The 144,179-nt window shown below is 44.4% G+C and overlaps 1 protein-coding gene and 1 long non-coding RNA gene across 8 annotated transcripts in view; one reads left to right on the top strand and one right to left on the bottom strand.

The window, feature by feature from the left end:
* FN1 (fibronectin 1) overlaps positions 1 to 14,192 on the bottom strand; it is a 169,419-nt gene extending 155,227 nt beyond the window's left edge. For all 7 annotated transcript variants that reach the window (XM_069225626.1, XM_069225627.1, XM_069225629.1 and 4 more), the window contains exon 1: positions 13,926 to 14,192. In XM_069225626.1, the coding sequence (XP_069081727.1) occupies positions 13,926 to 14,061 (136 nt within the window). In that variant the 5' untranslated portion in view covers positions 14,062 to 14,192. The remainder of the gene's footprint in view (positions 1 to 13,925) is intronic.
* A 35,773-nt stretch (positions 14,193 to 49,965) lies between these two features.
* Positions 49,966 to 98,022, top strand: LOC138285553 (uncharacterized). Its single transcript, XR_011201611.1, has 3 exons — positions 49,966 to 50,095; positions 55,925 to 56,019; positions 97,888 to 98,022. It is a non-coding gene; the product is annotated as an uncharacterized lncRNA (long non-coding RNA).
* Positions 98,023 to 144,179: the final 46,157 nt, after the last annotated feature.

Below are 144,179 nucleotides of genomic sequence, written 5' to 3'. Positions count from 1 at the left end.
AAAGTTTGTAGGATACAATTGAGTAAGGATTAAAAGAAGACAGGGAAGTATCAGATGAAGTTGCATCCTTGAGTGCTGATGGTGTCCGATGAAACTAGTTGTTTATAAGAAACAATTCTAGATGTGAGGGTCAACTTGAAAGAGAGACCTTTATGTGACAACCATTCGGGGGGAGGAATGTTTACCAATTGTTTGACACTGGTTCACCTTACCCCCATAATTCAATGTGCAGCGCAGGAAGAGAAATTGGAGTGCTTCGTTACTCTTTGAGACCATCAGATGTACAACCAGTTACATTCACTGGTGAGGAGATCCCTATGGTGGGGATTTGTGGAAACTAAATGTGAATTTAAAGAACAAGTCTCCCTGGGAAAGTTGTATGTGGCAGAAAAGGGACAATCTGTACTAGGGTGGATTGATCAGGGAGCACTAGACATCACTCTTGACACTAAGAGGAAAGAGCAGGTAATGTTACTTAGTGAACATACTAAATCCATGGAGAAAGAGGTAAAAAAAAGTGTGATTCCCTCAGGTTTTTTTTTCTCCAGGTGAAGTAGGGAATGTGCAGTTTTGTTCATAAAATTGTGCTAAAACAAGCAGTACCTGTATGTCATAAAACAAGGGACAGCCCCATGAGTATGACAAAGTGTAATGGCAGAGTTGGATGCTCTAGAAAGCAAAGAGATAATATAACCAGTAGAACATGAGGAATGGTTAGCTCCCTTAGTTGTAGTGAGAAAGTCAGATAGTCTGTTGTAGTTGTGCATTGACATCAGGGACTTTAATAAAAGTATTGTAATTGACAAGTTACCTTTACCTAGGATAGATGAGCTTTCACAGTCTAAAGGGATGAAATGGTTTGACCATAGACCTGACACTAGCTTACCACAAGGTGCAATTGCACCCCATAAGCAAGAATCACAGCATTTATCACCCCTTCTGGATGCAATAGATTTATATGCATGCTGTATGGCCTGGCCATCGGCTGCAGTATTCCAGCGTTTGATACACAAACTATTTAAAGGCATTAAAGGGGTGATATATTTCCAGGAAGATATTCTAATAATGGGCAGAGATCAAAAGGGAGCATGATTGTAGATTGAAGTTGGTTTTGGAGAAATTAGCAGAGAAATGGTTGAGTGCAGAATTGAAGAAATGTAAATTTGCTATGAAAAATCAGTCACTTATTTGGGTTGTGAGGTGGGTGGTAATGGTATCTCACCCATAACAGATAATGGAGGCAGTTAGTAATGCTTCAGCACCAGCCTCCAAAGAGGTTAGGTCTTGCTGAATTAGATTCTAAATTTGTGCAGAATTTTGCTTTGAGAACGCATAGCCATAGGCTGCTATTGAAGTTGAAACAATAATTTTTGTGGAATAAGGAATTCCAGAAGGATTTTGAAATGATCAAGCACAGCCCTTCCCTGGCAAGGGTTTGATGCAGGGCAAAATGTAGAATAATGACAGATACAAGCAGGAAAGGGTTAGGAATATGGGACAGAAGTACACAGTAGCATTTGCCTCCAAGTCATGGTCACAGTCAGGAGGAGAAATGTTCTTATCTTGAAAAGAGAAATGTTTGCAGCAGTCTGGACTATGGAGAAATTCAGACAGTTTGGGGGAATCACGTTTCACTCTATATACTGATCATAAACCTTTAATGGAAGTTCTAACATCAAGTAATCTCATCAGAGCTTACCCCACGAAAAAAAAGACCCCAAGACCAATACATTTCATTTATGAAATAAAATATCTTCCAGGAAAAAGAATAAACTGGCAGATTATTGAAGTTGTTCTCCTTTGCCTTCCAAAGAAGGGATAATAGATGAGTGGGAGGATTTTAGTGTAGCTATAATAAGACAGTTGTGAGGCCATTAAGAAGGAGAAATGGGAAGCGGTATTGAGCAAAGTGGAAAACATTTATCACAAGTGGGTCAACAAATAAAAATAAATTTACAGGAAGAACGTAGAAATTTGTGGCAAGTCAAGGATGATTTCTTGATGAAGCAGGTTATGTTTTTAGAGTAGACAGTAATAACTCCAAATGTTTTGAGATCAAGAACTTTAGACAAACCATGAAGGGCATGTAGGTATAGTCAAATTTAAGAAAAGAGTAAAGACCATGTATTGGTGGCCTGGCATAGTTGGGAATGCAGAAACGTTTGTGAAAAATTGCCCTAAATGTGTCAACTCAGACAAAGTCCAATCTAGACAGAGACCGCCACTCAGGGACAGAAAAATGTCCAAACATCCTTGTGAGGATTTAAGCATAGATATATTGGTTCCAATTCTCTATGATCATGGAGAGTCTAAGAGTGCCCGAAACAGTAGTTGAAGGTATAGATACTAAAATCACAATTGCATTCCTTGAAAGACTTAAGATAAAGCATACCGAAGTCCATACAGAGTGACAATGGGCCTCAGTTTACATTAGAGAAATAAAGAAATTTCCTAAGGAGGAATGGTGTTTTGGAGAAGACTCATCTAGAGAATGGCATAGTTGAACGCTTCAGTTACAATAGAAGTATTCAAGCATCCATAAATGTAAGAAAGGATCGGGTGGAGAACTGCACGGTAAGATTTAGGCATTCAAAGACAATTTAGCATGGAGGAATATGACAAAATGTAGTAAATGGTCCCCTGCATTAGTAAAATCGAATATAAGGAAATTGCATATTTATACAAAAATTATGATGAGAAACAGTGCAAAGGATGTTTATCTGGCACCTGGAGATTGGGTGGGACTGAAGATGGGCACCAAGACCAAGAAAAAGGACAGCAAATTTTCAGAACCGTAATGTAATTGATTTTAAATGGCACTTTTAACTTGCACATTCACTGTGAAGACGTTCCCGCTATTTCACATGTGTTGTCAGACACTTGGTGGTGGGGGGGGGGGGCGGGGAAGGAGTGAAGAGTTATCCACATCAGTTTTGGCAAGCACATCTTCGGCTTCTATTTTTCCACCTGATTTGGATCACGAGTCTTGTGTATACACCACATGTGAAACTTGTTCTTTACCACTTTTCAGTAGTAACTGGTAGTTTATGTAATCCTGAAGTACCCATGAGGAGATGGGAAGATCCGTATGATGATAACCCATGGTATGTTTTAGACCATTTTGGTTGGAATAACAATGCCCCTTATGATTTCTATTTCCTACTGTCTTACGCTTGTTCGGTTTTATTTTAAGGTGTCACCTTGAAATTGGGTGTCCTGATGAGGACCCTGGTCTGGTTTATCTGGCATTTAGGATCGAAAAAAAAAGTGACAACATTTCTAGTGTGAAGGTTTGGGATACTTGAGGAGCTAGTCTCCCAAAGAGATCATACTATCCCTTAACAGTCACATATATACATACACACACACGTACATTTTATTCACCATGTCACTTTGCATGGCCCTGTCACCGCATGGGAGCACCTTTGTTTTTCATAAAATATTTACTGCAGAGTAATTTTGAGACGGATTTGTTAAAATATAAATAAAGCTACATTAAATGTGCAAGTAATCCTTTCCCTGGGGAAGGGTTTCTATCAAACTATTGCGATATAAGTTGAGGGTTACACTTCCCTCTTTGGGACCACCTGTGTCTTATATTTATTGTATACCCAGGTACCCGATTTATGGGTTGTTACCCCATATTTGAAAGACACATGAATTTTAAGACCAAATACTATGCAAAACCTCAATGTTGCATAGGAGCCTGTCAAAATGACCAGGCCAAAAAAAAAAAAAAAAAAAAAAAAAAAAAAAAAAGGAAACACACCACACACAAGTATTCTCTTGCCATACAGAAATTCTACCATCCCACTCAGTTTTCCAGGTAAAGCTGAAGTCCATTTTCTCAAAAAACCAACCATGAACATCCATTTGACCCTGATCAAAGTTGTACTTCATATTCATGATAGATTACATTAAGACATGTTTCACTTAGGAAGTATATGCCCACAGCTTTCTCAGAGCTTCAAGGTATTACTGAAGTTTCAGTTAAGGGAAATCAAGCAAGGATGTGTAGTCACCTTTTATGGTCTGGAGTTAGCTTAGACCCAGTACAGTTTGTGACCAACCATGCACACAGATACCAAAGGAAGTGTAGTGTATAATGAATAAAGGACAGGGATTAGTTGACCAAAGACAATGATATATAAGCACATGGACGGCTACACAACATTCACCTTTCGCGCTTTAAAGCTGTCAACCCTACCAATACTCCAATTGAATTCTGGTCAAATAACACAAAGCTTCCACCATCAAAAAATACTGACAAAGCTAATAAGAGTAGCTATCGGTTTCTGGTGAAAGGGGTTGTGACAAACATTAACGTGCTGGCAGCTGGGAAAAGAAAAATTATTCTGCCAACATGCCTCTTGAGATTGGCAGGCTAGGGTAATCTCAATACAGCAAAGTGGGGTGAACTGAGCCCAAGGCTGCGCAAGTTTTTTACTTTACTCTATATATATTTGGCCAGCTTTTGTAACGGTAAACCACAGATAGAATGCAGGTGCCAACCATTCAGAAACAACTCACAATATGTCACTTGCAGCAGGGCATTCTCAAGTCACTTACGGTAAAAGGTTTTAGCAAGACTGTTACGCATTAAGTCTTCGTGGCTTAGAAAACCCTTATCCAGGAAGCTGCTTGGCCTTAAAAAATATATATATATATATATATATATATATATATATAAAAAACAAAATTGGCTAAGGGCAAAAGAAGAATATATCACCACCATACTACCTGGCACTGAAGAGAACTACTTTGTGCATGGATGTGCTCCTTGCGGAAGAGCAGCATGACATAACTCCTAGTGAGGTGAGCCAGTGGCAGAAGTGGACTGACTGCATCTTGGTGCATACTGGAGTGAGTGGAAAAAATGTCAATGACAAACACGGGCTAAGTTATTTTTGAAGATTAAGCCAGACTTCACCTTTGTTACTCACAAATTTTAGAAAAATCAAAAGCTCTTTGCGAACATTCACCAGAAGGAATCAAAGATAAAGCACACCTATGAGCTTATATTTAGGAGTTTGTGAGCTGCTGTTTGTATTACTTTTGTCTTTCAGAAAGCTCAGTTCGCCACAATTTTCAGACTAGTGAAATAGTAGTAGTCAGTTAAACAGAGGCCACTCCAGAAGGAATTTACAACAGCTTTGGCAGGAGACAGTAACTGATATCTGGAATGTTTCCTGTGATCACACCAAAACCGCCCTACTATCACATGAGGCTCTGAACACAAAATCACTGGCGCTGAAGGGAACTACCTTGTGTGCAGTGGTCATGGTGAGAGAACAAAAAGGCAGTTAATCAAAGTAACTGCTCTTTTAAGTAGTTGGTGCTGGGGGACCTGAATTTACCACCAGTCTATTTTTACTGCCAACAGAGCAGTTTTTCAAATACCGCCTGTAAATTCTGATGTGTATTTCATGCTTATGGTTTATACCAGTGGTTTCCAACGTTTTGGGTTCTTTGGACCCCCACTTTATCATTACTGCAATTCAGGGACCCCCAATGAGTCAGTACTGAAAGGTGGGGACCTAGTCTGTTAATAAGATTTAATTTTCTAAGCAGTTGCAGACCCCCTGTGGATGCTTTGTGGAACCCCAGGTGTCCCTGGACCACAGGTTGGGAACCACTGGTTTGTACAACTCAAACTTCACATCTCACTTGAGCTAGTTGTTGACCAAGGAATCACAAGAGGCGTAATTTTCTACCTCAGGCCACATGCCCAGCATGCTTCGTGTGATAAAAGACACGGAGTCTCATAATAAATACAACCAATTTTTATTTTTACACAACATAGCCCATCCAGTTAAGTAAATGGTTAGTCTAGCTGAAGTTTCTCTTGGGTGTCCTTCCGAATAAGCCAGGCTATTGATGATGCAGTATTTAAAATTGCACTATTCTGCATTCCAGAGATGATGCGAAATTATAATCTGCAATTTTAGGAGATTAACGTTGAGTGAAATGCCTGAATTGTATTATTGAAGGCATATTTACTGTGGAGAAGTAAAAATCTGTATCTATGTGTGTCTAATGAGTGATTTGTAGCATGCTAAATTACCAAATGATCCACATGCATTTTTGTGTAACTTTGATGATGATATTGTGCAACTGCATAAAGACAGTTTAATTATATATATATATATATTATACACACATACACAAATCAAAAGATGCATTTATAATTGTGTATTTGAAATGTGTATTAGGGCTATGCTAAAGTTGGGATAATAGTAGGCATGAAATGTTTAATTTCAAATGTTATCCTTGAACATAGAACTTTGCTTTAATTTTTTCCGTTGCATGTGTGTTTGTGCGCGTCTACAATTAATGAATGCCATGTTGTGTGTTGAAAAGTGGATGCAGCGGGATATTCTGGCAAGGACAAGGAGTGGTAACGAACGGAGAAGGGAGGAAGTCATGTGGATATGCCCTGCGCCCAAGGAGGCATTCAAGGTTGTCCTGATTTTCAGATAGTGGGATGCAAGGAGTGATCGGTGTCGTTGGCTTTATTGTATGAGAATGGAAAGCTACTGGTTTGGATGAGATAGCTTGCCAGAAGGTTCTGAGGGTTTAACGGAGATGCCCCTAGTTAGACAAGAGCAGATACCCCTTTGGCGAGAGTAGCTCTCTATTCAGATTTCCTTGTATTGCTTCATGCACTTCTCTATCAGAACTTCTACAGAGGTTTCTGGTATGCTGACAATTTCTCTATATTCTGACCAATGATTATATTATTCCTAGATTCATTTATTGTTTCCTAAAGGTTAGTTTAGGATATTTAAGATAACATAGATTCTCAAATGATTAAGAGGATCCTGATCTCTATACAGATCCAATTTTATTCCTTATATTTTGATTTGCTCTACCGAAATCCTTGCATGTGTTATGCTTATTACATTAAATGTTGTTACACTTTACACCTCACCTTTGGAAATTCTGTACTAATTCAGCATGTTTTGAGATTCATTTGCATTAGTTTGGCTCTGAATTTGGAATGAACTCTTGAACTGTAGTCCCGATCCCAAATGTAATGTGTGACCAAATAGGTTACATTGGTAATTTGCCTAATACATTGATTTTAACTCCTCTTACCCCTCGAGACTCCAAAAAAGATCCATCAGAAGGACAAAAATAAGAACAAAGGGGCCAGATGCTTTCTCCTACATTTGGCTGTCCTACTTATTCCAAAAGATTTAGGTTGTGGCTTAGCCACAGAACATAGGTTTCACAACAAGTTTTGAAGTGGAAGATGTTCTCAGATCTACCAGGGAATATACATACGTATCTAAAGCAGAGAAAAGACATAATAGATCTAAAAATACACCACACACGCAAGACAAGCCAAGCCAACAATACTTCACATTGAAGTCAATGAAATGTTTTTTTTTTTGGGGGGTGGGGGGGATGTTTCTACTTTCAGCCAACGTGGGCTATAGGCATGCCTACTGGAATATGGCAAAATGGACGTTATCATGACCATTTCACTGCAGTATACCTTCACTACTCTGCCATTTTAGGCCAGGCTTGAGAGTTCAGCTGCCTGCAAGACCTGTTACCACTTTTATTTTGTATTAATTCTACGTACAGTGGCTTTTGACTCCAAAGGAATATTTTTGTGTCTCCCAAAATGGCTCATCATTCAACCTCCTATGGAGCATCTGTACTGTTGTGCATGACATTTACACCTCCCAAGAGAAGCATGGATCATTATGCATGAAATTCTCACAGCAATTAGTTTGGTCTTACACTGGTACAAGCATTTATAAAGAATTAAAAAATAAAAATAAAAAAGCTTAAGGAGTCAGTACTCAAAATGCAAGCCAGACATATTGGCTTCACATATAAACAGTCTGTGCAAACAGTTCCGGTTTAACACATTAATACAGCATCCAGCAACTGACAGGGGGCCAGATACTTCAATGGGTGTGCCACATCACTGAAACATGCGAGGCAGCATTTAGTAAACTGATTTAACTAAGCTCAAATATAATTTTAATTTGTTAAAATCTGCGAGTGTGTAGCAGATAATGAATTGTGTAGTTTCCTGCATAATAAATATACCAATCACAGAAACATGCAATTCTAGTGATCGTGGTTACAGCATGTGGTCTATTATCAAACTTCAATTGATACTAGTTTCTCCAGAAGAGTAAAGAGTAAGCCATTCCCAACTGGGATTCAAACACGTGCCCCAGACGTTTATGCACAATCAACGCCATGTGCACTAACCAATTCAGGAGAATCATCTCAATTAGCCGCTCTATTCACTTGAGTGGTGAGGGGTGGCAGGAACTGGTCCTGAGTGAACAGTCTCACCATCCAACTATTGGCAAAAGCCACAGCTTAAAGTCATTAAGACAATAAGAATATATGTGCAGCTTAATAGAAATACAAGCTATTGAAATAGATCATAAGTCTATGAGACAGCACAGGTTGTCCATCTATTGTGTGACTCAGAAAGGCACTAAAAGCAAGATGCTGAGGTTTCAATATTTGCTCTTACACATCCTTGGAGCACGAATTCTGCTAACCACATTGGGGGTGGGAAGGTTAAAGGTCAGACGAACCCTCTGTAGTTAGTTTAAACATTAATTGAGCCCATATCTGCAAACAGCTCTAGTTCTGTGACCGCAAGTATAGCGTACAATTTGAATGGAACGAGCAAATTACTTCAGCATTCATGCTGAACAGCCTCTATAGGAAGGAACTCATACTGGTGAGTGATAAGCTGAAAGCATATTGCCAGCTAGTTGGAATTCTGAATATGATGCTGTTGGAAATTCAGTAGAGTAGCCCATCACCAGGGGGTCCTCCCAAATGAAAGAATAAACTTAAGGTAACCAGTGAATAGATGGTGATTTGTATAAGATACAAAAGTCTCTCCCGTGGGTTATATGTAAATGGTGTGGAAAAAGCATATTTAGATATCCTGAAAGGGGTTGACGCCCTAGGCTCAGTGGCGAGCCAAAAAAAAAAAAAATCCTCAAGGAGCGCACAGCAGTAGGGTACAGCCAACCAATTAGGTCATTTAAAGTCTAAATGAGACTGGCATCTCATTTAAATGGACATGTGTTTTGACCATTCACCTTAAATAGGCAATCCTTTTTACAAGGCATTCCACTATAGTCATCCTCCTTAGCAGTGATGTACACCCCAAAGGAAATCCACTTCTGAATTTTGAGCAGAGGCCTCAAAACACTGCCCGGTATTACTGAGATCACTAGTCTTTAATTAAGAGTTGACAGAGGCTTGATAATCATATTTCTTGGAGACATTCATACGGATTTTACGATAGCTTCAAAAATTCGGGCCCTGTAAAGTATGTTGGAGCCTGCCATGTTTCAGATAGAAACGCACACATTTCAGTTCCTTTGCTGGAGCCCTCTGCTGCCTCGTGATATTAAAAACGCAGATCTTATTCATGAGAGCTTCTCATCCTGCTTAGGTCACAAAGAACAGAATATATTCTAAAAAAGAATCATGCCCCAATGACACTAATTTAGATGGCGTATTTCGACAGTGCCTGCCCCGAGCCACGCTAATGTTGGCGCAATTTATTTCCTCCCTATGAGAATATGGAGTATAGCTTAGCTAAAATAAAGATGGCGTGTGCAACTAAAGTTCTTAATGGAATGCCGGGCAATTAGTTAGTATGAGGCTAAAAGCCACACCGTCTTTAGCCTTAAACCGGCTACTGTGTCTGTCACAAAATTCAGACCTTTCACAGAAAATATCGGTTTTAAAGTAGAGCAGAGTTGTGTACAGATGGCGGTTTCTGCTGTCAATTCCAGATTTAATAAGCACTATATAAGGACTAAGCTATGGTCTGGGATGCAACTCTAACCTGTATTTTACTGTCAGGCCTTCCCACAAATTGTAATCTTAGACAATAACTGCTTCAGTTCCCCCTGTCAGCAGATCCCACTAGCCTTAGAAAAAAAGAAAAAAAAAAAAAAAAAAAAAAAAAAAAAAAAAAGAGAATGTCAGCACTGCGAACGAAAAGTGAAACTGGGATACACAAAAAACAAGCATTTGCAATGCAATGGGTCTCACGTTTGCTCGAGTTAGAGCCCTTAACGTTGTAAATTCTTAACTGGACTTTTCTGGCCTCACAAATTGAAAATTAAATGTAAAACAGTTGACATAAGCAAGCCAATTCAAAGCACCACAGCCAACATGAGTGTGAGAGCAGGAGGGACAAAGGTAAAAAAGTTGGCTCAGTCAGGCGTATCAGCAACTGCGCTATTATCCATGCAGCAGGATAGATGGCCAAGGCGGTAACAAAACTGCCCCAAGGAGGGACAAACGTGAAGCATTTACAAAATGATAAAGGATTTTTGAAAGGCAAGCCCATGAATGAGTGATAGTGATAGGCGTGTGGTGGGCTTGGTTAAAAGCCCACAGATAGATTACAACACAACAAAGCACTTGCGCACTCGATCTAAAAATTATGATGGAAAATAGGGAGGGGGTAGAAGTAGAACAGAACTGTAGTAGGGTGGACCAAGTGACAAAGAAGCAACCAGTAGGATATTAATACTGAGAATGTCATGGTACATACTACAAACCCGTGTCCCCTTGCTTTATATTAGTTATTGATTTCAGTAGCTAGGTGTGCTGTGCTGGCTCTGTGGGCAGTGCATCCATTCCAGGGATGTGTGTTTGACTTCATAGTCACAGGTTCGAAACCTAGCCTTTCAAGGTTCATAAGATCAGCAATAAACAGGTTACCTGTCAATTGCGCCAAGAGACCTCTAATGGGTTCTCTACATACAACTCTGTCCTGCTGTCTTTGTCAAGGAGATCCTAGGCTTGTTGTATTCAACAGTCAGCTTATCTTTCCTACACGAGTACAGTAATAAAATAAACGCTTTCATAATCTAAATCAGGCTCATACACCGATAGGCATCCTTAATCACAAATCCAACTAAAAAAATTAATAATAATTTAAAAAAAAGTGGTAATGACTCACGGGTGTCTTTAATCCCCAAGCGAGCACAGTTCCATACAAAAAAAAAAAGGCATTATGTATATGTAAACGAGCAAGGATCATCAGCACTATCTTTAGTGCAGGATATGTCACCGATATTGCATGGGGTTTCTAAACAAGAGGTCTAAAAATCAATTAACAAGGTGTCTGCAAAGTAAACACCTCAAAGAATAAACACACGGGGTTGCAATTACAAGCTACATTTCCCATATGCAATCAAACTAAAGAATTACTTTACGCCCACAACAAACCTACGAGAAACACATCTGACACAATGTGACCATCGTTATAAAGTCATGGCGTTGATCAGTAACCCATGCAAGCAGAGAAACGGGGGAAGCATGCACGAAAAGCTAATGAGCCGGCCTAAAGTACATTCTCTGTTACTATAACCTGTACTTAATACAGTGAAGAAACTGTTATACCATCTACAGCCAGAGCTAAAAACGCTGAATTGGAGTTGCAATTGGATGAATCCTTTGTTAGGACAGGTTTCGTCTGTAATTTATCTCCCCATTGTAACAGTCCAACAGAGCGGATGACTGGACATTGTTATTCAGTGGTATTTAAAGCCTGCAGGAATCAGCATGTTGTGGTAACAGCGCCAGGTTTAAACTCAAAGAATTCCGATCTGTCTCCTAAATCACTATATGGTGCGTCCTTAAATCTATATAGAAGTATACTGTCGTTCAGGGATTGGAGCTGATGCTGCAAAGAGATTGGATTGTCTGTTTGCTGCTTACAACTCGTAATCGTGCAACTGGACAAACTCTGCTCTGCAACACTGTCGTCCAACCAGAGGAGTTAAAGTACTTGCATCCAATGTGAGCATCTGGACTTACATTTGGGAAAGTTTAAACGCTTCTTCCTCGCACCCATGTGAACATTGGACCCCTCCCACCCTGAAGAATCCCGCTGCGCGATGGAAAAGAAAATGTGCAAAACAGCGGGTGTTGCCTCCGGGTTGCTTCAAAAGCGGAAAGGTGGTCTGAAATGGGGGGTGTTGGTGCAGGGCAATAAACAAATAAAGCGTTTATCTGGTTGACTGCCCACTTTTTGTCACCGTTACTGGCAGTTCCGTCCAACTATGCCGTTCAAGCTTCCGCGCTCGGAGGATAGTCTGAAATGTTACTGCTTCACAAGCAAAGTTACACTGCAAGAGACTAAAGTGGGGGCGAGCGGCCGCTGCCTTCCATGAGTTTCGATACCTGGAAACTTCAAAGAAAGGGAGGGGTAAAGGGTACTGGAAAGAGATGGTTCGACATTCAGAGGACTCGGCTCAAAACCATCCTGAGCAGGATTTCCAAAACAAAGGCTACATTCGCGAAAGCCTAAGGCGTGCGTGTGGAGATTTGTGTCAAAGGAGTCCCCGCGCTGGGAGGGAAGTTGCACAATTGGTTTCCCTGCATTACTCCCTGGAGTGCACAGACAATGCTCGAATGATAGGTCAATGGGCGATTTAAGCCAACGGTTGATATCATAAGGAATTTAGGCTCCCCAAGGAACATGTTAGCACCTCACAAAAAGTAACACAGGAATACTTAGGCTGTAAAAGTTTTTGTGAGGTATGCGGGGCGCACAAGTTCCATGTACCTTGGAAGACTAATGTATCCACAGCAGGAATCTGTTTGATTTCGTAGGTCGATTCACGCCCGACCCCAAAAAGTTTACTTTTTTTTGCAGTTTTGATACAGCGCGAACTCGACCTGAAGGCACTGAGGTGCTTTACATGAGTTCTAATAACATTGCACAAGGACACATTTATTTTTTTTTAGTCACGAGGAGATTATTAACTGATTTGCACAGATTCACAGGCGTGGAATCGACACCTAGACTTGAACCTGGCTCCCTGGTTGCCAAGTCGGCCTCTCTATGCCACATCCTCTCCCAGGTTTCATCCATCTGAGGTCGATAACATGACACTTGTTCAGTTGATTAACAATACATATGTTAATTAGCGCCAAGATACCCCATTGGATAACTTGCGTTAGACGCTTTAATTGTGCATTATCATTATTAAGAGCTGGAGCAGAAGGTCTCTTAACATGACAGCAAGTTAAAATGCAAAAAAGACCCTAACCCAAGCACTGAAGCAGAGTGCCCATTACACATTCGATTTCAACTGCTGGGACAGACGGCGAGTCCGACCCACTGAAGTACAACATGCACATGGAGATGCGGACTAGGTTAATTCAGTCTGAACACTAAAGAAGTGCACTGTTAGCAAATACATTGTACTGAAGTCTTTGGGTTCTCGAAGTTAAGTAGCTAACGCTGAACTCGAATTCAGCCATGCAAAGGAACACGCCCCAATAGTATTCGTGAAAAGGCAATCGGGGTGCCCCCTCAATAACACCAACAAGATTCAGAACTTAAGGGTACAAACTCTAGGAGAAACCCTGATAAAAGCCAATACACGCAGAAACTACTATGAGGGTACCAGAGAACAATAGGAAACCACTGAAAGAAGTGTAAAACGAGACTTGCAAAAACCTTTGGTGGGGACGACTTATTTCTTTGTTCTCCACATGTACCATAAATATTTGTACACCATCTAGTAATTCCACTTTAAATCGTCCAAGAAGACTGAGGCCCGGAACACTGGACGCAAACTTTCGCCAGGATCAAATTAGTGTAGTCTAGGAATGCAACCCTTTGTCTACACACGGCGGTACTTTGGGGTGTTGTCTGTTCTCAGTATTTCCAACTATATGGTGAGACATATTCAAGGGTGCTCCTACCACCGAGGCTGCTCACAAGGAGCAGATTGGCGAAGATGCTTTGCTCGCTGAGACAGGGAAAATAACTTTTATAAATATTTCATTGAGTACTGTCTATGGCTGCAGCCAAGGACCTTCCATCAGCGAGTGTTTACTTTAACGTTTGTAGGGATGGTATCTTTGCGCAAAGAAAGAGCGGAAGTACTCACGCTTGTTTTGCGGGTCCCCGAGCTGCACGGCTTGCTGCGGCTGCACCTGCCTCCGGTTCTTTCTGTTGCTGCCCCCTCCCAAAACAGCCCCTGCACAGAGGCAGAGAAGCAGTAGCCGGGACCTAGCTCCGGCCATCCTCAGGACACCGCGAGCAGCGGCGGCACAAGAAAACTGAAAGCGCCCGAACACAAAACAGAGTCAAGCAAAAGCGAGCGAAAGAGCCCCAGCGCGAGACACCTTATATACACGACTCGCGCCCACCTCAGCCGGCATAACTAGGGGACGGCAAAGGCGCGGCTGGCCGCGAGGGGCGTGGCTAAGCGAAGAATGTGCGGGGAGACGAGAGGATCATGGGCGCGGCTCACGAGGAAAGTAACGGGCAGCTTACTAAAGCTAAGGGTGGTCAGTTGGAGAAGAAGGCGGAGCAATGAGTTGGGGGAGGAGTGATACACTGAAGTGGATGTGGCTGACGGAAGATATCAAAAGTCAGAGAACAGTGCCGTTTACAGTGGCATCTTTTGGTCCAGGTGATGTGCCGAGAGCAGCGCTGTGGCTAATTAGTGTTCCTAAAGTGATAGCAGTGTTTGGCTCACTAAAAGTCATTCTGGACCCTGTGCCCAAAATGAGCCGAGCTTTAATGTGGCCTCTTCTGCCGTCACGCTCTAACCTCAAGTGCAAAGAATGACCAAGCGTTGGCAAAGCCAATAGGTCTCACCTATGCAGGAGCTATAGCCTTTGCCAAAGTGTTTTTGACTTGTTGCACACCAGCGTGGCTGCTGTTCCTCTTGCCTAAAGTTAGTGGGGTAAAGGAGAGTGGCAAGGAGTGACATAGAGTGGAATGGTGAGGAGTAGAGGAGTGGAGTGGCAGTGAGTGTCCCGTATTGGAGTCACATAGTGTGAAGTTGCATAGAGTAGCATACACTGGAGGGGCACGGAGTAGAGTGGACTTGTGTAGAGGGCATTGCTTGTAGACTGCTGCAGAGTATAGAGGCGTAGAGTGCAGTTCATTGAACTCAGTGGCATACAATGCAACGTTGTAGAATGCAGTGGCGTAGATTAGAGTGGTGCAGAGAGGAGTGGCACAGAGTGCAGTGCATAGAATAGAGTAGTGTACAGTTTAGTGGCACAGACTGGTGCAGAGTGGAGTGGCATAGTATTGAGTGATGCAGAGGGCAGTGGCACAAACGAGTCAAGTGGCATAGAGTACAGTGGCTTTGAGTGCAAAGTAGAGTCGAGTGGCATAAAGTGCAGTGGCGTAGAGTGGTATAGAGCAGCTTAGAGTGCTGTAGAGTATAGTGGTATAGAGTGCAATGGCGTAGAGTCGAGGAACATAGCATGGAGTAGTGCAGCGTAGAGTGATGGAGAGTGCAGTGTTGCAGAATAGGGTGTCAGAGTGTAGTGGAGTAGAGTGGTGTAGAGTACGGTGATCCAGAGTAGAGGGAGTACTCCCTGCTAATTTGTTGGCTTATCCACCTCTACAAATTAATAATGTAAAATACATTTAATATAATAGCCTGTAAAGTACCCATAGCTACAGTTTCCACACTGTTTTGATTCCACATTTAAAGCACTATCTTCTGGTGACATTCATAGAATTATTTTACTGACTGCACTCATGTTTTTAGCAGGGCTCTTCGGATGATGTACACCTTTTCTTTTTCAGTTTTACTAGCAAATACTTAATTTTTCTGGCAAAATGCTAGGAAGTATGTCTCCTGAAGTGCTTTGTAGACGAGGCAGTGAAGAAAAAAGTATCCTTGTCTCTATTTTTTCCAAGTTGCAACATTAGCAAATTCCATCATCTCTGGATTTGTGGTTTGTTCTGTGTGGACTTGTCCTGTTTCCAGTGTGTGGTCACTGAGTCTGTATTTGGTGAGTGTTTGAGCTATGAGCCTTTCACTGCAGTGAGGTATTCTGCAAGATTACATTTTCTTTTAGCCACTGTCATAATTTAAATCCAAGAGCGCAGAGGGAAGGCGTAACGCGATAGGCCAGTTGCCTGACATTAATTGGCGAATCACCTGATTTAGACATGGAACAGGATGGAAACCCTGGAAGACTGGAGAAAGACAAGTGGGAAAGCCAGGATGCTACCCATTGCATGAGTGGTAACAAAGCATATTTAAGTGCACTGCATACATGTGTTCTTGCATAACAAGAATTCATAGTTGTATTTATTGGTTCTTTGCTTTTGCTTAGTTTGTCCACCTGAGCCTTCATCCCATACTTTTGTTGTTTCTACCCTTTTTGATTCCCCCACATTAGCTTTTCTCTAGAAACTCTTTTTGCCCTGTCGCTGTGTGTCTTTGTAGTCTGTTGTTGTTGCTGCACATCAGTCTGCTATTATTCTTTAGACTCTCTCCCCTGGGCATCCTGGTTATCTGTTTTAATATCCTGATCGAGATTTGTGGTCATAACCATACCAGGAAGCATGCCTACTCTCTTTTAACTATCATCCATTTACACCAAACATATTTGAGTGGTACCAGTCTATTGTTTTTCCCCTCTTTCTCGTACTCTTTTAGCACTCATTCCACAAACCAGCTGAGAACGAGCTGCTGCACTAATCCTAAAGCAGATGCTATTCCATCCGGGGGCATTTGCCACTACTCTCCTGTAACAGCAAGCAGGCCTGCGTTTTCTCTCACTCACTTCCCAGTTTTCTTCTTCTGTCTCTAGTGAGGTTTTTGAGTGGTCAACACCTCTAGGCACATTCAGGGACAGCTAGGACTCTCAGCAATTCAAGGTCTTTGGCCAAAGGTTAACAGTGATCTGTAGTCTTCTAACGTATAGCTGTGTTCCAGGTGTGTCTCCCAATACTTTGTGTAGGTCTCCTGGGGGCCTATTCTAGGTCGTTGAGAAATTACTTTCTCAGCTTGCGACCTCGTACCTTATTTTAGGATCACTTTTAATGCGCTGAAGAAATGGGATTATAACACATGCTACTTCACAAAAACAATAAACCAATAAGTAGTCTGATTGAACTGCTCCTGAGGTGAAGTGATATAGCATTGTAGGTATTTTTTGCATAGCTTGGCTATTTGGTGTTTTAGTTCCTGAAAAATAAGGGCAAATAGGTGGTTTTCCTTAATGTGATACAGGAATTTGAATTTAACTTTTTGATATTGAAAAAAATGCGGAATCCCCCCAATACTGCAGTTGTCCCCATGAACTGGGTTATTTCTGTGAACACAGAGATGTTGCTTACAGAACTGCAGGTGCAGAGTTTCTGTTGCAGGTTTGTCCCATTCCTTTTACTGGCTTGTTGCTATTAGGCCCCACACTTCACTTTCATAAAGGAATACAGGCGAGATGATTCGAATAAAATGTGTTAGCATTAATCTTACTGCCGACTTGAAGTATGCTCGTTGTTAACTGATGGCATAAAAACATGAATGTTTTTTTCCTGCACTGACTTTAGTCTCATTTGCAACTAAAGCACACGTTTTAAGTCTGTTGGTTGTGAAAAGAGCTACATTTGTTTTTGTAATTCTTAGTTTTTTTGGAAACATAATTTTAGTCTTTGTAGGTTTACATTTATAAAAGAGTGAGTTTGGACTGGAGTCCTTTGATAGATGCCAAGCTAGTTAGTCACCTGCAGCTGTTTTATTTCTGAGACACTCAGCATGAGACGTCATGCCTGGGATTCCTCTAACAGATTTGAAAAGTCATAAATGTAAAGTTTCACCAAGTTTTGGTTGTGCTTCGAAGCATATCCGATCTTTTCCGGCGCGAAGGCCTGATTTACATTCGGGGTATCTTCAGTTACAGCTCACCGAAGCATTTGTAGCGTTTGATATTTTATATGGTTTCGTTTCCCATCCTACTCCACGCGGGAGTAATTGCATATTAAGCCATGTGTGCCAGATTGATTCAAAAGTTTTTCAGAATTCAGTAAAGCAAGCAGCTATTTTTCCCATTTTCTGTATAAGATTGCCGATAAGCATTTGCAATGCGAGTATGTGTTCTGTGGTTCAGAGTTTGGGACGGAGACCTATGCCCCTCATGTTATTTTCAGTTAGAAAACTCTGCATTCTTTAGCTCACAAGGCTATAGAGCAGTTTGTTTATGTTACTCTTCACGTTTACCCGTAGTCATCAGGTTCAAGTGCATCCGGTTTATATAGATATGAGGTATGAGCCATTCAGACCTTGATGTGGAGGTGGCCCGATTGTTATGTGGTGTTGAAAGGCTTTACTAGTGCTTTCTCATCTTGATGTGAGTTGTTTTTGTAAATGAGCCACAGGATTTGCTGTTTTTAGTTTTGAAGGCCCTCGCTTAATTCTTTTACTGATTCTGTTTTGCCTATCAGTTTCTGCTAGTCATTAATGATGTCATCTAGGGGATTCAGTTTAGTCAGTATGTTTTTCTTCATCTCAGTAAGGTTTTCATTAGGATACATTTGTAGATGTTCCTGACCTAATCTTTATGTACCAGGCCATAACGGATGGGTATATTTGATTTCATACTTGTTAGTTTATTCCACATTCAGCAATGGACAGCTGTTGAGTATATCTTTCTAGGAGAGTTTGCTTTTCTCGTGTTCTCCTTTTCATTCCTTGTTGATTAATCGTCCCTAAATCTGATGAGATACTCTTGCAATAGCTCGGTGTTTAATGGATTCCTGCGTTTTATACTAGATATGTTACTAAGGTTTGCTTTAGTTTTTGTGCCCTTTAAACCATATACATAGTTATTGTGTGGGTCCTGCAATTACTAAGTGATTATGTTGCTGTGGCGAGAAGGATGCTATTAATAGGCTTCATAGCTTGTTTTGTGTGGGTTGCTGTCTGATTGTAGGATTTATTACTAAAGGAATAAACCATGTATTTAGTTCATCAGTGTGAAGGGCAGACAAAACATTGCCCTTCCCCTTCTTTACCGACAAATGGATGGAAAAAGTACAGATACGGTAGTTGTTTCTGTTGACTGTTTGGGCTGCATTGTTATTAAGACCTGTTGGAAGTGGCCTGAGAGAGATGATTTATATTTGTCCTTTAAGCCATTAATTTCAGACTTGGCTATGTCACTGGTGGGGTAGTCATTTACTCTGCTACCTTGGGTTGAGGTAAGTGCAAATTGTCCCAAGTACTATATTTGTATCCTCCCATTAAAAATACACAGACCTTTTTTATGCCTGTAACATCTTGCCATTTGAATTGGTAATGGTGTCATACCTTTTCCTTTGTGGTAGTACGGTGTCTTGGTAGGGGGTATTCCCTGTGAATATATTATTGTCACCCTGGTTTTAAATGAGGTCTTGATCTAAATCTATATATGCTTTCATATCCTCCTAAAAGAGGATTTTCCTATGTCATTAATAACTGATGATTTCTGACTGTGCCTCGTTATTCTGAATAGCTAATACTATCACACTGTTGAATATGTGAAAAGGAGTCATGTAGATTGCACACTGGAAGACGTGATTTTCCTTCACCTCTCTTTCTGACTCAATTGTCAGACATGTTTTCTCAACACTTTGCCTGGCAAATAGCGGGTTTTCATTAAGTTGATCATCGGTCATGTCCATCCTGAGGCCCACTTTTGCAGTTAGAATTTATCCTCTTCTCGTGTCTCCTCTCTCTATGCTGGTATGAGAATTAGTGTTTCTGCACCCTTTTCAACTGCTTTTTTTCTCTGTCACATAGTGTAAGAAAAGGTATCCTCGGAACACAGGCACAGCCACTTCTCAGTCAGTCTGTGAGTTTGTCTGTTGTGTAAATGTTGAAGCCATTTGTCCCACTTATTGCGGGGGAAGGGGTTGTGTAGTGCAGCAATAGTCCCTAAGAGCATCACATTGCTGCAAAGCCAAAAAAAAAAAAAACACACACTGCCACCCCATTAGCTCAAGGAGAACAGACGGTTTTTATACAGCTTTTGGAAATGCAATACATTACTCGTGCCACAAAGAGCCACCCACAGCTTATTTTAGGCCTGAGTGGCCAAAAAGCAGTTGGAGCAACCTCCTCCCTTAGAATGTCTACCTCATGGTAGAGACCAGTAGGATTTCCGAAGAGCACATGGTCCTGGCTGAGGAATGATATATACTATCAGACAGGTACTCTCGGACCAGAGGAAAAAAAAGCTGTATATGTAAATAATGGAGTTTTAAAAAAGAATCCACTTCTGAACAGGCAATTACAGTTTTAAGATTTAAGAAGCTATGAGACTAAATCACAGCTGGCTGTGAGTTATCTTCAAACTAAGGCGTACAGGTGTGTTCTGATCTGTCTGAAGAAGTTTAGATGGATAAAAAAAAAGTTGGCATAATCTTGATCAAGGCATGTACCACGGTTTTGCAAGTTTCTAATGGGAGGTGATAAAGATATTTTTTGATATACTAGAGTAAGGCAAAGAGGGAATCCACAACCAAATGGATTTTACGCTGGAAAGAGAGCTTATTATCAAATTTTACTTCCAGATTTTTGGCTACTGTGGCAAGCTTAGGTGGGCGAGGCAGGACATTAGCCCAACAGTCCTTCAACCAGTTGTATTATACAGTCCCAAAAGTAGAATTTTGGTTTTGTCTCAGTTACATTTGAGATTACTTTGTTTCATCCAATCTAAAACCCTTGACAAAGAACAAAGAGGTTTTGAAAGTTTCCTGAATAGCCGCTGGCTTTTTATCAATTGAGAGGGTCAGGTGCATGTCATCTGCATAAGAGATGAACTTAAAACCAAAGGACTCCTCTGGGGAAGCCACATAACTGTTAAATAACGTAGAGCTAAACAAGGAGCCCTGAGGACTCCATAATTTAAAGGTTTACTTCTCAAAGAGTAGGGAGTGATCCACACTGCCTAATCTCTATCTTCTGTAAAGGACTGGACCCAGCCTAACGTAGGGCCACAGGACTTGTGTCCTTAAGCCGCTGCAAGAAGATGGTATGCAAGACAGTATCTAATAGGATTATAACAGGGTTCCTTCCTTAATACTGTGCAATTTTAAGAGAGTCTGACATTCCATCAGATTAGTATCTGTGTTGTGTCGGGGTAGGAAATCAGACTGGCTCGGATGTAGCAGACTGTGCTGTTCCAGATAGCTTGATAGTTGACCATTAATTAGTTTCTAACATTTTGGCTGCTGCAGGCAGAAGTGAGATAAGTCTACAGTTGGACAGGATAGTAGGGTTCGGCCAAGGTTTTTTGAGGAAGGGAACAACCTCAGCCTGTTTCCAAGAGCAGGGGACGTAGATGTATCCAGGGAGGCACTGAATAACCTTTTGAAAACAATATTAATTACTTCTATAGCCATGACAAGGACAGAGAGCATAAACTGATGTCAAGAGAAATTCGATTTAAAGTTTAGAAAAACCTTCTTCAACTGCTCAGGGTAATAGGTCTAAACGTGAAAAGGGAGAAATTAACAGGAAAATAAGATAAACCAGGTGCTGCTCCGCTTTAAGCATTCAGATTACTAGCACTTAAATAATTTTAAAAAAATGGTCTCTTCAAAGAAGTCATGTAAATTTACACAAAGTTTAGGTGAAGAAAGAATGTCCAGATTACAGGAATCCAGTTACAGAAAAGATTTAGCGATATTAAAAATTTGCAGTGACCATTCTTGGCCTGATTAATTTTATGTGCAAAGAAAGTTGACTGAACTGCTTACATAGCTTTGTGATACCTTTTCAATGTAGCTCTATAAATTGACTATGTCTGTGGCACAAATTGGTTGATCTATTTTTCCCCCCATTTTTTTTCAGGCCCTTTTCTCCTTAGCGAGATCGTGTAAAACCAAGGCAAAGAAGGGCCGTGTTTGCATGTTCTGAATGATTTAGGTGGAGCAAGGACATCGGAGGCTGACTGGAGCCAATTGTGAACATGGTCCACATCTAATTTAATGTGACTTGTTAGGTTGGGGATCGAATCACTGAGGAGTTTTCATGATTCAGAGGCATCCATTCACCTCCAAGTGTGAAAGGTCTTATTAAATTGGGGCCATTCAGAACGAAGCTTTGAGACATTAGTCAAAAAAAAAAATAGAGAGGGATCTGAGTGATTTGCTGCAGCATTTTGGCTGTCCATTATACACTTTGGCAAAACTACTTTATTAGCCTTAGCTTTTAGTTTTAACCTTTCAAACAACATTTTGAAGGAATTATGATATTTCTAGCACCCTTGGATCATCATGGTCCCTCTGCTGTTGCACAACTTAATGGTGTAATTAGGGGCATCTGGAGGTTTCTCCTCAAATACAGTGATAACGTTCCCATTACCACTTATAACACGACGAGGTAAAGATGCTAGATTTTCACGATGATTTTAGACACATCCATTCTGCAGACTGTGGTGCCTGTTCTGTGGAGCCTCCCACTCTTTAGGTGAGAGCAGGAGACAGCACCTTCCGCACCAGGTAATGAATGGGTAAGATAAACATGCTCTGAATTTACAAATGATGATTGCTGCAAACAACTGCCTTACTATATTTTAAGTTGGTTGTTTATATGTGTAGTTTATTTATGATGTAGAATTATGTGCATAAACTAGAACACTGGTACTAAATGTACTGCTGTATACGGTAAGCACAAGGGTCCTTTCTGGGTTTTAAAGTATTGTTTGTACATACTTACAGTAGGGCGATGTACATAAGAGCTAGATAAAACATGCCTCAAACATTTTAGACCCTACTTTTCTCAATGATGTAGTCAAATGGTAATTTGGGTACTAGGATGTGCTTAAATGCTGAATTTCTTCCCCAAAAGCACTAGGGTTATCTTTTGAAATGACAGAGGTAGTCAAGTATCTGCCATCTCTTTGAAAGTTACAGTGTCTCTAGAGAGAATGTAAAAACCCACATTCATTTAGAACAGAATTGAAAAACCGTTTCTTTCTACAGGTTTCCATTCACATATTGCATGCTGTCACAAACGCTCTCTACCTGCTATGTTCCTAAGGCCCCTCATGAAAAATTGATCTTGACTTAAACTTTTTACTTTCCCTCCCTTATGTTGCATGCATCTTTCTTTCCCTTCTCCCTCCTCCGTGACTCTTGTGTACATAGACTACTCTGAAGCACACGCTTGCCTGTTTTATTCTGTATTTCTTGAATCCATATTTCTGCAACCCAACAATATTTATTAATTCCAACAACAATTTGCTTTTCACAGATGCCCCCTCTAACCATAATACCTACGTCATTAATGTACCACAAAGAAACTGTAGTAAATGCATGGAAAGGTTTCCTTCGGCATGCAAGGCTTCTAAGACTAATCCCGATAACCAGTGGACTGACCACTAACTTTAGGTTCCGGAGTACCCTGGTACTTGCTGTAAAGCACATTAGTGCCTCATCAGGGGTAGTAATCACCATATAAATGCAACTTCAGTTCAGTATGCAGTCTTTCAAGATTCATTCTGTTCTGTAACTTCCCAAAAAGAAAAGCACAGTGAGGAGCCAAGTTAATGGAACACACTGTGTTGCTTTAATTAATGCCGAAACGTTACAGGGTTACATACATTTTATTGGACAAATTGAAATTTAAAAGAGGAGGTAAAAAGTGTACATTTGCTAGATTATTTTTGCTAATAAATATTCTCTTACCTTTCTTATTGTTAAAGCGAGGCACTTTGGGCCAGATGTAGCAAAGGAATTTTCCCATTCTGTATCAATGGGAAAATGTGTTTGTACATATGGCCCTTTGTTTTGAATGGATACCATCTCCGATTTTTGGAAAACAATAGTATTTTCAACGTTCTCCTATTTTTGTTATACTAAGCTATAAAAAGTGGGACAGCCACTAAGCTAATTGTCATATGTGAATGGTATTGTGTTTGATATTCTCCAAGCATCCATTAACAGCCTACTCCGGTTGTTATACCTCAATCCCTGAAAGGGAATCTGTTCTCCCTTTAGTGTTGACACTTGGTGGATTCTGCACCATTCCTCTGTAACAAATAGTGCTTCCCAGCCCTTCCATCTTATCACATTGCATTGCAAACTTGTGGTCCCATTTCAAGCATAAGAGGTTTGCAGATCCACCCAATTTATGACTAAAAAGACCACTAACCAGAAAATACAATGGTCTGTCGAACCTTCAAACAAAAAATGTTGGGGAAGTCAGGACCCACATGATCCAGAGACTGTTTGAAGAAAGATATCGTTTACTACAAGAATATTACTAGGCAGATTAATATATTAATGTAGGGAAGAACAAAACAGTGCTAAACTATGTAGGAGTAGGTACAGGGACTGGAATGTAGTAATATTCCCTGGGAATGGACTAGCACATCATTCACAACTTGGTGGCTCTCTTAGTGTTGCATTCTCGTTTGAGATTGCACTGGTAATTGTGCAGTAGAGAACTGATGTAAATTTGGATTGTATTTGAATAGTGATTGCTTTCTCAGTTATCTTCAAAAATAGTGGTAAGTAGGGAATAGTTGACAGTGCTTGATGTCCTTCTGAATTTGAAGGGTATGTTGTTACCCAACTAGTGTGTCCCAGATCTAATGCAGAAATCAAACCAGCCACCCACAACACTAGTGCTGGAATTACAACAGCCACGTCTTCAATTATTTACAGAATAACTTATCCTTAGAACAGAGGCTGAGATGGCGAAGGAATTCCATAGTTTTGTAGTCCCAAATATCTAAAAAAAATCCTCCTTGTCTGGGAGTACATCATTGATCATTTTCCTGTCATCTTTCAAATGGGCTGTGCTTTTGTTAGAGGCATCTACAGTGGTTGACTTGTCGTGGATGGCTTTGACTTTTGTGATGAGGTTTCTGCATATGTATTTATTAATTTATTTTCATGGTTTTCTATTTAATGAACCATGCCTCATAGATGTCAGTGTACTGTACATGAATAATTTGTGCTACAGATGTAGACAATCAGATACTGCACAGAGTAAGATCACATTGCTTCCCAGTTCAAATAAGCAAATGTTGCAATATAGGTGTTCCAGATACACATGTATAATTGGAGTACAATAATGTATACAAATGTCACAATTTAATCTTTTTAAAAAATAAAATTTGGGACAGCATAGCTACAAATGCATGACAAAGGGGAAGGAATGTTGGTGCAAATCTTCTGCCAAGATCTGGCTCAGAGAGTGCTCAAGTCCTAAGGTGGCCACATGCTAACATAAATGGAAGTTTTGCACTTAGTACGTAGGTTAGCCTTTTTTGGGACTAGCTCTCTTCATTAGGAAGTAATTGCATCCGGACCTTAATATTCTTGATGTTGGTTCTTTCTTAAGTGAGAGAGAAAGGGCCTTCTTATGTTAGAGGCAGATTCACAGAAAGCCTGCTTCATAGCTTCCAGGACTTCCAAAACATAATCCTCTTTTGATTCTGGAAGGCAAGCACGTTTTGATATGTTAAGCTTCTGGTATTATGGCCTATTGAGGTACACACTGTTTTGATAGATGTGAGTTTTGAGTAGTATGTTGCTTCACGTAGGACCCAGCAAAGTTCATTTAATACTGGGGTGATATAATTCCTGCAGCTGGTGCCAGCAACAAGATAGTAAGAAGCAACGTTTCTTTCATGGAGCTCTCTAACCTTGATTGCGGAAGGCTAACTACAAGAATGTTAACCATAAACAATTTTGTTTCGGACTGGGACTGCAGCATTTACTTTAGGTCTTGCTAATTTATTAAATGTTGTATTTTTCATAACACCTTCATTTGAAGTTGTGCAGCTTCAACAATGTGTTCCTTCAGTCAGTCACTACTTTCATTGAAATAACCCCATACAGCAATATTTCTAAACAAACAAAATAAAGATCTATTGGGTTGTGAGTTATACGAGACTATCTGATTAATCAATACCAGTTCAAAGGTTTATACGAAAATCACTGTCAATTGAATCTCCCCATAGATCGCTGAGTGGGGTGGACCCCATGCAACATGGGTTTGTGCCACAGCGTGATACCACGTTGCAAACAAATTTGGCAGTTTAAATTTTCGATATAGCACCTGTACAGTGCGTATATGTTGGGATGATTCAGTTTGATGCTGAAAAGACATTTAACAAGGTCAGGAAGGGGGGTTGGGTGCACACTGTCTCACATCCCAGCACAGTTCGCCCCTTTGCATCCTAGTAAATGCAGTTCACAGTTAGCGCTTACTTGAAAATTATCTGTAGTTTTTCACCAAAGTTGGTGCAGCCATTGCTGTGTATCTTTAGACAGGTGTTTCTGGGTTTAGCCCTTCATCAGTAGAGAGTAGAGAACAAAGAAAATTCATCTGGGGTTACTGGAAATACTGCCAGAATCTTCTCAGGTCAAGTACCACTCACAGGCACACAGGTGCATCTCCCAATCTCGTCAGCTCACTGGCTCAAGGGAGTTTTTTAAACAGGAAGGTGGGTTGGGAGCACACTGCCTCACATCCCAGCACAGTTTGCCCTTTTGCATCCTGGTAAATGCAGTTCACAGTGGGCTCTCAACCCCCCTTCCCATTTGACACAGTCACCTGACAGTTCTTGTGGTACCTCTTGAGCCATATGTGTTTTGTATTTATCAAAATAACTCAAGCATTATATGAAGATCTCACTGCATAGGAGGTGTTCTTGGGCACTCTATATGAAAAACTGTCAAGTATGAGGGGGGCCCTCTCTCCCCTCTATCGTTTATTTTCTTATTTAGAACCCTATGTCAAAAGGTTTCAAAAGTCAGCAGATGTATCACAGGCCCACCTCAGTGGTACCATAAGTAAAATTGCTGCTGATGCTGATGATGTGGCGATCTTCCCGTCTTATACCGTAGCCGCAATACCTGCAATAGAACAAGAGGGAAAGAAATTTGGAATATTATCTGGATTTTCATTTAACACACATAAGTTCCAAATTCTATATAATAATGCAGCACCTATCGACAATAGGTATGTATCGACGTAATCGACGTATGTAATCGACGATATGTAATTTAGGAATTCAAATCTCTACCTTTATTACAAAAGTATTTCAAAATAATTCTGGAAGCCTATTGGATACTATGAACCAGAGCCTATTTAGATGGAACAGACTTCTGCTACAGATCCAAGGACACTGTTATGCTATTAAAATGCTAATTCTTCCAAAATTTCTATTTCTTTTTTATGCTCTTCCTCTTATAGTCCTGTATCTCTGTTTCAAGAAATTGAAAGTGTCTGGTCTGGTTTTATTTAGCGATTTAGAAACCAAAGGGAGCGATTGCTCAACTAGAGTGATCTTTCTGCATGGACTTTCCCTTGTATTAAGTTTTACTACTTGGTATGTTTCTCAATAAAATTAACGCAGTTGTAGGCTTAGCATCCATCACATGGCTGCTCATGGGCCTGTATAGAAATCTATCCCCAACTGTAGTATTTTTCAAACCAGCGCATTTCATAAAAACAAGCTACACAACATTTTCTATATACTAAAAGGTCCAGACTGCCATTACGACCAAAGTACAGCTTCCAAAACCTAATTCCTACACATCTTCATTGTACAATCCATCTATTATGAGTTTTTCGAAAGATGCATTTCTTCAAGTATGGGCTAGGTAGACATTACAAACCACAGGACAATTATATGAAGAGCAAACACTCCATTCTTTTGGTACATTAGTTACAATATATTCTGTTCCACTCATTGGGGTTTTTCACATACTTACAGATATGGGAATATTTTGTGGGTAAATCCTCCATCAGTCTAGAACTATTTCCTTATATTGAAAGGCTATCCTCTTTTGAATGTAAGAAAATCATTGGAAAGATCTATTGACTGCTTCAAGAGAAACAACTGGATTATATACTTCACCTGGCTAAACGCTGGTCATCTTAACTATCCGAACTAGTTAATAAAACAGTAATAGAGCAAACTGTTGCTCAAAGCCACAAACTCTTAAATATTTCTTTAAAAAAAGGCAACAGTACAAACAACATCAACTGTACTTGACATTATGCAGTATCCATGTAACAGTCCTATGCAACAGAAGTAAGCATTCCCTCAATGTCCCCGCCAGTTCCCCCTGTTCTCGACCGTCAAATCAAGGAAGAGTAGCAATGTCTGGATATCTCCTTTGAATATCAGTTTTGGTAGTGCCCACTATGTGCGTGCACAAGTTACCTCAGTAGGTGTTCCATTTGCCCCATATCTTAGATCATTTCTGTGGGCAGCCCCTACTTTTGTAGACATCCCTCTCTGCCATCATACACCAGTCCATATCACATTTCCACTCCAGTAACAGAGGTGCCTGCTCTGCTCTACAGTTTTGGGTGAGGTTGCGTTGAGCAGTCATTAGTCCTAGCATCATCCAAAGCTGATCCATGCGACCCATATCAGTCATGTCCCAGATATTAAGAAGGCACCATTTTGCTGATAGTTTCATCTTACCTCCACACACTCATTTAAGCAGTTCACTACCTTCTCCCAATACTTTCTAAAAGTGGGCAGCTCCAGATCATATGAAAGAAGGATCCCTGTCCTTCACATCTCCGTGGGCACACCCGAATGGCTACTCTGCTTGGCTAGGACCGTACATAAGTAGTGAGCTTTGTGCAGACATCTTATCTGTATGCTGCAGAATCTTAATCTTATGGCCACTTCTCTTAGTGAGGCCCAGCCCAGTCATCGTCCTCAATATCTTGGAGGTCCTGTGCCCACCGTTCCTTGAGACTAATTAGTGGATCTGGGGAGTTATTGAGAATTTTATGATAGGTAACTGAGATCGCTTTCTTGGACAAGTGGCCATCGAGTAGTTTGTCTTCAAGTGGGGAAGAGTCGGGGGGGGTCACTGTCTCTGGGCAAAGCATATTGGTGTGCGTGTCGTATTTGTAAATATCTACAGTATTCTGTGGGCGCTAATTGATATTTCCTCTGCAAATCAACAAAGGAAATCATCCCATCCGGGGTCCCGAGGTCTCCCTCTGGAGACAATCCTATCAAGTCCCATTTATGGAACCCCGGCTGTGTCGTGAGAGTGCCTAGCTGTGCAGAATCACATAGGGGGAGTGGCCTTCGTGATCTTGTCATTCCAGCCCAGGGCTTTTTGTGTGGTGCGCCACAGTGCAAGGGTGACGGCAGTGGGGTCAGGGAGAGACACTGCACGGGAGTTACTATAGAGTGCCCTAAGATATCCTGCTGGGGGCTTGTTGTTTCTATCCATTCGAACAGCTGGATGCTCTTCTGCCGAGTAGGTCCAAGAAATGATTATGGTCAACTGTGAGGCCCAGTTATATTTTTGTATGTCCGACAGGGCTATCCCACCCTTGTACCAACCCCTGGTAAGCTATGGGGTGGGGCACCCGAGTCCCAGAACAGGGAGTGCATGGTATCCTCTATCATACGGAAGTAACTCTGTGGGATAGGGTATGTGTGTTTTGGAGTATGTATAGAAAACCGGGTAGAGCCATCATTGTATAGAGAGCCACTCTGCCCAGGAGGGTTAGTTGCAAAGTCTGCCAATGTTGTATGTCGTTACAGAGCCGTATAAGTGGAGGCTCAAGACTGTACATGTAAAAAGCCGGGCGGTTGCTAGGTATGTAGATACCCAAGTAACAAAATCAAAGTCGCGACTTGGGCCATACAGCCCATAGGCAATTGTGGAGTAGAGCCATGGAGGAGATAAATCAACTACTTGCCCCAGTTAATTGTGTAACCTGCATGGAGCTGGAAGATATCTAGTATATTCATTATCCGGGCTAGGGTGGGCGTAGGGAGTGTCACATACAGCAGAATATCATCCGCATATAGGGAGATCCTGTCTTCTCAGTCAGCGGACCATCTCAACTCCTTCACGAGGGGATCTCCTGGGATCCATGTTGCCAAAGGCTCCATGACCAGAGCGAAGATGAAGGGGCTTGGGGACATCCCTGCTGCATGCCTCGGCCCAGCCGAAAAGGGGGTAGGAAACCCCTTTAACTTCAACTTGAGCCACATGTTCCGTGTATAAAAGCCACACCCAGGAGAGAAAGCAAGGGCCAAAGCCCATCCTATGCAAGAAGATAAATGGCCATTCAATAGTGCCAAAGACCATCTGTGCATCTAGTGAAAACACAAGGGCATCCTCTTGTATGGTGGCTGCTCTACCCAGGACTCCATTCAGGCATCCAAGTTTAAGGGATGTGCTTCTCCCTGGCATAAAACCTGACTGGTCCCGATAGACCAGCCTCTGAACAACCTTCACAAGGCACATAGCTGGTAATTTTGTGATAATTTTGACCTCTGCATTTAGCAGAGAAATCGGCCTATAGGAGGCGCACTCATCTTGCGGTTTACCTGGTTTAGGGATAACCACTACCGTGGCCAGCATCTGGCCTAGGGGCAGGGACCCCTTACCTCAGCGCTCCAGAAACATTTGCTAGAGGTGAAGGGCAACCGCCTGAGTTCTGAGTTTGTAGAGCAAACCATGGCCCTCTCTGTTATTTTTTGGTCCAGGAGATCTCTATTGATATCCGACAGACTATTCAATTTAATGTCATAAATTAGGGAACAGATGTCATTGGGTACTCTTAAATATTTCATGATTCAAAATCCATTATAACAAATGTATACAGGATGTATGTTATCCTCCAGACAGGTTGTTCTCTAGGGGCTGCTGCTCTGATTCCAAATGTTTGCTTGCTCACATGAAGTAGCTGACACCGTACATATTTTTGTCACATGTCAGTAAATTGAAAGTTATTAGCACCACTTTTTACTGATGAACATCGACATACCGAATGCATTCGTCTATAATTAGTATAATTGACTAGGGAACTGTTTCCCTAACTAATCTTACGTTATCAAGTAAAGGCATGTCAATGTTGTACTGGTATATTTTTTGGTCATCTTTGGTTACCCTTATTTTACATCTTTAATTAAAAAAATAAAAATCAGGAGCGAGAGAGGCAAACCAGCTTGAAGTCATGGAATTTTCATGATATGAAGATATTAGTAAAAATATGTTTTGTGATTATTGAGACTAAGAGCCTTATTTAGAGATTGGAAGATGGTATACTCTGTCACAATTGTGACTGGTGGTGAGGAAATTTGTGCTATTAAGTAACTTGTAGGCCTCGAGTTATAGTTTCTTAACATAAGTATAACAATCAGTATGACTCTAATTGGTGAATTTCTATGGTTTTGTGTGAGTAAAACATGAACCTAACTATATGGTCTCTCTCTCTCTCTCTCTCTCTCTCTATATATATATATATATATATATATATATGTCAAAACAAGGCCCTTTCAGGGTTAGAGTGATGCATACATTATGCAAAAAACAAAGGAGAACTCTGGGAAGTTCCCAAATTTAGGTGGAGAGCAGCTCTGATAAGGAGCACCCTCCAACACCAGCGACACTCTAGATTTGCTCACCTCAAATGTCTGCTTATGCCTAGCTTAGGGCATGAGTTATTATTACTTGAGATAACTATAACTGATTAATTTCTTTGAATAACATTTACTGTTGCACACACCTCACACACACACGTCCACCAGCACTTATGTGACCATCTACGTAGGCTAGTGTTTTAGAGGGACAGTTTAGCCAGTAGCAGAGGTGGCATCTCGTTGGATGAATGCTGCTCAAGCCTTAACACATGGAAGACAGCTCTGATGCAGGATTAGAGACTGAGACAGCAGATACTCAGACAGTATCTGAGGGAGAGGACAACAGAGCAGACTCTGGCAGTGATTTTTCAGTCAGAGGAGTGCCTCCCGGCAACTCCTCTTCCAGTGATTCTGAGGGAGGCGATGATGACAGACGTGCTGTCCCTTTGCAAGCACAGTCTGTGCAGTGGGACAACTGTGTGTTAGCCCAACCCAGAGAGCAGCTGCATGCGGCGGCAAGCACAGACAGAGTGCTTTCTTGGTAGCGTCCCAATTTAGTTTAGCCCCAAATTCCACAGCCCAAATCGTATTGTGGAGACATAATTATCTATCACGAAGGTGGGGACCTGCATTTTTGGTCCTGGGCTCGGCTGCCATTTAGGGAAACCTACCAAACTCAGACATTTCTTAAAACTAGACACCCAGGGGAGTCCACGGAGGTGTAGCTTGTGTGGAGTCCCCAAAGTTTTCTTACCCAGAATACCCTGCAAAGGTGAAACATTGAATAAAAACTCTATATTTTACTTGCATTTCTGTCACACAAACTACAGGAATATGCAGGGATCCACAAAAGTCCTATCACCTAGCGTTTCCCCACTTGTCTTAATAAAAACGCTACCCCACTTGTGTGTCTGTGCCTAGTGCCTGCGTCAGGAATGAATCACCCCAGGGTCAACTGTTGCCCTCATGTAAGGACTACCATTGACCATTGTGTGATCCATTCCTGTTGTGTGCAAGAGGCCTACTCACACAAGTGAGGTACCATTTTTATCTGGAGCCTTTGGGAAATGCTTGATAGAAGGAAGTTTGTGGCTCCCCATCAGATTCCAGAACTTTGCAGCACCAAAATGTGAGGAAAAGTGGTTTTTCTTCCAAATGGAGGTTTGCAAAGGATTCTGGGTAACAGAACCTGGAGAGACCCCTACAAGTCACCCCATTATGAATTCCCCTAGGTGTGTAGTTTAAACAAATTTATAGGTTTGCTAGGTTTCCCTAGGTGCCGCCTGAGCTAGAAGTCAAAATCCACAGCTAGGCACCCTCCAATAAACACACCCGTTTTCATTTGCAGAACCAAAATGTGAGGAAAAAGTGTTTTTTAGCCCAATTTTGAGGTTTGCAAAGGATTCTGGGTGACAGAACCTAGTGAGAGCCCTACAAGTCACCCCATCCTGGATTCCCTTTGGTGTCTACTTTCCACAAATGTACAGCTTTGGTAGGTTTCCCTAGGTGCTGGCTGAGCCAGAGGCCAAAATCCACAGCTAGGCACTTAGCAAAAAACTCACCCTTTTTCATTGGAAAAATATGATGTGCCCACGTTGTGCTTTGGGGCATTTCTTGTTGCGGGTACTAGGCCTACCCATACAAGTGAAGTACATTTGTATCAGGAGACATGGGGGAACACAGAATAGAAGAACAAGTGTTATTGCCAATTGTTTTTCTCTACATTTTGCATTCAAAATGTAATACAGTGTGTAAGAAAGAAGTTGTAGGAAGTTGGCTCTGTATGTGCTATTTCAAAGTAAGGAATAGCATGCACAGAGTCCAAGGGTTCCCCTTAGAGGTAAAATAGTGGTAAAAAGAGATAATACTAATGCTCTATTTTGTGGTAGTGTGGTCGAGCAGTAGGCTTATCCAAGGAGTAGTGTTAAGCATTTGTTGTACATACACATAGACAATAAATGAGGTACACACACTCAGAGACAAATCCAGCCAATAGGTTTTGTATAGAAAAATATCTTTTCTTAGTTTATTTTAAGAACCACAGGTTCAAATTTAACATGTAATATCTTGTTTGAAAGGTATTGCAGGTAAGTACATTAGGAACTTTGAATCATTTCAATTGCATGTATACTTTTCAAGTTATTCACAAATAGCTATTTCAAAAGTGGACACTGCAATTTTCACAGTTCCTGGGGGAGGTAAGTTTTTGTTAGTTTTACCAGGTAAGTACGACACTTACAGGGTTCAGTTCTTGGTCCAAGGTAGCCCACCGTTGGGGGTTCAGAGCAACCCCAAAGTTACCACACCAGCAGCTCAGGGCCGGTCAGGTGCAGAGTTCAAAGTGGTGCCCAAAACGCATAGGCTTCAATGGAGAGAAGGGGGTGCCCCGGTTCCAGTCTGCCAGCAGGTAAGTACCCGTGTCTTCGGAGGGCAGACCAGGGGGGTTTTGTAGGGCACCGGGGGGGACACAAGCCCACACAGAAATTTCACCCTCAGCGGCGCGGGGGCGGCCGGGTGCAGTGTTAGAACAAGCGTCGGGTTCACAATGGAAGTCAATGAGAGATCAAGGGATCTCTTCAGCGCTGCAGGCAGGCAAGGGGGGGCTTCCTCGGGGAAACCTCCACTTGGGCAAAGGAGAGGGACTCCTGGGGGTCACTTCTGCAGTGAAAGTCCGGTCCTTCAGGTCCTGGGGGCTGCGGGTGCAGGGTCTTTTCCAGGCGTCGGGACTTAGGTTTCAGAGAGTCGCGGTCAGGGGAAGCCTCGGGATTCCCTCTGCAGGCGGCGCTGTGGGGGCTCAGGGGGGACAGGTTTTGGTACTCACAGTCGTAGAGTAGTCCGGGGGTCCTCCCTGAGGTGTTGGTCCTCCACCAGCCGAGTCGGGGTCGCCGGGTGCAGTGTTGCAAGTCTCACGCTTCTTGCGGGGAGATTGCAGGATTCTTTAAAGCTGCTTCTTTGGATAAAGTTGCAGTCTTTTTGGAGCAGGCCCGCTGTCCTCGGGAGTTTCTTGTCGTCGTCGAAGCAGGGCAGTCCTCAGAGGATTCAGAGGTCGCTGGTCCCTTTGGAAGGCGTCGCTGGAGCAGAGTTCTTTGGAAGGCAGGAGACAGGCCGGTGAGTTTCTGGAGCCAAGGCAGTTGTTGTCTTCTGGTCTTCTTCTGCAGGGGTTTTCAGCTAGGCAGTCCTTCTTCTTGTAGTTTGCAGGAATCTAATTTTCTAGGGTTCAGGGTAGCCCTTAAATACTAAATTTAAGGGCGTGTTTAGGTCTGGGGGGTTAGTAGCCAATGGCTACTAGCCCTGAGGGTGGGTACACCCTCTTTGTGCCTCCTCCCAAGGGGAGGGGGTCACAATCCTAACCCTATTGGGGGAATCCTCCATCTGCAAGATGGAGGATTTCTAAAAGTTAGAGTCACCTCAGCTCAGGACACCTTAGGGGCTGTCCTGACTGGCCAGTGACTCCTCCTTGTTATTCTCATTATTTTCTCCGGCCTTGCCGCCAAAAGTGGGGGCCGGGGCCAGAGGGGGCCGGCAACACCACTAGCTGGAGTGTCCTGCGGTGCTGTGACAAAGGGGTGAGCCTTTGAGGCTCACCGCCAGGTGTTACAGCTCCTGCCTGGGGGAGGTGTTAGCATCTCCACCCAGTGCAGGCTTTGTTACTGGCCTCAGAGTGACAAAGGCACTCTCCCCATGGGGCCAGCAACATGTCTCTAGTGTGGCAGGCTGCTGGAACTAGTCAGCCTACACAGACAGTCGGTTAAGTTTCAGGGGGCACCTCTAAGGTGCCCTCTGGGGTGTATTTTGCAATAAAATGTACACTGGCATCAGTGTGCATTTATTGTGCTGAGAAGTTTGATACCAAACTTCCCAGTTTTCAGTGTAGCCATTATGGTGCTGTGGAGTTCGTGTTTGACAAACTCCCAGACCATATACTCTTATGGCTACCCTGCACTTACAATGTCTAAGGTTTTGTTTAGACACTGTAGGGGTACCATGCTCATGCACTGGTACCCTCACCTATGGTATAGTGCACCCTGCCTTAGGGCTGTAAGGCCTGCTAGAGGGGTGACTGACCTATACTTGCATAGGCAGTGAGAGGCTGGCATGGCACCCTGAGGGGAGTGCCATGTCGACTTACTCGTTTTGTTCTCACTAGCACATACAAGCTGGCAAGCAGTGTGTCTGTGCTGAGTGAGAGGTCTCCAGGGTGGCATAAGACATGCTGCAGCCCTTTGAGACCTTCCTTGGCATCAGGGCCCTTGGTACTAGAAGTACCAGTTACAAGGGACTTATCTGGATGTCAGGGTCTGCCAATTGTGGATACAAAAGTACAGGTTAGGGAAAGAACACTGGTGCTGGGGCCTGGTTAGCAGGCCTCAGCACACTTTCAATTGTAAACATAGCATCAGCAAAGGCAAAAAGTCAGGGGGCAACCATGCCAAGGAGGCATTTCCTTACAGAAGTAATTTTGATAAATACTGTGTAATTCACATGCTAGTAATGGGATCCCTGAATTCAGAGATGTGCAAATAACCACTGCTTCTAAACTCCTTATCTTATGCTCATTTCAGAAATACATAGGTTTCCTTGATACCTACTTTACACTCTTTATATTTTACCAAATGATTTGCTGTATACCCTGTGTACAGTGAAAACCCATTGCAAGGTGCAGCTCATTTATTGGCTGTGGGTACCTTGGGTTCCTGATGAACCCTGTATATCCCCGCAACCAGAAGGGTCCAACAGACCTAATGGTATATTGCTTTCAAAAATCTGCCATAGCTGGAAAAAGTTACAGAAGAAAATGCAGACAGAAAAGGCTGTTTTTTCTCAACTCAATTTCAATATTTCTTTATTTCAACTGTCACTTTTTATAGGAAAACCTTGAAAGATCTACACCAATTACCCCTTCCTGAATTTACAATTTTGTCTTCTTTGCAGACATGTTTAGCTGCCAGGGACCCACCATTGATTTCACACCTATTTCTGTCACTAACTGGGAGGCGGCTGAAAGCACTAAAAATTTTTAAAATGGAGTATATCCCAGTAAAATGCCTAAACTTTGTTGAAAAATGTGGTTTTCTGATTCATTTCCACCTGTTCCTGAAAGCTGGGAAGATGGTGAATTTAGCACTTCAAATCCCTCATTGATTTCTTTTGCAGGGAGAAAAAAAAGATGCTTTCTTCTGCAGCACATTTTTCCTATTTTTTTAAAAAAGCAAACAAATTTTGGCTAATTTCTCAGTCTCTTCCAGGGGAACGCACAAACTCTGAGTACTTTCAGAATCCCTAGGATGTTGAAAAAAAAGGACTCCAATTTGGCTTGGATACCATATGTGGACAAAAAGATATAGGAGGCTAAGTGCAAACTACCCCAAATAGCCAAAAAAGGGCTCAACACTGGGGGTGGCGGGAGGGCCAGCAGCTAAGGGGTAATGACCGCTGACTCGTGATGATTTATGATCCATAAGATTTGATGCTCACTAAACTGCGGTCACTTACACCATAGCAAGACTTGTGCCCCACCTATTATCTCAGGGAATCGGGGGCCAGTAGACTGCCAGAGGCCCTGAGTGGTCGCTCATCCATCTGGTGTGAGTTAAGAACTATTTATAAATATTTTCTTTTCTCCATAGAATGCTATTTAAAGGGTTCATTATTTTTAATCTCAGCTGTTGCCTATGGGATATGTCATATGAAAACAGGCCTCCCACCCACCTCCCCAGGGCATGGATGGAAGGGAAATCGCTTCTCCTTCAACCCCTGCCCCCCCCACCCCCCCCAGTGACATCTGATGACGTCAGCATACAATCACGCGCTGACCTCATCTTTCGGCTTCCCCCATTGTGCAGGAAGCCAAGCTTGGGTGGCTGGAGGCAGGCAGAGAGACATAAAAGGAAAGGAAAGGCCTTTCCTTTCATGTCTTTTTGAGTATTTCTGCAGCCCGATTGTAAAGCGATCGGGCTGCAGAAATGCCTACTAGACACCAGGGATGTTTGTGTGTTTTTCTATACATAATGAAGGGGAGTAACCCTTTAGGCAAGGGTCCCTCCCCTGGGGGGCATTTTTAAATGAGAACTTTTGCCCTCCCCCCCGGGAGCAGATCGGCCTATTTTATTTAGGCTGATCTGCTCCCGGGGGCAGAGGCCACTAGACACCAGGGATATATTTTTTTTACTTATTTACGGTGGGGAGGGACCGCTTAGGCAAGGGTTGCTCCCCTGGAGGTGGGAGGGCAAATTGTTTTAGGCCATTTCTGCCCCGTTGGGGGCAGATCGGCATATTTTCTTTGGCTAATCTGCCGCCAAGGGGGGCAGAAACCACTAGATAGAAGCAATGTTTTTAAAGTCAGTTTCATGCAAGGGGAGCGACCCTTACACAAGGGTCGCTCCCTTGGGAGGCAAAATTATATTAGGCCATTTCTGCCCCCCTCTTAGAGGCAGATCAGCCTATTTTAATTAGGCTGATCTGCCCCCAGTGGGGGGGCAGAAACCACTAGGCACCAGGGATTTTTTATTTTTTTAATTTTTTTACAGATGGGGAGCGACCCCTTAGACAAGGGTCGCTTCCCTTTGGCATAATTTTATTTTAGGCCATTTCTGCCACCTTGAGTACAGAGCGGCCTATTGTTCTTAGGCCAGTCTCCCCCCAAGGTGGACAGAAACCACTAGACACCAGAGATTTAGTTTTGGGCCAATTCCACGCAAGGGCAGCTACCCCTTAGGCAATGGACCCTCCCCTGGGGGGAACACTTATTTTAGGCCATTTCTGCATCTGTCTGTTTCTATTAGGCCAATCTCCCCCTGGTGGGGGGGGGGGCAGAAACCACTTAGGAACCAGGGATTGGTGTGTGTGTGTGTTTTGTCTGGGGGAGCAGCCCCTTGGGCAAGGGTCGCTCCCCATGGGGGCACATTACTGCTGCCCATTTGTGCCCCCCTTGGGGCAGATCGGGCTCTTTTTGTAAGGCCCAGGGGGCAGAAAACCCAGCAGAGACCAGGAATGATTTTTTTTTTTCAAAAAGAGAGGGTGAGGGTATGGCCATACCCCCACCCCAAATAAATGGGGACAAAGATGTTCTTCCCACCGGTGGGCAGGTGGGGCAATTACCCCCAATCCACTCCCTGGGGGGGCAGAAAGCCTAATGGATGCCAGGGAATTAAAAAAAATAGTGGGGTGGTGACTACCAACCAGTAAGGGCATGGTTATGCCCCCAACCCAACTAAAGGGGGTAACTGTCTTTCAGCTCTCCCCCCGCACAGTAAAAGATCTTATTCCAATGGCAAGCAAGAGGACATTTGATTATTTGGGGTTTTGGTTTTACATTTGGGCCATGAGAGCTTGTCTAACTCTCAAAATTGTCCCACTTGGAATGGTGAGGGCTGCATGTTTTGGACTTTGGGACACTGCCATGTAGAAAAATCTACGAGACCTAGGCATATTTGAAAACTAAACATCTGGGTGAGGCCAGGGTGGTGTGCTTCACATGCACCCGCACCATTTTCTTACCCACAATGCCCTGCAATTCTACAACGTTGCTTGAAATCACACATTTTCATCACATGTTTATGATGGAACCTTCCGGAATCTGCAGGAATCCACAAAATTCCTAGCACCCAGCATTTTCGCATCTATACCAATAAAAATTCTGGCCCACTTGTCAGCCTAAAAATGTTTTTTTTTCAAACTGCCCTTTTGGACCCGCTTTGGTTCCCCCTCAATTTCGACATGTTTTTGGATCTTCCCAGCCACAGGCACTTGGCCCACCTACACCAGTGAGGTATCATTTTTATCCGGAGACTAGAGGGAACGTTTGGTGGTAGGAAATGTATGCTGGTGTTTGGATCCCACTCATAAATGTAGGAAAAATTAGATTTTTTTTAGCTAAATTTGAGGTTTGCTGAGTATTCTGTGTAAGAAAACACTGGGGGATCCATGCAAGTCGCACCTCCCTGGACTTCCTCGGGTGTCTAGTTTTCAGAAATGTCTGGGTTTTGTAGGTTTCCCTAGATGGCTGCTGAGCCCAGGACCAAAAACGCAGGTTCCCCCGCAAAAACAGGTAGTTTTGTATTTGATCATTTTGATGTGTCCACGTAGTGTTATGCATTGCCGGGCACAAGGGCTACCCACGCAAGTGAGGTACCATTTTTATCGGGAGATCTGGGGTAACACTGGGAAGAAAGAAGTTTGCGGCTCCCCTCAGATTCCGGAACTTTACAGCACTGAAATGTGAGGAAAAAAGTGGTTTTTTTTGCCACATTTCGAGGTTTGCAAAGGATTCTGGGTAACAGAACCTGGCGAGAGCCCCACAAGTTACCCCATCCTGGATTCCCCTAGGTGTCTGGTTTTCAGAAATGTCCAGATTTGCCAGGTTTTCATAAGTGCCGGATGAGCTAGAGGCCAAAATCCACAGCTAGGCACATTGCAAAAAACAGGTCAGTTTCCTTTGGGAAAATGTGATGTGTCTACATTGTGTTTTGGGGCATTTCCTTTCGCGGGCACTAGGCCTACCCACACAAGTGAAGTACTATTTTTATCGGGAGACTTGGGGGAATGCTGGGCGGAAGGAAATGTGTGGCTCCTCTCAGATTCCAAGACTTTCTATCACCAAAATGTGAGGAAAGGGTATTTTTTTGGCCAAATTTTGAGTTTTGCAAAAGATTCTGGTTAACAGAACCTGGAGAGAGCCCCACACGTCACCCCATCCTGGATTCCCCTAGGTCTCTAGTTTTAAAAAATGCACAGGTTTGGTAGGTTTCCCTAGGTGCCGGCTGAGCTAGGCGCCAAAATCCACAGCTAGGCACGTTCCAAAAAACACATCAGATTTCCATGTAAAAATGTGGTGTGTCCAGTTTGGGTTTCCTTTTTGCGTGCATTAGGCCTACCCCCACAAGTGAGGTACCATTTTTATCAGGAGACTTCAACACGTGTTATTGCCCCTTGTCTTTCTCTACATTTTTTCTTTCCAAATGTAAGACTGTGTGTAAAAAGTTGTCTATTTGAGAAATGCCCTGTAATTCACATGCTAGTATAGGGACCCCGGAATTCAGAGGTGTGAAAATAACCACACCTCTCAACACCTTATCTTGTGCCCATTTTGGAAATACAAAGGTTTCCTTGATACCTATTTTTCAGTCTTTATTTTTCACCAAATTAATTCTGTATACCCGGTATACAATGAAAACCTATTGCAAGGTGCAGCTCCTTTATTGGCTTTGGGTAACTAGGGTTCTTGAATAACCTACAAGCCCTATAAATCCCTGCAACCAGAAGAGTCCATTGGTATATTGCTTTCAAAAATCTGCCACAGCTGGAAAAAGTTATAGAAGAAAACATGGACAGAAATGTTGCTTTTTTACTTCAATTTCAATGTCTTTCTATTTTAGCTGTTATTTTCTGTAGGAAAACCTGAAGGATGTACACAAACGACCCCTTGCTGAATTCAGAATTTTGTCTACTTTTCAAAAATGTTTACCTGTCCGGGATCCAGCATTGGTTTCACACCCATTTCTGTTACTAACTGGAAGGAGGCTGAAAGCACAAAAAATAGCAAAAATGGCCCATTAAAATGCCAAAATTGTGTTAAAAAATTGGGTTTTCTGATTCAAGTCTTCCTGTTCCTGAAAGCTGGGAAGATGGTGTTTTCGCACTGCAAACCATTTGTTGTTGTCATTTTCAGGAGGGAAAAAAACAAGCTTTCTTTTGCAGTCCTTTTTTCCTATTTTTTTCTTTTTTAAAAGCTGTATTTTGGCTAATTTCTTGGTCTGCTCCAGGGGAACACACAAACTCTTGGTACCTCAAGAATCCCTTGGATGTTGGAAAAAAAGCTCGCAAATTTGGCGTTGGTCGCTCATGTGGACATAAGGTTATGAAGGCCTAAGCGCGGTCTACCCCAAATAGCCAAAGAATGGCTTGGCAGAGGAGGGGCAAAAGGCCTGGCAGCAAAGGGGTTAATCGGTTTCCATGCATGTTTTCTTTTGTTTTTGCTCCTGGGTGCTGTCCTCAAAAGATGACAATTAACTTGTTCTAAATATGCGAGACCTATTTATTCCATTGCAAATGCTTGTTCAACATTGTTCTTTCCCAGACAAAAGGAAACCCCGAGCAAGGAAGGGCCCATACGCCTCATAGAATCTGGGTCTGGTGGGGAGGAGCTGCTTTTAGGTAAACAGCATGTCTGACATGGGCTCTAACATGTGTTTCCAATTTGGCACAATTGCTGCTTTCCTTCATGCAGGCAGCCTTGAACTCAGCCGAGTGAACTCTCCAGGAGGTACTGTAGTGTCAATGGCTTGCAGGGCGAGGGAAAAGGAGTCGTGGATATGGCGAGGACAAAAGTATGGGTTGGAGGGAAGTTGTGGAGTGGTGCTAAAGAGGTGTGGGTGAGGGGTTGTGATGCAGGGCTGGTGTCGGTTGATGATGTGCACAGCAGGGGATTTAAGCTGTCCCACAAGGGTGTGGGAAAGAAGCGGCCTTCTATCAGTTCGTATGCCTACGAAGGCAGCGAGCGGCTCCTAAGCCTCACAAGCCGTGTTCCTATCAAGTGACCGTGAAAGAATATCGGGGCCGTGCGGTGAGGTGGCATGTAAGTTTTCAGGTTTACATGTGTAAAATGTGTAAATGTGGTATTAAACTATTTTAAGCACTTCCAGTAAAGGCTGTGCTACATTAAGGACACCCTATGCAGCTGTCTTACAGTTCCACCACAAGTGGCTACAAGAGGTCGACATATAGCAACAAACGTCTGTAACAGTGGCCTTGCTGGCTCGGGAAAGGGAGCACCCAAAGAGCAAAATATCACTTACCCTGGGACTCCGAACATCCTTGCACCAAAGTTGTATAAATTTGTGTTATGTTATAATAACCACATTTTTATAGTGCCACCCACAACTGAATATGATTTTCCAGTGGGAAAAAGTGGGACAAATGTTTCAGTCACACTTAGTGCAAACATATATAATTAATTTATTGAGGGGGGACCAAATCCAGCCTCCTCTTTTGCACAGCAGCATTTCTCAGATATTTCCCATTCTGATAGATGAGCCTGAGAGCGACGTCACGGGCTTACGAGATGCTCCCTGCGGAGCGTGGGGCATCCACCACCACCCATCAGGGGGGCCCATTCGGCCTATGACCACATTCTGCAGGCGTCCCCCATCATTTTCGTCCACTCCACATGCAATGTGTAAGAATTAGTTCATGGAGGCTTCATCTAAGACTTATGTACGACCCTCTCAAAGTGGAGGGAAGCTACTCCTTAAACAATGCGCCAGGCCTTCAACCTCCAAACACCAGCACCGCTCCCAGTCCTCTACCATCTAAGATACAGCATATGCAAATAAGTCATTGCATTATGTTTGATGACACAACCTTTTAACTGTACCTTTTGGCTTGCGCATCTACAAAATACATATCATTCCTGCATTACTGTGATTGATTATTGTTTTGCTGCGTTTAGTGTTGCATTACTGAATGCATAACTGAGTGAATTACTTCTGTAATGAAAATATTAGAGACTGGCTTGACTGTATTCGTGATCTATTGTTACCAGTTGGCAGACGAGTATTTCTCTCTCAGCTCATGCTATTGCTTTTAGGTATGCCATTCCAACTATTATGAAACAATTTATGAGGGACTATTTCACATCTCAAAGGCAAACTGAAACATTACATTTTAACATATTTGTATAGATGGATCACATACTAATTGAAGTAATTTTTTGTTCCCTTTTATAACTGTGTTAGACGTGGCATCTTTTGGCATGTTTCCCCTGTCTATTTGCCTTCTGACCTTCTGTTTTTATGGTACGCTGGACTCTGTTTTTGCTGGTTCATTGTCTCTGCGCTCTTTACCACTGCTGATCAGTGCAAGTGCTCCCTATGTAAATGGTATTTGTAATTGGTTTATCCATGATTGGCATATTTGATTTACTCAAGTCACTAGTGAAGTGCACTGTGTGTGCCCAGGGCCTGTACATAAAATGCTGCTAGTGGGTCTGCAGCACTGGTTGTGCCACCCACATCAGTAGCCCTGTGAACATGTCCCAGACCTACCACTGAAGTGTCTGTGTGAGCAATTTTAAACTGCCAATTCGACCTGGCAAGTGTACCCACTTGCCAGGGTCAAAACTTCCCTTTTTACTACACGTAAATGTTGGAGGCTGGCCCTTTTTGGCAGTGTACAAAACTAAGTACACTATGCAGAGGGTCCGGACAACCACATGTAAGTTTTCAGGGGTCAAAATCAGACCATCTAATGCTCTACTTTTTAAGGTAGCTGGTCGAGCAGTTAGGCTAATCTAGGAGAGTATTTGCTGTACTCAGAAATCAAATCATGCACCACACACACTCAATGAATAACTCAAGACCAGAATTTATAAAAATACTTCAGACTTTTATATCATTTTTAAGACCAAAATCTTTAAAATAGGTTAGGTATTTTTCTTGTTATGACTTTTTAAAGTTTTAGCTAAGTTAGTCTTTCTGTGCGTAATTACCACAATTGGAATCAATAGGCAGTCACTTTTAAAAAATGCATTAAAATCGCACAGTTGAGTTACCAGTCTCTTTTTTTGCAGAGTGGTCGAGGGGACGGTGGGCACCTCGTGCCAGCTGGAGAACTTTGGGCAGCTCCCAGTTCCGGCTGGAGCAGCGTTGGAAAAGTTCTTGCCACAGGGACACCTGGATGGGCCACTTGGAAAAGGAGATGGTTTGCAAATTCATAGTGGTGCCTGGGGGTCCCCTTTGGCTGTCGAGGTCACAAGGAGTTGGGGAACCGGGGCACACAACAGATCCTGCGATACAAGCCCCAGGGCGGCCAGGTGCAGGGCGTTTTGGTGGTCTTGGATGCTGTACGCAACAAGTCCACTGGAGCTGGAAGTAAGTCTCTTTGAGGGTCGCTTGCAAGACAACGGGGCCACTCTGGTCGGAGGTCCAGGGTGTTCCTGAAGTCCCTCAACTGGGGCTTCCTCCTGATCCTTTGTCAGCTCGGGGGGAGCTGGTTTTCTTCTGGTCCAATGTCAGCTGACCAGGACCCAGAGTATTGCTCTGTCTCGGCCACTGGGGCTTGCAGTGCCACCAAACTTGGTACAGTTGGGGGGCACTTCTGGACTGTCGTCTGTGTATAGTTGAGTCTGGTTGTGACTTCTGGTTGTGGAGATACCGGTGATTTATTGAAGTGTCCATCACTGGTTTCTTGGTCCTTTGTAGTTTACTTGCTTTTCTTGAGGGGTGCCTCCACTCAGGAGGGAGATCTGGGGTGATACTTGAAGCCTGGAGGTCCTCTGGGTTTCTTGGGGTCAGTCCAGTGTTCAGCTCCTCTGCTGTCGTGATTGTCTGGACTCTGGATTAGCAAGGAGGGGTCTTGGCGCCTCTTCTGGTGCAGCAGGTCCTCAGTTGTCATCCTGGCGGTTTCTATGGTGCTGGTCTTCTTGTCTTCTTGGAATCCTTCTTTAATCTAAACTCTTGGTCTAGGGGAGCCCACTAAATACTGAATTTAGTGGGCATTTTAGGGGGAACCTGGCATTGTGCAGTGGAGCACTTACCCTTGGGTGGCTACACCCACCATAGTGACCATTAGCTGTTTTTCTCCATTCCAAGATGGAGAAAACTGAATCAGAGGGTCCACTTTGCATGCAAGCACTTAGGGGTGGTGCATGATCAGTGAGGCCACTCCTCCTACCCTCTGTCTGGTTTCCTACCCTTGCTCTCACCTAAAGTGGAGGTTTGCAAAGGGGGAAGCCCTCTGCTGCTAGCAGCAGGTCTGGAGGCTCGAGTTTCAGGGGCTGTAGCCCTTTGAAGCTCACCACCAGAGTGTTGCACATTCCTGAGGGAGGGAGATTTAGCTCCTCCACCCAGGAAGGGCATTGTCTTACAAACCAGAGAGCCAGGGCTCTCCCCCAGGTTTGTATATTGGCTGTCTGGAGTGGCAGCTGGATTGAACCAGCCAGCAACTCTGCCAGTTAGGGTTAGCTTTTACAGGGGGCACCTCTGAGGTGGCCCTGGGGTACATTTAAGGTTAAATCCAATACTGGTATCAGTTTGGATTTAGTGTTCTGAGTTGTTTGATACCAAACAACCCGGAGTGCAGAGTGGCCATTATGTAGCTGGGGAACTCGTGTTTGACCAGTGCCCAGTACATACATTAAAATGGCTGCTCTGTTCACTCACTATGTCCTAGGTTTAGCAAGGACACAGTGGGGGCATATTGATCATGCAGCTATGCCCTCACATAAAATATGGGGCACCCGGCCTTAGGGCTGAAAGGCCTGCTAGAGGGGTGACTTACCCATAACATATGCAGTGTATGGTGGACAGAGGTCATGGATTTCAGTACGCTGGAAGCTTTGAGCAGCTTTGCTGATCCATTTATTGCACAGGGTTTTCCATTCTGAGATATTTTGTTTAAAGTTTATGGTTCTGAGCAGGTGTAGGTTAAAGGGAGAATGCCAGGGAGATCTGCTGACATGGACTTTTTAAAATCATCCCACATGTGATTGTCATTGGGAGATGTCAGGAAGCAGTCGTAGATGTAGCTAGTTGGGACCTACAGTGGTAGAAATCCTTTGTTGGCCAATCCCATGTGGCAGAGCTCTTTAGGTATTCCTTGCTTTATCAGTTAGTGATGAGAGGTTTATTTGTTGTGGATTGATACAGTACTAGGTGATGGACATGATCCTTAGCAGTTGTGCCATATGTGAATGTGTCAAGTGGTAAAAAGGAATTATTATGCAGTCTGTATGAACTACAATCAACTGCCCAACTGCTGAGTGTTATGGTTTTATTATTACTGTTAGGTGTTGTAGCAGATGTATTGAGAGTGGTTGTTACTTAGCAGAGCACATGTTTATCAAGCGGTTTTAGGGCGCCAGGTTGACAATCAAGGCCCGAAAGTTTATTCAGTGTTAGCAGAAAGCCATGTTTTCATTGCTTTTCACAATGATTTTATAGAAGTAATTGAACAATTAAATAAATGGTCCGGATTTGTTTTCCATAGACTGCATGCTGGAACTGAATAACTACGCCCTCCACGTTGAACCCCCTACTTTTAGGAATTGTGAGTTGAACCAGTGAGAGGAGGGTGAATAAAAGGACCTTCCTTGATGTTATGGAACACAGTTACTTCTAATGAAGGAAGGAGAATGACCACATAGAGCTCGATGTCTCTACCATAACATAATACCTTGAAAGTAAAGCACTATTTCTATGGAAGCCTTTTAGAAGCTATTCAAAAGAGAATGGGTATGAGAAAATCAGTTTGCTTCGATAAGAAGCCTATGTGGTTGTTTTTGCGTGGCTTGAATGTGCCTTAACAGATCCTTTTGGAGGCTGAGATAGACTGCATTAGCATAATCTAACTGCAAATTTACAAAGATAGCCACGGCATGTCTCCTTCCATCCCAGTGTCCCCTTGGATGCTGCTGGCTGTTCAATTCCACATTTTGAAAGTTCGCCATGTTTTCTGTCTGATAATTTTTGGACGGTTAGACCAGGTGAAATTTACCATGGGAATATTGTTGATGGTGCTGCAATTAGCACTTTACTCATAATTCTGATCCCCGTACAAAGTCCCCTTTAGCAGGGAGCAGAATGGAGCCCTGTATTCATAATGAGAGTCTTAGACGGGCATCAGTTGCTTACAGCAGCATATACTTCCTTATCAAATACCTCTCGCATGATATTTCAAGGTACATTTTGTTAATGACATGTCTCCAAGACACATCACACACCTACAGTATCTATAACACAATGCACAAGCATAAACCTGAACATACAACTGAACACTTGGTATAATACTTCTTTTGATTTTAAAGTCGCTTTTTGAAAGATTTTAACCTTGTGTGACAATTTATTCTCTAATTCTAATTATTCATTGTAACCATTTAAAAAAATAGAGGACATTTTGCTTATGTTTAATGCTGAGGACTTATGAAAAGTACCATTGTATTTGTCTGAAGGAAGAAATTAAAATACATTTGTGACACAAGTTTTGTTAGAGCCAAAATAGGTAGCATCATTTGAGAGAGTATATCAGTTCACAATCAGTGTATCAGACTGTCCCTTAAGCTATCTGAATCCTACATCATCAAGGAAAGATAACAAAGGTACACTCTCCATGCAAAGATCTTTTCAGTGTTGTGTGAGAGTTGACAAATGTAATGTTTTTTTGGACTCTGAAGACAAGATAGTTTATGTTGAACTTTACTTGTGTTATTGCAAATAAATTCATAATACATAGTGTATTCTGCAGAGAAGAGACTCCAACAAGTTATTTTCATACAGACTAGAATAATATTCTCCACAGGTTCTACAACTCACTCAAAGTACGTGTAAGAAATTGGGTTACTGATTGCAGGGAGTAAGTACCCACCTCAATTAGTAATCATAGTCCTTGTCAGAGTGAACACCTAAAGTCGCCAAATTAACCTGAGCTCGACCCATGGTAGCTACAGCACAGAGCAGACAGGCTTAGCTTAGAAGCAATGTGTAAAGTATTTATGCAGTACTAAAACATTAATAAAGTAAAAATGCAAAACAATAAACATCCCAAAACGAATTAGAAAAATAGAGTAAATGTATAATAAACAAAATGTCAAACATTTAGTAAGTGGAACCAGAAACACAAATTTTCAAAGTTTTTAGTAGAAATAATGGCAAGAAGCACAAAAGTGCCAATGATAGTCACGGTAGAACTGGGCCTAGGCTCCATTTGAGACGGAAACACATTCAAGATGGTTGAAGACTTTGGCCACCCTAAACAAGGGCTCCAGAGGCTGGGAGGTGTGTATGGAGAGTGCTCTGTGATAATCCAGGTGTCCTCCCACATCTAATGATAAAATCCCGTTTTTTGGTGATGGAGTACGAACCAGATACACTAACCATGAATGCCCTGGTCAAAGATGTTACCTTCTGACTTTAGACCTTTGAGTCCGAACCCACCACAGGAGTACACTTCTGAATCCCCCCAGGGAAGGCACTAAGAGATTCACAGTGTGTCAGGCAGAGGCCAAACAGCAGGGTGCAGTCCAGATTCAGTTGCCACTGGTCAGCTGGGCCATTGCTGGAAAAGGCCTCTGTAGCTTGCTGTGTCCCTGTAGCTTTAGCAGGAAGTCAGCCTTATGACCTGTTGAAATCCACATGTTTGCCCTGAGTATAGGACAGAGAGTTGGTTCAGTCTAACATGTAATCCTGGTGTCCTCCCACATCTAACACTATAGTCCAGTTTTAGCCAGTCCCTGTACCTGTAACAAAGTCAGACACAGAAATCTAATCAAATCAAACCTGACCTTTCAGCATCAATAGATACACACAAAGTGTTTTGGTATTCTCGTTCCACACTTTGTGCCCCAAATGTTATGTGTGAAACCTCAGCAACCCTGTCAAGCAGGATGTGACTTTCAAATAAGATTTGACACTCAAATGTCAAAGAGGATGCTCACGCTCCCACCCCTGTGGTCATCCTAAACCAGTTCTGGGCTCTTCTTCCCACTCGAGTTGGTACCTAGCTGTCCAGATAGAAAAAGGGGAAGGCAGAACCGGGTGTGAGCTACATCTTCCTGTGACAGGGGAGGCTCCTGTGAAATGCACCATTGTTCTGGACACAGCCTACATGCCATCCTGTCAAGGGAGGACAACTCCTCCCCACAACCAAGACCCATTGTCTCTGTCCTGGCAGCAGTTCACACCTCACTACAGCTGAGCCATCATGCTGCCAGGTGACAGTTGAATACTTACAGAAAGACCTATGGGGGCTCAAGGCAGGCAGATTATAACTGTTCTAAAGCACCTTTTCTGAAATAGACAACATTTGACTTAACAATTACATTGGATTTTGTTATCTATTAAAGAGAGTCCTAGAGATATTTCTCTATCTGTTTACTAGGTGGAGATAGCATTTATTGAACTTAATATTGTATCCCAATATTTTCCTATGGAACAGCTAACCCTACTAAGTCTAAATGGCTTTAGGGCCTTTTCACTGTTAGGACACGTTTATCATTAAACCTGTACGTGTACTACTTTTTAACACCAAGCCCTTGGACTTAACGGGCAGAAAGGCTTAGTTAGTGGTGACTTATAAATATTTAAAAGGAGGGTTTTAAGCCTGTCGAAAGTGTTTATTTTGACAGGTTCTAATTTACAGTTTTGAACCTGCATAGCCAGGCTACTGGTGGAAGGCCTGCAGTCCTGTTTGCATTGTCTGTGCAGAGAGTGGCACACTGAGTGCTGTAGCTCCTGGGTGATATTTTAATTTACTGACCTTGAGTACTATATGGATACCATATAAAAGGAAAGTTAGTTATAAATATGCCAATCAGGACTATACCAATTTTACCATGTTGAAAGGAGGAGTGCAAGTACTTTTCCACTGGTTAGCAGCGGTAACACGCACAGAGTTCTGTAGCCAGCAAAGATAGAGTACAGCAAAAACGCAAAACTTTTGGGGTGACACTGGAGAAAGGGCAGAATTTCCAACAGTACAAAACCTTAAATGTGAACCTCAGAAATAATTTGACCCAATATTTACAGAATATCCTTTTCTAAGTTCCCATTATTTACCTACTGTACTCTTTCACTCTAACATGATCATGAGGTTACTGCTGCCTTTTAATTCAGTTCAAACCTCACAATATTTCCCTATGTGTGCATCCATCCATTATGATATATTTCCATCCCTTGAGCTGATCATCTGTTCTTGCTAAAGCAGTAGTCTTGCAGGAGCCTTTCGAGGAGTAAACTGTTTGCATGATTCTAGTGGTTATTAAATGTACCTAATATAGGGCTATCTCACATGAAAATAATGTTTCTTTCTACTGTTTTTCATTCTCAGATTACATATAATATCCTTGGGTCCTGTCCAACTGCAGCTCTCACTGCTCCACTCTCCGCTTCTTCAGATCTCCTCGACCTAAAGGAAAGAGCAGACAACTATTACGCCTGACAAGAGGACTCTCAAGGTCAGTGCTGAAAAGACAATTTTTCCTGCATCGAAAAGGTCAGTTCTCTGAGAATAAGAGACTTTGTTGCCTACCTGTAAAGACCTTGTTTCCCTTATACTTTGAGGTACTTGGGTGTGACTCAACAATCATAAACTACCACTTTAAGGAGTACTAAATAGCTGAAATCCATGCATGAGTGTGGGAAGAAGAATAAACTAGAACTTTATTGCTAATCATTGACTATATTATTTGAGAAACATTGAATTCTTAGTTGGGGGAGAGTTAACCTTGAAAGCTTCTATGTAGGAAGTTGGCTCTGTATGTGCTATTTCAAAGTAAGGAATAGCATGCACAGAGTCCAAGGGTTCCCCTTAGAGGTAAAATAGTGGTAAAAAGAGATAATACTAGTGCTCTATTTTGTGGTAGTGTGGTCGAGCAGTAGGCTTATCCAAGGAGTAGTGTTAAGCATTTGTTGTACATACATATAGACAATAAATGAGGTACACACACTCAGAGACAAATCCAGCCAATAGGTTTTTGTATAGAAAAATATATTTTCTTAGTTTATTTTAAGAACCACAGGTTCAAATTCTACATGTAATATCTCATTTGAAAGGTATTGCAGGTAAGTACTTTAGGAACTTTAAATCATAAAAATTGCATGTATACTTTTCAAGATATTGACAAATAGCTGTTTTAAAAGTGGACACAGTGCAATTTTCACAGTTCCTAGGGGAGGTAAGTTTTGGTTAGTTTTACCAGGTAAGTAGGACACTTACAGGGCTTAGTTCTTGGTCCAAAGTAGCCCACCGTTGGGGGTTCAGAGCAACCCCAAAGTTACCACACCAGCAGCTCAGGGCCGGTCAGGTGCAGAGTTCAAAGTGGTGCCCAAAACACATAGGCTAGAATGGAGAGAAGGGGGTGCCCCGGTTCCGGTCTGCTTGCAGGTAAGTACCCGCGTCTTCGGAGGGCAGACCAGGGGGGTTTTGTAGGGCACCGGGGGGGACACAAGCCCACACAGAAATTTCACCCTCAGCAGCGCGGGGGCGGCCGGGTGCAGTGTAGGAACAGGCGTCGGGTTCGCAATGTTAGTCTATGAGAGATCTCGGGATCTCTTCAGCGCTGCAGGCAGGCAAGGGGGGGATTCCTCGGGGAAACCTCCACTTGGGTAAGGGAGAGGGACTCCTGGGGGTCACTTCTCCAGTGAAAGTCCGGTCCTTCAGGTCCTGGGGGCTGCGGGTGCAGGGTCTCTCCCAGGCGTCGGGACTTTGGATTCAAAGAGTCGCGGTCAGGGGAAGCCTCGGGATTCCCTCTGCAGGCGGCGCTGTGGGGGCTAAGGGGGGACAGGTTTTGGTACTCACAGTATCAGAGTAGTCCTGGGGTCCCTCCTGAGGTGTTGGATCTCCACCAGCCGAGTCGGGGTCGCCGGGTGCAGTGTTGCAAGTCTCACGCTTCTTGCGGGGAGCTTGCAGGGTTCTTTCAAAGCTGCTGGAAACAAAGTTGCAGCCTTTCTTGGAGCAGGTCCGCTGTCCTCGGGAGTTTCTTGTCTTTTCGAAGCAGGGGCAGTCCTCAGAGGATGTCGAGGTCGCTGGTCCCTTTGGAAGGCGTCGCTGGAGCAGGATCTTTGGAAGGCAGGAGACAGGCCGGTGAGTTTCTGGAGCCAAGGCAGTTGTCGTCTTCTGGTCTTCCTCTGCAGGGGTTTTCAGCTAGGCAGTCCTTCTTCTTGTAGTTGCAGGAATCTAATTTTCTAGGGTTCAGGGTAGCCCTTAAATACTAAATTTAAGGGCGTGTTTAGGTCTGGGGGGTTAGTAGCCAATGGCTACTAGCCCTGAGGGTGGGTACACCCTCTTTGTGCCTCCTCCCAAGGGGAGGGGGTCACAATCCTAACCCTATTGGGGGAATCCTCCATCTGCAAGATGGAGGATTTCTAAAAGTCAGAGTCACCTCAGCTCAGGACACCTTAGGGGCTGTCCTGACTGGCCAGTGACTCCTCCTTGTTGCTTTCTTTGTTCCCTCCAGCCTTGCCGCCAAAAGTGGGGGCCGTGGCCGGAGGGGGCGGGCAACTCCACTAAGCTGGAGTGCCCTGCTGGGCTGTGACAAAGGGGTGAGCCTTTGAGGCTCACCGCCAGGTGTCACAGCTCCTGCCTGGGGGAGGTGTTAGCATCTCCACCCAGTGCAGGCTTTGTTACTGGCCTCAGAGTGACAAAGGCACTCTCCCCATGGGGCCAGCAACATGTCTCTGGTGTGGCAGGCTGCTGGAACTAGTCAGCCTACACAGACAGTCGGTTAAGTTTCAGGGGGCACCTCTAAGGTGCCCTCTGGGGTGTATTTTACAATAAAATGTACACTGGCATCAGTGTGCATTTATTGTGCTGAGAAGTTTGATACCAAACTTCCCAGTTTTCAGTGTAGCCATTATGGTGCTGTGGAGTTCGTGTTTGACAGACTCCCAGACCATATACTCTTATGGCTACCCTGCACTTACAATGTCTAAGGTTTTGTTTAGACACTGTAGGGGTACCATGCTCATGCACTGGTACCCTCACCTATGGTATAGTGCACCCTGCCTTAGGGCTGTAAGGCCTGCTAGAGGGGTGTCTTACCTATACTGCATAGGCAGTGAGAGGCTGGCATGGCACCCTGAGGGGAATGCCATGTCGACTTACTCGTTTTGTCCTCACTAGCACACACAAGCTGGCAAGCAGTGTGTCTGTGCTGAGTGAGAGGTCTCCAGGGTGGCATAAGACATGCTGCAGCCCTTAGAGACCTTCCTTGGCATCAGGGCCCTTGGTACTAGAAGTACCAGTTACAAGGGACTTATCTGGATGCCAGGGTCTGCCAATTGTGGATACAAAAGTACAGGTTAGGGAAAGAACACTGGTGCTGGGGCCTGGTTAGCAGGCCTCAGCACACTTTCAATTGTAAACATAGCATCAGCAAAGGCAAAAAGTCAGGGGGCAACCATGCCAAGGAGGCATTTCCTTACATTCTATATTCAAGAAGTATTGAGTAGATGGAAAATTATGTGTTGTGTTTACTTTTGATCAGAGAACAAACAATCACAAGGAAACTCTTGCTACCACCCCCATCCCAGCAAAAGCACCACACAGAGGGAGACACCAAAGAAGCTCTTTCTTTCTCTCTTGCATAGACCCCTTCCCCTTTTGGAACAGCTACCGGCACGAGCTTAAAATCCACTCTGAGGGTTGTGCACAAAGGGGTTGGAGGACTATCCTCACTTATGCGAAGATCCTATGCATTGCAGGTGGGTGGCATAGCCCAACAGAAAGTCAGCCCTGAGTGATGGAGTCAGACTGCATGGATACCCACGATCTGGCCAAGGCCCAGACCCTTCCAGAGAATCTAGCGAGGGCATTTGCAGCACTTCAAGATGAAGTATAAACCTTACAACTGGAAATTACTGACTAGAAAACTGAGGTACAAAGGTATAAACCTAGAGAGAAACCATGGTCTTGGGAGACAGGAGCAGTGCCAAAAGAGACATTTATACAACCACCTAGGTTAGGTGAGTTTGTTGCTAAACCTGTGGCCTCTTCCTCAAGTTCGCAACCATTGAATGTAACAGTTACCACACCAATTCTTGGTCTGCTGACCCCTTCCGAATGTTCTTTATAGGCGCTGCTCAATACATCATCTTCATGAATCAATGTCACTTGCAATTTCTTTGTAGGCCATGTGCCTTTCCGACTGATGTTGCTAGGGCAGGCTTTTGCCATTTTGCCAGTTGGTCAATTCCCTAAGTGGAAAACAATGATCCCTTGCTGTATGATTTTGACAAATTTAATGAGGCAATGCGTTATTCCCTAAACATGTGTTTGTACAAGCCAGTGATAATGAGTTGCTGAATTTGTGTCAGGGCACTAAAGAGCTGCTGTCCTATGGAACTACCTTGAGTTGGCTCATTGCTGAAACCAACTGTCCAGAGAAAAATTAGACAAACTGAAGGACGTGTTAGCCTAAATGGTTGATCCTCCTACTGACTGTTTGGATTTCATAGATTTCATAGTCAAAATAGACTACTGTCTGGGGTGGGAGGAAGGATAGTGCCCTTGGGCAGATCCTAGAGTGGTTCTGATTAAAACCAAAAAAAGAGATTTGGTTGAGAAAAAACGAGGTACCCAAGTCCATTAAAATTAGGCATATTCGCACCCCCACCCCCCCTTAAGCAAACTTGAAAAAGACCATAGAAGGAAACTAACCTGTGCCTCTACCGTGGGAAATCGGGGCATTTTGCTATAGAATGCCCAGCTAAACCAAAGGTTCTCAAGAAAACAGCAGCAGGATTAGAACAAGAAGCCTCCTTGTTGAAAAACTAATGAGCTGTACAAGGGATGAGATTGACTCGAAGAAGCATTGGCAATTTATTGTCTCACAGCATCCAGCAAGCATCCAGCAAACACCTTGACTCTCATTCCTTAACACCTCACAATTACCATCACTTTGATAAACTCTCCACAGACTAGAATCAGTTTCCCTAATCTAGTGGAATTTGGGGCCACAGGAAACTTCCTAGGCCTAACTATGGCAGCCACTTGGGGAGTCCCCACAGTTCGCAAGCTAGTACCACAACCTGTAAAGGCAGTTGATGGATCGGCCCTCTATTCAGGACATACAATTTTCCAAACTGAACCCTTAATAATGGTCTGTCCTAATGGCACACTGAATCCATCACTTTTGATTTAATTGACACTCCCATATTTGGAGCTATTCTTAGTGTTCCCTGGCTCCAACAACACAGCCCCAAAATTGATTGGGCCCTTTGAAAAACCATATTGGATTCAACGTATTGTCTGTGCATTTGCTATCAGGAGACCTCAGATTTTATTACTCCATTAATTTGTGGAGTGGGACTCTGAGAACACTGCAGTCCCATGGCATCTCTACCATAGTATTTCCAAGACTTCCAAGATGCATTTAACAAGCAGGAAGCTTCCCAGTTGCCACCCCATAGGTCCTACAATTGTCAAATGGACCTTATTCTAGGAGCTCTGTTGCCAAGTATTGGGGTATCTGCCCTGATAGAACCTGAAACTAAGTACTTACGCCAATACTTGGACGAATTACTAGACAAGCGGTTTATTTGACATTCCACCTCTCCTGTGACTTCCCCATTGTTCTTTGTGCCCAAAAAATGGTGAACTTTGGGAATGCATTTTTTACCGCATTCGGAATAAGGCAACAATAAAGAACAAATACCCTCTCCCATTGACCTCTGTACTTTAAGGTCCGGTCCACTTTCACTGTCTGCATCAAACTCGATTTGCAGGGGGCATACCGTTTAATCAGAGTCCGAAAGTGTGATGGGTAGAAGACCACTTTCAAGACTAAATTTGATCTCTTCCAATACACAATCATGCCCTCAGGACTCTGTAAGTTCCCTCCCGCCTTTTAATTATTCATTAATGAAGTCCTTCAAGCACTCCTTGATGTCACTGTCATTGTCTACATAAACTACATCCTCATTTTCTCACAAAATGAAATGGATAATATAAATCATGAGAAAGCAGTCTTACAACGCCTTCATAAACATAATCTGTATGTAAAACAATATTGCAAATCATTGACTGTATTATTAAAAAAACACTGAATTGCCAGTTGGGTGAGGGTTAACCTTTACAACTCTGTATTCAAGATATATTGAGTAAATGGAAAATTATGTGTAAGTATTAATGTGTTTACTTTTGATCACAGCACAAACAAATGAAAGGGAACTCATGCTACCAGCCTCCACTACAGTAACACCCCATCCCAGCAAAAGTACTGCAGAGAGAGAGACACAAATTAAGATTTTTCTTTTTCTTTTCCCTAACCCTCTTCCTCTATTAGGACAACTGCTGGTGTGAGGTTGAAATCCGTGCTGAGCTGTGCACGAAGGGGTTGGAGAATTATCTTCCCTCCTGTGGAGATCCTGTGCATTGCAGGTGAGTGGCATAGCCCAATATCCTCTGTATTCTCATGAAAATTGATCTTGTCTTAAAACTTCCAATTGTTGGCTTTTGTTTCAAGTGAACCACCTTTTACTTTTATCCTTTGCATGCCTCCTCTTTCTGAGCACAGCCTAGACTAAGTCAAATGCATGTTCGCCCTAATGCCTATTATTGTATTTCTGCAACTTGCCCACATCTTAACTCAAAGATCGCAACCTCTGCTCTAAAAGTCATACCTCTACAACCTGTTATTGCTTAATCTCCTGTAGCTCATCCATTGTTGCCACTGTTTGCATGAACTCACATATGCCCGACCACGCACTAAAGATTAAACCTAACGCCTATTAGTTTAATCAACCATATAGAATCTAGGGTGAATGCATGGAATGTTGCCCTTCTAATCCCGCTAATTCTAATTCCAATAAAAAGCCACTGAAAAAACACTACCCTTGGGTTCTGGATCAGTGTGCTGCCTTGCATAAAATGCTTCCAAGCCTCGCCAGGGGTAGTAAGCACTATATAAATTCAATTACAATATCAATACCATACATAACCCTCCTGGCTTACACTAATACCACAATAGCGCTCAGTGGTCGGGCAGTTGATTGTAGTTCATGCAGGCTGCATGATAATTCCCATATACTACTTGACACTATTACACTCATATGAGACAAAAACCTCTACAGGTCTTGCTTCTCACCCAGTATACACCAGTCTACAGCATTAAACCATCCATCACCAAATCAACGGCCATGGAATAACTGAAGTGATTTGTCACATGCCACTGACTAACAGAGGACTTTAATTTAGTACACCACTGCCGGCCCCAACAAGCTGCATACGACTGCTTTTTAACATCTCACAATGACAATCAGAAATGGGAGGATCTAACATAGTCTGTCATAGCAGGTCTCCACCGTTTCCTCCTCCAATCTATGCTTGCTCAGGACCATAAACTTTAGACAAAATATCTCATGACTATTAACTTTAGACAAAATATCTCAGAAAAACCCAGTGAAGTAACCAGCAAAGTGGACGATAATCATAAAAAAACACCATAAAGGGACTTACAGAACTGCTCAAAGCTGCCAACTTACTGAAAACCATAAACGGTATGCCTGTCTCTCACATTTCTTCTTCGGTCACCGCGCTAAGGGCTGCACTCTGTAACAGCGTAACTGAACCTTGGGGATCATCCAGTACCTTGTGGAAGCACTTCCCATATATCAAAACAAAGACAGTACTTTTTCAACCACACCATATAGCAGCTCCAGTGAGCTCCACATAGGGCTAGTAAGTGCAGTATAAATGTTTAATACAATACAATGTGTGTTTGTCTTGGCCAGTGAAATTCACGCTATAGACGTAATTAATGCAACTTTTTCTTTCCAAATAGATGTTAACCACCTTACCCTTATTGTTATATATATCCCCATTGATGCTTTGTGGAACATGTTCTGATCGAAATGTTATTGAACTAAGAAAAGAACAGAAATCAATCAATACACCCCTATTCTGTGCATTGATATGTTTCCTCGGATTTTCATTCGGATACTCTCATTTTAATGGGGTGCTTCTGCGGCCTAGAATATTTGGCAATTCATTTGAATGAAGGTTTGGTGCATTCTGCATATTGTCCCATATTTGAACTTTCTGGCATCCGCCACTTAGAAGCAGATCATGTGCAGTTTTAATGCGACTGTTTTGCATTAGCCGGCTTCCCCGCCGGCACGTGGCACCCATACAAATGTGTCTGAAGTGCTCTTGTATTAATGCTGTAAAACACTGAAGCTACCTTACAGGGACGGAAAGCCAATCTTAACCGTACACGAAGTCTGTTCAAGAGTTACTGATACCATCTGCCAGGAAAAGTGCAGACTGACCACCCCGCCCCTTCCCACCGCTCCACTCTCCCCACAAACCGACGAGACTGCCACTTTCTCTGCAGAGAAGAAGAAATCTGATCTTTACACTAGCTCACTCCATGGACTCGCGCCAACAACTGTAGCTAAACCAGCTCGTGTCTCGAAGTTTAAACACCGTAGACTACCGTACACTAGGGACCGAGCGCAGGCCCTGAACTCGAGTCGCCCTACATGTTTGGTTTAGAGGCAGAGCAGAGGCTCGGAAATGAAGGAACAATGCCCCGTGCTATCGTTTTACAGCCTCTGAGTGGCAGCCCGATCCGTGTTTTTTTGCTGGCATTCGTGTTGCTTCGGCTGCCTGCACGTCACTGAACAGTGGACACTGCTGGAATGTCTTTGTTTTAAAGCATAAAAGCAGCACCAATCTGTGACGTTTGAAGAGAGGTGGGCGAGCCAACAAATTAACTGGGCGTGCCGAGCGAGAGCCGAGCCAAGGATCTTGCTTCGCTCTAAGAGCCGATGTACGGGCTGTGCCATGACAATGTTTCCATATAAAATATGTAAGAAACCTTTGGAAAATAAGATAAAGCCCCTTCAAAATTCTAAAGAGTGCATTACTTCAACCTGCGGAACCTTTGACATTAATATATTACAATGCATGACTGTACTGAGTGGTACATGAAGTTAGAACTGCTCCTGTCTCCGCCCTGGCGACAATGCCATTGAAGAACTAAGAGACAAGCCAGTTGTCATGTGCACCCTGTATGTGGCTCAGTATCATAGAGATACAATAACATTATGGTCTGTTAAATTAAACACAATAGCTTTTTGTACAGCTGGTATTCTGAACTCACGTACCTAAAGGTGTTTTCTTATGCGACTATTACGAAAAAGGTGGAAAGTGGAAATAAAATATTTTCCTAAGATCACACTATATGGTTGGTTAAGTGGAGGAGACGAGATTAATCCAATGTTTTCTGGTTCATTTTGCACAAATCAGCCACTAACAGGGCATTCACGTGTCTCTATGTTTCACCTCAAATTGTAATGCTTTGTGTTAAGCTCTTTGTATATGAGGGTAGTGTGAGGGAGCAAAGCAGAAGACACATGGTTGGTTCGTTTTGAGCTCCAGGCTTCTGGAGGACCTTGAGCTGAGCCAGAGCCAAGCATCTGGCTCAACCTTCCAGTGATTTGCCCACCTCTACTTCTGAATGAAGGGTTAGACATCGGCTGGACAGTGTTGTCTCGTTTACAAAGACAGAGTAAATTAATCACAAAGCTGTAACTGCAGCTTTTTATAGATGTATTTATTTTTTAGGACCGGTATTAGTGAAGACCATTTGATTTATACATAAATTATATGCATAATATACTTAATTATACAGGTTTTCCAATCAGATGCCTGTTGTATAATTAACATTTATCTTCAGCCCACTTTAGCCTTTGCCTAACTTCTCTGTAGCAACATTGTGCTCTTTCAGAAAGAACAAATGCACACACAAAGTAGTTCATTTAACTGCCAGGTACTAATTTGGCAGTGTGTGCTTATTAAGCCGAAAAAATATTCGCCACTGTTTTTTTTTAGATTGAAGGGGGCCAGGCCGATTTCCCGAAAAGAATGTTTTGCAAAAGCCATGATAGAAGAAAACAAGCATTGACAAGGCCAAAAGGCCAACGTTCAGTGCCGGACCTACTAGCTTTAACAATACTTGTATTGTTTGTTAGTGACTGTAGGTTGGGACCAGTGCTTTAAATGGAAAAAAATAAGTGCAGGTACTCACCAAAAAGAGTGGTGGACTGGGGTGGAGTTTGGGGTAGGCATAAGGGCGGTGCTAAGGGCGAGGGCAAGGGGCAGGGCCAGGTTTTTGGACATTCTAAGCTTTGTATGCCAGAAATCTGCATGCACTGTAAGAATGAACGATGTATCTGTCCATGAGTGATTACACTAATGGCCATTTATATAGTACTTATATAAGAAGTGGTGATTATTAACCAAAGTAATCCTTGTTAGCAATCTTAGAATAACAATGTATTGAGGGAAAAACAGCAACATTCCCAATGTATGCCTTCCTGTTTTCATGTATTTCTTTGATGCAGGTTCATGAATCATTAAGCTATATCCCAAGGATTTTAACGACAGGTAACACAAGGATCTCTGCAGCAAAAACAATAACCAACTGAGCTACCTACATAAACAAATCTGTGATCTGCATGTTTCATTCTGCGCATTATGGCAGGCAGCATTATGGCAGACACTTTGATCCAGCCTTCCAAGGGGGCCTCTGATAGAGCCAGTTCTGTTCTGGAGAGAGTATCGCCCTGATTACCTTGACAAATTCTTAAACTGATTGTTTTAAATAGTGTTTTCCTTTATTATATTTTTAATGTAGGTGATGTTTGCATTTTACAGGCAAATGTTGGGTTTATGTTTAATGCACCGTCATAAAAAAGTTTATTGTATCTCAAAACAGTACCTCACACATGAGAAAAGGGAGGGTGTCACAGAGATTATAGTAATAGTGAGCTGATTCTGTGTTACAAACTTAAAATCACGTCACTTTCCCAGAATACTAGATGTAAACACATTTAGAATTTTGCCGAGTGTGTCTGTGCACTGACAGTGTCCTGGCCAAAGAGGGCACAAAAGAGCTGAAACTGGATCATAAATTCAAAGCTGTTCCAAACAGGGGCACCCTAAATACATTTGGCGAAGGGCCACGAAAACCTTAAGCTGTCCGTGACTTAAACATCCATTTCATACTCAGAATCACCTTCAGTTTCACACAAACACAAGTTCCACATTTCATTCTCACAGGCATAACTGTGCTTGCAAACTCGCACACTTTTGGCTTTTAATTTCCATCTCTCACATGCTTTCTCCCATTGTGAAGCATTTTCATTTTTCTCTTCCTCTGTCTTTCGCTTGCAGTAAATTCTTGAGGCAGAAAAATAAGTGGCGGCCCTCAAAAATAAGTGCCGGTGCCCCGCACCGGAGAAGAAACCACCGGCTCAAATTAAGCACTGCTCACATGTCTTCTTTACACATACACTGCCGGACAGTGGCAGCTATCAAAAATGTTGTAGATCCTGCACCAGAAGCAGTGCCCTGAAGGATTCAGTATTCACCATAAAAAATACCAAAAAATTGTAATTGTTGATCTTTGTTCTATGCATAATATGTGTGGACCCCCACAAAATATGTGAGCAGGGGCTGGTAGCCCGAAGTGGCCTCATATGTAACATTTTAAATCCATCCCTGATTTTTACAATACATGCTTTATTGCTGAGATTTTTTTAATATCTTGCGTAGAATGATAAAAAAGAACTACAAATCCCAGAATGCACAGGTTTGGCCTCTAAAATTCAAAAATGTATAAAAAAGTCACATCTTCCATGTAACAATTGGTTTGGATCTGGTTTTCCATCTAAAGCAAGAGGTTGCCACTTGTAGAACGCTAAAAAATATATATTTATTTTGCCTCTAATGTAGTTTTTCTTTGAGGTTAATCAGGAAAGATGGTGGAGAGGGCAGGGATTTTCTTTCACGCTAACACCTTCACTTTAAAACGCTGATGGGTGAAAATGTGCAAGCATTTTAAACAGCGGGCTTACTAAACAAGCTGCACTGCCCTGAACAGTGCTTCCCACACCCCTGCCCATTAGGTTTCACAATCACCTTTTACCCTCACCTTTTAAACTAAAGATAGCGCCCTGCAGCCACACCCCTCCCCTGGTAACTTCCAGTGCAGCTCAGGTAGCTCACCGAGGCCTACAAACAAGAGCTGCTGCTCCGGCGCTCCTACAGCAGCTCAGCCCCGGCTTCCACCATATGAGAGGCATTTGAAACTGAAACTGCTGCCGAGTTGGGAATTCATGAGCAGCACCACTTGCATCAATGCCAGGACCCCCGTGAGTACCGGTACTCTCCTTCTCAGAGGAAAAGTTCTGGTACTCAAGGGGAGAAAATAAAAAAGTGCCGGTACTCCGTACCGGTAACTACCAGCCCATTTAAAGCACTGGTTGGGACAGAGCTAGAGTCCTAATCATCTGCTTGTCATCCTGTATCATCTTAGACACCATGTCAACAAAATACCAGGGGCAGAGAAGGGACATTGCACACACTTATGCCGATTATGTCATCACAAGGTTGACCCCTTGTCCTAAACTTTGTCACTCAATATCCTCCTGCTAGTTTCAGTTGGCCAGGTAAAGGGCAAGAAGTGAAACCACAGTAGACTGGGGTTTTAAGACTTCTGTTTAGTTTCTGTTCCTGTGGCTGCCTTCCTGACCCCTGAGACCATTGGTAGCAAGGTTGGTGCAGGGGTACCTCAGGGCAAGCCAGAGGTAGTAGATTTAAACTGCTTAAACCTAGTTGACATCCAAGTGTGTCATATAGCTTTTTCATGCATATGAAGCAGGGTGTCCTGCTAAACAATGGTTTGTAGTGGTCGCCAAACACAAAACGACAAAAATAGAAGAGCTGTTTCACCTCTTTATAAAGGAGGCAAAACTGCAAATTTCTTCCCTCAAGCCTGTCGGACTGGTTAAGTGAAATGTACTATAGTTACATTTGTATAGGGCTTCATATGCCTGGCAAGGTGCAAAAGCGCTATTGGTAGATGGATAGTATGCTACTCTGAAAATTGTGCTTGGTTGTCTATTCAGGTAATCTTCATCAATTTCCAGTCAATACTTTGAAAGAATAGTACAGCTATTTTTATTGACTGACTGATAGGTTCAGTACCACACAGAATCATGTCTTCCATCCCAGTTCTCAGTGACCTATTACACCGGAAATCTTAGCAGACAAACAGATCCTGAGCCAAGATGCTAAGGTGACCTAGCTGAGCCTACAAATCTCCCCTTGCAGGTCTAGATAACTGCTGGGGGTCATTTATTTAGTGTTATTCATACACACTTGGCATCTGGTTCCTGCACATCACCCAACTTCAACAAAGGTAGCAAGTGCCATGTAATGCAGCAGTGGCACGCAAGCTGACACTTCACAGGTTTCCTTCTCACATATGCTTTCTGTCGCTTCATTATCTTGCTAATCATCTTGTCACTTTGCACCAGAGGTTGCCACATTTACTCGCCAATTTAGCACTTCTCATTGTTGCACGATTTATGTTACTAACTGCTTAGTTACTTCTTTTTCAGCTTCCTCCTTAATATCCTTTTTAACATTCTAATAAGCAAGACCTTCTTTTCGTTTTGAACTTTTTATTTTCATAATCTTCTCTTGTGTGTGTATCTTCTATCACTTTCACACTTGTTAAGGTTTTCACTCAGCTACAAGCCGTCATCTGCATCTTTTCCAGCAGATATACATTTTCAATGCTGCCCTCTCTCCATTAACCCCATGGAAAGATGAAATATCACCCATTACTTATTGCCACTTTTCAAAACAATTTTGGCTCAATTGATTGTGGTCATGAAGAGGAGAAATGCATTGTACAAGTTGGCCATCCTCTATGTTTTACCAACAGGCTCTGTCAAGTGACACACATCAAGATCCACAATCTCTGCCTAATCGCTTCACCAAAAAAGATGATATCCCTCCTGTGCACTCATGGCTACCTTGACCTGTAACATCATCAAGCAGGTGCTGTCGATCCTGGTGCACATCTCTGGCGAATGAGACGAACACACCAGTCAGCAGAATCATTTCACTGCAAGATTTTGAAGTACGTTTCTCCTGATAGGGGCATTGAAAAACTGCTAGAACACTTTCATCAGTATGGATGAGGGAGGCAAGAAGGATGTTTTCCCATGCTAGCTCACCTTCAATGTTTAGTTTTCCACTTTTAAGCTTTATCTACTTCTTCAGTCCAGCAACTCCAGTAGTAGAAAAGATGCAGCAATTGCATAAACTGACTTACAGTCTATTAATCAAGAACCTCAATTGTGGCTCCCACATGCGTGGAGTACATATGGCCAGCTTGGATTTTGGTTTAGAAACAAAATCTGTCAATTGACCTCAAACATTCAGAGTATATGTACAAATTGTGGTAGTGTGTTAAGGCTAAAAGTAGTGCAAATTGTATTCTGTCAAAGCACACATAATTAACAGTAATGAGTTAAATACTTGTTTTTATATATCTCTTAGTAGCACAGATCTGCCATTTGCACATACTGTAAAGAATAGGTGAGACTCACTGACGTGCTTCTTTTGATAGAACACAATTTCCTGCCCTCCGAAGAATGGATGGGCGAATTGGTAGTGCCAGATTTCGGACTAGAGATCACTAGATCAAAGGAGAATCAAGTAGTGGAGGTTAACCCACTGAGCTATATCACAGCCATAAAAGGTAACATTTTAGAAAGTAAATTTAAATCGGGTTTAATGTTAACAGACAACTTCCTGGAGTTCCCAAGTAGGCGGTCTTAGAGCCACATTATGAGGTGATCGCAATTTTAAAGGGAAAATAATCCGGAATTAACTATTATAGCTGGTGTCTCCATCACAGAATCCGAGCATTAAGAATGAAGCCCCCTGGACTGTGCAATAACATATGAACCCCACAACTCAAAGTTTTTACTTTATGAAGATTCCTGAATCCGGGAACTTTACTGCATGACATTTTCTACCTACTTTTTGTAGATGGCAAAATGTCATTGAACCCACAGATTGTTTTACGGGATGCAGGAATACACCCACTAAAACTGGGCCTGGTCTTGGCAAACATGAGCATTTCAGGTGCACAAACACCTGGCTTACTCAGAATTTGTTGGATTGGTATTCCCCTTGGCTCCATTCGATTGTAGGGCAGGCCTTACTGATTGATGTTTACAGATGCTGGTGCTACCCTGAACACATTGTGTACAGTAGTAATACACGGCATATTATGATACTGGTGTTTGTTGGTGCACAGTCTGCCATTCTTACAGTCTTGTAGTGCCACTGGTTGCCCGTATCTTCTTCCATGCCACTGTAATGTTATTTTATTAGATTCTAGTCCAGAAGTTTCTGCCATGATGGTGATATGGTGTGATCCATATAGAGGGTAGTGCCGTGGACTTGCTTGGCTTAAGGTTGATTGTTGGCTTTATATGGAAATTATCACCTAACTCCATCAACCACACTGACGCCCTGGACCATCTTTAGCCTATGCCTGTTAAACGCATTTATAATCCCTGGCTGGAAAACTATGCAAATATCTGTGTATGTTATTTACTGCTCTGTGCCTCCTGTTCAGCCTTCTGTCAGGATTTATTGTTGAACTAGACACAGAGCGCTGGCCGTGGTGATACGAAATCCAGATGCTTCTGTCTTTCATTATTCTCTCACCCACCGTGGAAAGGCAGCATGACATACTGTGAAATCCATGGGCTCATACTTCCCATAGCTGGTGATAAGTAAACCTATCATGTCAGCGTGACGGGCTGAGGTGAACATCCATTATGCTGGGTTTCTCCTCTTACGATCCTAAAACCCACATATTGAGAAATAATATTGGGACACAGGTTGCTATGCGGCCAGCATTCCGCAGGGTGTTTTATCCCAATTATCCTTTCCTGTTTTTTGCTCTAAATAGAAGAAAACAGAGAGTGAGAGATGCCCTAAAGAAAGGAAGAGAGTGGCCGAGTCACAGAATAGTTACCTCTATTTGCGAGAAGTGAGCATCAATCTCTGCGTTTCACTAGAAGTGTCTGATCCTCTAAGGGCAAGATGAACTGACTTTGGTTTGGGAGGAATGGTTTTGTCAAGGTGATTTTCATGGACTTTGTAAAGGATTCTCCTCCCTACTATATGATGGCAGGGGGTTGTACCCAAAGGGAGGTGACTAAGGTTTGTTCTTCACTATTGTAGGTATGTTTAGGAGGGTTCAAAATTGCAAAGTCGGCCTACTGGCAACTTTGTGTATTTGATTTTAAAATTCCCAATGTGAAGCTTGCACAGTTTCCTTAAACAACAGTTTATGGACCCTTTGTGATAGCAAAAACGCGCTTACCCTGTCACCAAGGGACGACCAAGGTAGTGGGTTCGCATCTGCCATTTGACAGCTATCCCTAATCTTCTCTTCATACCCCAGTCATACGCTGCCTGAGCTGCCCCTCCATTTGAAAGCCACTGACCTTACCCTTCACAGTGTCCTGCGTCAGGCACCCCCTGCCACAGTGTGCATGATTTATAGTCCAAGCCCATCTGATGGCGACAACGTTGGTTGCCTTCTACTTGGTGTACTGTCCTGTACCCCAGTTGTTTGGAGTGGATGATGTAGATATTGAACAAGATCGGAGATAAAGGTGATCCTCTGTACAGTGAAGATGCAGAGATACAGATGTATTCACTCAATCTTAATTTTTATTATATATTGTGTAAAAGGACTAGGACCACTTAGTTGAAGTGTCCAATGAGCGAATTACTGACTTCAGTAAGCCCACGAAAATGCACCTTATGGAATGTTGCCAACAAATCAAGACAAGGTGTTATAGTGAAGCCACCTGTGCAGTAAGCCCGTATCCTTAGCAGTGTGAGCTCTATAGTGTGAGATCTGTGCCATGAAGTTCTAAAGCATTATTCGATGAGATTTTACTTCATACAGTTTTCTATATAGTTGAAAAACCTAGGCAATCAACTGTTAGCTAGAAATCCTGTACACATGCAAACACACTATTGTTTAAGTAACAGAATGATGATTTTGGCGTAAAGAAGTTCTGGGACTAGCCTCTGGTTCATAAAAGTATTGGTTAACGTTGTAATACAAGGCACAGTTATTCTGGTGCGCAGTTTAAGGATAAAGAAAGAACTATATGAAACTGATTGTGGGCTTCATGTGTCCATCTGGAGAACAGAACTGAATAAACCTACCGACCTACTCTGATGGTTGGTGGGTCTGGTTCTCTGCACCTCTAAATTGTCCGCTTGGAAATTCTGGATGAAAAAAGCCATTTCACCATAGCACAAAACAATGTTCTAGACTCACATTCCCTAGCAAAAAGAGGCCAATCATACATGATTCAAAATGCTCATGTGACGAAAAAACAAGAAGGGTACTTGAGCTATGTGCACTTCATCTGTGTGTGGTATCGAGATTTAAGTAATGCTGACCTCCTTAGAACAAGGAAGACATCAGGCGTTTACCAATATAAAATAAATGCCACCTAGGTAACGGAGCCCATTCAGAGGGTGTGACTGAAATGTGAAATGTGGCATTTGTGTGGGTCTCTGTGAGTGTGAGAACGCGAGGCTGGTGGAAGGCTTCATTCTCCATAGTGCTCCAAGACCCCAGGAGGTGGTTGCTGGAATTGACTGCACCTGTTTCTGCCCACAAGCGCTATATAGTGCAACCATTCACACCACGGCATGTGACACGAGGCTTGGGGAAGGCCGCCCAGAGAAACTTCATTCTCCATATTGCTCCAGGACTCCAGCAGGCAGTCACTGGAATTGACTGAACCTGGTCCTGCCTGCAAACGCTATATAGCACAACCACTCATCCGCTGCGCGGGTCACAAGGCTGGGGGAAGGCTGCCCAGAGAGACTTCATCCTCCATAGTGTTCCAGGATCCAAGAAGGCGGTCATTGAAGTTTACTGCACCCGTTTCTGCCAGCACAACCACTCATACCACTGTGTGGGACATGAGGCTGGGGTAAGGTGCCCAGAGAGAATTCATAATGCTCAAAGACCCCAGGAGGTGGTCGCTGGAATTGACTGCTCCTGTTTCTGCTCACGAGTCCTATATAGCGCAACCGCTCATCCTGCAGCGTGGGGCACAAGGCTGGGGGAAGACCGCCCAGAGAGACTTCATACTCCATAGTGCTCCGGGATCCCAAGAGGCAGTCACTGGAATTGACTCCACCTGCTTCTGCCTGCAAACGGTATACTACACAACCACTCACACTGCAGCACAGGATGCGAGTGGGGCATGCCCGGGCATGCGCTCATGTGAAGACTGAGCCAAGACAAGCCTGTCTTAGCCCATCAAAGCCTGAAAGAGCCCGGGCCATTCCTCTTCATTCCATTTTTTTCTTAGTGTATAGGTCTCTTTCAAGATTTTGGTTTATTTTCTGGAAGATGAAGTGCTAATTCGGTTAATTGTGTGGTTTGTTCATAGAGAATGGGGAAAAAAGCTTTATCGGGGTGCCCCACCCATTACTCCAGCAAATAAATTTACTTCCATTGACCGCATGCTGGCGAGGGCAATCGGGGTAGTAACCACCAATATCCCCCTGTCAGAAAGGGGATTAATTTTAAGTTCAGGCTCTCCTTTCCTGGTCACCCCTTCATTAGTTAATAGTTCCTTAGGTTCCCCTACCCAGGACCCCTCACACAAATCCAGCCCTCCTATAAAATCATTCTTACAGCCCCATTCAAGAGATCCTTCTACAGAAAATAGTAATCCATCATCCTCTGCACCATTACAAAAATATAGGAGGGTAGCTTGCAAGAAGCGAACAAAGAAAACAACCAAGGCTCCGTCAGTTCTTTCAAGAGATAATACAGCGCAGTGCAGTGCAGTAACTCTCCTTGTTTACCGAATGAGGTTCCCTCTGGCCTGATTACTAGCCTTATGGATACGTTAATAAAAGCTTGTGTAAGCCAACTTACAGAATCCTTAAAAATGGAACTGTCCCTACTAATGGTCCTACTCAATAACCTGGACTCACAAATAATGGCCTTGAAGCTACCGCTATCTTTGGAGAGCAGCAGTAGCCCTTTATCAGCTCATGTGCCGGCTATTGACCCTGTGCAACACAACCATGCACACCAAATAAACTCTCCAGCCCTAATAATTACCAAAGATCAAATGGGCAAATTAGAGTGGCCACCTCAAAAATAAATCAGGGCCTTGGCAGGCAGATGGCAGACCAAATCAGTCCAGTCTGCATATTAGTCCGAGGAAAGTTGCTATGAAGTACCACCAGCTTTCTCTGGAGTGCTCCCCATATTTAATTGTACTTAAGAATGTCCCAGAAAGTCTTACTGGTATAACTGAAAGCCACTTGACATTGAAAAATAAGTCATTGCATTGGATAAAAACGAACTCGGGATGCCCTTACGATAGCTCAAGATATTATCTCAGTAAGAAGAATCCCATGGCGTGGCATCCACCCGAAAGACACTGAAGGAGACGGTGTCCTGGTGAATTTTAAAACTCCCACTAGTAGGTTCACTCTTAATTCGAATAAATAACCTACCGTTGACACCATGGAAAATAGAAGCCCTTTTCTTAGGCTATTTTTATAGACCTTTGCCATCTTCCACAATTTGTGATAGACTTGTAAATTGTCATGGGAAACCATTAATCATACTGTCATAATGACCAAACAGCCTTCAATGTACTAACCAATAATCATTTTGAGCCATGACATCTCTGGATGCCCAAGACTGACGGTGGCTGTGCATGGCACCTGCCGATGGAGAATGTGTATTAAAATTGGTGCCCTAAATAGGTGAGGTAATTCGTTTGCTCTGTAGGATACAAACTTGGTCTTTACAAAGGGGGACCATTTGATTGGAATAGAAGTGTTAGGCCCCTATTCACCTATCCCGCCTTTACTACTAACTACATCTCAACCCCAGGAGGCTTTGGTAGCAGATCACTTGATAATTGACAAAAAGTTATTCCCCGTAGAGTAAACAACATCCTCTTCCTGGTCTTAAGCCCAACCTGCTAGCAACGGACTGGATGGCATACATTGATCAATTTGAAGTGTGCTTGGGCTACGGAACCTTTGTATAAACTGGGTTATATTACATATCATATAAATGCTCTGCCATCTGCCGGTGGCAGGCCATCAGGGGGACTTTTGATTTGGGTAAGAAGAGACATAAAGTTTCAGATCTTAACTCACCAGATATTATAGGCTTTAAAATTAATTTACCAGATGGTCCATGTATGTATTTGTACAATGTTTATCGTAGGCCTAGAAGTAGGAGCGCAGAATCACACACATTGGCTGTCCTGCAACACTCTGTAGGTCTAGCTCAAAACAAAGATTTGATCATCATAGGGAGAGATCTTAATATAAATTTCAAACCCATTAATGGCTATGATATGATCCTTGAGGAGGAAGATGTGTGTTGGGGTATACCCTCTTTCACCTCCAAACATTTTGTCCGCAGCTCAGTGGCTTCCATGCAGGTCCTCTCTTTAAGTTATCTAATGGGCTGAGAGCATGCAATGATAGATCTGTGTCTGACAGGCTGGTAGCTCCTGCATTTAGAACAAGTCTGAAATCATCTAGTCTGGACTATATTTTGATTAAAGCTTCAATGTGGGATATGCCAGAAGATTTTAAAGTTGAACATAGGGAGGAGAGTGATCACTATTCCTTGCATGCCAAAATCTTGAATTGTTGGCTTAGTGTCTCATGCCCATTAGTATATCCAGCTTTAACCCCAGTAATAGGGAACAATCCTAGGTCCATCAAGTGGCTCTCAGTTTTGGGGAATTTGGAGACTCTAACAGAGATATATAATGCTTTAGTGAAGGCCCTAACAGAAGCACCTGTTTCAGCTAATTCCACAATTTCCATAACAGACACGCAAACTGAGCTGATGGAGTCCTTGAAAATAATATTGACCAAACCCTTAACAACGAAGCCTTTGGTCAAGACCCATAGCGGGGAATGTAATCTGGGTACTCAAAGGACTGTCGCAAAGATAAAAAAGCCCTAGTTGATGCACTTAAAAGCAGAAATACGCAAGAGGTTTGTACACTAAGGGGCATATATAAAAGACGCTATGATCTGCATGGCATGCATGGGAGGACAGCTGTTGGGGTGACCTAGTAATGGGTGTAAAGAAGGGGGATTATAGACTCCTTTGGAAAATGTTTGCCCTTGTGGGTAGGTCCTCAAACCCACAGCATGATCGCCACCTGACTCCATGGGCTTTGGTAGATCATTTTACCGAATTATATGAACCGGCCTCCATAGAGTTAGCCGTGCTCCCCTGCTCCCCTCAGAACAACACCTCCCCAGTCCTCCACTTCTCTCTTGAGGACACTAGGGTAGCAACTGCCTCTAATAGCAACTGCCTCTATTAAACCGGGCAAGGCCCTTGGGCCAGATAAAATTCCCAGAGATCTACTGCATCAAGATATTTCTGTGCGGGTGCCATATGCTAATTCATTGACCAATGCTATTTCTTTAGGAGTCCCAATCCCAGATACAGGGAAAGGAGTGGAAATTATTCAAATTTTCCAAAAAGGGGATCAGTGAAATCCTGCTAATTATAGGCCAATTAGCCTACTGGACTCTCTCCTGAAAGTTTATGCAGGAGAGCTGCTCAATAAATTAAATGACTGGATTGAGGAAATAGGAATTATGACTCAATATCAAGCAGGCCATAGGTATAAAACTAGCACCATATATCAGGTTGTAAGGCTGTTACTCATTATTTGAAAATACACTAGACTTAGAAAGGGCCACATTTGCATTGCCTTTGTTGACCTCAAAGCGGCCTTTGATTTTATTCCTAGAAGGCTGCTTTGGGAATCTCCAAGGGAGCAAGGGGCCCCGGAAGATATTCTTATTCAACTCATGTGTCTCCACCGTAATAACTACCCCCAAGTTTGATGGGGTCCCCATGGGCAATTAACTGACAAAATCCCAATACGTAGAGGGGTGAGGCTGGGGTGCATAATAGCCCCCACCCTCTTCTCCTTGTATGTAAATAATGCAGTGGAGTCTCTCTTGAAGGGAAAGATAGATGAACCAAAATTGAACAGGTATAAGGTGCCCGCATTGTTATTTGCTGATGACATCCTCCTAATTTCACAGACCTCCATGGGATTGCAGCAGCTCTTAGTGAACTTTAGTAATTACTGCTCCACCAAGGGCTTAGAAATTAATATCTGAAAAACTAAAGTGATGGCAGACAGGCCTCATAAGTCATTTAAACAAGCTCTGTCCCTGGACAAAGAAAGTCTGGAGCATATATAGAGGTTTATGTACTTAGGTATACTGCTCAATAGTAGGTTATCATATTCTCCCCATATACAGAAGATAAGGGCTGTGGACCAGTATCAGGCCTCAGGGATCAACAAGAAATTTCAGGGTACATCCTCCAGAGCCTTACTTTCAACCCTAGAATTAGATAAATGAAGGGCTCAATCAGAGGCCCTATATGGGGCTGATATTCAGGCTACTCAAATGTAGATCCGCTTCCATTAAGCGAAAACAAGTTTGTTCACTCGCTCCTCCATCTCTCCAAAGAGCACTCCGTTACACCTATGTGTTAGAAATGGGGTCGCTAGCTGGCAGTCGGTTTGCACCCTATCCAAGGAGGGACCCTCACTCTAGTCAGGATAAGGGAGATACCCACTCAGATAACCCCTACTTACCCACTTGGTAGCTTGGCACGAGTAGTCAGGCTTATCTCAGAAGCAATGTGTAAAGCATTTGCACATAACACAAAGTAATAAGTAAAAACACTGCAAACGGACACCACACCAGTTTTAGAAAATAGCCAATATTTATCTATATAAAACAAGACCAAATACGATAAATATCCAACATACAGTAATACAAATATGAGTTCTGCAAGATTTACTCAAAGATACAGTTCCTTAAAGTCGATAGCTCCACCTAGGGCTATCACGGCGTTGTGATCAACAAAACCAACAGTTCAGGCCGGCTGCAGCATTGCGGGCCAGCTACGGTGTTGGGAAGACCCGCAAACAGTACCTTGGAAGTGCAGGGCGTCGTGATCCTAGGTGTGAGCTCCAGAGAGCGGCATTGTTGACGTCACGGTGTCGGTTCCTTAGTCGGTGCAGGAGTCGTTGGGTCTTGAGGTCACACGCGTTGCGGATTTAACTCCAGGCTGATTAAGTCAGGTGCGCCGGCGTGGATGGTGTCAGGGCTGTGGTACGAAGCGGGACGATGCGATTTGCGGTGCCCACAGATCATGGTGCAGGCAGCGGCTCAGTGATGGCGTCCAACGGCGTCCCTGAGACCAGGCCTGCGATGCGAAGCAGGGCGGTGCGATGTGCAGTGTCCACAGGTTACGGTGCAGGCAGCAGTGTTGTCGTTGCTGAAGCGCTCTCATCAGTAGGCCCAAGCCAGCGGTACGGGACAGTGTTTTGTGACCCTCATGAGAGGTGTCCGCAGACCACGGTGCAGGCAGGATGCCTGGTGACAACACAGGAGTCGATGATGCTGGCGCCGGTGGACCGGCCTGCGGTGTGGGACGGTGCTTCTTGTACCATACGAGCGGTGTCCACAGGCCATGGTGCAGGCAGCGGTGCAGGTTTCAGCAGGAGCGTCATTGTCTGGGATGCCCAGGCTGAGGTGTGAGCAGGCGATGCCGGAGTGCGGGCCCACAGGTCGAGGTGCGAGCAGCGGCTTGGTGAAGTTGTCCGATGACGCTGTCGGTGAGACCAGGGTCGCGGTGCGAAGTGGGGCAATGCGACTCCGTACGGCGTCGGCAGGTCACGGTGCAGGCCAGCAGCATCGTTGGCGGTGTCGCAGTGGTTTCTCCTCTTGAGCAGCACAAAACACACAATTCCCAGTGCTGCAGGTCGAGGAAACTGAAGTCTTTAGTCTCCCTGAGACTTCCAACCGGAGGCAAGCTCTACTCCAAGCCCTTGGAGAACTTTCTCAAGCAGGACACACAGCAAATTTCACCCTTTGCACTCTTTTTAGGCAGAAGCACCAACTGCAGGCCAGTCCAGGCAAGCAACACAGCAAAGGGACAGTACTCCTCCTTCAGCTCTTCAGCTCTTCTCCTCAGCAGAGGTTCCTCTTGATTCCAGAAAGATTCTAAAAGTCTGGGGTTATGGGTTTTCTTCTTATACCCGGTTCTTCCTTTGAAGTTGGCAACCTTCAAAGCAAAGTCTCAAGTGTTTACAAGATCCTTCCTTGTCCAGGCCAGGCCCCAGATACTCACCAGGGGGTCAGAGATGGCATTGTGTGAGGGCAGGCACAGTCCTTCCAGGTGTGACTGACCACTCCTCCCCTCCCGTCCCCTCCAGCACAGATGGCTATTCAAGATATGCAGGCTACACCCCAGCCCCCTTTGTGTCACTGTCTAGAGGAGAGGTGTGAACAGCCCAACTGTCAAACTGACCCAGACGGGGAATCTACAAACAGGCAGAGTCACAGAATGGATTAAGCAAGAAAATGCCTACTTTCTAAAAGTGCCATTTTCAAACTAACAATCTAAAAACCAACTTCACTAAAAGAAGTATTTTTAAATTGTGAGCTCAGAGACCCTAAACTCTAGATTTGTATCTGCTCTCAAAGAGAATCTGCGCTTTAAGGATATTTAAATGCTGTCCCCATGTTAACCTATGAGAGAGATAGGCCTTGCACAGTGAAACCCGAATTTGGCAGTATTTCACTGTTAGGACACATAAAACACGCTAGTATATGGCCTACCTTACACATACACTGCAGCCTGCCCATGGGGCTAACTAGGGCCTAACTTAGGGGTGCCTTACATCTAGTAAAAGGGAAGATTGAGGCCTGGCAAGTGGGTACACTTGCTAAGTTGAATTGGCAGTTTAAAACTGCACACACAGACACTGCAGTGGCAGCTCTGAGCCATGTTTACAGGGCTACTAATGTGGGTGGCACAACCAGTGCTGCAGGCCCACTAGTAGAATTTGATTTACAGGCTCTGGGCACCTCTAGTGCACTTTACTAGGGACTTACCAGTAAATCAAATATGCCAATCATGGATAAACCAATCAACAGTACATTTTACACAGAGAGCATATGCACTTTAACACTGGTTAGCAGTGGTAAAGTGCCCAGAGTCCTAAAGCCAACAAAAAGAGGTCAGAAAAAATAGGAGGAAGGAGGCAAAAAGACTGGGGATGACCCTGCAAAAAGGGCCATTTCCAACACTATGTATTTTGATATTGCTCCAAAAAAAGTGAGGAAACATGCTATGCCAAAGCCCCATATACTGGGTGAGGATTTGGACCACGTAGGAGCTCAGACCATATCGGAACACGTTAAAGGAACTTCTGATCCTTGATAGCCACTGTACCTTCCCGTGGTCCAAATATGTCCTAGCTTAGTTTGATAAACTGGGCCTTGGCTCATTCTGGACAGATTCTGAATCATTGGTGGCATCTTCAAACACCCTGTTAAAATCTCACTACTGGGAATATATCCAGGCCAGCATTTATTGTAATTCTACCTTTGGCAGATTGACAAATCAATTCCTGCTAATCAAGGATACCTCCTCCTACAAATCGTTTTTAGATATCCCATTGCAGCAAATGGCAAATACCTTGTACCTGAAATTTCGTTATAGTATGCTTGAAAATGGGACACTTATGGCATCATGGAAAGCGGGAGGAATTATGTTCATTGAAAGCCTCCCTCACATGCAGTTTTTTTGCTCAGCTTATATAAGGCCCAGACAGAAATGGTTACATCCACTGTGTAAATCTTTGGTATCATGAGGCTTTAAGGTTATTTAAGACAGATACATCAGTTCAAACTGTTTTTACTATAAGTAATTATCTTTTTTCAGTGGGGGTAGTAAGGAAAGCGAAGGTCCTAAGATTCTAGGCTAGAATGTTCAGCTAAATTATAGAAAGCCTTCTCAGTCTATGAAAATGATTGTTTGTGGTATCTAATGAGCTTTAAAACCCACTTGGACTTTGCCTATGGCGGATGTAAGCATGCCACCTGACGTAAAAACATCAGATAATACTATATAGTACTAGGTGGCTGAGTAGATGGAAACGGTAAATAGTTTTACACATTGTTTTATTGTAAATATAAAGATAACTATTCTTGTGACACCTTGTCCATTAGATACAAAATGATTTAACTTTTTACTGTGATTTTAGGATTGTTTTATAATGGAGTAACTTAAATAGATATTGATGAAAATTGACAAATATGTGCATCTGTTTGAAATTAAGTTTTATGGAATTAATTGTTCCGAAATAAATTCTAACTGATAAAAAATTGTGAGAGCGCATTTTTACAAGAATGCATAAAACTGAAATTTCTCTGTAAAATTATATGAAGGAAGAAGAAATATATAGGATTTTATTCATCCTTACACTGTGTTACATCAGTTCTCCTTCATTATACAGGAAGCTTCCCGCGTGTTTCTTGTATCGAGCTGCATAACGGTGCTCTGGCTTGTCTCCGACCTCCTTCATTTATACCCCAGAGCCACGCCAGAGCCGGACCTTTGGTCAGGGCCATCACAGGAGGGGTGCAGATGACAACCTATCAGAATTTTCACGACTCACAGCAAAATGAAGACAACAAGGTCTAATCATGATCTTGTGCATGCAGCCTTGGGGACGGGGGTGTTTTGCAGGAGATTGATCCATTTTTGTGAGTGAATGTGGTGGATACAGAAGGAGCTGTGGCTCTTTCTGCAAAAGTGAAGAGTGCTGTATACGCACACTCTCCTTTGCACGATACTACCGTGCATGTTTTCCTCCTCCAGTTCAATAAATATTATCAAAGCCAATAGATTTATGTTTGTTTGCAAAAAAAAGTTACTGTTCACACAAGCGGTGTATAGGTACAAAGAAAGAGGACGGGTGATTGTGAGAGGGAGGACAGGGCAGGACAGGCAGAGAGAGAGCTTTCTTTGAAAAAATAAAGGCAATGTCACTGCACCACACATTGTTTAATTGTGAAGCATAAATGACAGTTGCTGTCAGGTGCCACAAATTATAATAAAAATACGGGGCCAGATGTACATAGAAACTCGTTGTAAGTAGCAGTCACAAATCGCGCACTGACTTTATGATGAGTATTTCATTTTTGTGAGCTGACCCATATACTAATAAGTTGGATCACAGAATGAGGAATCACAGGAGGTTGCAAACTGACCTGTCTAATTAATATTCATTAGGAAGGTCACAATTTGAGACCCCGTGAAATTGGATACAGGGGTGGTGGCTTGCAAGGAACATCAGACCACAATCCCCATGATTGCATTCAAGAACAGGAAACCTTTAAAAAAAATAACAACAACAAAAAAGCCGCCCAAGTTACTAACGGAACAGGGCTGCTTTAAAAAAAGGTTTCTGTTTTGAAAAACTTCAGTGAGAGTGGATAGTGGTCCTCTGGACCACCATCTACTCCCCCCCCTCAAAAAAAAAAACAAAGCTGCCACCCCAGTTCCCACAGGGGAAAGTGTCCAAAAGAGTCCCCCTTCGTTTTTGCAAATCACTTGTCACCCCATCTTGGGAGTCGGTAACAGATCAATGGTTTCCAATGGAATTGTGGTTACAAACCATTGGTACATACGATATCTCCTGGTGGTATGTAAGAAACTCCAATTACAGTCCTCTTCCAAATTGCAATTCGGTATCAGTTGCAGATTCCATTGTATGAGCTGGGAAAAGCTTTCTGTCTCGTAAAATGGTTTTTGTACATATGAATACGTGATTTAGGTATCTCAAAGCCTGTATTTACTTAATCGAAGCGTTTGCCACCGCTAAGACACTTAATATTTCTGATGGATACAACTACCTGTGGATTCCTCACCTCATGAATACTCCCATGGCGCCAGCATTCGACGGAAATCTTCTTACTAGTCTCTGCACGTTGACGAGGACGTCACTGTCTCGCACGCGACGCCATCTGACGTCATACAGGCAATAAGAGGTCCTCGACGACGTGCAGGCGTCAGTTCCCTTTTTTCCGTGCATTCGAAACGGTTATCTTCGAGGGAGCAACTGTTACTCTTGCGGTTACAGTGTATATCTTGCTGCGTACTCTTTCTCTGTGGAAATAATGTCGCAGAGAAAGTCTGGATTTAAGCCTTGTCGTGAGTGTGGAGGCAAGATGTCGGTGACGGATCCTCATTCCGATTGCCTTTGGTGTTTGAGCTCCGACCACGACGTCTCGACTTGTGATTCATGTCAGCACATGAATCCGAAGGCCCTTAAAGAACGCGAGGCGAAGCTGTTTATGGCCAAGTCAAAGGAGAAGCATCACAAGAAAAAGTCTTCTCCAAGACATCGGCGTCATCGAGACTCCCGGCGCCGTAGAGAATCTCGGCGTCATTCAAGGGAGGCTCGTTCCAAGTCTCCGGATCGGCGCCGGAGGACATGGGAGGTCAGCCCCACGGTGACGCCGCATCCTTCGACGCCGTTGCTCTCTCCGGCGTCTCCAACTTCGCCTGGACAGGCGTCGGTGATTGAGGTATTGGAGCCTCAAGTGTTTTCTCCGGCGCAGACGCCGAGGCCGGCGTCGGGGTCGCCTCCGAGTCAGGCACCCCAGTATCCGGCTTTTCCCACCCCTGGAGCCGATAGTTCCGCATTCTTGAATGCGATGTATGCCATCTTCCAACAGATGGCTCCAGGGGGTGCTCCGGCTGGGCCTTTGGCCTTTTCTTTGGGTGATCCTGCGCCTCTTCGGCCGGCACCCTTTATGCCCTTTCTCCCGTTTGGGAACGTGGGCTCGGCGCCAGTGTCGGCGCCGGTGGCCGCTCCGGTGGCTTCGGAGGGATTGGCCCCAGGGATTTCCATCCCGTCGACGTCGAGATTTCGGCCTGTGACTCCGGTGGGTCCATCCGTTTCAACTGCTCTTCAGTCGGCGCCGAAGTTACCTGTGGCGCCGGATGCGGCGTCGGTGGCTTCGGAAGATCGGCGCCGATCTCCGACTTCGGCGGAGGTATTGTCGACTCCGCGGATTGAGCAACGACTGCATTCAAGGAGGCGTGCTCTCCGGGTACTAGAGGAGCAGGAGTACCAACGAGCCCTAGAGGAAGGGCTAGAGGACTCGGTGATGGGCTGCGTGGACTGGAGTCGGCCAGTGGGCTGGACACTTCCCCTGAGTGGGACCTTTCGTCCCCGGGGGAATATACCGAGGAAGCTGCTTCCTTTCATACAGTGGTACGGAAGGCAGCTAGTTTTTTGGACCTGCCTTTGCCGGTGGTGGAGGCGAAACAAAACCTTTTGACAGAGGTGTTGCATCCGGCCTCAGCCGCGGCGGAGCCTCTATTACCTTTTAATGACGCTCTGCTGGATCCGGTTTTAGAGGTGTGGAAGAAGCCGGCATCTTCCCCAGCAGTTCACAGAGCCGTGGCCAGGAGGTATCGGACGGCTCCAACTGATCCTGGTTTCCTATCTAGGCACCCTAGGCCGGAGAGCTTGGTTGTGCAGGCCTCCTGTTCGTCCAAGTCAGCGCCTGGTTCTTTTCCGACGGTGCCGGGGGACAGAGATTCAAAAAAGCTGGAGGCGCAGTCGAAGAAGATTTTTTTCGTCCTGCAGTCTGGCTTTAAAAGCCACCAATGCAACCTGTATCCTGGGGAGGTATATTCATGCTCTGATGGATGACATCTCCTCTTCGTTTACAGAGCTTCCCCAGGGTCTTTTGGATCTTGTCTCTGATGCCCAGGCTGCTGCGACCCAAATTATCCAGACGGGACTGGATACCACCGACTCGGTAGCCAGAGCAATGGGCACAACTGTGGTGGAAAGGAGACAGGCCTGGCTCCGTAACTCGGGCTTTTCGGCAGATGTACAGTCCACATTGTTGGATCTCCCGTTTGATGGGGACAAACTGTTTGGGGCTAAGGCTGATTCGGCCTTGGAACGGTTTAAGGAGAGCAGGGCCACGGCTAAGTCGCTGGGACTCCAAGCTTCTTCTTCCACGGCCTCTTCCAGATTCTTCAGGAGGTTTCGTGGATTTGGGCGTGGCTCTTCCTCCTCTTCCTTTCGGGGAAGATATCAGCAACCTGCCTCTTCCCATCCCTATAGATCTTTTAGGGGGAGGGGTAGGGTCCGCACCAGGGGAGCTTCTCAGCAGCACTCTGCCTCTTCCTCATCCTCTGGCGGGGTGCAGCAGGGGAAGCAGCCTTAGGCTTCCACCATTTCCCACTCACTCCTCTCCTGTAGGGGGAAGATTACAGCATTTTCTCACCAAATGGGAGACTGTTACGTCGGACACTTGGGTTCTCAGTGTTGTGGGAAAAGGCTACACCCTTCCCTTTCGGGAGTTTCCGCCCCTCATCCCGCCCCGCCCTTCGTATTGTTCACAAGAACACCTCCTGTTGCTAGAACAGGAGGTAGAAGTCCTCCTTTTAAAGGGCGCGGTGGAGTTGGTCCCGGAGCAGGAAAGGGGTCAAGGAGTTTACTCAAGGTATTTCCTGATTCCCAAGAAGGATGGTCGTTTGAGACCAATTCTGGACCTGAGGATCTTGAATTGGTTCCTCAAGCAGGAAAAGTTCAAGATGCTGACCCAAGCACAGGTGCTTTTGGCGTTGAACATGGAAGACTGGATGGTGTCTGTCGACTTGCAGGATGCTTACTTTCATATCCCGATACTCAAGTCACACAGGAAGTATCTCCGGTTTGTGGTGGGATCGCAACACTACCAGTTTGCGGTCCTTCCGTTTGGTCTTACTTCAGCACCTCGAGTCTTCACGAAGGTGATGTCGGTGGTTGCGGCAGAGCTCAGAAGGAAGGGGATAGCAGTATTCCCTTACTTGGACGATTGGTTAATCAAAGCCAAGTCCCCGGAGCTTGTGTTGCGTCATCTGCAGTCAACAACCCAGTTGTTGTTCGACCTGGGCTTTTCGGTGAACGAGCCCAAATCTCACCTAGAGCCCTCTCAGCGCCTCCTGTTCATAGGGGCAGTACTGGATACAACATTGGGTCGGGCCTTTCCTCCGCCTCAGCGGATTCAAGATATTCAGGATTTGGTTCCAATGTTTCGAAATGGAGCGGTAGTTCCAGTCCTCAAGGTCCTTCGTCTGCTCGGTCTTTTTGCCTCCTGCATTCTGTTGGTCACGCATGCTCGCTGGCACATGAGGGCTCTTCAGTGGTGCCTCCGAAGGCAGTGGTCTCAACACAGAGGGGATCTAGAGGGTACTGTCAAGATCTCCAGAGATGCTGCTGTGGATTTGAAGTGGTGGATTGCAAGCAACAATCTTTCACAAGGAAAGCCGTTCCAGCAGTCGCCACCAGTGGCCACAGTCATAACGGATGCTTCCACTCTAGGGTGGGGAGCTCATCTGGGGGATCTGGAGATCAAAGGTCTTTGGTCTCCAGAGGAACAGATTTTTCACATCAATCTGTTAGAGTTACGGGCTGTACGTCTGGCTCTCAAGGCCTTCCTCCCTTCCCTTCGTGGTCAGTCGGTACAGGTCCTAACGGACAATACTACCACAATGTGGTGCATAAACAAGCAGGGAGGAGTGGGGTCGTACCTTCTCTGCAGAGAAGCTCTTCGACTATGGTCCTGGGCAAAGGACCATCGGATTTGCTTGATAGCAAACCATCTGGCCGGAGTTTTGAACGTGCGTGCGGACAGTCTCAGTCGCCACTTCTCGGCAGACCACGAGTGGCGTCTCCATCCAGATCAAGTCCGTTTAATCTTCCAGAAGTGGGGGTTTCCTCGGGTAGATCTGTTCGCCACTCGAGAGAACGCGCATTGTCCGTTGTTCTGCAGCCTTCAGTATCCGATGCAGGAAGCGTTGGGGGACGCGTTTCAAATGACCTGGTGCGCCCAGTTGCTTTACGCGTTTCCTCCCATACCCTTGATTCCTCGAGTATTGAGGAAGATTCGCCAAGACCGGGCTCTAGTAATCTTAATAGCTCCGGATTGGCCAAGGAGGGTGTGGTACTCCGACCTTCTCCAACTCTCAACGTGCCCGCCGCTCCGTCTCCCTTTCAGGGCAGACCTCCTCTCACAGTCGCAGGGGCAGGTTCTACACCCCAACCTCCAGAGTCTGCACCTACATGCCTGGAGATTGAACGGGGCAACCTGAGTTCCTTCTCTCTCCCGCCTGAGGTAGTGGATGTTATATTAGCGGCCAGGCGACACTCCACTAAATCTATCTACGCTAATAGGTGGTCTAAATTTGTTGCGTGGTGTGGAGAGAGGCAGATTGATCCCTTACATGCTCATCTATCGGACGTTTTGTCTTTTGCTCTATCTCTGGCGCAAAAAGGTTGTGCAGTGGCTACCATTAAAGGTTATTTATCGGCCTTGTCAGCCTTCATATGTCTTCCAGACCAACCATCTTTATTTAAATCCCCTATTGTTATCAGATTCTTGAAAGGTCTTCTAAATCAATATCCTCCAAAGCCATTCGTTATGCCGCAATGGGATTTGTCCTTAGTCCTGACTTTCCTTATGGGGTCCCCTTTTGAACCTATGCATTCTTGCCCCTTGAGGTATTTGGTTTTAAAAACAGTCTTCCTGATAGCTATAACATCAGCAAGGAGAGTGAGTGAGTTGCAGGCCTTATCAGTAAAACCCCCTTATACAACTTTTTATGGGGATAAGGTGGTGTTGAGGACCAAGGCTGCTTTCCTCCCGAAGGTTGTTTCACCCTTCCATTTGGCTCAGGCAATTACTTTGTCCACGTTCTATCCTCCGCCTCATCCTTCCAAAGAGGAAGAAAGACTGCACCGTCTGGACCCAAAGAGAGCGTTGAGTTTCTTTATCGATAGAACAAGGGATTTCAGGCTGGAGGATCAGCTGTTTATTGGATACGTGGGCAAGAGGAGAGGAAAGGCAGTCCACAAGAGAACACTATCCAGGTGGGTTGTTCTTTGCATTAAAATATGTTACTCTTTGGCAAAGAAGGATCCTCCTGAGGGCATTAGAGCTCATTCCACCAGAGCTAAGTCGGCCACTTCGGCCTTAGCCAGAGGTGTTCCTGTGGTCGACATCTGCAAGGCCGCAACTTGGTCGTCCCTTCACACTTTTGCAAAACATTACTGTTTAGATTCTGAGGTTAGAAGGGACGGCCATTTTGCACGGTCAGTGCTGCAGGATTTCTTGGTTTGACCATTTAGGCACCCACCGCCGGGCGTGGTACTGCTTTGGGACTCTATTCATGAGGTGAGGAATCCACAGGTAGTTGTATCCATCAGAAGAACGAGTTACTTACCTTCGGTAACGACTTTTCTGGTGGATACATTAGCTACCTGTGGATTCCTCACGGTCCCACCCGCCTCCCCGTTGCCTTTATGGTCTTGCCAGGTAATCCTTGAGTGCGCTCCTCTTGGTCTTTGAGGGTGCAATAGATGTATATATATAATATATTTATATATATATATGTGTATATGTGTATATATCTTTATGTATATACTTGGTGTGTGTATATATTTTAAAAGAGAGAGTTTTATATATATACATATATATATATGTACATAAAAAGATTTACAGTTATTCATACAATGTGGTGTATTTTACAATATAATGGATGTTGCCTTGCTCTTTCATTGCATTGCCTGGTTGTTCTCATGCACGTAAAAAATGATTGGTACTGACGTCTGCACGTCGTCGAGGACCTCTTATTGCCTGTATGACGTCAGATGGCGTCGCGTGCGAGACAGTGACGTCCTCGTCGACGTGCAGAGACTAGTAAGAAGATTTCCGTCGAATGCTGGCGCCATGGGAGTATTCATGAGGTGAGGAATCCACAGGTAGCTAATGTATCCACCAGAAAAGTCATTACCGAAGGTAAGTAACTCGTTCATCTGGTCCATAGTGCCACATGTATTTTAGTACACTCTCTTCGTGCTTGCAATTGGTATGGGTTAATGTGGGTGCTGCATAAAAGAGTGCGACGTGTAAATCTCATATTTGAATCCTGGCATATATGGACATCGCCTTTCGTTATTACAAGGTCGATAACCTGTTGGGCCCAGCAAGGCCTGCGTTAGCTTGGCCACCCACTAAACTTACATATCCCATATTTGTGTGTGTGTGTGGGTGTGCGCGTGCGTGAGTATGTCTGCATGCATTTGCTGCAGCCAGGTGAAAAGAAGTGACTCATTGTGTGAAATATATTCTGCGCAATTTGCCCTTCAGCTTTGCCCGGAACCTCTAAGTTCCCTGCTAGAAATATTCATTCATGACCACTTATTTCACCACAATGAGTCACTGTGTATCGGAGTCTGCATTTCCATTCATGGAGCTTGTGTTGCGTTGCTAAAGCAGTTTGAGTCAAGCCTAAAGAAGTCTTGTTTGTGAAGAGGCTAGGTTTCACAAAGAGAGGAGGCTGGCTATTAAAATATTTCCAATACTATTCATTCAAATATTTCAGATTAGATTAAGCTGCTGATTTTTACCAAATCTCGGCGAGGAAACGAACACCCGCAACTTGGTATAACAGGCATTGACAATGCTGTTCATGTTGTCTTTTTGACTTTTTTGTAGTGAAATTATTTTCTCAAGCTGCATTAAGACACAGAGAACAGGTAACGTGAGCACCAGTCATACACGTTTCTTGCATACTCACAGAACAGATACAACTCGCATGCACGAACGCACATACAAACACAAAAACACATACACACACCAATGGCATAACTCAAAATGATGGGGCCCACTTACCTAATGTAACAAGGCCCCCTTAGTAGCCAATATCGCACAAATATTCATATTATTTGAGCTGAATGGGGGGCCCTGAAGTTTTAGGGCCCCACCTGAAGGGTTGGGGGTCCCCTGCACCGCAGAAGCACGTGTAACACCTCTGACACACACCTGTGCAGAAGCAGTGCAGGATTCCCCCACATACACGTCAGTCACAGCAGATGCAGCACTCGTGCAGCTCTTTTCGGAAGACCAGAGTTTCCAGGTTTGTAGAGGCCTGATCAGGGATGCCAGCCCAAAATGTAAGAGCAGGAAATGAAATATCCAGACATAGGCATTAGTGGTCGTCCTGGGCCCAGTATCAGCATCGGCACAGGGTAGGGCATAGAACCAGACAGTAAGCCGTGATTCTTGGGAGTAGATTTCGTGAGGTACAGATTGGGTAGCTGGAAGTGACATGTTCATACTCATGGCTTTTATATGAGCTTTGTGAGTCTTAGCAGGGTATTGTACCACTGATGCTGGGTACAACTTTGCCTGCCTTTGAGAAGGGTGTACCTACCACCACAAGTCTCATTCACAATGTCACCAGGCTCTTCTGGCTGCTTCAGGCAAGGATGCCAACTCGATGCAATAGACAGGCAGAGGCAATCGGCCGGTAAGCAGTTTAGTCTCCATGTTACATCACTAGAGCCTTCCATCAGACAGATGGCGAGGTGGGGGTAACTGTTAAATACTGTGCCAGGGGCACATGAGATCATTGCAGTCCCATAACTTATGAACACAATACTTGAGCTTCTCCAGCCAACCCTGCAAAAAGTGTTCCCAGTAGCAAATCAAAGCTGACTACATTTGCTCACTCCTGTACTTAAGGTCCAATTCAGAATGAATGAGATTGTGGCCCTGCTTGCCAGAAATAAAAAGAGAGGATGTAGCAGTGTTAGTACAACCCAAAGCAGCACATCCTATTCAAGCATTTCATTGTGTATTTGCATAAAACAAATCTATGAGCTATGCTGCAGTGTTATGCATTGCAATAGTGTCAACAACAGGGCTATTTTTCACTGAGAGGATTGATTTAACAAGAAGTCATGAAGCGAGGGAGGAAAGATACAGTGCTTCAGGCCCCTTCTCTGCCTTGGTCTATCTTTTACGCCCATTGGAATCCAGAATGTAATAATAAACAGTGACCCACCACCAAGACTGGTCTTGTGTTGATGCAAAATGATGCCAACAGCAGTGTCAAACCATGTTGATTTTGCAGCAGCGAGTTGGAAAAAATCCAGTCTCATCCATTCACAACATCACACCAGCTGCAAAATGTGCACAAGCTATAGGAAGGCTAAAACTGACTGATGCTTTACTGTTTGCAGTGCCAAATGCATGCCTACCAAGGCGTGACACTGCAATAAGATCTGTTCATTGGGTTACATCTTTTCAAACTTTAGGTAAGTTAGACACGCTTATCGAGAACAGATTACTGGATCACAAAAGTAGTCTCTTGATGATTGCAATTGTCATACAACATAATGCATGCTATGCTTAATTATTGATTACTTCTGACTACATTGCTAAAAAATGGACCAGTTCACTGAATGTTCTGAAGGGCAATATGTGTATGTACCCATGTATACAGATTGCAAAGGTAGATGTTTTAAGGGTTATGCTTACCAGATTCTGATTGGAACCTGATGGCACCATGCTCGTCCACATCTGGAAATAGAATGATAAAGTAAACTGAAAGTGATTCACATAACATTTATTCTTCAAAAGCAAATATTGCTGTGCAAATATGTTCGTCCAGGAAGGGGATCCCTCCCTTGCCACACCACGAAACATGACTGTTAAAGTAAAGACACAAACAGTCCCTCCAGTTGACTGACTGAAAAACCCACCTCATTGCTACTGTGGTAGATCATAGTTTTAGCTAACGCTCATCCTTATTATTAGACTGTAAGTTTGTTTGAAATCTAATTTCCTTGATGCAGATATTTATGTACACTTTCCACTAAAGCCCAGCCATAAATATAATTAGAATAGTTGATAACTTCTTGTTTCACACGGCACATAGGAAGTGATGACCAACATGGTTTTGAGTGGAATGCTTATGTCTTGATAGAAATACGTTTTCCACCAAGTGGTACTTTACAACACTATGTAGAAAGCAGGCCATCACACACACACACCGCCCATCACTGCCAGTTGTCTGTAGAAGATAATAAATCTAATTTGCGAGAGGCATTTTGTTGTAATTTACATGGCTTTTTAGGTCGCTAATGCGCTAATTTATTAGTATGTATATCTTTACTCCAATAGGGAGCTTTAGAATGTTGGAAGGTTCTGTTGTTGTGATGGGAAATGTAGGGATTCTGTGGAAGTCAGTTGCTCTGGAGTGGCAAGGACAGAAGCCACGTCCAATCTTTATTGCCTAATAAAAATCTTTACAAAAATATGCCCAGTATTTGGACCACGATACAACATTTCTTTGTCAACGAGGATGGGATCTGACTTCTGTCCTTGCCAGCTCAAAGCAACTGTAAACCACAGAATCCCCACGATCCCGTCACAAAACAAAACAAAACACAACAGAACCTTCCAACATTCTAAAGCTCCCTATTGGAGTTAAGTTATAAATACTAATAATAAACTAGTGCATTACGACCTACTCCGTAAAGATAACAAGCAATATAAATTACAGCATCCTCTTCCCTTCATATTCACACATCATTTAAACACCAATAATACCATAAACTAGTAAGAAGGTAAAATGTAAAATAAACATAAGTAAAACAATAAAATAATAATAATACACAAGTGAAATTGTACAGAATTCATATGGTTTACACAATACTTTATCTTAAATAATCCTGTAAATAGGCAGGAGCTCCTCTCTGCCTTGGTGCTCTCACTTCCCCATTATCAATTCCTACCAGTGTCCAAGAGGCTTCCTGTGCGTGTTAAACTGAGCTAGAAAGCTGATCAGAAGTAGGCTGTGATCCAGGGTTGGAAAGGTTCCTTTCATCCACGAACCAGTACCCTCCACACTTGTAATTTGTCTTTAGTACTTTGTAATCATGAACATCATTTTTTAACCAAACTGCCACTTTAATAAGGAAGTCTTGAAAGACTCCAGTGTTAAGAAGGGAGGAGACATTGTCACAAGTGTACTAAGGAACAACAGTAGGATTGTGCCAGGAGATTGGGTGAAGATGAAGTTCCACCCAATACAGTGAAACACGTTTAGGTGCCTATTTCAAGTCAAGGAAGGTCATAGGTGGCATGTCCTGTTGGACAATGAGGAGAAGTGAAATTGCAGGAAAGTGGCAAAGTTTGATTCACAAAATGATGTTCATGTTTATGCGAGATTTGCAGCTGAAAAGGGAGAAAATGCTAGAGTTTCCGATCCAGGAAGCCAAAGGATTATCCTCCCTGTCTGGTTTTCACGATCCTAGGTACCCATCCAAATCTGCAGTTACAAGACCACAAAGCTGTTGTAGGGATGTAGGGTTTGACCAGATCTCTAAGAATGATTGGAGCGGTATTGGCTTCAGTGCATAGTGAATAGCGTTACCAAATCCTCAAACAGTCTACTGGAAACGAAAATGAAATGTAGCGTGTCAGTCTGTCTGACTTCACAATCGATCATCTGATTTTAAGTGGTACTATTGCACCGTCAGCACTGGGGAGAAAACTTAATGTGGGAAAATCACCTCAAACTACAGAGACCTGCCAGACATAATAAATAGCAGAAAGCCAGACATGGTATTACAGACCCCATTGAGTCATTGACTGCAGTTTCATTATGAGCTTTGAGTAATGCCAGTCACACAGCACCTGCCTTTTCCAATACCAGTCTGCAATGCATTGAATGCGTATTTGTGTATATGTGTGAATGTATGTGTGTGTGATACATACATATGGTCCCCGCTGGGTAGTTATAATCAGGATCGTGTTTCCATAGGAAATGCATCTTTTGTGTTGCTAATAACTTTGGTGGAGTTTGACAAATCTCCACAAAACTTTCCAAAACATTTGCTACTTTATGACTAGTTTGTGCTTAGAAAGTTTTGGGGTGATCTGCAAAGTGGAGGCTGAGAAAAGCATGATCCCAAAACACGTTTTCCCCATTTATTTTCCCATATGAACTTTAGACACAGCTACAGCCTGAATTGCTAAATGGATTTACACCAGATTTGGCAGAAAGCTAGATCTTGGTCCAGAAAGAGGGCTTTTTGTTTTTTGGTTTAAATCCGTTCATTAGTTTTTGAGGAATTAATGCTCAAAACCTTTGTATATCTAGGGAAGTGGAGTCTCTACGAAACCTGACAGATCTCAAGCTGAGATCTGATTGTCTGCCAGCACCTCAACCAGGAGGTTGAGTAGGACTTTCAAAAATAATAAAAAGAAAATCATAAGGGGGCAGCGTAGGGTTGCCCTAAATCCCAGTTCTGGTGGTGGGGTCCCAGAGGGATCGGGCCAGGGGCCAAAAACATTTTAATAAATTTTGCCACAGATTTCGCAGAGTATCGGTGAATCTGCGGCAACATTTAAAACAAAAATGAGTGAGGGCTCCCGTGCTTGTTTTTTAAAACCCTCCTGGGGAAGGCAAGGGCCCAATGGTGAGGCGATGGTGGGTTTATTTTTTGGGGGAGGAGGCGTGCATAGTCCCCCTCTTCAGGCCAATTTCAGCCTTAAAGACCCCATCTCCTGGAGCCCAACATCTTACTTAGGTGGAGGGGGGCACGCAGCCGACTTCAGCCCCGGGGACACATTGGCTTTTCCTGTCCCCACTGACAGGAAAACCTGCATTTTCTAAAACTCTTGCACTAAGGTAACTAGAAATCGCGCACTCGCCATGCGCAGTTGTCTCAGCAATAACTTTATTGCAAATGTTGCATTGAGAGTATGAAAGATGGCATAGAATATGTCATCAATGATATAATATGTAGAGTAATTAGCTGTGCATGGCGTAGGTGCAAGTTATAGTTACCTTAGGGCCTTTAGTTACTTGCCTATAACTGCTGAATTTCTATGGTTTTGTACGAGTAAATTCAGAACCTAGCTATAACGTCCATGTAACCTTTGTTTTTTTCAGTGAATTTCTATGTTTTTTTTTTAATGTAAAGTAATTTTAATTGCTACACGTGAATCCAACGAGTGCCGCACATGGCCAACAGCCGTGCGCGGCTGCGTTGAACCCAGTGCCTGGCCTGCGGCACACCCCTGAGGCCAACCCCCTAGAAGCGCACAACCATGCACTGCCTTCTCCCGTGTGCGGTAGGGATTGCCTGAAAGGGCTCACCTGCAGCCAGCCCCGGTGGCCAAACCCCCTAACTTCCCAACCCGATGTTGTGCACGGCCCTTTGCACATGCATGTCAGAATTTTGCCGCAGTCTCTTTGGGTGTGAAAATAGGTGTGGGAGGCTGTATCTGGGGGTAAGAGTGGCTGTCAGAGTGTCTGGGTGTGAGAATGCGTCCATCAGTGTTTTAGTCGGTGCATCAATATGTGTGCAGGTCTGGGAATGGGTGCATCACGGTGGCAGTGGGTGTGTGAGTGGGTCTGTGACAGTCTGAGTGGGTGTATGAGTGAGTGCATAACTGTCAGAGTGGGTCTAAGTGGGTGCATGAGGGTCTTACTGCGGCTGTGAGTGAGTGCATGAGGGTCTGAGTGGGTCTGTGAGTGGATGCGTGAGTGTCTGAGTGGGTGCGTAAGTGTCTGAGTGGGTGTGTGAGTTGGAGAATTGATTGAGAGACAGCGAGAGAGCAAGAAAGTGAGAGGAATACATATAGAGTTTTTAAGGCTTTGATGTCTGATATACTTAGAATTAGTTATCTGTCTCCAATATGAAATAAAACAAATTATTTGTGTTTTTCAAAAATATAATACTTTTTTTTATAAAGAAAAAATATAAATGGGTCCAGTTGAACTCAAATCCCCAGAGCTCAGTGTGAAAGTCTGCGACCTTCACACTGAGCTACGGGTTTTTTAAATATTTTTTTTCAAGCCCTTTATCGGCTTTTATATTATGTATTTAAAATAAAAACAAATTAATCAAAAGCCCTTTATGGGCTATTTGGCACTGTGGGGAAGCCTTAAGGGCTTCCCCGCGGTCCCTATATCTATTTTTAATTAAACATTTAAAAAAACAAGTTTTTAAAACACATAAAATGCCCATGTGCTGCCCCCTCCAACGTTGGCATAGCCCTGGGGGATGGTCCCATAAGGACCCCCCTTTTTTTTTTTTACGCTTTGCCTGGGGAGGTGGTGGTCCCCGGGCACCTGCTTCATGTATTTAATTAGAAGCCCCAGTGGGTGGTGGTCCTCGGGCACGGGGGTGCCGTGAGTCCCCCCATTAATTATAAATAAATAAGGGAACCCTGGGAGGTGGCAGTCCCCAGGGAAGCCGGGGGGGCCACGGGCCCCCCGCATATGATACATACAACGCCTGTGGCCCCCCCATATATAAAAATTGAAGCCCTGGGGAGATGGCGTTCCCCAGGGCAGCAGGGGGACTCCACATATATAAAAGAAAATGAAAGCTCCAGGGAGGTGGTGGTCCCCAGAGCTGTGTGGGGGACCGGGAGCCTACATTTTTAATGTCCCCGGGACCAGGCCCACCCGGGGGCCTATAAAACGCTGGAGCCTGTTCTTGTTTTGTTTTCTTTTTTTTTGCCACAAATTCTCAAATATTGCGAAGTTGTGGCAAAAAAATAATTAAAAACATTTTTTTTTTCCTGGGGAGGGGGGGGGGTCCCTCTGGGACCCCTTCACCAGTGCTAATGGGTCAGGGTGTCCCTACCATCGCCCCTTTTATTTTATTTTTACTTTTTTTCTGGGACTCTGCTCAAGCCGATTCCCAAGATGGCTGCCAACACTTCCTGGTTTGAAGTGTTGGCATCCAATAAGAGCTGTGCATTTCCCTCCACAAGCTTGTCTTTATTCGTGGTCAGAGATGTACAAATTTGAATTTCTCAAAAACTACTAAACAGATTTACTCTAAATAAGCAAAATTATGATCTGTCTACCCGACCGCTAGCTTTCTGCTAAATTTGATGTTATTCCGTCCAATGGTTCGGCTTGTAGTCATGTCTAAAGAATCCTATGGAAATTAACATAGGAATTGCAATGTTTTTTTAAGCCCCCTTTTTCTCAGCCCCCACTTGACAGATCTCCCTGAAACCTTCCAAGCGCAATGAGAATCACCGCAAAACTTTTAAAAAAAATTCAGGAAGATTCGTCGAACGGTGCCAAAGATATAGGCAAGTCAAAAAATGCTTTTTGTATGGAAACATAGTGTCAGCAAGTAGGTAAGTAATATATAAATATATATATGCAATGGTCCCAAAGTGACTAGAAGACAGAGTCACTTTTTCACATACTTTCGAATTCGATGGCGAAAGTGGGTCCAATGGGCATGAATATATATGATTACAACAACTATCCTCCTCCAATAGCAATATTTCTTTAGAACAGAAGAGAGGAGGATTCTGGGGATGACATCAGAACAGACAAAGAGGTAGATTCCATTACCATCCCGATTAAACCTTCCACATCTACAGATCCGCCAGCAACAATATTGGAGACCATTGATACATCTGATGGTCTCCCCAATTTTAATTTGACTAATTTCACATTTGGATCAGCTACTAACGAGGTATTTGCTAAAGGGCTCTCTTTTGACCCTAGCCAAAGGATTAACAAATTTGAATTAGTTAGGGACTTGCATGCATTTTATCAGAGAATAAGATTAAAGAAGTTCTTCTTCAACAAAAATCATACAGCAGGCCTAAAACCTCCATCAGATGTCATACATAGTCGAGATAAGGTGGGTTCTAAGGTAGAGGTTTTTTAAAAAATCATTCTGACTAAAGTGATGAGAATTCCAAAGTTTGTTTCAGAGCCCTGCTCCAAGCTCTCTAAAGAACAATCCAAGGCACTCCTAGACTTACAGCATAACAATTCGGTCACAGTTAAACCCTGTGACAAGGGTGGGGACGATTGTGTTGTTCGACACAGAGACATATAAAATGAAGATGAGATCAATGTTGTCCATTCAAGAACACTATATGAAAATTAGAGGGGATCTCATTAAAACAGTGTGCTCCAAAATTGAGAAGATATGTAAAATAATATGATATCCAAGCCTGAATTTCTGTATTTACAAGCAGAATGTCCCGAAATGTATGTGATGTATGTAGGTCTCTAAAACCCACACAAATACACATGAGCCTCCTTTAAGACCCATCATATCCACCTATGGATCTGCCACAGAATCATTGTCTAAATACATCAGTAGTTTCCTAAATCCTCTAATTCCTAGATTCACCTCTAACATTAAGGACACAGGCCGTATGATTTCCTAAGTAGAGGGCCTCAATTTTAATCCTGATAGGGAGTTTTTGGTAACCATGGATGATGTTGAGCCCCTCTGCAGCAATATATAAGCAAAACTTTGGAGGCAGTTAAATCAGTACTATTTCAAGAGGCCCCTGAGCTACCGAATGAATTAATTCTACAACGTATTGATATTGTCTTGAATAAGAAATATTTTGAATTCAATCCAATATCTATAAGATTAAGGGTGTAAGCATGGAGTAGCTTGTGCCCCCAGTGTGGCAAATATATACATCGGCCTATTTGAACGTAGACATATCTCTAATGAAATTACCCCATTCTTGGAAAATATCAAAAGTTGGGCTCACTGGTATTTCTTCATCTGTAAAGGAGACATTGCTACTGTGAATTAATTTATCAAATGGATCAATGTGTGTGATGACAACCTCAAATTTAGCCCCAACATAAGCAGCAAGAGAGTAGAGTTTCTGGTTCTCTGGATTTATGACCCACTGCAGGTATCCATTCTATACCAAACCAACCAGACAGAATGTTTTGCTATGCTTTGAGAGCTTCCATCCATGATGCCAATGCTAGGAGATCCTGTTTGGTCAATTCCTTCGCATTCAAAGGAATTGTAGTACCCTACAGGAATCTGACAAGAATGCATCTATTCTGATAGAAACATTCCTCAAAAGAGGGTACCCTAGGAGTCCTATACATGATGCATATTAGAGGGCTGAGTATTGCGATTGAAACAGCATGTTCATTAACCAACAGAAAGAACATCAGGACAATTTGGTATGCGCAGTGAGACATTCTAATATTAATAACAAGGTAAGACAAATGATTAATGGCCAGTGGCATATCTTGATCACCAGCGAAGATGGCCTTGTTTTGCCCAAACCAGTATTTATGTTCAGACGGAATAGGAATCTGTGAGACAGGTTGGTAAAACCCAGATTTACAAACCAGTCTCAATTTATCCCGAAGTCTATCATGGGGGATATTCTCAATAAAGGGAGTCACCGCTGTGGGCAATGCCATGCCTGCAACAATGCCATTTTTTTTAGAAACTCATATATGGTAACAACATATTGAACTGTAGAGCATGACCAACTGCAAAAGTAGTAACATCATATATTTCATTATTTGCCCATGAAATGTGGGTTATGTTGGAGAGACAGGGAGGGAATTTAGAACCAGGTTCACCAATCATCAATCAGCCATTCAGAATAAAAAATCTCAGGCTTTGCTAGTAGAACATTGCATGGAGCTAGCACATACAGAAAAGGAGCTCAGATGGACTATCTTGGAGGAAATGGCTAGCATTCATATTAAAGATCAAAACATGTATAGGTTTTTAATTTGAACTCTGTTGCAAAGGGTGTGAATAACAGAATACTGTATGAGAATGCTCCCTTTGTGTTTTACTTGTAGCATTTTGAAGCTCTGTCAGCTTTTTCCCCTTGGTCGATTGGCAGCTTTTCTTCCATCAGGCTCTGAGGTGAAATGTATACTTATTTCATAGTGGAGATATGATTCTTTCAAGAAAGGGACCTATGAGCCTTTTTATTTCACATTGGCCGCTGCTTTCTTTATGGTATTTCAATAACAATGTTTTTTTTATGCTACTGGTGAGAACATATTGTTTTATGCATCCTAGCACAATATTATGGGGATAGGTTGGGTCTTTTTCCTTTTACCAACTATCCCAAGTCATATGATTTTGTAGAAATGCTGGCCATTTATTAGTGTCCAGTCGGGATTTATTCCTTTGCCCCCAATTTGGCCATCATTATGCCAAGGACCTCAGGTAATTCTGGGTTTCATCCTGCTTTTCCATGAGTTTTGCCATATTCCATAGTGGGGACCCCTGCTCTGCATCATATGTTAGGGATATATACTTTCTTGGCCCTGTTATTAGTTTGCTTACCTGGGAGGCATTTTTTGAAAGTTTAGGAGAGTTTGATTTTCCTACTTTTCATTTTTCATTTTTTCCCCATGCAATATGGCTGCCATCTTGGTGATCGATGTAGAATATTATGTGGTAGTTTGATCTGTGTGACGCTTTGAGGATGCGCTGTGCCTGACTGGTCCACTACTAGCCCACCTGGACTTTAAAATGCTGTGTTTAGACCGCAGGGCCATATAATCTCTTAACTAGAGTGCCTCCATTTGAATCTTGATAAGGAGTTTTTGGTAACTATGGGGGTCATTCTGACCCTGGCGGTCTTTGACCGCCAGGGCGGAGGACCGTGGGAGCACCGCCGACAGGCCGGCGGTGCTCCAATGGGGATTCCGACCGCGGCGGTAAAGCCGCGGTCGGACCGGCACCACTGGCGGGGTCCCGCCAGTGTACCGCGGCCCCATTGAATCCTCCGCGGCGGCGCAGCTTGCTGCACCGCCGCGGGGATTCCGACCCCCCCTACCGCCATCCAGATCCCGGCGGTCGGACCGCCGAGATCCGGATGGCGGTAGGGGGGGTCGCGGGGCCCATGGGGGCCCCTGCAGTGCCCATGCCACTGGCATGGGCATTGCAGGGGCCCCCGTAAGAGGGCCCCTACAAGTATTTCACTGTCTGCTGCACAGACAGTGAAATACGCGACGGGTGCAACTGCACCCGTCGCACAGCTTCCACTCCGCCGGCTCGATTCCGAGCCGGCTTCCTCGTGGAAGCCTCTTTCCCGCTGGGCTGGCTGGCGGTCTGAAGGCGACCGCCCGCCAGCCCAGCGGGAAAGTCAGAATTACCGCCGCGGTCTTTCGACCGCGGAACGGTAACCTGACGGCGGGACTTTGGCGGGCGGCCTCCGCCGCCCGCCAAGGTCAGAATGAGGGCCTATGTATGATATTGAGGCCCTTTACACCTTTACACCAATATACCCAAAGCCGAAGCCTTAGAGGCAATTAAATCAGTACTCTTTCAAGAGGCCCCTGAGCTACCAAATTAATTAATTCTACAATGATTTGATATTGACATCATATGTTTTTCTTGTGATTTATGTTATAACAATTTGGGGCGGCATTGCACAACACAGTGTAATGGATTTGAGAATGGTATGTTTGATATTGGTGAGTGTGGCATATTTTAGTGTGTAAGGGTGGACGGTTCTCTGTTGTTGGACTGATTGTTATGTACCATGATTGGTATAAATGATTGGTCTGTTGTTTACATAAAGAGTGACTCTATATTTAGAGCCTACATTTGGAAGTGGGTTGTTTTCTTGTTTTTGAATTTGTTTTTCCCTGTTCTGCTCCTATATTAGTATGTCGTTTCAGGAAACCCTTTGCACATATTGATACTGTCCCAGTTTGATGAATCTTCATGGAACTTTACAAAAAAAAAGTTCATCCACCTCATCTCCTTCTTGGAAGGTTTCAGGGTGATCTGCCAAGCGGGGCAGAGAAAAAGGGGGATCCCAAAACATAAAATCCCCATGTTTCCTTAGACATGGCTACAGCAAAAATTGCTGAATGGAATTACACCAAATTCAACAGGAAGCTAGATCTTGGGCTGCACATTGTGCTTTTTTGTGATTTGGTGTGAATAATTGGCGGTGGGGAGGGCAGTACCTGGACAAAGCATGCTATGCACACCTGTCATCCAAGAGAGAAGTCTCAGCAGAGAGGCCAGACTCTCTCCACTCATCCTACTACGCACACTGGACATCTGAGACAGAGTTGTGACAGAAGAGCCCAGTCCATGTACACAGCGTAATACGCACACCTGTCATATGAGACAGCGGTCTGACAGAAGCGGCTAGTCCCTGTATACACCGTACTAACCACACCTGTCACCTGAGACAGAGGTCTTACTTGAGAGGCCAGTCTTTCTCCTTGTAGTCTACTATGCACAGCCATCAACTGAGAAAGAGGTTGGATAGAAGAGGCCAGTCCATGTACACACTATAATATGTATACCTGACATCTGAGAGAGAGGACTTAGTGGAGAGGCAGTCTCTCTCTATACTCCCTACTATGCAAACCCATCATCTGAGAGAGTTCTGGTAGGAAAGAGAATTCCATGTACACACCTTATGGTGCACTCCTGTTATCTGAGAAAGAGGTGTGGAAAGAGAGAGCAGTCCATGCAGACACCCTATTATGCACACCTTTCATGTAAGAGAGAGGTCTGAGGGAAGAGGCCAGTCTCTCCTCTCACCCTACTAAACACACCCATCATCCAAGAAAACGGTCACAGAAGGGTCACAGTGGAGAGGTCAGTCCCTCAATACAAACTACTAGGCACATGTATCATCTGAGACAGAGGTCTGTTTGGTGAGGCCAGTCTTTCCCTACATCCTACTACACACACCTATCATGTAAATTATAGGTCTCAGTGTGGAAGCTACTCCATCATACATACTACTATTTCCCTACATGTTGTTGCAAGTCAGTGAGACTCTAGCGATAGTAGCTCACGAGCATCAGGAAGTGAAGCTTACTGCATGGGCATATGCCAAATTGTGAGAGGCTTGCAAGATCTGAGGGGAAATTTGTGAGCCTGCCAGGGGGTTTTATGGTCCTGCGAGAGTCTTGTGAGATTGTATGAGGGGAGGGTTAAAAAAAAGGGCCAAGGCTCAACCAGTAGTTATCATTCCTATTGCATGGTTAAAGAAATGCAGTGATAAGATTGGGTGCAGAACAAGGAATAGATCAAATTGTTCTTGGTGATTTGGAGGAGAAGGAAGCCTGTTGGAGTTGTGCTCAGCAGCCGTGACTAAATTTGGGACTGAGCCAGAGTGGTTTCTTCAGCTGTATATAAGAAACTGCTCTAAGTTTAGGTAATTAGAAATATATTTTATGAACTTTGTTGAGAACTGTCAAACAGTGCACTACTGTTGATAAATTTATTCTATATGAGGTTTAATGAGTCAAAAATTGTTTGTAGAGGTGCATATTTATTAATATAGGTTTTGGGAGGTATACTTTAGAATGTGGAGAGGTATCACAAAGTATTGGATGTTGTGTTAAAAAAATTAAATGTTCAATCTGTGTGTAGTTGCAAGTAAACAAGGCAGTAATTTTGATTATAAAACAAAGAATCTGCAATCTGTAAATACAAGGCCTAGTGTTTTTATGAACCTTCCATACACATATTGTATCCTTATGAGATGTCTGAGTTGAGATATTGCTTTTTCAAAAGTAAAACTCTGTGCTCACTGTTAGGAAAACTGTGTCTAGAGGAATTTGTTATTTTATCCACTGTTATGGAAACAAGTTTGAGTGCATATTATAATTTAATTGTGAAAAAATGCACTGGTTGAGGATGTTCAATTCTTCAAGAGGAAGGAATATGAAGTTTGTGGTGCAGTACACATGACTGTGATTGTGTGTGAAAAATGTAAAAATACTTTAGAATATATAGTGATGTATCACTGTTATCAATTATTGATCAGAATGTAAGTTTATTGTTTTGGTTTTCTTGTCTTCTTTAGGTGAAAAATGAAAAACAGAATGTTAAAAAACAGGAGTATCATGTCACAAAACATATGAAGGAGAAAAACAAAAATTGTTCTCTTTGGAAGAAAGAGGAGAAAGTAACTGTGTGGAAACACTGGAAAAAATAAATTACACAACTGATGTTGTTGTTACTGCCTAATGTGACATTTGTACCATTGAAGAAGCTTGCTCTGTGTAGCTATACTTGTTTTTGTTGACAAAATGACCTGCTTACTGAAACAGCAAAAAAGAGTACTTTAGTTAGAAAAGGAAAGTATTTATCTGCTTGCGCAGATGGAGATTCCTGTGATGGTGTATCACAATCGTCATTTCTGAAAAAAGGGGTACACAGTGCAAACACCATAAATAACGAACGTATAGGGTAGCTCTGAAAAGAGGCTTTCCAAGTAACATTTTGAAGAAATTTATATTTTTTGTGTTTTTTAACATTTTTAACTTTTTTGTATTTTTTAAAACGGGTTAGAACATAAACAAGTAAATGGAAGTCAAAGAACAACATTGCCTTCAAAGCAAAGAGTTGAAAAATGTAGAAAAATATGTTGTTTCTAATTCTCCAGCTGAACTCCTTCTATTTTAAGTGACGCTTTTGCCAGGTAGCCTGCCCGAAAAAGACCATTAAAGCAGATATTGTTTGGCAGGCTAAAGTGGCTGAAACAAAGGAAAGGAAGATCTACGTAGTTTTTGTTGTTTGTAATGTTTTTTCGTAATAAAAAGTTACTACCGATTTCTTTACTCAAGAGTTTTTAACATTTTTAATGTTATTGCAGTCTTGCAATGTTGACTTAAAGTGGCAGTTCCATCTTCAAGAACTATAACTGTGCTGCTTGATATAAATGTATGTATAAGGTACTATAGATAGATTAGTGCTTCTTCCCACTGTAGTATGAAGATTTTTATACAGGAGAGCGGTTTTGGCATAGAGGCGAATACATCCTCATAGTATACCACACACTTGTTTAAGCTGGTGGAGATGGCAGTTCTTTTCCACATCTTAGTGTATTTGCTTGTCACTTTGGAAAGTAGTTTCAGTGCAGAGGTCTGTCTCCGTGTATACCTTTCCTACACATGCCTGTCCCATTAAGGAGGTGTCTGAGAGAGAGGTGAGTGTGTCCTTACATTTAAATATGCACCCTGGTTGCCCAAGACACAGTTGCCAACAGAGACGATACTCCATTTTATACTCTACTGATGACATTCATTATCATAAAGAGAGGTATGAGCAGAGAGAGCATTCTCTACCAACATTCTATTTTGCACATGTGTTACTCTGGGGAGGTGTCTCAGCTGAGCGGGCAGTGTGTTTTAACATCATAGTCTTGATAATTATTATGCAACATATACATATGAGCATAAAGGTAATGTCAACTGCATACTTTACCTGTACTTCTTTCATAATGGGGACAGGTGTGACCACAAAGGTGCATCACCTTTCACACCATAATTGGCACAAGCATTATCCAAAAGGGTAATGCCTCAGGAGAGAGGCCAGTCTCTCTACACACTATACCTTACAGAGTTATCATACAAGAGAGTTGCCTCATTAAACAGGACATTTCTCCACACAGACTGCTATGCATACAAGTCCCCATTAGAAGAGGTATGAGTAGAGAGACACAGTTATTTCAAACCCTACTACCTCTTACCCTGGTAAGATGTGTTAACAGAGAGATGAATTCCTTTCCAGACTGCACTACATATCACTATTGTTCTAAGGAGAGGTTTGAGGACAGATGTCACTGGTTCACTACACCTTATGGTATATCCAAGTTGTCATGGAGGTAGTTGTTAGTGCAGCCGCCAAAAGATCGTCACCGCGGCTACCATCTGTTCGCCAAAATATGACCACAGCTGGATTTCCACCACAAGAAGGACAGAAATCTGGCTGTGGCCATACTGGCAGATGGTGGTAAGGTGGCACTGCTACCATCAGCAGTGCCACACCAGTAGACCACCGCCAGCCGTATTATGAAAAATATTATGGCCTGGCGGTGTTCTGCTGGTGGGCGCTGCTGGCAGTAGCAGCGCCCCGTCCCGTCCCCCGCCAGAAGACCCCCTGGATACAGGTAAGTCGGGTTTCCGACAGGGGGAGGGGGTGAGTGATGTTGTGTGTGTGTGTCGGGGTGTGTGCATGTGTGTGTGCATGTATGTGTGAGTGTGAATGCGAGTGTGTGTTTAGTGTTGTTTGTGTGCGTGTAGGCATGTGTGTGAGTGTGTGTATGAATGTAAATGTAGTTGTGTGTCTGGGTGTAAGTGTGGATGTGTGTGTGGATGTGTGCATGAATGAATGAATGCACTCATGTATGTATGCGTGTATGTCTGTGTGAATGAGTGTGTGTCTGCGTTTGTGTGTATGGGGGGAGGTTGGAAGAGAGGGGGAGCGTGGATGAAGGGGCAGGATGACTGGGGAGTGTTGGTGGGGAAGTAACTCTCTGTTATCAATAGGGCCTACCGCCATGGTTTTTGTGGCGTTACGAATGCCACGGAAACCATGGCGGTAGGCAGGGTCATGATACCGTCAGCAGCACAATAGCGGTTGTTATCTCCAGCCCTATAGCTGCTACCTCCATGGCGGTCGGAGCAGTACATTGGCATAATGTGGCGGTACGTACCGCCAGCCTTTTGGCGGTACTACCGTCACATTATCTCCGACCGCCGGGGTCATAATCACCCCCTAAGTCTTTTGCCATTTGTACAGCAAAATCTTTAAGCATAGGATTGGCACAGTGCCATCCTTGCTGAGCTGTCAAATAAAATAAGCCTTTCACCATTTCAGGCGCAGTATTACAGCTTTGGATTGGTATAATACCCTTTTTAGGGTTAGAGTGATGCATAGGGTTTTGTTTTGCCTTATACTGGATGTTCCCTTGTGTCCGGACACAGATAAACCTCTCTGATGAGCTATAATGACAGCAAAATGTGTTGGGGTTGCTTTTGCTCATTCCAGGTTGGCCTGGATGGTATTATAACAATGCAAAGTTGTATGCTATGCATATTTAATAAAGGCAGAAAGAGTGACTTGTTTGACTCACCAGTGTCTTGTTAATTTGTTAAATATATATAATCACAAAGAATAATAAGATAAAATGTAGGTAGGTTTGAAAAAATGGGATATTAGTTGCAAAGGATGTGAGTCCTCAAGTAATAAGTCCAAAACCTTAATTTCAGCTACTATGAACCAAGGGCCAGATGTACAATCCTTTTTACACGTCGCAAACAGCGAGTTTCGCTGTTTGCGATGTGCAAAAGGCACACCACGATGCCCAATCCCCGTTTTGCGAGTCGGTAACCTGGTTACCGACTCGCAAAACGGGACTGCGAGTCACAGCGTTCCCCTTTCTAATTGCGAGTCGCAGCACGATGCTGTATTGTTTTGTGACTGCGAATGCGGTCGCAAAGCAATCACAGTTACCACCAGTGTCACACTGGTGGTAACCCATTCACAAAGGGGAAGGGGTCCCCATGGGACCCCTTCCCCTTTGTGAATTGCATGAAAAACATTTATTCAGAACAGGCAGTGGTCCTGTGGACCACTGCCTGCTCTGAAAAAATTAAACAAAAACGTTTCATTTTTTAGTTTTGTAATGCAGCTCGTTATTCTTTAAGGAAAACGGGCTGAATTACAAAAAAAAAACCGACTTTATTTAAAAGCAGTCACAGACATGGTGGTCTGCTGTCTCCAGCAGGCCACCATCCCTGTGAGTGCCGCCACTCGCAAGGGGGTCGCAAATTGTGACCCACCTCATTAATATTAATGAGGTGGGCCTTTGCGACCCCCTTGCGAGTCACAGAGGGTGTCAGGGACACTATCCTACATTCTGGATTGCGAGTCGCAAATTGCGAGTCTCAATCCACATTTTTGCTACATCTGGCCCCATCCTACATTCTGGATTACGACTCGCAAATTGGGAGTCGGTTTGACTCGCAATTTGCAAGTCGCAATCCAGATTTTTCCTACATCTGGCCCCAAGTATCTTATTGTAGCTGTAAGGAAATGGCTCCCTGTTGCAATTACCCCCCCACTTTTTGCCTGCTACTGATGCTGACTTGACTGAGAAGTGTGCTGGGACCCTGCTAACCAGGCCCCAGCACCAGTGTTCTTTCACCTAAAATGTACCATTGTCTCCACAATTGGCACAACCCTGGGACCCAGGTAAGTCCCTTGTAACTGCTACCCCTGGTACCAAGGGCCCTGATGCCAGGGAAGGTCTCTAAGGGCTGCAACATGTCTTATGCCACCCTAGGGACCCCTCACTCAGCACAGACACCCTGCTTGCCAGCTTGTGTGTGCTGGTGGGGAGAAAATGACTAAGTCGACATGACACTCCCTTCAGGGTGCCATGCCAACCTCACACTGCCTGTGGCATAGGTAAGTCACCCGTCTAGCAGGCCTTACAGCCCTAAGGCAGGGTGCACTATACCACAGGTGAGGGCATTTGTGCATGAGCACTATGCCCGTACAGTGTCTAAGCAAAACCTTAGACATTGCAAGTGCAGGGTAGCCATAAGACTATATGGTCTGGGAGTCTGTCAAAAACGAACTCCACAGCTCCATAATGGCTACACTGAATACTGGGAAGTTTGGTATCAAACTTCTCAGAATAATAAACCCACACTGATGCTGGTGTTGGATTTATTAAAAAATGCACACAGAGGGCCAGATGCCCCCTGTATTTTACCCAATTGTTCAGTGCAGGACTGACTGGTCTGTGCCAGCCTGCTGCTGAGAGATGAATTTCTGACCCCATGTGGTGAGGGCCTTTGTGCTCTCTGAGGACAGAAACAAAGCCTGCTCTGGGTGGAGGTGCTTCACACCTCCCCCCTTCAGGAACTGTAACACCTAGCAGTGAGCCTCAAAGGCTCAGGCTTCGTGTTACAATGCCCCAGGGCACTCCAGCTAGTGGAGATGCCCGCCCCCTGGACACAGCCCCCACTTTTGGCAGCAAGTCCAGGGAGATAATGAGAAAAACAAGGAGGAGTCACTGGCCAGTCAGGACAGCCCCTAAGGTGTCCTGAGCTTAGGTGACTCTGACTTTTATTCCCCCAATAGGATTAGGGATGTGCCCCCCTCCCCTCAGGGAGGAGGCACAAAGAGGGTGTAGCCACCCTCAGGGCTAGTAGCCATTGGCTACTAACCCCCCAGACCTAAACACACCCCTAAATTGAGTATTTAGGGGCTCCCAGAACCTAGGAAAACAGATTCCTGCAACCTAAGAAGAAGAGGACTGCTGAACTGAAAAACCTGCAGAGAAGACGGAGACACCAACTGCTTTGGCCCCAGCTCTACCGGCCTGTCTCCCCACTTCTAAAGACACTGCACCAGCTACGCGTTCCCCAGGGACCAGCGACCTCTGAAGCCTCAGAGGACTGCCCTGCATCTAGAAGGACCAAGAACTCCCGAGGACAGCGGCTCTGTTCCACAAAGACTGCAACTTTGCAACAAAGAACCAACTTTGAAACAACACACGTTTCCCGCCGGAAGCGTGAGTCTTTGCACTCTGCACCCGACGCCCCCGGCTCGACTTGTGGGGAACAAACACCACAGAGAGGACTCCCCGGCGACTACGAGACCATGAGTAGCCAGAGTTGACCCCCCTGAGTCCCCACAGCGACGCCTGCAGAGGGAATCCCGAGGCTCCCCCTGACCGCGACTGCCTGCTTCAAAGACCCGACGCCTGGTAAAGACTCTGCATCCGCAGCCCCCAGGACCTGAAGGATCCGACCTCCAGTTCAGGAGCAACCCCCAGGTGGCCCTCTCCCTTGCCCAGGTGGTGGCTACCCCGAGGAGCCCCCCCCCTTGCCTGCCTGCATCGCTGAAGAGACCCCTTGGTCTCCCATTTATTTCTATTGCGAACCCGACGCTTGTTTGCATACTGCACCCGGCTGCCCCCGTGCCGCTGAGGGCGTACTTTTTGTGCTGACTTGTGTCCCCCCCCGGTGCCCTACAAAACCCCCCTGGTCTGCCCTCCGAAGACGCTGGTACTTACCTCCTGGCAGACTGGAACCGGGGCACCACCTTCTCCATTGAAGCCTATGCGTTTTGGGCACCACTTTGACCTCTGCACCTGACCGGCCCTGAGCTGCTGGTGTGGTAACTTTGGGGTTGCTCTGAACCCCCAACGGTGGGCTACCTTGGACCCAAACTTGAACCCCGTAGATGGTTTACTTACCTGCAAAAACTAACCAACACTTACCTCCCCCAGGAACTGTTGAAAATTGCAGTCTAGTTTTAAAATAGCTATATGTCATTTATGTGAAAACTGTATATGCTATTTTGCTAATTCAAAGTTCCTAAAGTACCTACCTGAAATACCTTTCATTTGAAGTATTACTTGTAAATCTTGAACCTGTGGTTCTTAAAATAAACTAAGGAAATATATTTTTCTATACAAAACCCTATTGGCCTGGAATTGTCTCTGAGTGTGTCTTCCTCATTTATTGCTTGTGTGTGTACAACAAATGCTTAACACTACTCCTCTGATAAGCCTACTGCTCGACCACACTACCACAAAATAGAGCATTAGAATTATCTCTTTTTGCCACTATCTTACCTCTAAGGGGAACCCTTGGACTCTGTGCATACTATTCCTTGCTTCTAAATAGTGCATACAGAGCCAACTTCCTACAGTAGCACTTCAATCTCCCAGGGTAGTGAGGCAGACCAGTCCAAGGCCTACCCAGGGAGGTGGTGTGGGGTAGTACCCCAGCCACAGATGTGCAACAAACAATGCTGCATTGTGAACATTTCCAAGATGGCACAGTCAAGTGATCTTTTGATCTGAGAGCCTAATCCCTTCCCATAATTAAATAGAATTGGCTTGCACTTCTACTTAATATTTAATTTAAACACCATCTCAGGCCTCTTCATGATCCCATTTGGATCAGAATTTCCCAAGAATTGAATCAATTGACAGTGGGGGAAACACCAATACAAAGAGGCAAGGAGAATTTCACCAATGGAGTCACAAACTCATTCAACATGCTTAATGTGCTTTGCACCCTCAGATTGGGGCTTTCTCGTCAGCCACTTAGCCTAACAGACATCTCCATCTCTCAATCCAAGGTGCATTTGCAAACTCCCACAGTCAGAAAGCCTACACACAAGCTATAGCCAAATAAGCAATATGGGACCAAGGCCACACAGACTGCATACCAATACGACACAAAGCCATCTTTAAAGGGGTAGCTGTTCCAGTGGGATTATCCTTTACACTATAAGCAATGGTCTACCTAATTTGCAGACTTTTGCCATTTGCTATACACCAATCAGAAGCTTTTGATGAAGTAACACCTTGTTATTCCACTAACTGGAATTTACGCCGTTTAACAAAAGTGTTGAGTCCCTAGAAGTATATGGCCCCAAAATTTGGAACGCTGGTAATTCAACTGAGCTTAACCACCCGCATTCTTCAAAACGGAACAGGTTAAACAAGCGTTGGACTTATACCATAAAATAAGGGATGCAACTCTTAAAATACTTTGGATGGGTCACACTTTCCCACCTAACAGCGTAGATGCAATGCATAAATGTATTCCCTTCTCTACTAGGTGCTCCCACTGCTAAGACCCATTTTAGCTGCAACATGTACATCTTGTCCCTTTTCTTCAAGCTGCCCTCACTGCTAAGACTCAATACTGTTTTTTTCTGCATTATAACGTTCTTTGTTCGCAACTTCCCATAGGAGCCTGCATGAGGGTAACATGCTGAGTAGTGTTTTGAGGAACGTGTTTCTTTGGGCCCTGGTTTTGCTCTGCCTGTATGCGAGCATTTAGTGGTTCACTTGGAAACTATGAAGGGTCTGTGTTTGGTACCAGAAAACTAGGAGGGATGACCCTCTCTCTGCCCTGAGCACGGTGAAGATGAGCTGTGCAGAAGTGCCTGTGAGGGGCCGATGATTGCTTACCCGGTCAATGGGAGTGGGGTAAAACGCAGCTTTTGCGAGATGCTTACGCATAAGGAGGTTCTAATAACGAGACATGTAAACTCTTACAGTGAAGTGGGCCGAAATCAGCAGTGGAGAAACCCTAGAGCTTTTAATGCAGGTCAATCTTTGCTGGCAGTCATTAGATTAAGTTGATAATCAGTTCGCTCCTGGTTTCATTAACTGGCAGAGAGGTCGGTTTGAGCTCTGGAGGCCAAACGCACGAATATTGTATTTTCTAAAAGTTGGTCGCAATTTGCGCACTGAATTTTTGCGAACCCAATGGTATTTTGCGTACCAACAAATGTAGTAATAGGTCACGTCGAAAAACAGTGAAGCATAGTGAGTTGCAATTTAACCCACATCATGCATATTAACTGTGACCCACTATGATTCGCTGCCATCACAGGGATCGTGGCCTGCTAGGGCCAGCAGATCACCATGTCTGTGTTTCTTTCTTTTTTTTTTTTTTTTGCAAAAATGAAGCCAGTTTCCCTTCAAAGAGCAAAGGATGCGGTTTAAAAAAATAAAAAGTTTTACAAACTTTATTTAAGACTAGGCAGCGTTCTTTGAGACCATTGCCTACTCCTAAAAATGTTTTTGTCAACGTTCACAAAAGGAAAAGGATTCCTTGGAGACCCCCTTACGTTTGTGAATGGGTTACCACTACCTTTAAATGTTTTGCAACCGGATGCAACCGGATGCAAAAATATAATATATCATAATGAGAATCATTATTTGAAGGGACTGCGCTAAGCATGCTGCTTCCAAATAGAGATTCGATATGTACTTGCAAACTCAACTTATGACTGAGTAACATGTTACCAAATCTCAATTTGGGGTTTGCACATACCAAATTGTCATTTTGTGGTTACAAACAGGGCGTAGCTTGGTCAGCAAGATTCGGGGAGGGGTGAGCTTCAGATTTCCCAACAATCATGCTCGCACATAGGGTGTATGTACCAAATCCTCACGAAGAGCAGTAGGTAAAAATGCTGCACTGCATGAGGAGAGAGCACCATATATACTCCCCTCTCTATAGCATCGGCGTACCGTAGTGCAAGGGTGTTTGTGTGAGTCTAGCATGGGTTTTGTACTGGAAGGGCACCCTTCAAGTACAAAATACAATGCTTAGATTAACTTTAACACTTTTCCCACTTTGTATGTGTGCTGTACAGTGCAGCACACATGCAAATTTGGTAAATAAAGGAGAAATAAAAGCATTTTTCCTTGATAGCGACTGTTTGAAATGGGAGTTATTTTTTTACGTTAAAATCTTGCTTCAAAAACCATGGGTGGTTGCATTGGGAATGCCTAAGCCCACACATAGAACACCTGCTTGGCACTAAGTAATTCAAAGCAGTTCTGTGTGCTGATTTGCCTTACTTTCAAGTGAATTTTCAGAGCAAAACTTACCAGCTCAAAACTAGTTTTGCGCTGGAAAGCAAATTAGGAAAACAGATTTTGTACATCACTTTTGTGATGCAAACATGGAGAAAATTCCTAGTAATGTTAAAATGCAGAGTCCTGTTTTATATTACAGGCAGGGTGTTTATCACCAAAAGGCATGAACATGGATGCAGAGCTCTCAGTTCATCTTTAACGCAGTGGAGTTTTCCGTGGTTTAATATTGAACATGACTGTATTAAAGTATGCTTTCTTTTTTCTTTATTTATATTTTTTATCTTTTCCACCTGTTATTCTTGCAATAATCATGAACAGGAATAGAAGTCATTTGTAGAGTGCAAACAATGAGATTTAATTTATAGGATGTTTTCTTTATAATAAAGTTTTGGTTTTTATGGGTCACAAAATGGATAGTTGTTTCTTATAAACATTAACTAGCTACTAGAGCATAATTTATGAAGTACGGGATTAGGATGTCAAAGTGTTGCAATATTAACGTCTTAAATGACTTTGGCAACGAGAAATATATTTACAGAATAGATACAATAATGGTTGTATCTGCTACTATAGCTTAAGTTATTTATCGGTTTTGGAGTATGTTGTTCCAAACATAGCTGTAAAAGAGAGATTCGAATTTAAATTCAGTATGTGATGTCCATGAATTACAACATATATTTTACACAATGTTTCATATTTTTGAGATGGGTTTGGTTTTTTTTTTTTAATACAATGAAGTATTTTCCATGCCTTTAGTAGTTCTTTAAAAGGAATATGGTTTAACTACAACTCATGTGATCAAGACCATGATCGGTTGAAACACGTTTGTTTTTCCTCTCTCCCTGCCATTAAAGAAGCAAAATTGACTCCAGTGGTGTGGCTCATTTTGCCTCTCTTCTCTTGAAAAGTGGGAGAATTATTGGTGAAATACATTGGTGGTGATGCCCGTCATACGAGCCCTAGTCCGTTGACTGGGTGTCTTTGCGTAGCAGTTTGGACACAATGTTAAAATACATTGTATGACAAGAAGGAGGCATGAGAGTGGTTTAAGGGGCAGCGAAAAAGGAGAGTAATGCAGATTGGTAGGGGTATTAAGTGGGAGAAAACACATTATTTTGTGAAATAACCAACATATATTTCATTTCTTTCCAGAGAGAGAGAGTGTGTGTGTGTGCATTTTTAGTCTGTGTGTGTAAACAATTGTGGTGAAATCCGTCAGGCACCTCACCATACCCGACTGAAAGCCCCTGTGCCCAACTATTTATCACAAAATACATTTATTAGGTGGGTGTAACAACCCAAACACTCCCACCCCCAAAGCTACGCCCATGGTTGCAAAAGCTCTGATTTTGTGAATCGGAACCTTTGCCACTGCAAAATCCGTTTATACATCTAACCTCTAATTCTATGTATCTGAATGTTACAATGACAGGGACGATCAGCCTTATAATTGGGATCTCTTTTGTAATGTAACTGAAAAGGGCATGCCTGGGAAACACTGAATGGTTTGGCCCTGTCAGGTGCATAGCATCCTAGTGACCCTGTGTCATGCGTGACACATTTAGACAGATCTGGCTTTCTAAGTCAACATCTTTATTCATATTTGAGAATTTGTGCCTTACCTTTAGGCTTTGTGAGAATGGGCTGCAAAATCCTAGGATGCAAACCGCTGTTAGCTAATAAAAAACAGGATTGGGTTCAGGTGTCACACATAACATGGCGTTCCTTGACAGTAAGCAAATGGAGAGGTAGTGTAGGTTACAAAGGAAAGGAAGGCTATGGACTGGTCACCTTTCATAACCGTGCTTAGAGGCATTTCAGCTGGCTATATCTGCTAAATGAAAAGTGTAATCTCTTGTATTGACACCTTTCATGATACAGAGTTCAGTGACACTACTGGCAGATAGTAACCCTATGTAACAAATGCTCACATCAAATTACAGAAAAGGAAGAACTAAATCCACTGACCTCTTTGTAGCAGACACGCAATGCCTCGCATGTGGGTGAGGCTCAGATATAGTGACTCTTTGTGGGGCCAGTTGCTTATTTTAGTCAAAGGTAAACACGTATCACACAGAAATAGGGCCAGAAAATTCCAATCGTAAACCGGATGGAAAAACACACATTTGCACTCTGTTTGAGCAGCAAGTAGGTGAGAAGCTGATGAGCCATCTGCGACCTATCTTTTTATACTCTTTCAGGATATCTTCATGAAGCAGCATTTTAGGAAACATGATGATTAACTGGTGGACTAGTTTACCTGCTTATTCTGCCCCCCATTGCCTAAAAATACAGTCTGCTGTCTGAAGAAAATGAGGGATGGTTTGAAGCCTGAACTAAGTAGACCTTTTCCTTTTCTGTTTCCTTATTCTCTGCTTACCTTTAATTTATATCTTTTCTTAGCATTCCATCTTCCTTTTCTTTAACTCCATTCCTACAGGTTAGGATCAAGGATTCCGAGCCTGGAGGAAAGGGTGGATCGAGGAGCCATGAAGGGTCAGCAAAAATGGGCACACTGTTTTAAGAGATCAACTGTTTTAGGCACTGTGGAAATGTGTAATGTTTGAGCACGTTTAAGACGAGAAAGTCTGGTGTATTCAGTATCATTGATTCTAATGAAAGTGTAATTTGTCTGCTAATTCGGTATCTTTCAAATTGTGATGCCGCGCTTAGCCACGGCGTCTCTGTTTCTGACCGCGGTCGGACCGCGCCGCCGATTACTGGAGCACCGTCCTCTGCGTTTTTGCCCAGCTTTTGCAACGCTTTCCAGAAAGCATTTTTCTTGCTCCCGGTCGCGTCGTCCTTACCTGTCTTTGTAATATTTTTTATTTCCTGTCTGTGGTGACTCCTTTTCTTTTTCTTTTTCTTCTTTTCTTCTGTTTTCTCTGCACTTGTCTTTTTCCTTTTTTCTGATCTCCATGCTGTCTTCTTGCTGGGTTCCATGTTGTCTTTTTCTGTTCCTTTTTCCCACCATGCCCTTTTTTCTTATGCTGCTACTTTTTTCCCACTCTTTTCTATGGGCCTTTCCCAATCCAAGATGGTGTTGTTTCTCTTTCCTGTTTTGTCACTTCCTGTCTTCCAGTGTATAAGTCACTCAGAACTGACCTGCCTTGCATTGCAAACACTTCCTCTTGGTGGTGATCTTCGCTCCTGTTCATTGTGTTTTTTCCTGTTCCTGTTGCTCTGATTGTGGATTTCCTTTTTGTTCCTTTTCTCATTCCAGTTTTTTCCTCTATTTCAGGAGTTCCTGTTTTTGAGGTTTTTCCCATATTCTGTTTTTTTTTTCCCTCTGGTACTCCTTCTGGAGGGTACAGTCTGCCTACGTGTTTTCCTGTCAAGCAGCATTGTGGGTACTAGAAAGGGTCTCCCCTATCTTGGTCTATCCAGAACCAGCAGAAGACCGGGTCAAAGGTTAGAGGAAATCCTTCAGTCAAAGGTGAGAAGCATCATGCAGACCATGACACAAATAGCCCAGAGATAATTGTAATTGCCTTTCTATAGTGGCTACTATCCCTGAAAAGGCATTTAAGTGTGCTGCGGTGAGTAGCACGGTACTCCGATACTCAAGGTCAGAGGAAGTTTGTTAATAGGTTAGTTTTTTTTTCTTTGTTAGATTTGAGTTATGCTGGTGTTCTTGAGGTCTTATGTATTTACTTCTATTTTTTTATAGAATGTATTAAAAAGAGATTAGGTGTGAGTCTTTTTTGGGAATAGGTAACGTGCTTATGTTAACTGGATGAGTAGACAGATTGAGGGAAGCTTGAAAAGAAGTCATGAAAGCCTGTGAAGTCTGAAAAGGATTGGAATGGGTCAAATATAGGAGAAAACAGGAAGGTATGGACCCAGAAATGGGTGGGTGGCACTAAGAATATAGGCGATATAGGGTGGCACACTGTCACAGCACTGGGGAGCGCCTCTAATGTACCAGTGTGTCACACTGATGCTGCACGCCACTAAACAGACATAACAATATCCCTAGAACAAAAATTGATGGGTTAGTGAAATTAAAATTTCATTCATGAGTTCTGGCCCAGTCAGGAACATTTACCCATTGCAAAGGTGGACGATAATAACTATACAGACTCTAAAGCCATTCACTACAGCATGATGTCCCATCCAGGAGGGATGACACGTCCAGCTATAAGGAGGTGTTTTGAGTGCTGCCAATCAGGGCTGCTCTTCAGCATGAATGGTCACGGACAAACACAATAGCTGTTCTACTGCAGCTGAGTCACCCTAATTTCTGCCACTGGAGGAAACTGTATCTACATGATTCAGGACTGCATATGATGGTATGGGCCCAGCATAATCACAGCCCTGAACAACAACTGCAACTTCCCTGTTGCTGTGCAGAGATTTTTTTCACCTCCCCTTTTTAGATCTCTCCTGAGACAGCTCATGCACTAGCACTTGTGAGATATTTTGCTAGCTTACAACGGGCATAGAGCCCACCCTTTGCTTACTATTGGTTGGCTTCATCATCACTATTATTTGCCTGCTGCTCTATCATCAGCGCATGCAAGCTTCATTCCTCCTTGTCTGTTTGACCCTCCCCTTCAGTAGGTTTTTTCACTGCCTGCCTTGTGGAAACTATTTTTTTTAATTTTTCTTGAAACAATCCATGCCAGTGCATGTGTCAATCCACATGCTTCTTTTAAATACATTTGGTGACAAATTATTCTTATTGCTCTTGTCATATATACTTTTCAAAAGTTACTTTCCATTTGCTACCTTCACATTTGCTCCCTTCCTGTTCCATGTTGTTGCTACCACCTCTCACCCTCCGAGTTATTGCTTGAGCCCTCTGGCCCACATGTTGTTGCTAGCCCTACCCGCCTTCTGGGTAGTTGCTTGCCCCTCCTGTATCCTCTTACCTTCTGAATTGTTGCTCGCCCCTCATAACTTCTCCCATCCCCTCCCGTCCATCCTATTGTTGCTTACCCACCCCCTCCTGCCCTCTGTGTGGTTGCTTGCTATGTCTTGCCCTGTGTTCCTCGCCTCCCTCCTGGCCACTGTGTTGTTGCTTGTCTCCTCCCACACCCTGTCACCCACCATGTTGTTTCTTACCCCCTCCCACTATAACAAAAAAGTGCTATGATGCAGCACCTGGATGCCACGTCATAATGCTTTTTTTGAAGAAAAAAAAACATTCAGACATGCACTCGCCCTAACCTCCCTTGTTATTGCTTGCCACTACCCACCAGCCATAACAAAAAAAAGCACCATGACGCGGATGCCTCTTGCTGTGTCATAGAGCTTTTCCCCACACCCTCTGTGTTGCTTACCCATCCTCACTCGGTGATGCCTCTCACCCATGCTCCAGCTAGCCAATATGTTTTGCCTATGGGTGTGCTATTAACTTTGGCAATCGGGTTGGGGTGGTGAACGGGAGGGCAGGGGGGATGTGTGAACAGGAGGGTGGATTAATTAATGATAGGTTGGCACATGCTTAATGGAACATCCTTGAAACAATATACTTGAATTCCAGTCATGAACCATATTTGTTAAATAAGACTACCTAGCAGTCATTCAGTCATTATGATAACATGTTTTGTTGTGACAGAAGAAATAAAAAGGCTGTATGCTGGTTTTCAAGGCTCTAAGCAGGAAATGTCAGGTTTGTTGTAGTCAACCAAGTACTGCACTGCCGAGGCCTGCTCTGCAATTCAGACATTCCTCTGCCACTATAGGAGCTGGCGAGCAGGCCGCCCTAGCTTCACTGAAGTTGTAAACAAATTGGCACAGAAAATACAGAAATAAAGAAATTAAATGCTTTATCCAAAGAAAGGCTTTTTGTTTTTTTTGGCAAAAAAAAGCAATTGACAATGCAAGAATAAAACAAGAGTGAACATAAAATAAGTACATAACGGCTTGCGTTTTCATCTTCCATGCTAACACAAATGTGAGAGCCTGATTATTAATAAGAAGTGTTATAAAGTGCTACATGTTGCCTATGGCACTTCAGATCATTAGTCAAAATATAATACTGAGATTAGAACGTAAAGCGTCTTCATTGCACCACGCGGCCTGCTATAGGGAGATGAAATATCTCCGATGAAGCTACCGACTTTGCACCTGGGGAACCAGGTTTGAGACTCAGCGCTCACTCCACACCCTGTCACTCTGGGTAAATCGCTTATTCTTTCAGGGCCTACACAAAATGAATGTCTCCTTGTGTAAAGTGGTCCAATACCTTCGCCTCAAGTTTGTGCTATCTAAAAATGGCAACAAAAACAAAAGTCAGAGCCTTTCATGAAGCAGGACGGGCTGGTCCTAAAAATGGAGAACCACAATGAGAATCCTGCTTAGGGTTTGTTCCCTATGTGCGCCCCCGCAGTCCCACCCCTGTGATAATTTTCACTGCTGTATGTCAAGAGGTTTGCAGTTATTTTGCATGTCCCCCTTGATCACCTCTATGACGTGTGCCTTGCCTTTAACAGCTGCTACACAAGATGCAGGTGGTGCAGTGCGAGGGCAGCCAGTTAATTCATTTTCAGCACACTCCTGTGTATATGACATGAACCTCAGATTCCCCCCCAAAAAGCCCTGAAGCTATCGCTTAAAAGATAACCCTCGAGGCTGCTTGCCACTAGGGATGCCTCCCACTGAGAGTCTGTCTCCGAGTGTGCCTTCCCGGGCGCCCTGATTCTTCCCTTCTCCCATCACTTACGGTTCACGCCAGTTAGAAACATGCCTCACTTTTCACCTTACTCCTCACTGTCACTTCACAACATTAAAAAACCTATGTGCGGGTCAGAAAGACAGCGCGGGCAGAGAAAGCTTATATTGAAGAGCAAAGGTTCCTATCGAAGTTCTGTGCATCCCAGAGCGTCTGAGAGAGCACTGTAGGGTGAAGCGCTACAGTGAGCATCAACTTGGGAATCTGGGAACTGGACGAGGGTTTGGAATGGGCTGACTTGGAGGCATTAGGGGCTCGTGTTGCTTCGTGATGATGGACCAATGAGAGGTAAATGAGTGAGAGCCAGGAAATTGAAGAAAGGCACGGGAGAAAAGAGCCTCAGAGATAACTCTAATGCTAGAGGGGGTTCGTGTAAAGAGATGAAGGGTGGGACAAAGGGGTCTCTGCAGACTCGCTGACTGTATTGAATGAATGTTTCCTTGTGTAAAGCGCTGCAATACCTTCGAGTCAAGCTTGCGCTATCTAAAAACAACAATAAAAACAAAAGTCAAAGCTTTCATGAAGCAGAACAGGACAAAGGAATCTAGCCTGTCGGATCATTCACAGTGATGGGTGGGAGGCCAACAAGGCAATGGAAAGGAGGGGCAACACAGAGGGAAGAAGCAAACAGATGGTCAAAGCAGACAGCAAATCCATCTACAAAACATACTCTCTGTAGAGTGGCTTAACAAAAAGAAAAAAAAAACTCTGAAAATCGTGAGCCGTGTAAGGACACAAGTACTTGGACCATGTTGTAGGGGAGGGTCACATGCAAGAATAGGGAAGTGCTGTAAGCCCACCTGACCATCAGAAAGCAAGCAATTAAGAGTTGAATTAAAGACCACCAATGGTAAGTGATTGGCTGCACTCAAGCCCACTAAGTGTAAACAACATGTCTCGAAGAGAAAGTGCATGCATTGTCGAGGCCTAAAACGCACTATTGCGCGGCCAGCATTGGTTTCATCATAGCGCTTTTCTCTTTATACTTTCTGTCATGCTGCATTACAGCCACCCTGCTGTACAACATGAATAAAAAACACTTACAAAGCCAATAGCTCTTTCAAAGGTTAGACCTGTTGGATTTTCCAGTGCTTATTTTTCAATACCTCAGCAGCTTTGAACTTCACAACTTTGGTGAAGTTCACAAAAATTGCAAAATTTGAACCATTTTATTTTGCAACTTCATACCCTCCTGTTACAAATGTCTCCAAAGTTCCAAGATATTTCTAGCAACAGAGGAACATTGCATAAATGAACAAGCATTGGAAAAGCCAATTGGTCTGATGTTGGCAGCCAGTCTTTTGGCTTTGCCCATGCTTGCTCTGTTTGGCCATGATTTTAATGAAGTATTATTGTGGGAGATTTTGGCCTCTTGTCAATATTAAACAAAATCTGCTTTTTTGGTCTCAAAAAGCCATTGCAGTCTCTGGCACTAAAGTGAACTATTTTGCAGTGATGTTCTTGAGAAAGGACAAAATGCCAGTACTCCCAGCAAAGTTAGTCGATGGCTGAAATCAGCTGACCCATTGTTTCATGCTATATGCTATAGTGGACAGAAGAAAAATGTGAAAGAGACAACAAAAGATGAAGAAGGCAGGCCGGCGGTGACTATAAGTAAGTATATTATACATATGATGTTTTTAAAATTAAAGGTCTTCGCTAATCCTAGACCTAAAAAAGGAAATTAGGCAGTTAATAGAGAATTTGCAGAGGGGAAAATGTTCACTAGAAACAACCTTAACAAAGTAATGTAACTTTGTCTTCACATGGATATTCTGGCCTTTGCTGACTATTTATCATCGAAAGCCAGCATAACATAAAACTGTGGTCACCAGAAGCACTAGTTTCTTAGTCATTTAAGCTGATAGCTAAGTAGGGGCTCAAATGGCAGAGGCATTCACTGAGTCTTTAACAGTTTACCAGATTGATGTCCCACTGCATGGAAATACTAAGAGTTGTCCTTTCCTCAGAATCCAAAAGACACAACTGGAAACTCAGAATAATTGCCATGCATGACATTCACAACATTTCACCCGTCCTCAGCACTGACATTACTGATGAGATCACGTAACATCAACATTAAATAGAGTTTGGAAAGAATGGTGACGGCGGGCCAAACATACATGTGCACTGAGGGAGAATGCTGTGAGCTCCCCAGCTCCGTTAGGAGACCTGATGTGAACATTCACGTGTGTTTCATCTTGTGCTCGCCTACCTTCAACCTGTAATTTTGTTTGTCATTTGTGTATACGTCGGGGAAATCGTGATGTATGATATGAGGCAATTGTATTGATTATTTCTGTGTTGCACGAGTTCCTGTTTGGCTGGTTGGTGTTTTCTTCAATAAACACACAAATCATGCTCAATGTTCAACTCATAACGAAACCTTTCCTTTCATTTCAATCCTACCGAAATAACAAAAACCTGTACATAAAAGCACCACTTCCTGAAAAACAAAAGCCCCTTCCTCCGAGCAGCTCTCCTGTTAAGCCACGGGGTACGCTTAGTGCAGACTCCCTTATCTCCAAATTGCTAAGGCCTGGCGTGAGTCAATGACAGTCCCAGGAGCGCGATCAGCACAGGTGCGAACATGTTGTGTATCTCATTCATCTTCTTGTCAAGAGTGGCAATATTCGCAGCAGGCCTGAAGCTGAAGCCAGAATCGCTTCCTGGCATTTAAGTAGTTGCATTATCACCTTGGCAATAGCACTTCATGCAGAGAAACAGCTGCTCGGCGCTTCCTGATTTCTCGCAGCTCACCAGAACTGGGCCGATCCGGATGCAATTTCATTGCTGTAGTTCAAACCAATGGGAGCAGAAGCAGCCCTATCAAACAGAGCACCTAGTATAGCTCAGCACTGCTCATTGTGGGACCTCGAGTAAAACGCGTTCGGCTAAGGCCAGCTGTGCTGTTCGACGCGTAACTTCTAGTCTGCACTGTTTAGGAGATGTAAATATAAGGTGCGCTTAGGGATACTGGTGACAGATAAGGTCTTAAAGTATTTAAAGAAAGGAAAGTGCCACATTATCTTAATTTGACCTTATTTATTAATTATTGCGTTTTAGGTGTTGTGTGCCGCCTGCAAGGCACAACCAGGTCTGTCTGCTGCATTCAACACCTTTAACTGCTCTTGATAGATTTCACTAAGCCCAATTCACAAAGTTATTTGCATGTATAAATTTGACTAACGTGCAAATAGTTTTTTAGGTCTGCATGGCATGGTAGCACAACTGCGTAACGTGTGGTTACCTTTTAAAAAATATAGAGAGTGGGCTTTCTGGTGTATCATTCAGACTTCCATGAAGCGCTTTGACTGAGATGCATGAGATACTATTTAATATCTGAAAAGTACAGTTATCGAGCTGTATGTCACATTCAATTCTGTATCTCTTACATGCATGCAATACAGAAAACAATAATTTTGCTACCTTTTCCTAGCACTGGCAAAGCCAATATGGTAGACATTAATGTGAATAACAGTAGTTACACATGCAAAACTTGAAAACAGCATTTGTTAATGCCTGTTTTTATATGTATTGCTCCACTTCTGTCTAAGCTGAATGTTGAATGGAGGCAAAGGACGCTGCATTTAGCATTTCAGATGATCATTGATGGGGCCTTCAGAAACCCTACAGCAGTTTCAGTTTCCAAGGATGTCACCTCATCCTAGAGTTTGCATCTTTGTACATCAACAGGATTTACCATTGTGGGAAGGAATGAATTCCTTGTATGCACTAAGCATGGTGGTTAGACAAGAACTCCTCACTCAAAAGACTAAGTAGGACAAATTTCACACAAACCTAGTTAACACTTCTACACTACAACATAGTATGTCAAGTTCATATCTAATCCTCGTCTCCATTGTTTGTGAACTTGCTCAACAGACTTTGCTTTGTAACCCTCTGTAGCCCTTTGTAACTATTTTCTATCAACTGTCCACTGTGAGTGTTCGTTACTCCACCTTTCCACATGATATTAATAACCCACAAGGCAGGGATTGCACAATATAAGTACCATAGCAGATAAACGTTTTTTACTTGGTTGAGGCTTAGTTATGATGTCCTTGCTGGACCATAGAAGATGGGGATGCAAATTAGGTCGATGAGACATTCCATCTCAACTGTGATTTATTGGATATTGAGAAATGATTTGTCATGCTGAGGCAAGTGTTTCAGAGATCTTACAAGGCGTGGCCTCCCTCATTGTTTGGGTACAGAGGCGTGGCCTCCCTCATTGTTTGAGTAAGAGAATCAAAATAGTCTAACAGACTACCAAATTCACAACTCTATCTAGATCACCAAACCTTGAGGTCCTTATGGGTCATTTTTTAAGTCAATACAAACTGGCCAGTGGATCCAAGTGGTGACAACAAGCTGCCCACATCCACAGGGTTCTTTATTCCCTAGGTTGACCAACGGAGGAACTGCTGAAACACAATCCACCTCTTTTCAGGTGAAAACTGAATAAAAGAGACAGATTGGCAAATTTTTAGAGATAGTTGTCTTTTTCTTCAATCACAGTCATCAGTCTGGCTCTATGTAACGGATCTCACATGTGCACTCATGCCACTCTCTACGGAGCTGTGTGTACGCAGTGCTTACTTTTCTTGTATAATGTCAGTTATGTGGAACTCTTCTGCCATACCCTCCTGCCTTCACTCATTATGTAGCATAATTTCGTTAAAGTTATTTCTCCGTGGAAGGGGCAACTTCACTTTAGAATTACGAGTGGAGGTGAACACCGTGACAACAACAACGTAATACTTCTATCTTTTCCCAACAGAGGAGTCGGATATTAGTACCCTTTATGAACTGAAAGCCCTCCAGACAGGAGTGACATTTAAATTATTTTCTCCTGTCTTTGATGTAGGAGGAAGTTTGCAACTCTCATAAGGAACTCTCATCTGAAAACAGCTTTACAGACAGGAACATACCTCATCAAAGTCACACATAAGCCTGGAGGTGCGAGAGGAAGGTTTACCACAAAAACATCAATGCCCTTCCTTGCAGAGGCTTCCCCACCGCCTAGGATGCAGGCGAAAATTACAGTCTCTATATTTAGAAGTCTCATCCGTCTGCAGTTTTTCTGTGAATGGTTTTCCGAGCAACTCTGTAAACCCGAGGTCTGGTCGTCTCATATTAAGTGGTCATGCATTTCTCACCAGGTCTAGGCTGCCTGGCAGAGACTGAGTGGGCTACTTTGTCCATTATTCACAGGTAGTATTTTCAGGTACAGTTTAACCTGATTCATCCAAAATTGGCCTTTCCTTTCAGTTAATGTGGAAGGATTTTGCGTATTCTTTTATAGTTGAAACAGGAGTATAACATTGCAGTAGCACAACTTTGCCCCGTTTCTTTAAAAAAAGGAGTAGATCTGCCCTACTAGCTGTACTTCATTTTGGGGTAGAGTTACAAAGTTTTAGAATCGGTAACGATTACCAACAGTTATTCTCGAAAGGTCTTGTGAAATCCTGCTTTCGTTTATGCAAATCCATTTCTGCGTGGATAATTATTAACAGTGCACAATTAATTCCAACTTTGTAATTTAGGTTTCACCATGGGGAAACTATTTGTTCTCGTGGAAAAACCTCTTCCGCTCTACTCCCACCAATTGTGGGGTTATTGCTTTTTATTCTCACAAGGGAGAGGGATTTCTTCCTGCCCTTGACAAGAGCAAATCTCAGACGGTTTCCAAAGTGGGAATGGGTCGAATAAAAGTATGTGAAACCCAATGCTAGAAGTACGTTTGTGAGTGTCCTCTCACCTTCATGACATTTTCGCCCTAGAAAGCTCTATCCCTTGAGAATTCACTGGCACAAAAATATACAAATGAGTACATCTATTCACAAGTGTAAAAAAAAAAACATATTTATTTTGTGCAAGAACAAATTTACTTTAGACTTGTAAAAATGGCTATTTGTGGCTGTAAACTAAGAGGCTCATTTAAAAGAATCTGATGAATCAGCCTGATGCGTCAGATTTCTTGCGGTGACCTACGATCTCCTAACAACGCCATGGATGTGCTGTATTTACAATACAGACCTCCATGGCGCACGTTTTCACAGATGTGTCAGAAAGTCTGACTAATCTGTTGGCTCTAAACTCATACAGTGCTGGACTAGCGTAAAAAAATTACGCTAATCCAGCAATGCGAGGATGCCCCCATAGAGATAAACCCTGTGTGAATTTTACGCCTGTTCTGAGCAGACAGTAAAATTCTGACGCAATGAAGTCACAGAATGTATGCTTTTTCCATGGGAACTCCTACCCTGTATACATTATACCTGGCACAGGTATAATGTGACACAAGGATTTACAAACTGACACATTGGGTTCAATGTGTCAGTTTGTGAATCTGGAGCAGTGTAGAGCACTGCTAGCGCCACCGCTGCATTAAACAAAAGATGCAACTGTGGCGCAAAGGGCTTGTGAATGAGGCCCTAAGTTTACATGCACAAATTGCCATGGGAATAGAGCACTCCATGATCTTTATATTACACATTGACAAAGTCATCATTCACTAGTCTGACTTCATACTTGATTTTAAAAGGGAATAAAACATTTTTCAACAACCGCAGGTTGAGTGGGGTGGCTCATTGAGTTGAGCGTTCACTGCTGTAATGTGGTGAACTACAGGTAACAACTTTGTTTCTAGCCTTCCTTCTGAGGTGGGTGACCTTATTGTAATGGGTAGTGCTCTATTGTATACCTCAGCAGAGGTTTTTGACAGTTACATACTTCACTTCATTTTCAACCTCCATTTCACAGGGTCAGAAAATGGGACATTCTGCAACTCTAGCATAAGTCAGTTAAACATCTCATTGGATTAGGAAGTCTTTTTAGAGATAGAAGTGTTAACTCTCAACAGCTGGACACAACCTTTCATGCGGTTGACTTGAACCAAGGAAACAGCAACTTTTTTCTACTGCTACCTTTTTAGCCCATGATGCAGTTATACAAAGTTTGAGCGTGTCCACTAAATTAACTCACCTTTTAGAGGAAAAGCCAAAAAAACTCCTCCGATTGTACTCCAAGAATAAAGGCCTAAATGAGGTAATATTTTATGTGGTATTTCATTGTCAAAGAAGATGAGCAAACGTACATTTGGAGCTACCAAAAGAGGTAAGGACAAACAGGGATGGGAGTAGGGATTCTTAAGAGAGTACCTAAAAAAACAAAACAGAGGCAAAAAGGCATGGGCAAAAATATAGCAAGACGGTCAGCGAGCACGGTGGCATATATATACCTGAAAAGTCTGCGATTCATCTTAAACAGAAATATGGGGCTTTAAATACCGTCAAAAAATAGGAAGTCACAAGGAGCAATCAGGAAGTGGTTACAGACATCTTAGGTAAGGAAAACCATCTATCATTATGAAGAAAATGCTATCTTGGATATGGGTAAAGCAAGGGTTCATCAAACCCCACTCATTCACACCAAGGTCTTCTCTAACATGATGCTTGCCTGCTTTCCCCCGCTTCTGATCCGAACGCGACAGACTGCCCAGTAACATGGAGTTTCCCTTAGTGTGACCTGTCCTCAACACATGGATTACATAGCCAATTCATTGGCTTTTCCCAACATGACCTCAGAATGCTGCTGAATCAGAGCCATGAATAGAAAGGAACACTTCAGCTTATGAGCGGAAAGTGAAGCACTGCTGTCAGTGTCCAGCCGTGACATCCCATGCTATTTCACCATACTCCTTTCAGTTCCTGTCAGTTATCTGTAAATATCAGGTTTGAATCTCAGCAGCGTAGAGCCGATAAACTGCGTACTATAGTTGTGTATTTGTATAATCTTTTATTTAAGGAACTATAGAACAACACAATTTGATAAATCAAGCTGAATATATAAAAAGAAGGGTCATTACGGGTTGGGGCCTCTAAAGCCACCTAAGGCAAAATACTGTGAAAATACCACCACTGCAACAATGACTACACTAGCACAGAACACAATTCTCACTCACCACAATGAGATATAATGAGTACGTGTTTCGCACGCTGTGAACAAACAGACACTAAAATAGGAGCTATTGTGGCTGAAAAGATGAGTCTCACACACTGTATTGAGCCAAAGAAGGCTGGTGCATCATACACCCACACTGTGACAGGACCTACATGAACAAAGAAAAGTTTCACCTAGAACAACGAAAGAAACAAGACACATGCATTACACAATGGGAAAGCCCCATCACTGTCACAGGGACTACACTGAGAATAAGACACATGTGCCCCACACCGCACCAGTACTGATACAGAAAAGATGAAAAAGAGAAGAATCCCTTCACACACTGATAGTGAAAGGCACTGACATGCTTACTTTAATCCCAAACCTACTTATAACTCTTTCTTGGGTTTGGTGGAAGACACAAGACTCAGTCTCTCTAAGGAGATCCTTTCATTTGAAGAAACCTCAAGTAGAAGCAGACAGCACTATGCATTCTAAACAGCAAATGGGTCCAAGGAGCCAGTTAAATGACGAAGTTTGCAGTATACTAAAAAAATAACAGAGCATGGAAGCATAGAACAAAAGTTTGGTTATATTGGACAAACCTCAGGCTGGTTCTCTAGTTCATGTCCCAAAGGTTATGCTGTTGGCTATGCAGAAAATTCACAGATCAGGGTGCAGACTCTGCAACATATGTAGAACATGCACAGGCCATGCCTGCTTACACCTCTCCAAGTTCCTTTCAGACCGGTTCAGGCCACTTCCTAATGTTCTAACTGCCTGCCTAGCTCCATATTTTTTATGAGGTAAAACTCTAAATGTAGGGAAACACACATTTTCACACACAATATTTACTGTGCCTATGGACCAGTCTCAGAAGTGGATTGTTTACCTACCTTTACGTACTTTCAATTGGCCTACAAAACCTCCAGGTAATGTTTCTTAGACGCTTCTTTTACAAATGTCAATCAAAGCAAGTTCTCTGGTACCTCATGATGAAGAACATCCACGAAAGCACATCTTTGCAAACCATTATTGGACACGGGGATTGAGAATGACAGTTTAAAATGGTTGTCCAGGACTGGAATCACGGTGTCTTCTTGTCGGGAAGCCAGGTGGTTACCAAGTGCAGAACACGCTTCACATTTATTTAATGTTCATCCTGCCATCAAGTGTCTATGCTGGAATGATGTCTGCTGTCTCCCCTCGTGCTGGCGAGGTGTCATACAGTGAATAGAGTTTCCGTATGATCGACGCAGTTGGGGTGTATTTTTCTTTTTTAGTTTCTACTGCTCACTCTTACCTTACTTAGGCCATTCGCACAGGAGACAGGTTAGTACCTGTAGTGCTGTTATTTCTAGTGAAAATGCTCAAGTGCTCAATATTTGAGGCCTTGATATGAGGGTAGGAAATTGCGTTATTTACTGTATTGTAACATTTAATATCAAACACTTATAATCCTAAAACAACACACAGGAAAACATATGCCTATAAAATCCGTTAGAAAACTTACTTTAGAAACTTGGACTGTAAATTGAAGGAGGAGGGACCCGAGGCATCACGCTATTCCCCAACTGCTGCTGCTGTCTAGACAACTCTTATTGTCTCGATTTCCCAAAAGTGCAAGACAGATCATATTTATCTCCCTGTTTTTAGATACTATATTTGCTGGTGGTGAAAGCTTTCATCAACTGCTCTCTGACAAGTTAAGGTTCATTGGGTTTTCAGGCTCTCAAGAAGGACCTTGGATGTCTTACCGTATTTTAGTGTTGTAGGCGAGTTTATGTTTTTTCCATTCACAACCTTTGTTTGAGAGCACTTAGTCAACCCCTTCACTCCCAAATGCGCAAGCAGTGTGTAAAGAAATATGATACATCAATAGTATGCATTTTTAAATCGAGCCTAGGCAGCCAGCAAGCCCTGTCTCTCGACCTGTGAGCTACATCTGTGGGCTTGCAACACGTCCATTACTTTCATTTGTTCCTTGGCCTGCCATTCAAAATTCCCTTGATTTCGTAGGTAAATACTTTATGTTTGGCCTGCCTTAAGGCTGCTTTGTTACCGCCTTGGAGACTAACCCTGTTACATGGATTATTACACGATCATCCATATACCTTAGTATGGCACACTACTTTTTTCTTTTGCCTTGCGTCTATTCGCTGGGTGGCCGCATGTAATTTCTTCCTCTTCCTTGTTTTAAGCATGAAGCTGTTTTTTTGTTGTGTCTGCGTACAAAGGCTGTTTAATTTATTTAATCATTTTTTAAAGAAAGGTTCATATAGCGCAAACTCGACCGGAAGAGCACTTTACATGAGGACGTGAAGTTTCATATAGCACATCCTCGATCTGAGGAGCGCTTCACATGAGTGCCACTTAACAAGTTTAGCAGTTGAAAAATATACAAACAGGAGCATTTAATACAGAAAAAACACGCAGAAATCCTCAAAGCGGCTCTCCAGGCACAACAGGAGAGCTGATACTACAAAATTCGCTGCACTCAGAAACTTGCCCCATAACGCTTTGCAGGGCATTCCTCTCACAAAACACTTTTGCCCATAATTCATCATATGGTGGGCCTAGGACATTGGGACCACCATCAAAATGTTCAGCACAACACACTCTTTCTGTCTACGTCATCTCTGGGTCCCCACACTAGGTTGGGAGGGACCCCCAAAATAGTAACCTCTCCCACCATTTAATGTTGTTTTAAGCTCTCTCATGGCCGGATGATTTGTTTTACAGTTGGGACTAGTTTGTGTTTTAAGGGCCTTGTTTGTGAATAGTATTACAGTAGGTCTGAAAATGTGTATTGCGCTACGTCATCTAGGGGTTACATATAATGTTACACTGCATTACTTTCTGCCATTATGTTTTCATGTTGTTATGCCCTCTAGGGGCTGACTATATGGTTCCATGACCATGGTGGTCATTACAACCCTGGCGGTCGGTGTTAAAGCAGTGGTAAGACCGCCAATAGGCCGGCGGTAAAAAAAATAGAATTTCGTCTGTGGCGGAAACCGCCAACATAGACAGCCATTTTAACACTCCGACTGCCACGGCGGTACAATCAAACAGCGTGGCGGTCACCGCCAACAGACAGGTGGAGGACAATGTACCACCCACACTATTACAACATACCAATCTGCCACCTTTTCCGGGGCGGATTCACCGCAAACAAAAACACGGCAGAAACAGGACTTCGAAGGGAAAACGCTCACCTCTGCACACCCCACGAGGAACCAGGACGCCATGGAACCTGAGCTCCACACTTTCCCAGCCCTTATCTTCTTTCTCCCCTACCAGAAGCACAAACGCCGGCGGTGAAGACCACAGTGAGTACTGCACCTACGACACAGGGAAGGGGGGAGGGAAAAAACAGTGACACACACACACGCAGCATGCAACACCCCCACCCCAACCCGCACCCACGACAACACACACACTAACATAGCATAATACATTACAGTTACACCCCTCCAACTCCGCCCCGGAAGAATGCAAAGACAAAGGGAAATGAGGTGTACGATTGTAATATAATCAAATGAAGTATTCAAAAAATATACATACACTATTTACAAATATATACACCAATAATATTAGTCCAAGGTATTCCACCATTAAAGTCCGTGGACCACTGGGCCCCAAATGCATGGGCGAGGCCCACACAAGATACCCGAACAAGACGGGGAGAACACTGCAGGGGCATCAGATAGAAATAAAACAGGCACCTCAGGGGGAAGGGAAAGGGGAGGCACCTCAGCCGGTTGAGTGGACGACGCCAAATCCACATGGGGGCCCCATGCCCACTGTTTAATCCTGGGGAGTGCAAAGCCACAGTCTCTCAAGTCTCTCCAGTGGGTGGTTTGCCCACTGTTCAATCCTGGGGAGTGCAAAGCCACAGTCTCTCAAGTCTCTCCAGTGGGTGGTTTGCCCATTGTTCAATCCTGGGGAGTGCAAAGACATAGACTCTCAAGCGGGGATGATGACGGTCTTCTCCGCCGTGCTGCTCTTCCCAGACTTGCAGACTTTCTTGTGGCCCTTCCCATCCTTGGAAGGTGTCGCAGCTGACTCCACACTCCCACCTGTACCCCTGGGAGCGGCTTTGGTGGCTGGAGTCTTCCCCCTCTCCCGCCGGGCACTGGCCAACTTTTGATGCTTCACAGGTGGGGGACTGTCCGTGCTGTGGCTCTGTGCCACACTGGCTGCCCTGGTGGCCGGTGCACTCCAGATTCCGGTGACTACAGGCACCACTGGTCCCGGAGATGTTGTGGCTGAGGTGCTAGGTTGGGACCTGGAGAATCGGGCCCTAGGAGATGGACGGGGTGGGGGAGGTGATGGAAAGAGGTCAGGGTTGGTCAGGCAAAGTTTCTTGGGAACACTGAGACGGGTAGCTGGAGGGGGTTTGGGAGTGGAGGAAGAGGTTGTGGTTGTAGGAGGTGTTCGTTTGGTGACTTTAGGTGAAAGTGCATGCGCTGCAGGCTGTCGTGAGGTGGATGGCTGTTGGGTGGGTGGGTGCCTGCGTTTGTGTATCTTGGGAGGTGGCGTCACAGACAAACTGGGAGAGGACACAGGGGACGTGTGAATGGCAGTGGGGGTGGTGACTGCATGTGAGCGGAGTGTGGTGGCGGGTGTGCTGGTGATGGAAGTAGTGGCTGTAGATGTAGTGCACGCAGGTGTGAGTGTAGATGAGACTGGGAGGGAGGAGGGAGACGAGGAGGAGGGGGACACAGTGGAGGCAGTGGATGTTGGTGTGTCTGCATGTGTGTGATGCTTGCGTGAGTGCCTGTCGGATGTGTGGTGCTTATGTTTGCCAGAGCTTCCCTTGTGTGTTGACGTGTGTGCATGCTGGTCTAAAGGTCTGCTTGGAATAGGCTGAGGTACAGGGGATTGGGTCTGGGTGGAGGAAGTTGGAGGGGGGAAGCTAGAGACAGGGACAATGGCTGCCATCAGTGCTGAGGCCAGAATCTGAAAAGCTCGCTGAAGAGGCGCCTGACCAGTATGAATGCCCTCCAGGAATGCATTTGTTTGTTGCAGCTGCCTTTCTACACCCTGGATGGCATTCAAAATGGTAGACTGCCAAACAGTGAGGGACCTGAGGAGGTCAATAGCCTCCTCACTGAGGGCAACAGGGCTGACTGGGGCAGGGGCTGAGGTGCCTGGGACCAAGGAGATGCCCACCCTCCTGGGTGAGCGGGCACGGGGCAAAGGCTGAGGGGCTGCTGGGAGGGCAGTGCTGGTGGGGGGGTGGCGGCTGTACCTGTAGATGCGGGGGGCACATATGTTGCCGCCACCACAAGGGAGCTCCCATCAGAGGACAAGTCCGTGTCACTGGTGTCAGCTCCTGTCCCCGCCGTGGAGGTCCCCTCGCCCTCCATTCCACTGGTGAGCTCTGAGTCCGTAGTGTCGCCCTCCAGGGCCATGTGGGATGCAGCTCCCTACTGCTCCGGTGCCACTGCTACTCCGCCTGATGATGCTAATGCACACAAGAACAGGGAGACCACAAAAAGGGGGGACGACGACAGAAGAAAGACATGTTGAGTGCATGCATTACCGCTACCGTTGGCGGACACGACAGACACAGAAGCCCCCTGCACTACGCAGCGCACTTGGGCTCCACTGTTCAATCCTTGGGACATGGCCTACAAGGCTATGGCCGACATCTGCACACATGGATGACACAGGAGCCTGACTAGGTGTACTTTGCACTGTACACAGGTTGGGTGGGGTGCCACAGGGTCTGCCAGAACAAGGGGACCTAACCCACAGCCCACCTTCCCCACCAAGACACCTCCACTGCGCGCAAATTCAGCTGAATGAGAGTGTACTAACCCCCTTGTGGCTGCTGTGATGCCCTCAAGCACCCATCCAACTCCAGGTATGCCACCGCCAGGATCCTGAACATCAGGGGGGTCATGGTGCGACGGGCACCCCTCCCATGTTGGGAGGCCTTCACCAGCTGGGCCGCCCGCCGCCTTCTTGCTTCAGCGGCGAATGTCCTCCCATCTCTTCCGGCAGTGGGTGCTCTGGCTGTGATAGACCCCCAGGGTCCGGACGTCCTTGGAGATGGCGCGCCAAATATCTTTTTTCTGGTGGGCGCTGACCTACATGAATTGTACAGGGGGAAAAGAAAAGTTATTACCAAATGGACCGTCACAGTAATTGGCCCCTATCCCTACCCTTGACATGATGCACATGCACTCATAGTCGTTTGATGCACGCCTCAATCTCCCGCGCCCATCTTTCATCCACCCCACTCCACACAGGCATAGCCCATACAGCATACTCCCAGTGTACTTACCTGTTTGTCTGGAGGACCATAGAGTAGTGTGTACTGGGGGAGGACCCCATCCACGAGTTTCTCCAACTCCTCCGATGTGAAGGCAGGGGCCCTTTCCCCAGACGCACGAGCCATTGTCTCTGTCAGACCGAGGTCACAGCAGCACTTGCAGTGTAGGTCCTCTCCTGTCGAAGATCAGGTATCGAGTGATTGCACAGATAGAAAATGGCGGTGACGTCCGCCCCGGTGCGTACCGTCACCGCCGGCGTACATCGTCATTGACTCCTGGGACCCATAGGGTCCAATGTTAACCAATGCAGAATTGCGCCACGGTCTTCGACCGCCTACTGCGACGGTGTACAACGCCAGCGCAGTTACCTCACATCCCATTGTCCCACTTTACAGGTCAGGCAGCAGCCATTTAAGGGGCCCACATGGCTTAATTTTTAACTGCGTCACACATACCTAGGCCTTGCCTCAACACTCATACAGGCCAAATTTCGGATTATGATTTGTGTTCTGTGTAAGCTGTGGGTACGTACCTCTGAGTTGGTTGACTCTGTGCTCCCTGTTGTCCTTCATAGGCACCGTCCACTGGGACTTGTGAGGAGATGGTGGCATCCTCCGGTGTACAGACCACTGGTGGACCTGTCGACAGTGGGGGAAAGACATGTGATCATCTCCTACAGGCTTGATCGTGCCACAATCCTGGAACTGTGTGCCCAGCTTGAGCCAGACCTGATCTCAGCTATCCGCCATCCCACAGGAATCCCCCCTCAATTGCAGGTGCTGTCAGTACTCCATTTCCTAGCAAGTGGGTTTTTTCAAACTATAGTGGCCATAGCATCAGGGATGTCCCAGCCTATGTTTTCCAACGTGTTGTCCAGAGTGTTGTCTGCCCTGCTGAAACACATGCAGAGCTACATCGTTTTCCCTCAGGTGGAGGATTTGCCTACAGTGAAAGGTGACTTCTATGCCCTGGGACATATCCCCAACATCATAGGTGCCATTGATGGGACACATGGCTTTGCTACCCCCCACAGGAGTGAACAGGTGTACAGAAACCAGAAGAGTTATCATTCCATGAATGTGCAGATGGTGTGTTTGGCAGACAAGTACATCTCCCATGTTAATGCCAAATTCCCTGGCTCAGTGCATGACGCTTACATCCTGCGGAATAGCAGCATCCCTTATGTGATGGGTCAACTCCAGAGGCACCGTGTGTGGCTATTAGGTGAGCACCTGGAAGCAAGTCTGTGGGAATGGTTGTCTGGGTCTGGGGATATCCCTACAGGTTAGTGTGTGTCTAACAGTTGTCCCTCGCCATTTGCAGGTGACTCTGCTTACCCCAACCTGTCATGGCTACTGACCCCAGTGAGGAATCCCAGGACAAGGGCAGAGGAACGGTACAATGAGGCCCATGGGCGAACTCAGCGGATAATAGAGCGGACCTTCGGCCTCCTGAAGGCCAGGTTCAGGTGCCTCCATATGACAGGTGGATCCCAATTCTACTCACCAAAGAAGGTGATGCCAGATCATCGTGGCCTGCTGTATGCTTCACAACTTAGCTTTGCGACAACAGGTGCCTTTTCTGCAGGAGGATGGTCCAGATGGCGGTGTTGTTGCAGCTGTGGAGCCTGTGGACAGTGAAGACGAGGAAGCAGAAGAAGAGGACATCGACAACAGGAACTCGGTGATCCTGCAATATTTCCAGTGAGACACAGGTAAGAATACAAACCTGCCTACTACATGTACTTTAACACTACTACCTCTCTACTGTCTGTCATTTTCACCCAGTGTATGGTCACTGAGTTGTCACTTTCCCTTACAATTTCACAGATGTGGGTCCCACAGTGTGACATCTGCTTTGTTTCCTCATGGACTAGAGCTGTGTGACATAGGTATGTTGACATTACATTTGAAAGAGCATTTTGTCACTGTAATTGCTAATACAATATTTCGAAATCACAGACTGACTCCAGATTGTTTTGTGCTTCAAGGGTGTTTATTTAAGTGCTCAATATTGGAGGGGGTTGTAAAATGGTGAGGGGTGATGGTGGAGGAATGTCCATGGCAGAGTCCAGTCTATTAGTCTCACAGGTGCATTGCCCAAATGGGCATAGGAAGTGGAGCTGGGGCAGTTTGAGGATGGACAGGGTGACAAGGTGGGACAGAAGGATAACATTCAGGGTGCTCTCATTTCTTGGCGGGGGTCTTGGCATAGTTCTCTGTCTTTGTCCTGGATCTCAGGGACCATTTGCGGGGTGGTTCTCCCTCTACAGGGGGTGGGGTGCTGGCGTGGTGGTCCTGTGACAGTGCCTCATGTCCACTAGCGGCGGCGGAGGTGGTGGGCAGTTCATCGTCCAGGCTAGTGTCAGGGGCCCCTTGTTGTGCCACAGTGTCCCTCCTGGTGTTGAGTACTTCCTTCAGCATCCCTACGATGGTGCCCACGGTGGAATTGATGGATCTGAGTTCCTCCCTGAAGCCCAAATACTGTTCCTCCTGCAGGCGCTGGGTCTCCTGAAACATGGCCAGTACTGTTGCCATCGTCTCCTGGGAGTGGTGGTAGGCTCACATGATGTTGGAGAGGGCCTTGTGGAGAGTGGGTTCCCTTGGCCTGTCCTCCCCCTGTCGCACAGGAGCCCTCCCAGTTCCCCTGTGTTCCTGGGCCTCCGTCCCCTGGACCGTGTGCCCACTACCACTGCCCCCAGGTCCCTGTTGTTGTTGGAGTTGTGGGTTAGCCTGGGTTCCCTGTAGTGGTGGACACATTGCTGATTGACGTGTCCTGGGGACAGAGGTATGGGCCCGCTGGGTGGGTGCTGTGCTGGTGTTTCCAGAGGGGGGAAGCTATGTAGTGGCCTGTGACTGTGTCAGGGGAACCGACTGTCCTGAGGTCCCCGATTGGCCGAGCTGGTCATCCAGATCCAGTTGGACAGAGCTGCTGCCATCACTGTGGGCCTCTTCTGTTGGTGGTGTGGACATGTGTGGACCCTCCTGTCCGGTGACGTTTGGCAGGGGTCCTGCAGGGGTATAAAAGGATGTTTATGACATCTGTGTGTGCCATGGTGTGCAATAGGTGGGTGACCGTGTACCCCAGTGCTTGCATTCCTGTGTGGGACCTTGTGTGAAGGTGGTTTAGGGGGGTGTTATGGGTATGTGCAGTGGCCATGCTTTGGTGATGGGTTTCCATGCCTTGTTGATGCATGCAGGGATTGGTGTTAGGATGTGTGGTTTGTGATGCTGGGACATTTGTGAGGAGCTGGAGTGATGGGGGTGAGGGTGAGGGTGTGGGTATGTGATGGCATGCAGGTAGGGTGGGGGATGTAATAGTTAAGATTTGACTTAACAGAGTCCATTCCGCCATCTACTCCTGCGAGGCCCTCAGGATGCCGAATCGCCAAGACCTGCTCCTCCCTTGTTGTTAGTTGTGGGGGAGGAGGTGGGGGTCCGCCGCCAGTCTGCTGAACCGCAAGGTGGTGTCTTGAGACCACAGAACGCACCTTCCCCTGTAGGTCGTTCCACCTCTTCCTGATGTCATCCCTATTTCTTGGGTGCTGTCCCACTGCATTAACCCTGTCCACTATTCTGCGCCATAGTTCCATCTTCCTAGCTATGGAGGAGTGCTGCACCTGTGCTCCGAAAAGCTGTGGCTCTACCCGGATGATTTCCTCCACCATGACCCTGAGCTCCTCCTCAGAGAACCTGGGGTGTCTTTGCCGTGCCATGGGGTGGTGTGGGTGATGTGTGGGGTGGTGTGTGTAGTGATAAGTGGGGTGGTATTTAGTGGTGTGTTGTGTGAGGTGCGTGGAAGTTATGTGGGTGATGGGATTGTGTGCCTGTGGATGCTTGGTAGTTGTTTGTAGTGTCTCTCTCTGGCCTTCTCTCTGTAATTGTGGTCGTAGGGGTGATGTGGGTGTGTGTTTTATATTGTAATGGGTGTGTGGGAGTGGTGTGTGTATGTGTATCAGGTGTGTGTATTTTGAATTGTCCAATGTGGCTGTGTTTTGTAAACGTGTGTGTATTTTGAGCGCAGCGGTGTGTACCGCCAATGGAATACCGCGGTTGAAAGACCGCCGCGTGGATTCGTGTGTCGTGATAGTGTGGGCGTATTTCTGTTGGCGTGACGGTGGAGATTTTGTTTTCGGCAGTTTATCACTGACCTTTGGTGTGGCGGACTTGTGTGGGTGTCTGAATTTTGGCGGATTCTGAGCTGTGGGTCATAATAGCTGTGGCGAATTTCCACGGCCGCGGCGGTGTGTTGGTGGTGTTCTGCACTGCGGTAAGTGGCATTTACTGCCAATGTTGTAATGACCACCTTGGTCTTGCAGACAATTAAAGCTGTATGCAGTCATACCTAAAAGGCTCCCAAAATAGCCAGAACGTCAACATGTGATACTGAGACTGTAAGAAAGTAGATTATTATTTGTGATGGGCAGTGGATTAATAACAATAACAAAATTAACCTTAGCTCAACCACCTGGTAACTATGGTACAGAGCACACAAGCTTAACTTAGGGCAATGTCTAAAGTATTTATGAAGTACCAAAACAGTAATAATGTAAAAACACTAAACAATAAAAATCCCAAACTGAATTAGAAAAATAGAATAGTTTTATAGAAAATGACACCAAAATGAAAACAATCCAAAGGAAATCCATAGATAGGAGTTTTGTAACTATTTAATTGAAAATAGTACCTAAAAGTACTAATGATAGTCTGTAGGAGCAATTGACCTGGACCTAGGCTCATTTTCAGGCTGACCAAGTGGGTTAATCCCAGTCAAAGATTTTACTTTCTAACCTAGTCTGTGAAATGGAAGTCCAAATCCTTCAGCGGTGCAAGGCTGTAGGCTATGTTGTTATAGGAACTTATAGAGCACATGGCTACCCATAGGACTTCCAGTGCTATACACAGACCTTAAAGAAACAGACTAAGGAAAAACTTTAAAACAGCCAAGTTTTAAGTGAGCAACAGAAAGTAAGCTCATGGCTATTTTGTCGAAGACCAGGAGGAAGAGAATTCCACAGTTTGGCACCGAGATAAGCCATAGAGCTTCTGCCCTAGTTGGATTCTTTTATTATGGGGATTGAGGCTAAGATGGCTGATGAGGACCTGAGATGTCTGGTGGGCTTATGGAAAGAAGCAAGGGACCTTAGAGAAGGGGGGCCTTTATTGTATAGTGCCCTGTTGACACAAAACAAAATTTTAAACTGTATACGTTGTTCCACTGGGAGCCAGTGCAGAGAAGAGATGGCCGATTTGGCAGATTCATGCCTGGGTATGTCCAAGAGGAGGCTTGCAGCGGTGTTGTGCACCACCTGTAGCTTCTTTTTCACATATTTTGGGGAACCAAGATACAAGGCATTACCATAGTCTAACTGCGAAATAATGAGCGCCTGGATGATGTCTCTTTTCAATGCGTGGAAGTATTTTAAACACCTTCCTTAGGAGTCTGAATGTACCAAAGCAAGTGGAAGACATTTTCTTAACCTAATGATCCATGGTAAGCCATGGATCAAACCAAACTCCTAGGCTCTTGATATATACCTTGGGCAGGGACAAATCCCCTAGGGAGTGCAACAAAGTGGAATTGACGCCTGTCTGAGAGCAATGACCTAGAATCGTTACCTCAGTCTTGTCTCCATTTAGCCTAAGTTTACATTCAGACATCCTTTCTGACACTGCTCATAGGCAGGAGGAGAGTGACGACTCATAAGAGCGGTGCTTAGCAGAGAATGAAACCACCAACTGGGTGTCATCTGCGTATGACACTAGTGAAAGGTCATATGGCTCCACTATCTTTGCTAGTGGAAACATATAGATATTAAATAACGTGGGGCTGAGAGAAGAGCCCTGTGGCACTCCACAGATGCTCTTAAGTCAGCTGGAGAAGAATGACCGATCTAGCACCTGAAATTATCTCTCCTCTAAAAAAACAGGAGAGACAGCTCAGTGTGCTGCCTGTAATCCCAATCTTCCTCATTCTTAAAAGTAGAATGTTGTGATCAACATTGTCAAACGCAGTGCTAAGATCAAGAAGAAGAATTGCCGATACAGATCCCTAATCCAGACGCTTCCTGACCTCTTCCGTAACTCCAATCAGAGCTGATTCTCTATTGTGTAGAGGCCTAAAGCCCATTTGAGAGGAATAAAGAATATTGTAGTCTTCAAGAAAATTTGAGAGTTGAACATTAACATGTTTTTCAACTATTTTAGATAGGGTTGAAAACAAGGAGATGGGCCTATAATTATTGAGCACGGTTGCGTCTAGGTTAGGTTTCTTCAACAGGGGTTTAACTATAGCATGTTTCCACAGGTATGGGATGGTGCTGCTAGACAGCAAAAAGTTCAACATTTGGGTCAGAACTGGAACTATGACAGAGGACCCTAGTGCTAAAATGTCAGGGGGAGAAGGATTGAGTGGGGAACCAGATTTGATGGTAGAGAGTAATTTAGAAAGCAGGTCCAAGGAGAGAGGGTAAAACTGTGAAAACACTGCTAAGCCATTAACACTTTCCTTCCAAAAGCTTGAGAATAGAGGGTGCCCGTCAGGAAGGCAGAGTAAATGTCTGCAATTTATTGCTGAAAAAATGATGCCAGATTGTTGCTGTTTTCTTGGGAAGCTTCAACAAGTTTACTATGAGAATGAGAATGAGCAATTTCTCTGAGTAAATGAAAAATCTCTTTAGGAGAGTTGGAGCTCTGTTCTATTTTGGTGGCATAGTAAGTACTTTGAGCTAACAGTCTAATGGCTTCCCTTAAGTCTTCTTTCAGAGAAATATGATAAGATTTTCTCCATATTCTTTCCAGGTATCTGCAACCCCACTTAAGTTGAAGAAGATGGGAGGAGAACCAAGGGGCGCCTTTTTACAGACGGCCCCCGATCTTAGTTGTATAGGGAAGGAGAGTTTCTAAGCTTTTGATGATCCAGTTGTTAAGCAAATCTAAGGGACAGGCCTTATGTTCCAACAAGGAGGGTTTCAGACTCTCCAAAGTGCTGATCCAGTCCCTGGCTTGAAGCATATGCCAGCACCTATAGGGTTGGGTTATAATTTGGGAGGATCTACCTCTGACAGAGGAGGCAGTATTAAGGGAAATTAAAAAGTGATCTGGCCAGGTGTAAGAAGCTGGCTCTGTATATACTATATCAAAAACAGATATAGTGTGCACAGAGTCCAGGGGCTCCCCAAGAGGCTTGACAGAGGCAATAATAGATAATACTAGTGCTCTATTTGTGGTAGTGTGGTCGAGCGAGCAGTTAGGCTTATTAGAGGGTAGTGTTAAGCATTTGTTGTACACACACAAGCAATAAGTGAAAATACACACTCAATGACTTAACTCCAGGCCAATAGGTTTTTATATAGAAAAATATCCTTTTTGTTCATTGATTTTTAGAACCACAAGATTCATTTAGCAGGCAAGTACATTAAATGAAAGGCACTTTGCATAGTAATAGTTGAGACTTTGAATATATTCAATATTGTACACAGTTTTTATTAAAATTGCAAAAAGCTATTTTAAAAGTGGACACTGCAATTTTCAACAGTTCATGGGGGAGGTAAGTACAGTACAGTTTCCGAGGTAAGTACCACACTTATGGGTTCAATCTCTTGGGTATGGGTAGTCCACCGTTAGGGGTTTAAGGCTACTCCAAACACCATGCACCAGCAACACAGGGCCGGTCAGGTGCAGAGGTCAAACAGGAGCCAAAATATCGTGGGCGCCTATGGAGATGGGGGTACTCCAGTTCCAGTCTGCTAGCAGGTAAGAACTCGCATTCTCGGAGGACAGACCAGGGGCGTTTGGAGGCGTACTGGATGGGCACCAAGTAGGCATTAAAACCACACCCTCAGCGGCCTTGGGGCAGTCGGGTGCAGTGTGCCAACAGGGCGTCGGGTTCTCAATAGAACTCTACGTAGGGACCCGGGGGTCACTTAGGTGCTGAAGGCAGGGCAAGGGGGGCCTCTCGGGCAAGCCACCAACTGGGCAAGTGTGAGGGCTGCCTGCTGGTCATTGCTGCACCAATGGTCGGTTTGTCACAGGCCTGGAGGCTGTGGATGCTGTGCTTCTTCCAGGCGTAGGATATCTTCATCCCGGTCAGGGGGGTCCTCGGGATTCCCTCTGCAGGCGTCGTCGTGGGAGTGCAGGGAAGTCAACCCATGGTGGACACGTTGTCGGAGTCACCTGGGGATCCTCTCTGGATAGTTGGTTTCTCTGGACACGGGCCGGGGGCATCAGGTGCAGAGTGTTGGGGACTCACGCTTCTGGAGTGAGGTGGGAGTCCCTTTAAAGATGGTTTCTTCTTTCTTGGTTGGACAGGTCCACTGTCTATGGGAGTTCTTGATCCTTCTTAGGTGCAGAGCAGTCCTCTGAGTCGGCAGAGTTCGCTGTGCCCGCAGGATGCGTCGCTTTAGTGCAGGTTCTCTGAAGTAGGAGACAGGCCGGTAGGGCTGGGGCAAAAGCAGTTGTCGTCTTCCTTGTTCTCTGCAGGGTTTTTTAGGTCAGCAGTCCTTCTTCTTTGTAGGTCATCAGGAATCTAAAATCCTGGGTTCAGGGTCGCCCCTAAGTACTGAATTTAGGGGTGTGTTAGGATCACAGGCTACACCCTCCTTGGGCTCCCTCCCTTTGGGGAGGGGAGCACATTCCTATCCCTATTGGGCTCAATCCTCCAAAACAAGATGGAGGATTTTCCAAGGAGGGAGTGTAAGGAAATGCCTCCTTGGCATGGTTACCCCCTGACTGTTTGCCTTTGCTGATGCTAAGTTTTGATTTGAAAGTGTGCTGAGGCCTGCTAACCAGGCCCCAGCACCAGTGTTCTTTCCCTAACCTGTACTTTTGTTTCCACAATTGGCACACCCTGGCATCCAGATAAGTCCCTTGTAACTGGTACCCCAGGTACCAAGGGCCCTGATGCCAGGGAAGGTCTCTAAGGGCTGCAGCATATCTTATGCCACCCTGGGGACCCCTCACTCAGCACAGACACACTGCTTGCCAGCTTGTGTGTGCTAGTGAGGACAAAACAACTAAGTTGACATGGCACTCCCCTCAGGGTGCCATGCCAACCTCACACTGCCTATGTAGTATAGATAAGTCACCCCTCTAGCAGGCCTTACAGCCCTAAGGCAGGGTGCACTATACCATAGGTGAGGGCATAAGTGCATGAGCACTATGCCCCTACAGTGTCAAGCAAAACCTTAGACATTGTAAGTGCAGGGTAGCCATAAGAGTATATGGTCTGGGAGTCTGTCATGCACGAACTCCACAGCACCATAATGGCTACACTGAAAACTGTGAAGTTTGGTATCAAACTTCTCAGCACAATAAATGCACACTGATTGCAGTGTACATTTTATTGTAATATACACCCCAGACGGCACCTTAGAGGTTCCCCCTGAAACCTTAACCGACTATCCATGTAGGCTGACTAGTTTTAGCAGCCTGCACACACCAGACATGTTGCTGGCCACATGGGGAGAGTGCCTGGGTGGAGGTGCTTCACACCTCCCCCTGCAGGAACTGTAACACCTGGCGGTGAGCCTCACAGGCTCACCCCCTTTGTTACAGCACCCCAGGGCACTCCAGCTAGTGGAGTTGCCCGCCCCCTCCAGCCACGGCCCCACTTTTGGCGGCAAGGCCAGAGGAGATAATGAGAAAAACAAGGAGGAGTCACTGGCCAGTCAGGACAGCCCCTAATGTGTCCTGAGCTGAGGTGACTCTAACTTTTAGAAATCCTCCATCTTGCAGATGCAGGATTCCCCCAATAGGATTGGGGATGTTCCCCCCTCCCCTCAGGGAGGAGGCACAAAGAGGGTGTACCCACCCTCAGTGCTAGTATCCATTGGCTACTAACCCCCCAGACCTAAACACGCCCTTAAATTTAGTATTTAAGGGCTCCCCAGAACCTAGGAACTCAGATTCCTGCAACCTAAGAAGAAGAGGACTGCTAAGCTGAAAAACCCTGCAGAGAAGACGGAGACACCAACTGCTTTGGCCCCAGCTCTACCGGCCTGTCAGTTCTAAAGACACTGCTCCAGCTACGCTTTCCCCAGGGACCAGCGACCTCTGAAGCCTCAGAGGACTGCCCTGCATCTAGAAGGACCATGAACTCCTGAGGACAGCGGCTCTGTTCACCAAAGACTGCAACTTTGAAACAAAGAAGCAACTTTGCAACAACTTGCGTTTCCCGCCGGAAGCGTGAGACTTGACACTCTGCACCCGACGCCCCCAGCTCGACTTGTGGAGAACAAACACTTCAGGGAGAACTCCCCGGCGACTGCGAGACCGTGAGTAGCCAGAGTTGCCCCCCCTGATCCTCCACAGCGACGCCTGCAGAGGGAATCCCGAGGCTCCCCCTGACCGCGACTGCCTGCTTCTAAGATCCGACTCCCGGTAAAGACTCTGCACCCGCAGCCCCCAGAGCCTGAAGGATCCAACCTCCAGTGCAGGAGCGACCCCCAGGTGGCCCTCTCCCTTGTCCAGGTGGTGGCTACCCCGAGGAGCCCCCCCTTGCCTGCCTGCATCGCTGAAGAGACCCCTTGGTCTCCCTTTGAAACCTATTACAAACCTGACGCTTGTTTGCACACTGCACCCGGCCGCCCCGTGCCGCTGAGGGTGTACTTTCTGTGTGGACTTGTGTCCCCCCCGGTGCCCTACAAAACCTCCCTGGTCTGCCCTCCGAAGACGCGGGTACTTACCTGCTGGCAGACTGGAACCGGGGCACCCCCTTCTCCATTGAAGCCTATGCGTTTTGGGCACAAATTTGACTTCTGCACCTGACCGGCCCTGAGCTGCTGGTGTGGTAACTTTGGGGTTGCTCTGAACCCCCAACGGTGGGCTACCTTGGACCCAACATTGAACCCTGTAGGTGGTTTACTTACCTGCAAAACTAACAAACACTTACCTCCCCCAGGAACTGTTGAAAATTGCACTGTGTCTAGTTTTAAAATAGCTATATGTCATCTGTGTGAAAACTGTATATGCTATGTTGCTAATTCAAAGTTCCTAAAGTTCCTAAGTGAAGTACCTTTCATTTAAAGTATTGTTTGTGAATCTTGAACCTGTGGTTCTTAAAATAAACTAAGAAAATATATTTTTTCTATTCAAAAACCTATTGGCCTGGAATTGTCTCTGAGTATGTGTTCCTCATTTATTGCCTGTGTGTGTTCAACAAATGCTTAACACTACCCTCTGATAAGCCTACTGCTCGACCACACTACCACAAAATAGAGCATTAGAATTATCTACTATTGCCACTATCTTACCTCTAAGGGGAACCCTTGGACTCTGTGCATACTATTCCTTAATTTGAAATAGTGCATACAGAGCCAACTTCCTACAGTGACAAATACCGCCAGCCTGTTGGCAGTACTATCGCCACTATTGCCCTGTAGTCACTGACCGCCAGGGTTGAAATGAGGGCCTATGTCTCTAAAAGTTGGGATTACTTTTTAAGAGACTAAAAACTACTTATAGTACTTAAATCCTAACTTTTACAAAACTTTTAAACTCAAAAAAGAGATGCTAACAGGGACTTACACAGGGCCTACCGGGACTTTTGAAAATTTGGAAAAATAGTCAAAATTCACATATCTGTTTTCTAATGACAATTTTGGAATTTAGTTGTGTGATAGGGTATTGGCTGAGTAGTGCAGCAAATGCAAAGTCTTAGATCCCACCCCTGCCACCAAAGTAGGAAGCTGGCTAAGAATATACTATATCAAAATGAGATATAGTGTGCACAGTCGGGCAAGCCACTGACTGGGAAAGGATGAGGGCCGCCTGCTGGTCATTGCTGCACTGGTGGTCGGTTTCTCATGGGTCTGGGGGCTGCGGGTGCAGTGCTTCGTCCAGGTGTCAGATATCTTCGTCCCGGGCAGTCACGGTAAGGGGGGTCCTTGGGATTCCCTCTGCAAGCGTCGTCATAGGGGCGCAGGGAAGTCAACCCAGGGTGGACATGTCATCAGAGTCACCTGGGAATGCTCTCTGGATAGTTGGTTTCTCTGGACATGGGCCGGGGGCGTCGGGTATAGAGTCCTGGGGACTCACGCTTCTGGAGTGAGGTGGGAGTCCCTTTAGAGATGGTTTCTTCTTTCTTGGTTGGACAGGTCCACTGTCCACAGAGGTTCTTGATCCTTCTTAGGTGCAGGGTAGTCCTCTGAGTCGGCAGAGGTTGCTGGGCTCGTAGGTTGCATCAGTGTAGTGCATGTTCTCTGAAGTAGGAGACAGGCCGGTGTGGCTGGGGCCAAAGCAGTTGTCATCTTCCTTCTTCTCTGCTGGGTTTTTCAGGTCAGCAGTCCTTCTTTTTTGGAGGTCATCAGGATTCTAAAACCATGGTTTCCTGGTCTCCCCTAAGTAACTGCATTTAGGGGTGTGTTAAGGTCCCAGGGCTGTAGTCAAGGGCTACTGTCCTTGAGGGTGTCTACACCCTCCTTGTGCTCCCTTCCTTGAGGAGGGGAGCACATCCCTATCCCTATTGGGCTAAACCCTCCAAAACAAGATGGAGGATTTTCCAAGGAGAGGGTCACTTCAGCTCTGGTCACCTTAGGGGCGGACCTGGCTGGGGGGGGGGGTGACTCCTCCTTGTTTTTCTTATTATCTCCCCAGACTTGCCACCATAAGTAGGGCCTGTGTCCGGGGAGCGAGCATCTCCACTAGCCGGAGAGCCCTAGGGTGCTGTAACACCAGGCTCTAGCCTGTGAGGCTCACCGCCAGGTGTTACAGTTCCTGCAGGGGGAGTTGTGAAGCACCTCCACCCAGGACAGGCTTTGTTCCTGGTCACAGAGTGCACAAAGGCACTCACCCCATGTGGCCAGAAACTTGCCTGGAGGTGGCAGGCTGGCAGAGACGAGTCAGCCTAGCAGTAGCAGTTGGGTTGGCATGCAGGGGACATCTCTAACATGCCCTCTGTGTGCATTTTTCAATAAATCCCACACTGACATCAGTGTGGGTTTATTGTTCTGAGAAGTTTGACACCAAACTTCTCAGTATTCAGTGTAGCCATTATGGAACTGTGTTGTTCGTTTTTGACAAACTCCCAGACCATATACTCAATATAGCTCCCCTATACTTACAATATATAAGAATTGACTTAGTCACTGTAGGGGCATAGAGCTCATGTAACTATGCCCTCACCTGTGGTATAGTGCACCCTGCCTTAGGGCTGTAAGGCCTGCTAGAGGGGTGACTTACCTATGCCACAGGCAGTGGGACTCTGAGGGGAGTGCCATGTCGATTTAGATTTTTTTGTCCCCACCACCACACACAAGCTGTGAGGCAGTGTGCATGTGCTGAGTGAGGGGTCCCCAGGGTGGCATAATACATGCTGCAGTCCTTAGAGACATTCCATGGCCACCTGGCCCTTGGTACCAGGGGTACCATTTACAAGGGACTTAACTGGGTGCCAGGTTTGTGCCAATTGTGGAAACAAAGGTACAGTTTTAGGGAAAGAACACTGTTGCTGGGGCCTGGTTAGCAGGGTCCCAGCACACTTCCAATCCAAGCTGGCATCAACAAAAGGCAAAAAGTTAGGGGGTAACCATGTCAATAATGGAATTTTCCTACACCATGCCAGAGGAGTAGGGGGCAAAGAAGTTAGGACAACTATGTTACTAAAGACTAGATCGATGGTGTGGCCTTTGTTATGTGTGGGACCTCTGACCAATTGTGTTAGGTCCAAAGCGGCCATGTCAGTCAAAAGAATTTTAGCAGCTGCGTTATCTTGATTTTCTGCATGAATATTAAAGTCCCCAAGAATTGAGAAGTTGGATTTTTTGCATATTAGTTCAGCGACCTGCTCTGAAAATTATTGTAAACAAATTTGTACAGGACCAGGAGGGTGATACACTAGGACTCCTGAAAAAGTGCATTGGGGATTTAGTAAGCTGGAGAAAAACATACTCTTGCAATCAGGCAGCTGAAGGTGCTGGGATATGACCTTTACTGATTCCCTAAAGATGATAGCAATTCATCCCCCTTTTGAGGTGGTTCTATCCAACCTAGTTATTGAATAGCCTTGGGGCAAAGCCAGAGCTACATTGGGTGATGACCCCTCATGGAGCCATGTCTCAGTAAGAAATAAGGTGGTAGGTGTCAGATCACTCAAGAGAAGATTAATAACAAGATTATGAGCGGCAGGGAATGGCAATTAGCCAGAAGGAGTGTAGTAGGTGGGCCTTTCTGTAGCGAGGGGCCATTCGTCATTTCAGGCTGAGGGGACCAGAGGCAAGTAGAGCAAAGCCAATTGGCATCAGTAGGGTCTAAACGGCAATAACAACTTTGTGAGGAGCCCGGTCTAAGCGACTGGAGGAGAATGGGGTTGTAAGAAATCCTATTCCTCCTAATTGGAGCAGAGGTACTGGCCCCTGGGCCGGGCCAAGTGTGGCCGGGCATGGCCGGGCACAGACGGGCTTGCCTTAGGTACGTCCACTGTGCGCATCCGCAGCATCGCACCCCTTATATGGGGTAGAAATGCGAGAGGAGATTGCATCTCCTGAAGTCCTCTCGAAGTCGGATAGCCATTAGACAGGGTCCCACTGAAGCAGTTAGTTTTGGCAGAAAAAGCTCAGAGTGTAAAAATTTTAATTTCATGCCCAGGGGATTCCTCGTGTTCGCAGGATAATTTTAGCTCTTTTGTCTGATTAACATTTTTATGATTGTCTCTGTTTTTGGAATCCAGAACCTTCCACAAGGAGAGGATTGCAGGCTCCCTTTACAAATTAATGACCTTTCTGGGTCCATCTTATTAGGCTTCCTGCAGTAGGAAAATAAAAATCCTCTCCAAAACCAGCCTATTGTTTCTGCTTTGGAAGTAGTTTTCCTACCTCATTAAGGCCATGCACTGGCCAGGCAACTGCTGGAGAGCTAACGCAAATTAGCATTCAGGAGCTTCAGGCAGTGAAAAGGTAACATTCTAAAAGTTAGTTTTCCCATGTATTCTGTGAAAAATCTTCTAGGATCCAGGCCATTGCAGAGCCTGCCATTTCGACATGGCAAGTGGACCCACTTGCCAGGCCCAAACCTTTCTTTTATTACAAAGAAGTCACCACTAAGGTAGGCCCTAGTTAGCCCCAAGGGCAGGGTGCAGTGTATTTAAAAAGTTGGACATGTACTTTTACATGTCCAGATAGTTGCAAGGACTATCTCTCCCATAGGCTTTGTGGTTGCCTCAAAATATCTTTTAAGTGTATTTCCAATTGGGAAAAGATAGAAATATGGAGTTTGGTGTCTCTGGACTCGCATATCTTTTTTTGAAGGTTAAATGTGGTTTTTAAATTGCAGGTCTGAAAATGCCACTTTTAGAAAGTTGGCATTTTATTGCTTTAATCATTCTGTGCCTTAGACTGTCTCAGTATACACGTCTGGGTTTAGGTGACAGCTACACTTGTGCATTCTCTCCAGACAGCCACAAGCAGGTAGGGCTGGGCATGACAGGAGATACATCTGCATTCATTTGCTTTCTGATAATCATCCTGGGCATGGAGAGGGAGAGGCAGTTCACACTTACATCTGAATAGGCTGTGTCCTGCCCTCTCACAAAGGGCTGATTACCCCCTACTGGTAGTCTGGAGCTGGGGCTGGATTGAAATCGAACCCTGTGCACTTCAGATAATTCTTTTGAAATTACTCCTACATCAAAGGCCTTTTGGATATAAGCACTTGGCCTCTGACACTGTATACTCAGAACACTTTTGGACTGAGGACATTCTACCAGGAAGAATGATTGCTGTGCTGTCCGGAGGGACGGCTACTTTGCTGTTTGCTCTGCTGTGTTGGTCTGTTGCCTGCTGCTTCTTACCTGGGAGTGAGAGGACTGGACTTAATTCTCTACATCCTACAATCTAAAGTTTCCTTAAGGGCCTCACTGAGCTTGCCTTTTGTTTCTGAAGTCTCAGGGATTTCAAAGACTTAACTGCATCTTGCTACCAGCATGTGGGCTCCTCTGCTGTGCTTCCTGCTCTGCCAAGTGATGCCAAATCCAGTCCTGGGCACTTGGAGGTGGACATCGACGTATCATTGATGTTGCCCGATCTGGAAATGAAG

The sequence above is a fragment of the Pleurodeles waltl genome, chromosome 3_1, assembly GCF_031143425.1.
Source record: "Pleurodeles waltl isolate 20211129_DDA chromosome 3_1, aPleWal1.hap1.20221129, whole genome shotgun sequence".
NCBI lineage: Eukaryota > Metazoa > Chordata > Amphibia > Caudata > Salamandridae > Pleurodeles > Pleurodeles waltl.
The sequence above is the reverse complement of the archived record's forward strand: the minus strand, read 5'-3'. Positions and strand labels throughout refer to the sequence as shown.